The sequence below is a fragment of the Cyprinodon tularosa genome, unplaced genomic scaffold, assembly GCF_016077235.1.
Source record: "Cyprinodon tularosa strain WSP-4 unplaced genomic scaffold, ASM1607723v1 ctg38, whole genome shotgun sequence".
In the NCBI taxonomy this organism is placed as follows: domain Eukaryota; kingdom Metazoa; phylum Chordata; class Actinopteri; order Cyprinodontiformes; family Cyprinodontidae; genus Cyprinodon; species Cyprinodon tularosa.
In genome coordinates this window covers 1,968,946-2,113,124 of record NW_024039096.1, presented here as the reverse complement: position 1 = coordinate 2,113,124, position 144,179 = coordinate 1,968,946, and the positions used below count along the sequence as shown (strand labels likewise).

General features: G+C 37.4%; 4 protein-coding genes and 1 long non-coding RNA gene across 6 annotated transcripts; 2 read left to right on the top strand and 3 right to left on the bottom strand.

Moving 5' to 3' along the window:
* Positions 1-16,524: 16,524 nt before the first annotated feature.
* Positions 16,525-20,858, bottom strand: cntd1 (cyclin N-terminal domain containing 1). Its single transcript, XM_038297048.1, has 7 exons — positions 20,580-20,858; positions 19,047-19,122; positions 18,792-18,957; positions 18,541-18,703; positions 18,025-18,169; positions 16,752-16,848; positions 16,525-16,645 (listed from the first exon to the last, which is right to left on the bottom strand). The coding sequence occupies exons 1-7, from the start codon at positions 20,755-20,757 to the stop codon at positions 16,541-16,543; spliced, it is 930 nt and encodes a 309-aa protein (XP_038152976.1). The 5' UTR covers positions 20,758-20,858; the 3' UTR covers positions 16,525-16,540.
* A 3,227-nt stretch (positions 20,859-24,085) lies between these two features.
* On the top strand, positions 24,086-26,972 carry LOC119791125 (cytochrome c oxidase assembly factor 3 homolog, mitochondrial). The gene is made up of 2 exons (XM_038297050.1): positions 24,086-24,368; positions 26,345-26,972. The coding sequence occupies exons 1-2, from the start codon at positions 24,173-24,175 to the stop codon at positions 26,446-26,448; spliced, it is 300 nt and encodes a 99-aa protein (XP_038152978.1). The 5' UTR covers positions 24,086-24,172; the 3' UTR covers positions 26,449-26,972.
* Positions 26,973-29,362: 2,390 nt separating this feature from the next.
* On the bottom strand, positions 29,363-116,459 carry wnk4a (WNK lysine deficient protein kinase 4a). Of its 2 annotated transcripts, XM_038296934.1 has the most exons (21): positions 116,301-116,459; positions 115,509-116,170; positions 82,908-83,080; positions 82,350-82,570; positions 80,727-80,884; positions 74,471-74,559; positions 74,070-74,289; positions 71,933-72,293; positions 66,419-66,588; positions 63,024-63,097; positions 59,442-59,577; positions 57,767-57,883; positions 51,748-51,921; positions 46,472-46,526; positions 46,114-46,245; positions 39,426-40,258; positions 37,482-37,566; positions 31,382-31,988; positions 30,360-30,565; positions 29,991-30,085; positions 29,363-29,911 (listed from the first exon to the last, which is right to left on the bottom strand). In XM_038296934.1, exons 2-21 carry the CDS (start codon positions 116,136-116,138, stop codon positions 29,909-29,911), a joined length of 4,539 nt encoding a protein of 1,512 aa, XP_038152862.1. In that variant the 5' UTR covers positions 116,139-116,170; positions 116,301-116,459; the 3' UTR covers positions 29,363-29,908. The 2 variants fall into 2 exon arrangements, with proteins under 2 accessions (XP_038152862.1, XP_038152863.1); XM_038296935.1 differs by lacking the exon at positions 46,114-46,245.
* LOC119791083 lies at positions 99,458-116,939 on the top strand. The gene is made up of 2 exons (XR_005281806.1): positions 99,458-99,711; positions 116,409-116,939. It is a non-coding gene; the product is annotated as an uncharacterized LOC119791083 (long non-coding RNA).
* Positions 116,940-119,574: 2,635 nt separating this feature from the next.
* vps25 (vacuolar protein sorting 25 homolog) lies at positions 119,575-143,562 on the bottom strand. The gene is made up of 6 exons (XM_038296980.1): positions 143,454-143,562; positions 141,696-141,841; positions 129,916-129,969; positions 129,741-129,829; positions 123,352-123,427; positions 119,575-120,388 (listed from the first exon to the last, which is right to left on the bottom strand). Exons 1-6 carry the CDS (start codon positions 143,543-143,545, stop codon positions 120,276-120,278), a joined length of 570 nt encoding a protein of 189 aa, XP_038152908.1. The 5' UTR covers positions 143,546-143,562; the 3' UTR covers positions 119,575-120,275.
* Positions 143,563-144,179: the final 617 nt, after the last annotated feature.

Sequence of the window (144,179 nt, the reverse complement as noted above, 5' to 3'; positions counted from 1 at the left end):
TATTGGAATCCAGGACAAGACCGTATTACCTTTGAAACACTCAAAAAATATGGATATTTTGATGGCAAAAATCAATGTCAATGCAATAACAAGAAACGCCAACTTGGCCGAATAAATTAAGAAAAATAACAAAAGTAAAAAACACTCAAAAGAGTGAAATAAAAACATTTTTTTTGATACACCTTAACCTTCCAGGCATTAATGCTGATACTGGCCCTAACATTTTTTTAGTTTATAAACCTAAATATAATTAGACTTACTTACTTTTTAAAGGGCAGATTATACTTCTGCAACCGCACACATCAAATGTCGCTTACATCTGGTCGTGAACCAGATTTTCTGGTATGCTTCTGCAAATTCAGTCTGGAATTTCTAGGGATGCACAGAAGTTTCCCGCCAAAGCGCAAGTGGGAGCCTATTCGAGAACTTGTGAGAACTTCGGCGGCGCCACTGGGAGTGTTTATTTTCCCAAACAACAATGGCGCGTCTACAAGATATCAAGTCACAGAGTTGCTCGACATCGAAGAGGACCAATCACAGCTGCTTTTCGTCTGCGCACTTCGGCTTGAGGTCTGCGTGGGTTTGCGACCGTCCGATGCGCAATCAGGATTTTTTGAGTTGCGCCATGACGTTTGCAGAACCTCTGCGCGGGGGGCGTTGTCGCACACAGAGACAGAGGCTATGCGTCAGAAGCATAAATTGGCCTTAGCTTTACTTCTTAACTTTTCAATTCGTTTTTTTTTTTACCTTTTTTTCTTGACTTGTTAACTTTCATTTAACTTAATTTCCAGTAGGTAATATATCATTCAGTGGCTAATATAACTAGTCAAATGCCGGAATAAGATTTACAGTCATGTAGCAGTATCTTTGCTGAATGGCTGGACATAGATCTTGTGCTCCTAGACCTCACTGAGGGACAGGGGGGGGGGGGACTCCACTTGTAAGGCGTATGCAAGTAATCAAAAACAGTAACTTGCTCTATAAAGGGTTAAGGATTCTTTGGCTATTTGATTATTAATCGAAAAAATCGTCAACAGATTAACCGATTATCAGAATAATAATTAGTTGCAGCTCCAACTTTGACCATTCTAACACATGAACATGCCTTGATATAAACACTTCCCTCATAGTTTTGGATGTTTAGGGCCAATAGCGTGCTGAGTTTTTCTGCAGGAGGAAACTGGTTTTCTTACAGGATCTATTCAGCTCCATCTTTTAAACTTGGACCAGCTTTATAGCTGCAGAAACTGCTATTTTAGTCCTAAAAAAAAAAAACAGGAATGAATGGAGCTTAAGATAAATAAAATGAGTGATATTTTTCAGTCCCCTACCTTCACATAAATGCTTTTAATCATATTTTATATTGATTGATTTTCATTAAAAGAACCAGGGGAAAATAAATATTCAAACCGATTCCTACAATACAACTGGAACTTATCACTTTCAGGATAAACTACTAATTTTTATCATGAGAAGGAATTTTTCCCACACAGGACGCCCTGTGAATTTCTTTTAACATTTTCTTTCCTCCCACTGATCTACCATGAAGGCCTGATATATGGAGGTAAAACTGTTCTCCTATAAATCAGTGGATTTCTGCATCTCTTCCAGGATTACCATCAAGTTACTATGAACTATAGGTTCATTTTTTAGCTAACTGATATAGCTAACAAAGTTTGTGTTTGCTAGATCAGTAAATATGTAAAAGATTAAATCATCAAACAAACTTGAAGCACACTAACCTCAGCTACACATAAACATGTCAAAGCTTAATAATAGTGTGGTAAAATGGTAGAACGCAAACCAAACTACAGCGATTCAGTCATTTCCACATATGAACTCTTATTATAATTACATGATGAATAATGTACCACTGGAAAAAAAAAAAAAAAGTTAACAGATTTTTTTCATTTCATTTGTTTAATATTGGGGGGAAAAAAGTCACAATTCTGACTTTAACCTCAGAATTCTGTATTTAATCTCAAAACTCTGAACTTAATCTCGAAACTTTGAACTTAATCTAAAAAACTCTGAACTTAATCTCAGAACTCTGAACTTAATCTCAGAACTCTGAACTTAATCTCAGAACTCTGAACTTAATCTCAGCACTCTGAACTTAATCTCAGAACTCTGAACTTAATCTCAGAACTCTGAACTTAATCTCAGAACTCTGAACTTAATCTCAGAACTCTGACTGTTCTCTCAGAATTTAGACTTTTATTCAATGGTAGAGGATAAGGGCCACTGGAAAAAAAAAATTAAATAGTTAACAAATTTTTTTATTTCATTTGAGGAAACAAAAGTCAGAATTCTGAATTTAATCTCAGAATTCTGAAATTAATCTCAGAACTCTGAACTTAATCTCAAAACACAGAACTTAATCTCAGAACTCTGAACTTAATCTCAGAACTCTGAACTTAATCTCAAAACACAGAACTTAATCTCAGAACTCTGAACTTAATCTCAGAACTTAATCTCAGAACTCTGAACTTAATCTCAGAATTCTGAATTTAATCTCAGAACTCTGAACTTAATCTCAGAACTCTGAACTTAATCTCAGAACTTAATCTCAAAACACAGAACTTAATCTCAGAACTCTGAACTTAATCTCAGAACTTAATCTCAGAACTCTGAACTTAATCTCAAAACTCTGAACTTAATCTCAGAACTCTGAACTTAATCTCAGAACTTAATCTCAAAACACAGAACTTAATCTCAGAACTCTGAACTTAATCTCAAAACTCTGAACTTAATCTCAGAACTCTGAACTTAATCTCAAAACTCTGAACTTAATCTCAGAACTCTGAACTTAATCTCAGAACTCTGAACTTAATCTCAGAATTTAGACTTTTATTCTATGGAAGAGGATAAGGGCCACTGGAAATTCTGAATTTAATCTCAGAATTCTGAATTTAATCTCAGAACTTAATCTCAAAACACAGAACTTAATCTCAGAACTCTGAACTTAATCTCAAAACTCTGAACTTAATCTCAGAACTCTGAACTTAATCTCAGAACTCTGAACTTAATCTCAAAACTCTGAACTTAATCTCAGAACTCTGAACTTAATCTCAGAACTCTGAACTTAATCTCAGAACTCTGAACTTAATCTCAGAATTTAGACTTTTATTCTATGGAAGAGGATAAGGGCCACTGGAAATTCTGAATTTAATCTCAGAATTCTGAATTTAATCTCAGAACTTAATCTCAAAACACAGAACTTAATCTCAGAACTCTGAACTTAATCTCAGAACTTAATCTCAAAACACAGAACTTAATCTCAGAACTCAAAACTTAATCTCAGAACTCTGACCTTAATCTCAGAATTTAGACTGGAAATTCTGAATTTAATCTCAGAACTTAATCTCAAAACTCTTAACTTAATCTCAAAACTCTGAACTTAATCTTAAAACTCTGAACTTATTCTCAGAACTCTGAATTTAATCTCAGAACTTAATCTCAGAACTCTGACTGTTCTCTCAGAATTTAGATTTTATTCTATGGAAGAGGATTAGGGCCACTGGGGGAAAAAAAATAAAACAGTTAACAAATTTTTTATTTCATTTGAGAAAAAAAAAGTCAGATTTCTGACTTAAATCTAAAAATTCTGAATGTAATCTCAGAACTCTGACTTTTGTCTCAGAATTATAACTTGAGGATTGGGGCCACTGGAAAAAAATTTTTATAAAATATTTGAAAGATTTTTTTATTTTATTGGAGAATGAAGACAGAATTCTGACTTTAATCTTGTATCCCATATCAAACTCAATAAAATTTTTAAAAAATCTGTTTTTTTGTTTGTTTGTTTTTTATCCGATTATCCTAATCCTCTTCCGTAATAATACGCTTCCTTTTGCTTCCTGTAATAAAAGGAACTGATTTCTAAATCTAACAAAATAAAGTCATATTCACTATTCAGGATCTGATTATGAGTGTAAATGCAGAACACAAAGCTCTTTGTTTCCAAGTGCTCACAAGGAAATCTCTATTTTTTTCAAAACAGCTAATGTATCCCTCACCTTCCTCTTCCACAGAGCCCGATTAGGGAGGGCGAAGAATAAAAGGGGCAAAATAATTCAGCCTTAATGTTCAAATCTATTTACAATTTCTTCTGAATGATGATCCAAATGGTGAACAAAGGGGAAATAAGTGTTTTCCCCCTTCCAAACAACAGGCATTACACAGATTAAGTGCCTCTGCTGAAACATACTATTACCACATAAGTCTCTGTCAAAGAGGGACCAGATGTCAGATAATAGGCTGTGCACAGGGAGGTAGATGCTGGCCTGGAGCGAGTGAACAAGTAGGAACAGCTTCTTCCTTATAGACCCTTTGCTTTTATGGAAGGTTTGTTGTCTGGGTGGGCAGCCCCTGTTTCACTGAAAACAGGTTAGAAGAATATAAATATAGATTTATAGACTGAACCTTAAATAAATTCAGCTCTGCTCTGTAGGCTGGGAGGATAAAAGTGGGAACAAAGATATTTTGGGTATACTGGAGGATAAACACTACAGTTTGTTTTTTTTTTGCATAGTTTGATTTATAAATGCACCATATTTGCTGCAGTTACCCTTTATGAAAAGAAGCCTGTTGTTTTGTTCAAATGAGCAGCTAAGTCTATCTCATTAAACACCACTGGGGTTGATCATTGGCTTAGCTGGGCTCTGCTGGGCAGGAGCCAGATATGGCCAGTGGACTCAATGCGCACTGATGTGCATAAATATATATACATACGTATGTATTAACTTTGTGTTTCATTTTAGACACAAACCAGGACAGCTGAGATGAAGAATAGAAAATAGGGTTTACCTTTTTTAGACTTGAAGCTGTGTTTTCCTGCTCAGCTCCGGCATCACATTCACGGCTCCTCTATCCGCGTCCAGCGCCTGGCTGCCTGGCTCTGGGAAGAACCGCACTGATCACAGGGACCACATCCAGCCCGGTCAACAGGAGCCGACCCCCCGCCGTCTCCTCCGCGGTGAAAAGTCGCTCTGCAGCGGGAAGCTTCGTCCGGGTCTCGGTACTGTTTCTCATGTGCCAAGAACGACTAAAGCCACGCGTGTGTTGAGAAGCCAGCCAGCGGCAGATCGGTACCCACTGCCACGCAGCGCCGCAGCATGGACAGTTGCCTCCCCTACTGAAATACTCACGTGCTGTTCGCTACCGAGCCGGCTCAATCAGCCGATTCCTTAAACTAAAGAACGAGAATCGATACATACAGCGACTGCATTACAATATCAAACTTGCAAACTCTCGCGATATACGTTAGAAACTCGTGATTTTTAATGTAATATCCTCCCGATCAGATATTTTTCCAGCTAATCTCCCGATTTTTCGGTCAAGGAAAAAGCAAGTTTGTGGGTGACATATGTCACACGTCGCAACGGATGCTGGGTACGCGCGTGACCATCTGTTACCCGCTTCTTTTTCAGCCGTTAAAACAGTTAAACCAGTAATTAGTATGCAGTAACCATTTTGTTCGAGCTGTCTTTGAACGCCCCATTGAGATATCAGCACAGAAGTGGTTAGTGTGGAGGACCAACTCTGCCATAATAAAAAATAAATACATAAATAAATAAATGCTCAATAAATAAATAAGCATACTAAATAAGCCCCCCAAAAATACCATAAACAAATAAGTGTAGGTAAAAATTTAATTATACAGTGAGACTTAAATGTATATATCTATTTTAATTAACTTATTTATTTATTTGCCTTTTTTATAATTACCTTATGTAATATATAAGGTAATATATAATTAGTAATATATGTAATGTAATATTATGTAATATATAAGGTAATATAATTACCTTATATATATATATATATTTATATATATATATATATATATATATATATATATATATATATATATATATATTTTTTTTTTTTTTTTTTATCTTCAGCAAAGAAAAGTTGTGTTTACAAGTGCAATAATATTTCACCAAACTTATCATGTTTACCAGAGAGAAATTGGTGCAGACCCAACTATAGAGCAAGCACACAGTGGGGGAGTCGAAGGAAGACAGGTTTAATGAATTATTTATGATGAAAGCAAGCACTAATACCTCAATCATTCATAATTATTCTGGAGAAACAAGGTACACGTCAATCAAAACTCAATTCGTCTCCCTGCAGATTGCCATATCTGACATTTGAAATGATAAATGGGGAAAATGACGGTGAGCATCAGAGATTATCCTGCCCCACCTTGTCCAATAAGCCCAAGGAAATTAGAAGCCTATTTTCCAGAATAAGAATAAGGGGAACTGTGGAGGCTAAATGCATTATAATTAAACTATAAAGCACCCTGTTGACTAAACTGTCAATTTAAATAGAAGGATGCACCATCCTGTGGGAAATGGCTAAATCTGATGTTTGATTTTAATTACTTATTTAGTTTATCATCACAGCACTGTTGATTTTTCCTATAATGAATGATTGATGGCTTATCAAGCATTAGAGGGGGTCTACTTATCTTCACCCTCAAATCTTAATTAGATGCAGGTACGTTAGTATTAAATATCTCCAACCTGTTACATTGTTACATACAGGGCATTGAATACTTTCACATATACGTAAGGTTTACTATATATATATATATATATATATATATATATATATATATATATATGAATATGAATGTGAAAATAGATTTTTAGGCTAGCTGACTGTTTGCCACTCTCTGCTCTCACCCAATATGTTGATCAAATTTAGCAGATACACCTTCCTCTCTCTCAGTCTTCGCCAGATCGTCTCCCCCTTGCCTGCATGAGGTTCATGCCAGTGAGTGTATGCACTCCCTCTGCTCGTCCTGCCCTCTTTGGTTGCCCCCTGCTTGTTATCAGTCTGTTTAACTATCAAGCGCCTACTAAAAGCCTACCTCCAGCCTATTCTATCATCAAACACTGCAAAAAATTACATCTAAATAAGTATTTTTTTCTTAAAATAAGTGCATTTTTTATTAAATTAAGGATTTAAGTGAAACACTTTGCCAATGGAACAAGACAATTTACACTTAAAATAAGAAAAAAAAACAATTGCATTCTTTTATTTCAATTGAATAATATCTAGATACCTTATTTTAAGAGTAAAAATACTCATTCAATTGGCAAATCATCTTATTTACCTGCAAAAATTAAGGGTAAATACCATTGATTTAAGACTATTTTACTAATTTTGAGATCGTTTTTGCAGCGTACACCTGCAGCCATCCACTGCACTACAAAAACGATCTAGAAAGAAGTGAGATGAGTGTATTTAGCCTTCATTTTAGTAGGTAAATCCGATGATTTGCCAATGGAATGAGTATTTTTACTCTTCAAATAAGAAAATTAGATAGTATTCACTTGAAATAAGACAATGCAATTACTTTTTCTTATTTCAAATGTAAATTGTCTTGTTCCATTGGCAAAGTGTCTCACTTACCTCCTCAATTCAAGAAAAATGCACTTATTTTAAGAAAAAGATACTTTTTGAGATTTCATTTTTTGTAGGATCATTCTTGCCCACATCAGATACAACAATCAGAATCAGATATGCTTTAATAATCCCAGAGGGAAATTGCAATTTTGTTTTGTTTTTTTCAGAACACATTTTACAGACATTTTACACATTTTACAACAAAATATGTTCATCTATAGGACACAAAAACCCTCTACCTCCACAATGCTACTTGTACTACTGTTGGGTGCGAGGTAGGGCTGCAACTAACGATTATTTTAAAAATCGATGAATCGGACGATTATTTTTTCGATTAATCGATGAATCGGACAAAATATATTTTTTATATTAACCTCTTTATTCCAAAATAAACATTTTAGACAGAACAAACAAGCACACAAGTACAGGTTGCTCATTAACTGTACTGGTGCAATATGAAAAATAAATGTTTGTGTTAAAACTACGCAAACTTACATGAGAAATGTAGCTGTACATCCACAAAATATAGGGTACTTTGTTTCATAAAGCGCATAAAAAGACATTTTTGTTTTTAAAAGCCTCTAAGGGGTTCAAACAATAGGCCCCCCCATTTCAACAAATGAGTTTTTTTAGACTAGAAGAGTTCTGCCTTTTAAGACAGGAAAGTACAGCAGTTAAAGTTGCTACTTGAGAAAATACTGAACCATAGAGATAAAAATATCCCTGTGATTCAAATTATAAATTGTATTTGGAATAAAAATGAGAGAACTAGGGGTGCTAAAAAACACATCCTCCAAAGACAGATATTTACATGGGAATGTGGCAGATAATTAATTGACATATTACTGATCTTGCTGGATTTTATTCTGCTTTACTTCCATAAATTGCAGGATCTTCTTTACTTTATCTTTGCCAGAAGATTTAAACTTTAAAAGTCTTGCCCTCATAATTTGCAAGTTAATTTATTTATAAAGTAAATATAAACGCTGCTTAAGCTAATTCAAATGAAATTAAAAGTAAAATAAGTAGCCAACCTTATCACTGTCTGTAAGTAACTGTCTGTAGGTAGGTAAGGAAAGCATCAGATGAGCTACCTGAGAAACTAACGTAACGTTTCCCCCACTTTAAAACCAAACAAACATGGTGGTTCCGTGCCATGTTAATTTCTTTTGAAAAAAGTTGCATGTTATCACTTTTTTCGCTTTACAAAGCACAGGCTATTTTAATTATTGTGATCAATTTGCGCCGTCAATCCCGGTGCATGCGCGCTTCATTTGCAGTCTGGACGCTGAGGCTCTGACTGAGAGGGACTACTGCGGGAAAACGCGGTTGGTGTGGGGGAGGCGCCCCACGGCAGAGTAGGAACATGCATGCTTTCACGTAAGAGTCTCCAAAAGCCGCCAGTGACACCGAAAAAAGTCGCCAGATTTGTCGCTAGTCGCTTTTTTGAAAAATAGTCGCTGGAGGGGTCTGAAAAGTCGCGGAGTTGGCAACACTGCACCTGCGGCGCTGACTCGCTCTGCCGTATTTTTTTTTCTTCCTCTTTCAGTCAAGAGGCAGTGATGACGGCGCGGCGGATGACGCAATAATCGCGCGACACAACTAATCGATGATGAAATTCGTTGCCAACGCTTTTAAAAGTTGATTTTTATCGATTTTATCGATTCGTTGTTGCAGCCCTAGTGCGAGGAGCATGGTATCTTAAGGTATCTGGAAACAGCTCCTAAGGATGAGCCCAACTATTGGCGGTTCACAATTCTCTTCCTAATGCCTGAGCTGATTTCCTCTAATTTCCCCACAATGTCATTCAGTGGCCCCGGTGAGGTGTTGTCTGAGAATATGTATTTAACTGTAATGATTTGGATAAACCTGTGAGAAGGTCATAAAGCATGTCACCATGATATCTGCTTCCCAAATTCTTTAACCCTAACCATGCATGGCCTAGAGTTGGGCAGGCCTACCTCAAGGCTTAAAGGAATAGTACACCCAAAACATGATTAGCCTTCATTTTCTACTCACCCCCATGCTGAACAACACTCTGGAGTACTTTTTTGATATCTCAAATGCATCTGGAGATCTGGGAGGCTTCTTGCTGTCTGCTGACATTCAAATAATGGAGGTCTATGGTGCCCGAGACAGAAAGGTCCATAAAAGTCCACAAAAAACGTGTCAATATTCCTCCATACTGCTCGTCCAATGTATTCCAAGTGTCCTGAGTGGGTAGCGTCCATAATTTACTCGAAACGAAGTCATTTAGAATGTTTTTAGAGCATAAACAGTAGTGTATAGGATTTCCTAAAAGCGCGCGCCTGCGCGTTCACGGCGCTACGGAAGCCGGCAGACCAAACCAGATGAAAGTGCGCATTCAGCGTCTGCTCTGCCAATAATGCAAGCGTAGAAGAAGAAATGTGCTGTTTACCTGTGCAAAGAAAGAAACAACGAAAGAAAAATGTCTGAGGACTTCAGTGTTGAGGAAGAGCAAGAGTTCTTTGCCGAGCTGAATGCGCACTTTCGTCTGGGTTGGTCTGCCTCGGTTTCCGTAGACTCGTGAACGCGCTTTCAGGAAATCCTATACACTACTGTTTATGCTCTAAAAACATTCTAAATGACTTTGTTTCGAGTAAATTATGGACGCTACCCACTCAGGACACTTGGAATACATTGGACGAGCAGTATGGAGGAATATTGACACGTTTTTTGTGGACTTTTATGGACCTTTCTGCCTCGGGCGCCATGGACCTCCATTATTTGAATGTCAGCAGACAGCAAGAAGCCTCCCAGATCTCCAGATGCATTTGAGATATCAAAAAAGTACTCCAGAGTGTTGTTCAGCATGGGGGTGAGTAGAAAATGAAGGCTAATCATGTTTTGGGTGTACTATTCCTTTAAGGTGCAAGTAGCTTTTAGCCAAGGGGGTTGAAAAAAGTGACAATAACTAATAGATTCACAGTCTTAATCCCGTGTTTAGAAATATATATACATAGGGAACAGGACCATATTTTTGTAAAATGGTATTTAGACTTAAAATAGTAATCATGGCTACCTTATGACCTGATGAACTCTATGCAACATCTCATTTGTGTTTTAAATTTCATGATAAATTTAAAATGATGACCTCACATCACCATCACATGTTTTTACACTTTTATATTTTTATTCCATCCATTAAGCAGTCCTTCTTTCTTAGGCACTGGGCCACTGAGCAGGGATTTTGCAGAAGCATAGAAAATATATTTTGGATCGGTTGCCCTGGTAACATATTTGTATACCTATAGCAGAATACTTCTGGTTTAAATTACAATGTAATATTTATTAATTAGCAATTTAAATGAGTATACTGTGCTGCTTTTCGAAAGCACAAAATAATTTTAAGGTAATGCTGCTTTTTATTTGTTGGAATGAAGACAACATGTTAGCATACAGTATATATTTGCATGTAATGATGTCCAGATAAAAAACAAAACATTGTTTCTAATGAGGAATACCTCTTAAATATCCTAAAAACATTTTGTGTTGGGTTTAGTGGTTGTGAGTGTGTGAGAGTCCTGCGTGTCGGCAGCATTGATGGATGAAGTGGGCACAGATAGAGCGCTTAAGCCTCCACTCACCTCTGGAAACACACATGCTTGCCCTGGCTTTGACTCAATCCCTGCAGAGCTTTCTCAGCCTCTGCAGTTTCCAGATCATCCTCCCTGCATGGGTTTAAAGAAAGACAAACACTGAAGGTGAGTGCAGAGTCCCATCTCCTTCTGACAGACTGCATGAGGAGAGACGATTAATGAGGGGGCTAAGACAGGATCATCAGAGTCACGGCGAGAGAGAGAGGTGTGTTGGTGAACTTGGCTCTGGATGTTCTGCTGATCTACTGGAGCTACAGCTTCTCTGGCTCACCATATTCAGTGCCAACATGAAGCATAAAGACCTTATAGTCTATGCCTTTATTGCTTTTATCAGTTGCACATGGCTGAGTGATGTAACAGAGAAGAGACAAAGCACTGCTTTGTCTAATGTTACAAAAGGCAGATTCAAAGTATGAATGCTGAACTGAAGATTCAAATTAATTGTAGAATGATAGATACTTTTATTTAATTATTTATTAGGATTATTAAACAAATTTCTACTTTATTAGAGATATTAAACCAAATGACCTCTGAATCTATAAAGTTATTGATCAACTCTACATTGTTCAAACATTTTTTTCATAAAACGAACAGTCTCTTTATTTCTGATTTATTTAGCATCAATTATAAGATTTACAAATATTTTTATGAACCCTGAGCTGTTACTTCAACATACCACATGCTATAATATCTTTGGTAAAATGTCTATAAATATATTTTTTTTCTGAATGTTTTGCTTTTGCAGAGTCTGTAAAAGTAGTTCCATACAAAACAATATCTATATCAAAAACTTGCTTATTTTTTCATTGTGATAAGTACAATGCACTGGATTTTGTGCAATTATGCTTATTCCAAATTTTCAAGTCTTTTCAAGTCTTGTTGAAGTGTCAGCCAGAGTCCTGAATGCCTGTCCAGAGCAGCTCTGTGGGATTCTGCAGCACCTCTTCAACCTTAGCCTGACCCAGGAGACAGTTCCAGTGATGTGGAAGACCTCCTGCCTTGTTCCAGTGCCAAATAAAACTCAGCCAACAGTGCTCGATAACTATAGACATGTTGCTCTGACATTCCACCTCACAAAGGTCCTAGAGAGACTCCTGTTTTTTCACATGAGCGAGCAAACATGCAGGTGTCAGTATCCCCTGCAGTTTGCTTATCGCTGTGAAGTTAAAGGTGCTATCATAAACCTGCTTCAACAAACCTACTGTCATTTAAACAGCGCTGTGAGGATCATGTTTTTTATTTATCCAGCTTGATTAAGAGGATACAGCCTGACTTACTTTGTGAGAAACTTCAGAAGACTCAGGTAGCAATCGCCTGGATCTACCTGATAAACAGGCCACAGTTTGTTAGACTGAAGGGCCAGTTGTCTAATCAAGTAGTCAGCAGCACAGGTAGCCTCGTGAGACCATCCTGATCTCGCGAGCTTTCAAGGTTTCACTCGCTAATCAGTCTGGAGACTCTCCGTTAAAGAAAATTTGGAGCCGTTCACCAAACGAACGCCCAATCAGCGTTGGCTTTGAAGCGGGTTGAGGTGTGACGCAACGAGAAGCGCGACAGTTCAGTCTAAAGAACATGGCGGCTTCAGCCGATGAAACTAGCGTTAGCGTGGCTATCAAGCAAGTTTTATCGGAATTACAGAGTATTTTTTTCACTGAAAGAAGAGCAAAACACTGCTCTGGAGGCTTTTCTCAGAGGAAAAGATGTTTTTGCTCTTCTCCCGACTGGTTTCGGCAACAGTAGCCTGGCTTGTGGTTGTGTTTTCGTCGTCGCTCTGTTAGTAATGTCATATGCTTCGTTGATCTGATTGGTTTATTTGGCCCGTCTATCACCAACATAGGCCAATCAGCTAACCAGTATTTTCACCCCTTCCCAAAATTACTTCAACGGAAGGTTTCCAGATGGATATGCGGAGCAAATCCATCTGACGGAGTCAGGTTACAGCACAGGTGCACCATACATAACAATTCGGTACATAACAATCCATTGTCCAGGCTTTTATTTTTTTGTAAACCTTTGGAGTTTATTTGTTTTTCATATGCAGACAGCTTTGCAGAAACGATAACTATGGAAGCAAATCGTTACCATATTTCATATGAAAAAGCATTTTCAAAAATGCTTTTTTGCATTTTAAGAATGTGGCTGCATTGTTTGACTCATAAATGAAATTAGTTTGTATTTTAATTTTCTTCTTCAAGACTGCTCATCCTTTTACTTAATTAAAATGAAAAAGACATTTGAGATTTATTTTTCAAAATGTACCCCAGCAAATACATACCAAAATTCAATTTGAAATGTAAATTGTGCAGTCTTAAGGAAGAAAATGCAAATGCAAATAGGATGATTGATTACTAATTTCAGTTATGAGTCAAGCAATGCAGCCAAAGGGTTAGGTCAAATGTTACATTTCACATTGAATTTTGGTATGTATTTGCTGGGGTACAGTTTGAGAAATAAATCTCAAATGTCCTTTTCTTTTTCATTTGAATGAAGTAAAAGGATGAGCAGTCTTGAAGAAGAAAATTATAATGCAAACAGGATTATTGATTACTAATTTCATTTATGAGTCAAACAATGCAGCCATATTCTTAAAATGAAAAAGCATTTTTGAAAATGCTTTTTCATTTGAAATATGGTAACGATTTGCTTCCATTGATAACAGCTTGCAAGCAGTGTCTATTTCCCCCCCAAAAACCTTTTCTGACTAGTTGATGCTCCAGGGTCCAGCGGCAAAAGTTCTGATTTCCAGCATCGAACTCTCAGATGCTTATATTGAAAATACTTAATGAATTACTTCTTATTTCTTCCCTTAAAAACCTGAACGATCAGTGGGGCCGGCAGCACATTGGTGTACGATATATTTCAAGTCTTTGTCCTGCATTTGGTGAATTTGGGAAATTTGTCAACAATGGTTTTAGTTGGTGACATTCACACTGGACTTGATATTAATCTGCTGACTGCCTCTCTAATTTTTGGCATTTTTGTTAAAGGAATAAGAAAAAAACTATTAAAACATATTTTAAATATAAGATCAAATACTTTCTTTTTATCCTTTTTCCTGATCCCTTCCTAGAGTGAGACTGTTAAACATTGCTTAGGCGTCATTGCATGGATCCATCCTTCAAGTTCTTCCAGGTTCTTTTACACCTCTGTTTCCATAGTAACAGTTCCAAACTGCAGTGTTCAGAAATGCAATGAGATAAACTCCATGTTGGTGGTTCTTGTTCCACTCAGCCATCAGCTCCAATCAGCTCCAGCTGCTCATCATATAAGCCTTCAGGTTGGAATCATTATCAGAGGGATCAGGTCTATCCTGCACCGGTACCATGAGGTGAGGTTCAGTTTAAAATGTTTAATTGCAGCTTGATGCTGCTGGTGGAACCTTCTGGTTTGAATGTTGTGAAACACAATGTGTCTGCAGGATATTGTGGATTTCTTTCCTGCTAATTGGAAGCATAACATGTGCTCCTCAAAATCCAGGTGAGTTTTAATCAAACATGTCTAAAAGTAGCTGTAACTTGTATTGTAATTGTAAACTGCTTCCTCAGGGAGTGGAGATGAACAACAGCAGACATTGTGGCGATATATAGCTTCATCCAAACCAGTTAACATGTACCCCAGTGGACAGGCGGATGGTTTTGGTGGCTCCAGTTCTCCAGGATTTTACTACAGCAGTGGCCCCAGTAGTTTTGGAGGTGCAGACAGAGGTTCTACTTACTGGGCCCAACAACGTGGCTATCAGGATGGCCAGCCTGGAGCTCCAGGTGGCAGTGGCTTTCAGGTTGCAGAGGATCGCTGGAACCCCTCATTTCATCCTGGTGAGGATGAGCCAGACTTCACTTCTGTAAATGACAAGGATGTGGTGCACACCAAGGACTCCAGGTCACGGTACAACCGCTTTCAGTATAGCAACACTAGGTTCGACTACACCCCAACAGGATCGGGGACGTTCCATACATCAATGTTTCCCTTTCCTGGAGGAAAAACTCTTCCAGGCCAAGACTATGTGAAAAATGTCTATTGAAGATCTTTTGGTGAAGTTGGCTTCAGATTCTGCTAAAGATCTGATTCAGATTTTTTTTTTATTTTTAGATTCAAGAGCTGCTGCCTGTCAGATTGGTAAATAACTAAATGTGCCACAAAATGTTCTGCAGGGTAACTTTATAAATCAAAGCAAGACTCCACCTGTTGTAGCCAATTAACCCAAACTCTCAAGTTAAACCTTTTACATGTTCCCCCTCAATGGTAAAATCACTCGCTACAGGATTTCTGTTATGTAGATGATGCAAAGCTTTACAATAAAACTGACCCAAAGCCACCTTTGCCTTGATCTGTCTCTATTCTCACAGTTTGTCTTAAGGTTAAAGCTTGGATGAACTAAAAGGTCCTTCAAACGCCTACAGTAGCAGCCATTCAAAATGGCCCTTCCCAGTCAAAAGCCAGCCGAATGGCAGGAAAATCCCCTCCAACTTCCAGCCACTGGCCTCCTCATTGGGGTGCATATTTTTTTTTTTTTTACCCTGACTCCAGCCTTTCACTGAATTACAGGTTCTGACCAGGAGATGGCGCTTCTCTTTAGATCTTAATCTCCACAAATAATGACAGAATATTTTAGATGTTTAAAAAAGAATTTTGGGGACCCGCCAAGGGCCACTCAAGGAAAGTGGGGACATTTTGAATGGCTACTACAAACTACAGAGATATTGGGTTTTCTCTGGTGGCGGGAGCTATACGTGCTGCTTGTTCTAGTATTCTATTCCTCTCAATTTGAGGTGCTTGGAAACCACTTTGATCAACCAGCTGATCAACAGCCAATGCTTTTCAACCCCACTGGCCTACCTCTGTAAATTATTCTGATGGCAGTTACACTCTGAATTAATTGTCCCCCCCACCCCCAAAAAATATCATCCTGATGGCGCCGCAGACGGCAGCCACGGTGTGCTGGTGCGCACTTTTTAGTTTCTTTTTACTACTTAACTCGGGTTTTTGCGATGCTACCCCGAGCTCTTTCACCAGAGAAGAGCTCATGAACATCAGGGCAACATCACCAGAGGATTTATTGTATTCTATCTTATTTTGTTTTTTTGTCTGCACCAACAACACCAAGTCAAATTCCTTGCAAGTGCAAACCTACTTGGCAATAAACTTGATTCTGATTCTGAAAAGCTAACAATATCCAGAGCCTTTGCTTGATGCTATAAATTTTTATTAAATTCTCTACATCTGGAAGTCAAAAATATCTCAATCATTTGGAGGAAAAAAAAAAGTTAACCACGGCAGATGGATGGTGTTTGTCCAGACAAAATTTTTATCTATGAAGGCATTCACTTCAGGTTTAATTTTATTTATATTTTTTTTTATCAAAACTGTAAAATAAATGGTGCCTGCAAATAATTGAAAGGGATGAAAGTATTAAATTCATACAATTTTTAGAAAATGTCCGACCTCTACATAAATAAACTGAACTTCTAAAGGAAACATTGGTTTGTGTTTTTCCTGGTTTACATTTCAGAAATGGTTCCAGTAATGTGACCTAATATCACAAGGGCAAGATCCATGATGCTTCTTCTGGAGATTCCTGTGAGGTGGCTCAGTTCACCGACTACCTGTGTCACATTTGGAAAAAAGGCAATTACTCACGTTTGGTCTTGTTTAAAGGACACACATATCTGAGAGTTGTATAAGTATATTTATAGAAAGTACTCCTTTCACCTGTTGCATTTTTCTAATACAGGAGACGTATGTTGCTGCCGCAATGACGCCGGCTCCAAGAAGCATTCGGTCTTCAGTCACTTTTACAAACTTCTCCCTGGTAAAATGGAAAATTTTAATTAAGGTGCAATAGTTATGCAGAGCTGCAAGTTCAACTAAGATAATTAATCTGATAGTAAATAGTTTTTCAACGTCACTATGGCTGCATGGTTCAACATCTTAATCATACGGGCTGTACTACTGCTGCTTTCCCTTTAAACTAACAGGAGTAATGTGACCAACTGTCCCTTTAAAAAAAATAAAATAAAAGCTACTGTCCCATCTAAAGAAACTAAATTAGGTGTCTAATTTAGTTCGGCTTTGATTTAAATCTTATTAATTTACACATTAGAACAGAAATTATCAGTAGGGTGGATGACTGCCTGCCAAGAAGTGTCCTTTATTCTCAAAGAATTCGACCTGAACAGGAGATGTAGCTCTGATGCTACATCTAAGCCTTCCACTGATGGCTAGCAGAGCACTTGGTTACCACGGAGACTGAATACAAGCCATTAAAGAGAAACTGCTGACCAAGTAGGGCACAAGGAATTATGAATCTCAAGATGCCAAACAATTTGAATTGGTCTAATACGGTAGAGGACGAACATAAACACGTTCCTAAGACTATTTTAATGTATTAAAAGTACACTGCAAAAACAATCTAGAAATAAGAAAAAATTCCTTAAATCAAGTGTATTTTACCTTAATTTTATTAGGTAAATGGGATGATTTGCCAATGAAATGAGTATTTTTACTCTTAAAATAAGATTAGATAAAAATGCACTTGTAATAAGACAATGCAGTTGCTTTTTCTTATTTTAAATGTAAATTGTCTTGTTCCATTGGCAAAGTGTCTCAATTACCTCCTCAATTCAAGAACAAATGCACTTGGTTTAGGAAAAAAATACTTATTTAGATTTAAATTTTTTGCAGTGTATTTCCCAAGTTCTGGTCATAATAACCCCTCCTCCTGCTTTCCAAACGTCTTACTTTCATACACTATAAGATTCCAGCAATAAAGTCGCCACATGTCGTTGAATGTTGAAAGCGTAAACACCATATCACCAAAGCAAACACATCATGCATTTCCCATGGTATCTAAATCAGTTGGCTACACAAAGTTAAAACATTCAATTCAGGGTTTTCTGCCATAACTTTGAAAATAGCTGGAGTCAGAGAAAACTCTCCAAGTCAGACAGTATTATTATTTATAATTGTCTTCCACATGTAATACCTCTGTTCCCTGGATGGGCTGCTACACTGAGTGGTGAATCTCAACAAGGATTCAAAGATGGCAGCCTTGTCCAGGGTGATACACAGGAGGACATGATGGCTGATGGGATAGAGGTGCTCTACTGGAACAGACGGCTCATTGTGCACTGAAAAAAAAAGACCGAATTCAGACGCATTCATTCGCCTTGGATGATTTAACCCTTATGATTATATCATTCACACTGAACGCAAAATTTCATATCATGAAAATTGAGAAAGAAATAGCTTTTTTAAAAATTGGTAGGACTATGTTAGGGTTTGGTAAAATAATCTGTGTTAGCATCAACCCTAAAAAAAAATGTATTGTCGATTTCAACAATTGTTTTCAAAATTAGTTCATTTCATTGAATCATGAGGTCTACATCTAGTAAAGAGGGAATTTCAGACATAAAAGACCAAGATTAACTGGGTGTGTTAACTTTTGACTGGAATTGTATATTCACCAAGAAATTTAGTCAGGATCAACAGAACAGCTTACCAAGAACCTCCAGAATTACTTCCACGTACGTCAGAGGATTAAGAACATTAAGTCTGTATTCAAGGCCTTTAAAAACCATCAGCTCTGATTCCAGGAGGGTCTGTTTGGAAACTCTGAGGCCAAGAGAATGCGGTACCTGCACCGCAGTGGGGGCTTCAATCATCTGCAAAATGGGAAGATCCTTGTCAAGTTTCTATTTTTAATAAGGAATTCCAGAAAACAATCAGCAAGTGACACAAAAACAAACTTACAGGTTGATGTAACAAGTATTTGCTTGCAAGCTGCACGCAAGAGAAAATAATCAGAGGGAGTTTTTCCTTCAGATGAACAAAAACCTCATAGATTGGTGCCTCATTAGCAGTTGCACCTTCAATTGGGATTGTGGCAAGCATATCTGCAATGTGCTTGACCATAAACCTAGGAAAGATCAAAAACATTTTCAATAACATTACATAACAGGTGACAATAAAAAAGAAAGAAACGAAGAAGGAGCTTCCTTTTTTTACCTCTGCAGGAGTTCAACTGCATGGTGAACCACTACTGGATCAAGTTTCAGCTCTTCAGTCATTAAGATGATGTATTCTAGGAAGCAAAATGGTAGCGTAAGAATTTAAAGTCTGCGCTGATTAAGATTTGTGACGTCGATTGGGAAAAAGAACAAGAAATATAATGCAGATTCTTTGAAAGAGATAGAAGTGTTTAATTCAACAGAAAATGAAGGCAACATAAGATGTTGCCAGATGAGAAACGGGGAGGTGATGGCCTAGTGATTAGAGCGGTGTGCTTGTGCTCTGAGAAGGTTAGAAGTACCTGGTTTGATCCCCACAGTCTGCACTCTGGGTTCCTATGCAAGACCCTTTAAAGTCAAAGGGAAGTGGCTATTACAACCGTTGCATTTCCAAATTCTCCCGAGTGATGCCCGACTTTACACGAGTGTCTAAAGTGAATGTGACTGGTTGTTTATCAAGGGAGCAGGATTGTTGTGGCAGAAGGTTTGCAAGCAAGTTTGGTTGTGGCTGGTTTGTCTGAAGCATCTTGCTAACCAGTTAGCAACTTAGTGCTAGTAGGTTCCCAATGGGAAATTCCATTGGGACCAAGTAGCACTAAACTGGTGACTTAGAAACGACACTGTCAAGGAACGCTATGGACAACGGAAACATGCAAGAGGAGGAGAGTTTAGTGTCGGAGGTCGTGGATGAGTCTCCTCCGTCATCCATTTTTTATTTAGAGGAGGAAAGCGGGGACGAAGATGTTGTGGAAGAGGACGCCAGGGCGGCAGAAGCTTGGTTTGGTGTAGAAGGCTTCCAGCCGTACATGTTTGAGCCCTTGCCTCGCAACGCTGCCAGTTCTGTTAGCTCTACGCCTGCCGAAGACACAGACGTCCATCCCCGTGAACACTGGGACGCAACTCAATGGGAAAGGAAAGGATTCTGATTTCTTATTTCAACTGTTGCGTATATTAGCTGCGACATATGAATCAAGATGCTATGACCGAAAAAATTTGATTGACAGATGACCGTTGATATGTGATTGGCTGAATTTATGTGAACAAGCTGACGTATAACTAACTGGCCTGCAGAAGATAACGAAAAACACAGATTTTAAGACAGGATTTTTTCAAACAGAAATTTTCTAACTTTTGGAACAATATAGTCTGATAAAGAATATATTTATATACATGTTTAAGCCAGAATGATTTGACATTTAAATATGATTTTCCTACAACTTTAACCACACACTGCTCCCCAAAGGGATGGGTTAAATGCAGAAATAAATTTCTTCAGTGTCAGATCAAATATTATTGATACTTTTACATATATTTCTTGAGTATTTCTTTAAATAAATTTAAAAAGGAAAAATATCAAGCTTTTTAAACCTTAAATATATTAGAATACAGTTTTTCTATTTGATTTCAGTGTGGGAAATTTCTTGATTGGTACAACTGTATCCATGTTTATTAAAAATATATGTACTTACAATGTAGAATGTAAATATGTTTGTTTTTAATTTGGTACAGAAATTAAAAAAAATGTACCCACCAACGAATCTTTTCCGTTTAAATATTCCACTGTATTTCGTTAAATCATCCAGGTTATCTTTGTTCATTTGGTTTAAATCCACCAGAAAATCATTGAGAAGATCAGAGGTTTCGCGAAACTTAAAGCTTGCTGCTTGATGACGAGACTTACGTTGAAAACTAATAAAACTTTTCGCCATATTGCTTTGAAGAAACTAACCTGTCACGTGAGATTTTCCTGGACAATAACCGTTAAATAATAAATGAACTGTTTAACGACTCACACTACAACAATAACCGCTCGCCTAACAATTATTTTTAACAAAAGATGGCGCTGTTCACGCGGTTTTCTAGATGTCTCGTCCTGGCCAATGGGGGTCGACGTCCGCTCGTGGCGGCCATCTTGCCACAGGCAGCTCGCTCATTCGTAACATTGTGTTTTAAAGGCGCATGTACTTAAATAACCATAACTTCCTCAATTGTCTAACGATTCTCAAACTGTTTGGTTTGTTAAACAAAAGTCAGACATGTAGTTATGAAACTGCACACTTATGAATAATTATAACCATGGAATTTCATATGAAAAGAACATTGAATAGAACATACAGGTGCAATAAATATACACATGCACAAGGTATTTATGTTAAATCAATATATGCTATTAAAACTCAGTGTACTGAATGGCAACATGATATATAGATATATCTATAGATATCTATACATGTATAAATATGTGTATATATATATATAAATATGTATATATATAAATATGTATATATACATATTTATATATATATATATATATATATATAAATATGTATATATATATATATATATATAAATATATATATATATAAATAAACACTTTTATTTGGGTGTGATTAATTATTTCACAGTCCTAATTTATTTATATTTACATACATACTTTTATAATATGAATATTATTGTTATAATAAAATATGAAATACTGACAAAAAAGGCTTATTGTGTGGCAACCTCTTGGTGTAGCAGCATAATCCAGGTTTCAAATTAAAGGTAACACTTTGAAGTTTCATGTAGACTATTCGGATTAATATATTATATCAGGGGTAATTACACAAAAGTTCCTATTTTTAAACCATTATAAAAGTGACATTTATTTGCTATTAAAATTGGTACAATAGTCCCCTTCACAAGTATATATAGATGTAGCATGTTGAAATCCCCAACTACACTACTGTGATGGTATACACATGGAAGACAGAGATTTAAAAAATTACCCAAAAAACATAGCTTGGCTAATGCCCTTTGAAAAGGAAGGTTTTATTGAGCTTCTGTATAATGTACAAGAGAGCGTTGTCCACAAGGCCATCAAAGCGGACAGGAAGGTAGCTGTGGTCATGTACTAGTGCAGGAATGTCAGCAAACGGGGATGGAAGATCTTCTCCTCCTGCTTACACATTATATAACCTGCAGAAACAAAAACAAAAGTGACCAACAACAATTCACGGTGTATAAGATTGGTATATCAATATGTGATTAAATTTCAATGATACACATGCCCTTTGAAGATGAGCTGGAAAGTTGAAAATGTTTGGCACAACACCATCTTTAAGCTGTCCAAAGGAAACTAATACAAACTTATAAAAGCTTTGAGTCAACAACAATCTTGTAATACTATTATGTCATAGCAAAAGTCTGGCATCTTCCTTTTAATAAACCCAGCAAATTCCTGTAACATAATGTAAGATGTGTTGACAAACCAAATCGATTGGAAATCATATTCAATTCTGCCTCTTCCACTGATGTAAAGTTGCTGGTTAACGTTAGCAGCTAGCTAAACTGTAACGTTAGCTGCTAACTTACTAACGTTAGGTCTCACTTTGCAGCTTCTTGTTATTAGCCAGCTAACGTTAGGCTAATAATGAAAATACAACAACACTCAGATTATTGTTATTAGCCAACTAATAACTACAACCACATCCACAAATATTGTAATTTACACCAAAGATTAATTGTCATACAATTGTTATTGGTGTCAGTAAAACCTATATAATTGACTAATAATCTCAGCCTTGATAACTTGCGCAAGTAGCCGTGATGCACAACTATGCTGCGCGATTAAGTCATTTTTCGACAAGAAAATCTGCAATTTCGACATGTTCCAGCATCAAGAATAATAGCCACGTTCATAATGTTTGTAAGAAACCAAACTGTTTGTAAATCCGTCAAGAATTCAGTGAGATAAGAGTATTTGTGTTCGTGCTGATCACTCACCTTACATTAGGTACCACAGAGCACAACAGAAAGCCTGCCTGAGCTAAGATGGCCGCCGGTGATGCCGTTTGAGACTCCGCCGTAAGACATCTAGCCTTTATTATGGATATCTATGGTTTTCTACAGCCGTTTCGAGGAAACAAAGTTTTGCAGCAGTTTCTCTCGCTTTTCGAGCCACACGTCAACGCCTCCGCCATATTGTGAGAGGCAAGACAGCCATGATATTTTGATTAATTGACTTTACTGATCTCACAGTGGAGAAATGTTCTCGTTACATCAGCTCAAATAGCCAAAGAAGAAGAAGAAGGTTCTTAAGGAAGAAAAAGGTGCATATAGTTCAAACAAATGTGTCCAAATCACACAAAATAAAATCCTCTACCACCTTATAATCACGACTGTTAGCTCATAATAATGAGATATTATGCCAAATATCTGACTGAATAATGGGACAGCTATGTGATTATCTCATAATTATGGCTTAACTAGAATATAATATAACTATAATATAATATAATATAATATAATATAATATAATATAATATAATATAATATAATATAATATAATATAATATATTATATTATAATATAATATAATATAATCTATTCCATAATAATAATATCGTTCAAAATAAGACTTGGTTTTTCATAATTATAAAATAATAAACACATAATCTTGAGATACAAGTCGTTTTCTATGGAGGACCAGCTCTACCATATTTAAAAATACAGACAGAAAAAGATAAATGCTCAATAAATACAATGAATTGCCCCCCAAAATACAATAAACAAATAAATGTAGCTAGAAATTAAATTATACAGTGAGACATAAATGTATAAACTCTTTTAATTATCTTCTTTATTTATTCACATTTGTAATAATTAGCTTATGTATTTATTGTCCGTTACAATCTTCAACTTTATTTAATAATTACTTATCTTTTAAGTATTTATTTATATTTGTATGCTTATTTATTTATTGAGCATCTATTTATTTCTGTATTTATTTTTAAATATGGTAGAGCTGGTCCTCCATAGTTTCGGGGTTTCTTTATTAGAGAAATTGTATTCCAAACGGAGTATTGGGTTATTTCTACTCCAATTTTTAGTTAATGCAGTTTTTTTTTCTACAGATTCTGCTTCAGGTAGTCTTAAGTCCCCCTCCCATCCAGTAGGTGGCGAAAATCATCTACGAAAAAATGTTTGACAACCACAATTTTAAATAAGAAGAAAAAAATGAAGATCTGACAACTGTACTCCAGACCACACCAATACGCATTTCCGTTCCACTGCCATATCAGATGGTTTGAAATCGGTGGAAGTAGTTTCACGCCGGATCCTGAAGCTCCAAGGACCGCAGACATGGCTGACAAGAAACCTTCAAAGTCTGATGCTCCGTTCGCCACAAGGATAGACCCAACTAAAGAGAGCCTCTCTCAGGAACAGATGCATTTTATCAGGCAGGTAGAGCTGGAGCAGTGGAAGAGGAGATCATCAAAACTCCGAACGCGGAACGTTGCCACGGGACTTGCTATAGGAGCGCTGGTTCTGGGCATTTGTATCCTTTACGTCAGCTGCAAGGTGAACTACGTAACGTTAGCTTAGCATGCTAATGGTGCTCTAAGTGCAAAATGTGTCAATAATGGCTGATATAACTTATTTATTCATAATTGGTCATATTTATATAAACTGTATGGACTAGTAAATGATTATTATTTGTTAATTTATACATTTTAAAGGCTACTAACCTTGTTTGAAAATGAGCTAACTAACTTTGCAAACAAATGCTTTAGCTAGCTTCTAAAATTCTATTACTAAGTCTGGTGAAAAGCAACGGTTTATGTTTTTATTAACGAGACTAGGGTGTTTTTGTTGAATTTCATCCAGTAGGCATTTAAAAACACATTAAATTTTAATTATAGCGTACCATATATTACTTATAGATGTGCTGTAAAATCCGGAAATTAAATTTAAAAACAAAAACAATACTTCAATGCCAGCTTAGGAGGAGCAGCAACTGGCAGCTATTAGCATGCAGAGACGTTGTGGCGAATATTACGTTTTTAAATCATATGTGGTTGAGCAAAATTATTTTAAAATGTTATATTTATCCAGAACCAAATACATTTTAAGGGAAAGAGTGTTATTTTCCAGATTCTGCTATCAGGAAGGTATTTGTTTTTTTATTTATTTGTGTTTTTTGCAAAATACTTTGTGAAATAAATTACTGGTAAAGTAGAATTTTTCATCTTTATAAATGATTTTATACCGTTAAAGTAAATTAAGATCGACAACAGTAAAAGCACGAGTTAAACATGTTATGATCTTGACATATAAATGATCATACCTTGAAAATTTAAGGGTGTAACTAATAAATGTTTGCTTTCAATGAACCTTCAGCCAGCTGTCCTCCAGTGTGGAGCAACAGGTACAAGAGGGGTTGATGTTTTTTTTTTTTTTGATCATGTCTAAAATAACAATTTGGAAAATGCACATAATCTTTGACATTCTACCAAAGTATTCACACCCCTTAAAGTTTTTAATGTATATGTTTTGAAGTTGTTTATGTACTTTATGGGGAGTTTATTTTGTAAAGCAGAGATACTAAAATATTGGAGGGGAGGGAAAAGTATGCATGGTTTGATAAACTATTTCTTACGAAAAGGATGCCCATACCAAGATACTGCCACTACCATGTTTTACCATTGCAGCTTGATCCCATCACCACGGTAAAAGATAGTGCTGGTACTAACATCTGTAATAGTTTATCTCAAAGTTTCTTGATTCAGAATCAAAAAAAGTCGCCCTGAAAGATAAGGACATTTATAATTTGTAGATCTTTATATGCAAAATTTGTTTAGGAAAATATGTATATCTTTTTCTTTAACCTCACAATTTTTTAACACATAAAATCCCATGGAAAAAAGTTTGACCGGGTTTCCGCAGGTCCTTAAAAAGTCTTAAAAGGCATTGAATTCTTCAAAATAAAACTAAGGCCTTAATTGGTATTAAAATGTCTTAAATCAGTCTTTTGTAGGTCTTAATTTTTAAAACATCATAAATAGGATTATTTTCTATTATGAATTATTTTTGTAATCTAAATAAAACATTAGAATGTACTTTTAATTTAAAAAAAATAATGGCTCGCAATTATTGGTTTCGTCCCGATAGCGGAACCAATAAAAGCGTTGAAGGTTTTTCTTGTGTTTCTTGTGAATTTGGTCTTAAATTTTTATTTCAAGTGGCATTAAAAAGTCTTGAATTTAACTTGCCTTATGCTGTAGGAACCCTGGTTTGAATTTGTGCTTTGATCATAAAATATGGAAAAAATGTAAGTGATTTTTTATTTTTTTTAACAAGGATTCATATGTCAGAACATTTGTGGATGTGTAGGATATCTAATTCAAACACCTGTTTCCCCTTAAGTCCCATTTTATCTCATACCAGTAGAGCAGCTCATTCCTGTGTTACGTAATCTTTGGTTTTCTCCTCCTGGTATCGCATATTTTCCTTGACCCGTTGCTCTTAAACCAGACGGCTACACGTTCTTCTCAGTCTCCCAGGAGCGGATCATGGACGAGATCGATGAAGAGGCCAAGCGTGCCAGACTGCAGGGACCAAAGACTGGAGCCAACTGAGGCGAGAAGGCTGCCAGCCTCTCTTTGGACTCTTTGTTCTGTCCTGCACTTACACCAGGAGAGGACAGTTGATACCACTGAGTCATATTCCATGCCTGGCTGCTGTTGTTTTTTTATTATTTCAGACAGGACTATTTGTCTTGATGATTGGTATTAAAGGGTGGTTGTTTTGATTTGTCTTGAGCTCTTTTGAGCTGCTTTTCAGTGGAACAGATTAATCCACTGATCTCAGTGTGGCCTTTCGATGCTGCATGGAAAGCCTCGATGGCATATGTCCAGCTCTGATCATGTAATTACACTATCTTATGGAAAAACAACAGAAGAGGCTGTTAAAGGTAATACAACAGTGGCCTTGAAGGAAAAAAGGATGCTAGTGACACTGAAAAGACATGAATCAGCGTGATAAAATGTTATTTATGTTGATAAAATGTTTGTACTGAACAAATCTAATGTACTAGACCCAAAATAAATGTAAAAGTCATCCTTGTTTGCGTTTATGTAAACACGACAAAAGAGGCAAAGTATTTACAATGGTGTTTATTTTGTTCACAATTTATTCATATATGGAATCTTATCTAGAATAAAAGTATAAAGTAAGACATTGTTAGAGGGAAGGCACAGATTCAGCTTGGCAGGACAGCAGCTTTAGAAAGCAATATGATTTTATATATTTACATTCAACATGAAGTCGCAGGAGTTTGTCCGCCAGAAATCCTGCGTAGAAGGCAACAGCGAGAGATTCACAGTCTGTAGGAAAGTCCGAATCCAAGCGGGAAAGATGGACGGTCAAGAGTCTTTAGTGTACTTCTTAAAACGACAGAATTAAAACGGAATTTGTTAAAGTGCACAAGGTGCTTGATCTGCAAAATAATACACAGAAGTGCATCTGATACGGTGATATGATTGAAACGTTTATTTCAGTAATTCAGTTTTAAAACGTAAAACTCAAGTCATTAAAGAAAGCAGGATTTGTTTTGACCTACATAAGACTAAACTGAGAAGAATATAAATATATTAGTGCGAAAAGATAACCTCAGACTTGTAGAGAATTGGGAAGCCAATGAAGTTTAGAGAATGTACTGCAGAGCACATGCATGCTTTTTATTACACTAGACTCGATTTTAAATGGTATTTAAAAATAGAGATTTCAGGAAAAACATTTGTTTCCTTTATCTCTGTGAGAAATTAACCTGTAGAGTTTTACTTTTTAAATCAAATCACTAAAATAAATAGATTTTAATATCATTTATATCAATACACATTTGATTATTTATTTTTTTGTTTGTTTTCAGCTCAAAAAGGACTTAAGGTACCAGAAATATTCTGTTTACTTTTTAGCTTGTAAACTTAATCTATAATAAATGCATTCAGCTATATACACATTTACAGTCAACAGGAAAGCCAGTAGTTCAGGAACTTTTTTTTTTTTTCAAATACTCTGACGCTCTCTCTATACCAGCTTTCTCATTTGCTTGTACTTTAGAAACAAAACATTTGCACAGAAGATACATCTGGGGCCTGTTTCAGAAAGGAGGTTAAGGGAAAACTCTGAGTTTGTTAACCCTGAAATGAGGGAAACTCTGGGTTTTCTGTTTCAGAAAGGGAGGTAAGTTAAACCTGAGAAAGCAGAGTAAGTCAAGCCCGTTTCTGAAAGAGAGGTAACTTATACTCAGAGTCAGTTACCATGGCAATTTACTCTGTGAACCTAACCTGGTCGGGAGCAGGTTTTCTTCAGAAAATCCAGAGTTTATTTTGGTCTCCTCCCCTTTTTTAAAGAGGAAGTGGTGTTTAAACACCTCATTGATTCTTTGGGGACATATTCATTGCACACATTTCAGTCACGTAGAGCGCATCAAAGGGAATGAAATGGCATGTCCTTTTATGGATGATCCTGTTTGTAAAGCCAGGTAGCTAGTCTACTCCCATGATGTGCTCAAGGCTTACCTGCTTGAAGTATGTTTTCATATTTCAATTTCAGCTGCTGCCATGTTCTTTTGATGCCTGCAGGATTGCACCTATCCATGAAAACTAAATTAGGTTTAATAAAATACAGTTCTTCCAGTTTCACCTCTGATATTATAACAGTTGGGTAAGTTACTCTAAAATAGTTCTTAATTACTAACTACAAATTTAATCTTCAACAAGTCTAATTAGATTAATGTAATAATTACTGTCTCTAGAAAGTATTGGTCTACTTACTAATTTGTTTTACTTACTTATTAATTACTTTCTAAATCCCAAATCAACCTCAACCACTTGAACAATACAAGGAGAGACAAGAAACTGCACCTCTAATGCTTTCAAATAAACAATATTCAATTGCATGAATTAATCTTAAATTGACCAAAGTGTGTAACTAGAGGGAGAAAGTTCAAATCAAAATATACCTTTTAAAAATTTGATATTAAATCCACTATTTTTTTATAGTCTTTAATTTAATTACAGTATTTATATGACTTAAGTAACTTAATTCATTACACCCAACACTGTATAAAAGTAATTAAAATGTAAACTTACGCATTGACTCTAGCAGCTATTTTCACCCAAGCTAACTCTCTCTCCTTCGCCGCTGCAGCCGTGTTGCTTTTTTTTTTTTAAATACATGTTCAAATTCTGCATATGCTTGCATAAGCACACCCAGTTCTGCTGGTGAGAAATATGCACACCTTTTTTTGTCTGACGCTGTTGCCATGGTGACTCGTAATATCTGTGCTCCATTGATAATGGCTTTTTATAGTTGTGGTGCACACGCTTAACTCAGAGTCAGTCAATTTAGAGTTGATTGAACTAACTCATTTCAGCTGTTCTGAAACCCAAAACTCAGAGTTTCCAATCTCAGGATAAGTCAACTCAGAGTTCAGGTTTTAACTCAGAGTTGGTTGAACTTCCTTATTGAAACAGGCCCCTGGTGTCACATTTTCTTAGCGTCCCAACAGAAAAGTTGTTTTCTTATTAATGGTACCGAGTTGAAGAAGCTACTTTGCAGCTAGTGTTTGATTTAATCCAAGGAAGGAAATAACTGCCGCCCTGCTGAATGAGAATAAGTTCACCGTTCATTCAGCAGATGGAGCGAGTTCGTTATAAAGTACAGCATCATTTCCGTCAGCATCACATCAGACAAGCAGGAAATCATTTTCTGTTATTCTGGGTCAGCCTCATGGTAAATGCACCGCCTTGGCGACACAAGGTACCGTCGCTTGACGCCGTCGTTGCATTGTTATGATTCACTGTGGAGGATTTATGTCGGATCCGTGCCGGACGACGCTTCGACTCCGGCTTCATCAGTAACCGCTTCTGTACATGTGAGGTAAAGGAGCAGCCGGGCGGAGCTGCACAGTCGCTGATCAGGGAGGGGGCAGTGTGTTGGATGGGTGGTGCGCCAGTGAAACCGTCTGAAGGGTTTTTCGGCCTCTTGCAGTCGCTACAGATGAGGTAGTCTGGATTTCTTGTCCTTGGGTTCTTACTGGAAACAGGAAATGAGGAAAAACATGAAAAACGGAAACAAAGGAAGCTGGTAAAGTTTAGATGATCAGTTTACTCACCATTCTACTGATGTCAGTAGCAAAAGTTACGCCTTTACTGAGTTTATCCTGCGAACCGCTGCTGCTGCCTCCAAGAGAGTTTCTCCTGATGATACCTGGTTAAAAAAATGCTTTCCATTAAATCTGCAATTCAGTTTATTTCTATAGCGCCAATTCACAAATCTCATCTCAAGATACTTTACAGTTCGCACGATCATCTAAGGAAAACCAGATGATTGCATCGACTCATTGACTTGAATGTTATCCCTCACACTAAGCATGCTTGTAACGACAGTGGAGAGGAAAAACTCCACAATTTTACAGTAAAATGCATGTCAAACATGCATTTTACTGTAAAATACAGCATTAGGATGGGATAATCTCAGCTACCTTGGATAGGCAGAATGTCGACGCGCTGCAGACTGTTCCTGCGGGACGAAGGGAAACCGCTGCCTTTGGAGAGGCGGCGCTGGCGGCTGGAAAGCATGGCTGCTGGACAGACGATGCCTGGTGGAGGAACCTTCCCCATCCTCGCATACAGTTCCTCAATTTCCCTCTTCTGCTCAGCCTCTAAAGCCTGAACCTCTGAAAGGTGTCTGCAAATAAAAAATATATAACAAGTGAACACTCTGATATTTTTTTGGAGCAACTGAGAGAGGGAATGCATAAAAATCTTTAAAGCTCCGAACTGTTCCAGAAATGTTAAAAATAGAGGGACAAAAGTGACACGGTTTTGATTTCTTTTAGCAATAACAAGTAAAGCTATTCTTCTTGGAGTGCTTCAGTAAAATAATTTAAAATAAATTCTTTACCCATTAAGTCAACATGCGTCATACAAATTCTAATGAGGCTCATTTAGAAGTTATTGCTCCAGTGAAACGGTTATCTGGGTGTTTTGGGAATCAGACCTTGAGGGACAGATTTTGTTTTTAACAATTAAAGCAGAAATCGTTTTTTTTTTTTTGCATCATTTGAGGTATGAATGATGTTTTCCTAATGTTAGAAAACTCACTCAGCAGTGCAGATTTTAAAAGATAGAAAAGCGAATATTGATTTTCATAAAAGTGAGATAACGTTTTTAAGATATAAACTTTTTTAAGGCGCAGAAAAATTTGAGTTTTCTTCCAAAAATCGAAAACAGGAGTATTCTATTTTTCAAATAATTGCTAAATTGTTTCCAGAACATCATTTAAGCTGCAGAGGCTACCTGCATACGCTGGTAATATCTTAATCTCAAAAGTACGGTAGTTGAAAATGCAGCACACATAACTTCTATGAAGTTATTTACACTCTGATAAAAACATTTTGTTTAGCTGATTATAACATCACGAATCAAAGGTTAAAGTCATTTTTCTCTTTTTACTAAGATTGATATTTTCTGCTGTGTAAATCTGAGATGAAAGATCATTTACTTTTCTCTGAGTTCCTGAAGGTCCTCCATCATTTCCTCGTCCTCGCTGTCAGAGTCGTCACTGCTCAGGTAGGGGGCGCTGCGGTTGTAAGTGGTCAGCCACAGGTTGTGAAGGGCGTTGCTGTACTGGGGGCTGCCGGCCGCTCCGTCCCACAGCCTCCCCTCCATCTCAGCGGCCGTCACAGAGAGCCCGCTGTCTGCAGATGTCCCCATCAAGCTGAGGCTGCAAGTCCTCCTCCGACCCCTCTTCCTCACCCTCGATCGCTCCCCTAAAATCTCCCTCTCCTCCTCCTCATCTTCGACTTCTTCATCTTCTCTGTTACGATGCTGATGCTGACTTACAGCCCATCCTGCTGGCCGGTCCACCTTCTGGACGACCCCTTTAGGGTCTCTGTGGGGATGAGGCTGAGGGGGGGACATGGTGAGGGAGGTGTTAAGGCTGGACTCGGACCCCCCCACCTCCTCTGTGCTGCTCTCTGACTGGGTGTTGCTGTTGATGGTTGGCTGTGGTGCAGGTGGTGCTGGGTTTGCTGGGTCAGAGGAGTCCACAACGTCAACGCTGGGCGTCACCTGGAACCTTCCAACCCTCACTGGTGCTGACTTGACTTCTGTGATTGAACAGGACATAAAAAAGGGTTAAAACATTTCTGAGGATCCTGATACCCAAAGAGGATGTGCCATTAAATGTAGTGTCTACAAGGACATTTAAATTTCTCTAAGCTACACCATACTGTGAACATTTGAATGCTAAAATTTTATAATTTAAATGTTATGAACTTCATAATCCATAAACATATGGAGTGAATTTTGTTCCATTATTGTTGCAAACAAACAGCAGACTTTGTTTTATTTTTCACTTCTGCAAATATTTTTTAATGAGCATTTTTTTCTAAATATTGTTTTACATATTTCCTATTTGTCTTTTTTAAATTATTTTTCAAATTTCCATTTTTAAGATTTAGTTTTTTACAAGCTGCATTATTTTCAAAGTTTGTTTTAATTATTATTTTCCACATTTGGGTGCATACTTTCCTCCGGAGAGAGGAAGAAAAATGCATTTCTATTGTTCTGCTGGACATTAGCAATGACATTACATTGGTCAACGTGTGAGTTAAGCGCTTATAGTAGCCTTGAAGTGAAGAGAATGCAAATCGTAAATTTCTATCTGAAAAACAGAAATAGAAAAGAAACTGAAAATAAAAAACCTAAAAAAAAAAACAACAGCAAAGTCGCAGTTACAATAAACCTTTATTTTAACATTTTTCAAAGTTTTATTTCTGGATTGTATTTTTTTTATTTACAAAAAGTGTTCTTTGCTTTAAACAATCATGGAACAAATTTCACTCCATACAAATCCTGAAACAAGACAACGCTAAAGACAAACTGATCTAAAACTTTAATTCCCACCCCCTGGATTTCCGTGCCATCTGGAGCAGCTTCAATCAGCTCGATTATAAAATCAGTAACAGACTCCTCAAATCTGCACCACATGTTAAAACACGTAACCGTTTTTGCAAAGAAGAATAAGCAGAGCATTTAGCAGAATGTTGATGAGCGAAGCCGTTGGAAATGAAGGTGGTTTAACTAAATATCGACTCAGCGGTGAATCCATCTTGGAGCGGTTCTGAATTTCCCTGGAGGCAGAGCTATTGCTGCTATTATCTAGTGTCGCTTCTTTCCTCATGAGGGATGAAACCTACAGAGCTGCTAATAATTATGTTCTTTTTGGGGCCTTCAAAGCAGAAAAAGGTGTTCCTGATGCCATGTTCCTATGTTGATATCCTGAATAAAACTACTGCTGTTGTTAACTACGTGGAGATAAGAAAAGAAATTAGGCTCCAATGCTTCCAAACTTAACAGTGCTTCCTTCTGTTGATTAATTAGTTGGTAACAGTTTCTGTATCTTTCATTACACTGCAAAAACAATCTGAAATTAAGTAAAAAATTCTTAAATCAAGTGTATTTACCCTTATTTTAGCAGGTAAATAAGATAGTTTGCCAATAGGACGAGTATTTCTGCACTTAAAATAAGTTAATTAGATAATATGCACTTGAAATAAGACAATGCAATTGATTTTTCTTATTTCAAATGTAAATTGTCTTGTTCCATTGGCAAAGTGTCTCATTTATCTCCTCAAATCAGGATAAAATGCACTTATTTGAAGAAAAAATGACTTATTTAGATTTACATTTTTTGCAGTGTATTCTGTTCTTTCTATCTCATTAAAGTACAAAGTTTCCAAACAGGGGGTACTCGTACCTCCAGTGGCCCACAAGTGTATTACTAGGGGTACATGAAAATATTTTATTTTTCAGGTGATAAAATAAAATAGGGCTGGGATCGGTTCTAAAAACGAAACCAAAAAAAAAAAAAATAAAAAAAAATAAAACAAGCCTTTTTCAACCAAAAAGTAAAATTTTCTTACATGTCTGAGTTCACCTTTAGCTAAGTTCACCCTAATAAAACCAAGCAGAGGAACAGACAGGATGTAGATAACAGCCTGTTATCAGCTGTTTTTCACACTGATCAATCTGATGATAACAAATTAAAGCTAATTAAGTAAGTCTGATTTTTGTTACGTATTTTGTTCCCAATTCATCAAATTTAAATCTGACCGTAAAGGAGTTACTCAGAGGAGCTCCAGTTTTATAAATACAGCTTTATAATATGATTTTATTTAGTATTTATTTTGATTCCATACTAAATTCCAGGCAACATTTTAATTATGTTTTTTTTTATTTGAGATGGAAATAATAAAATGATGAGAATTGAATGCTTAAATTAAAAGATTAAGTAAAATAATCTTTATTTTGTTTTCAGTTATTGTACGTTCCACTTTTAGGCAGCCGTCCATACTTTTGATTAAGAGGGGTAAACATGGTACAAAAAAATACCCAAGGTAAAAAAAGTCAAAAAAGGTTAAGAAACACTGCTCTAGACTCTCAATGTGTTATAAAAAGAAAAATCCTGCCTTTCTTTGCTGGACTCTTCCTCCCGTTTAAAGGGAAAGGTTTCTCTCCACTGTTGCCATGTTCTTTCCCAGTAGTACAATAATTTCTCTGCATTTTATAATAACTATCTTGCATTTATAAGCATTTAACCCAAACCAGCTTTACCCCTGGAGTTTATTGGAATTTATTTTCCACCACAGGAAACAATGAATTTCAGCTAAAAAGGTTATAATATAAACAAAGATACTCTGGTTGAATTCACCCCGAATGATGAGCGACAAAAAGCCAAACTGATCATGATGTAATGGAGTAATGAGTGTCTGTTGGATAATATATCTTCTGTTATGCAACCATAAGTGCTTCAACAGAAAGCACCTGGACTTGCTTTTGATTCTTTGTTTTCTCTTTTTACCTCTCAAGTGAAAATCTTCTAATTAACTGGATGCAAGTTTAAACTAATAACATTTTCATGGAGATTCCACATATTTAAAGTCTAATAAAGCCTCATTTTCTGGGCAATAAAAACAAACTGACTCAATGCACAGAAATCTTTAATCTGCTTAAATAACATATAAATATTTTAAAACATTTTGTGATTTTATGCGAATTAATGATCAAGAACCATTTAAGGAAGAAAAGATCAGATGATCAGTTCACCCCCTTTTCTAAATTATTGCCAAATAACTACTTTATTGATGATAATTGTGTCTTTTTTATGTGATCAAGTGGGGATCTGTCAGACACCAGCCCCCCTGCAGGTCAAAGCAGGCAGAGGATGGATAGATGTGTTTTCCATGATCTCATAACTATAAACTAAAGATTCCTCAAATTTTTCATCACTTCCATGTCTTGCAACTGACATCACGTCTTTATAAGTTTTGGATACTTTTGTGAACAAACAAAAAAAGAAATTGATCATGAATAAAAATAACCAAATACACTGTTTTCAGTTTTGAAAAGTGCATTTTTATTGAGTCCGCCTACATCAATAATTTTTAGACCCATGAATTGATATCAGTACAGATCCATCTCCCTAGGGCGAGTCTTTGCTCATTTAGAAACTAATATATTTTCCCATTTCTTTTAGAAAGGAAGATGTTTGAAAATCAATTTCACATCTTGCCAAGGATCCTCCGTTGCATTCAGTTACAGACTTTGACGGAGCCGTTTTAACACATGGATTTCTTTTGATCTGTTCCACTAAAGTTCTTGCCTCATGTTTGATGGGACTGTCCTGCATAAATGTGAACCTCCACTCCAGTCAAGCCCTTTGGAGCCTTTAAGAGGTTTTACTTTAACCTAGCATTTAGCTCTATCCATGTTCCAATCACATCTAAACAGTTTCTCTGCCCCTGTTGAATGAAAACAATCCCACAGCATGATGCTGCCATCACCATATGTCACAACGGAGAATGGGTGTTCCCTACACTGCAAAAAAATGATCTAGAAATAAATAAACAAATTAGGTGTATTTACCCTTATTTTAAAGTAGGTACATAAGATGATTTACAAAATAACTATTTTTACTCTTAAAATAAGATAATTAGATCATATGAACTTGAAATAAGACAATGTAATTTCTTTTTTATTACAAATGTAAACTGTCTTGTTCCATTGGCATAATGTCTTAATTGCCTCCTCAATTCAAGAAAAAGTTACTTATTTTAAGAAAGAAATACTTAGATTTCACATTTTTGCAGTGTTATGCACTGGAAAAATGATCTAGAAATAAGTAAAAATTTCTCAAATTACGTGTATTTATCCTTAATTTGAGTAGGTAAATGAGATGGTTTGCCAATGGAATTAGTATTTTTACTCTTAAAATAAGATAATTAGAAAATATACACTTGAAATAAGACAATACAATTGTGTTTTCTTATTTTAAGTGTAAATTGTGTTGTTCAATTGGCAAAAAGTCTCTTTTACCTCCTTAATCCAAGAAAAATTCACTTATTTTAAGAAAAACTGATTTCGATTTTTCCAATGTGAGGTCTAGCCTCTATTTGAACTCATTCATTTTTCATTCATCTCATGTTAGCTACCTTTTTATTGTTGCAAACTATAAACAGGACTTCTGACTCTTTGGGAAGAGATTTCTTCTTCCTACTCATCCATAATGGATGGATTTTATGGAGTGAACAACTAATCAGCCATGTAGACAGATTTGTTTCTTTTTTCCCCCACCTGAGCTGTGAATAACTGCAGCTCCTCCTTGGCTGCTTCTTTATATAATGCTTTACTTGCCTGTCTGCTTTGTTCCTTGCGGTTCAAAAAAACATTTTGGAAGATTAAATTGCACACAGGCGGAGTCTTTTTACTTGTTGGCTGACTTCTGAACGTATACAACTTTGTTTCGGTTTATCACATAAGTCCACTATAAAATAAATTGTAATACAAACTGGAAAAGTTAAAGGGGTGAGATACATTTCTCAAGATAAAATATTTCATCCTGCAGCCGTAGAAGTTTGGGTAACATTTATGAAAAACTAAACTTTTACTGTACGCTGTCACCCACGGTAAAACAATCTGTGCTCACATCTGCACACCATTAGAGACTTTGAAGTTCTGCAGTGGCGCAGTTTACCCACTGTGGGTCCTTCTTACAGTAAATGCACAAAGTGTCTGTATTTGTGCCCTGTAAAACAGAGGGGCTCTGTTGACTGTGGGATTCTGGGGAGGGTATAAATACTGACAGGTGTGGACGTGGGAGGAGAGGCCTGTAACGAGCCGAGCTGTTGACTGATTGGTCCCCGTCGGTGGGTCGGGCAGCCATCACACGTACGCCTGTGTTCATATCAAATGGAACATTACATCCAGACTCACGATTACGCAATAGCTCCTAATAACGTCCACAGAGAGACACAAAAGGGACTGAAAACAGCAGCAGAGTGTCTATTAAAGACACAGCAAGCCTTTTTTTTTTCTTTAACTAATATATGATGTGTTAAAATGTAAGAAAGGTGATAAATGAGTAGGCTAGATTTGTTTATTTATCTATGAGAGTTGGTTTATTTGGGGTGTAAACACAACGATCTTTCAGGACTTCATGTTCCAGGTCTCTGAGTCTTTGGTGAAAAGAAACGTATTTCAGGTGTTTATGATGCAGAGATCTGTTCTAGCAACATGAAAACGTACACGGAAACTCTTACCACATTCAGTGGAAGAGGCTTTGGTCTTCGGGCTGCTGGTGCTGGCTGCAGGTCTGGCTGGGTGGAAATGATCACCGGAGGAGACCTGAAGAGACAAACCCAACCGATTTAAACAAATTATCACAACTTAAAAACGAAAATCATTTTTGTTGGTTTGTTTACTTACTGATCATGTGAAATTAATATTTTAGTAAAAATCAAACACCTCTTTTAACTGGTATCAGCATGTCCAGCCTGTAAATAAGTTTTACTAATTGTGTGGCAGCTCTTTGATTTAGTTAATCTTTGACCTACTGGTTCGTGTTTTATTTTATTTTACTTTGTAGATTTCAAAATATCAAATTCTGCCATCTCACAAAATAGATTTTTTTAAACAAGATAATTAGTAATAATTAATAATCAGTTTTCTATAATTAATAAGTTAATTCTCTCGTTTAAGAAAAGAAAAACCTACAATGGTAAAAAAATGACTTGAATGTAAACTAAAGGAATAATAAATAAAACTTGAATATGAGCAAGTCAGAAAAAAACTGTCTGTTTGTTTGAGCCAAAGTGGACTTAATGGGAGACTATAAAGGAGGACGGCATTTTTGAAAATAATTCACAAAAAAGCCAGACTGGAATTTACCGAAAAACTTGTTGACAAGCTAAAATGCTCCAGGGAGAATGTCCTTCTGACAGATGAGACAAAATAATTTAACTTTTTTCCCAGGAACATCAGCTCATTCACAGAAGGAAAAATGAAGCATATCAAGAAAAGAACCACACCCCTATTGTGAAGCATGCAAGAGGCTCAGTTATGCTCTGGGGCTGCTTTGCTTCACAGGCTGAAATATTTAGGAACCTCTGCACTAGAGCAGTCCTCAGGTCTCACTTTCCTTCTCCTTTTCAGGAATCGACCAGCCTTCAAACATCTGACTTCAATAAATGAGCGATTACCAGGCCTCTGACCCCTTGGTCGTTGCTGAGGCGGGAATGCAATCGTTGTTGCAGGTGTGCTGCAGCAGAGACACACCCAAAACATCCAGGATAGCAGGTCCCTGACTGATTGTGAAAACCACTAGAACATACGTTTTCCTTTCATATTGTTTCTAAAAATGTTTTGCTTTCTTTGACTTCTTAGATATAAATAAACAGAGAACTTTGAATCTTTTCTATTCTCGTCTATTATCAGTGAGACTTGGCAGCACTCATACCACACTCTCATTGGCCGAAAAAAAAACATTTAAAAACGGGAACAGTCAGCTTTTAGTGGCAGTGGGAAGAGCTCACTGATGCATGTCTAAACGGTTCAAACGACTCAGAAAGCGACCATTGTTAAAATCGCCTCGGCTCTGATCGGCATGCTAGAGGAAAGCCAGACGTGGGTTGACATGCCAATTTACGTGACACCATTGAACGCAACGTATGGATTTCAACACACTGCGCTTCTTTTCTAACATAAAAAAACAACAGTTTACATTCGATAAACATGGAGCAGATGAAAGAGTGAAACAATAACACACCCTAACTATGTCCTGACTACATCCTTGCTTCCCTACATGTTGCCCTCCATTGTTTACATCCCTGATTTCTGTCGCACTGATTACATCATCAATGTAGCTTACCAGCGAGGGGTTAGACCCAGCTTTTATTGCCAGTGGGAAGGCAGACAACTGCAGCCAAGCGATTGTTAGCAGGTCGACCCATGTTTGAAAAACACTCGTTAACCTGCTTCTTTCAGTGGGAAAGAGGCTTTTACAGAAGCTATGCAGCTTTCAAAGATCAGAAAATGACTTGAAAATGTTTCTGACCAGAAAATGGTTTCTGACCAACCCAGCAACCAATCAGGGCTGATCAAGATGGGTTTGATGCATTCCTGATAAAACAGAAGTCGGAATACTTTGCATCACAGTTTATTGTGTCACTTGGCCACAGAGCAGCTGTATTGTAACATAAACTCACATTGTTCTCTGGGCTGACTGGTGGTGATGGGCGAGCGTCCGATGAAGACGTCGATGAGGATACTTCTGTTCTAGCTTGAAGCTGGGCTGGAGCCTGGGCTGAGTGGGGCGTCACGTTGCCATCCTCTCTGTGCGGAATTGGGGAACCGGTTGGTCGGACCTGTTGCATGGTCTCCAGAGTGGAATGTGGAGGAGTGGAAGCTGGAGATGCAGGATGCTGCCACTGTGGATGGCTGTTCTGGTAAAATCCAAGCCCATCCATCTGAGGAGCTTGCTCTTGGCTGTGGTAGATGTTTTGAGCTGGGATACCCACTGAAGGGTATGGGGCATCCATCGGTGGTGGAGACTGGTAATGGTGGGGGTACACCGATGGGTAACCTGAGGGAGGGGCCATGGGACCTTGCAGGTGGGGGTGGAAGCCTGGATAAGAGGGCATTCCCTGATTAGGCATGTTCTGAGGGGGAATGAAAGAATGAGCCATACTCATGGCCATGGAGATGACATTAGCTAATGAGAATAACGGCTGAGAGTGGGCAGTCCACATGTTGGGAGGCTGTGGTCCAGGAGGGGACAACATGACGTTTTCCATTGACGGACTTGGGGTATCATTCACTGGACTCGGAGAGCTGGGTGTTGGAGAGGGAATAGAAGAGAAGGTAGGGTTACTGGCCACCCGGGTGAGGGGAGGATGCTGCCCTGCTGGCTTCGGAGACCCTGGAGATCCCGGGTATGTGAACGGAAAGTGAGTTTGGCCCATGTAGGGTAAATGGTAGTGCTGCTGGTTGGACACAAGAGATGACGGGCGTTGGTGCTGATGATGGTGGAGAGGAGACCCTAAAGGACGAGACAACAGCTTTAATTACTGTGATGCAACGTTAACTTTGTTCAAACTTAAGAAAAGCTAATGCCTATCATTTAACTCATGTATTGTAGCTTATCACCTAAAGAGCAACATGTCAAGGTTATTTTATTCTATTTGATTTTCTCTTTGTTGCACAATCCTTATTCATAAAGTTTTTATTTAGCCTCCTGTAAAAAGCCTCTGATGACATCACAAAAGGCAAAATGTTATCAGCAGACGAACCTTAATGAGCCCACTTCTGGCACTAATCCAGATCCTGACCAAACAGAAAGTCAATTCACAGCAGTTTACATATTTATTTTAGGGTATAATCATCCCAGTGTGTTTTACAAGATCTGGGTTTTTATCTATCAAACATAACAAAAGTGTATGTTAGCCAAAAAACCCAAAATGGAATAGACCAAATAGAAAACTGATATATCAGCCAACATGTATCCATTAATGTTTCATTGAAAGCACCGCATGAATGCCACTGTGTATTTAAATGAGCCAGATGATCAATATTATTCATGGTTACCATGGAAAGAAAGTGCAGTTTACCAGAGGTGTGTTGGTGAGTGAGGTGGAGAATCGGATAAATATGTTTGGTAGCTACAATAGTGGTGGTGTGACGAATAAAAGAAAGTATTATGCATGGAAACAGAGTCTGATGTTTAGACTGCTCATATTAACAAGAACAGGCAGGCAGAATTACAATAACCTCTGGCTGAGATATCTCTACTTTGTGGATCATTTCACGGAATATTTTGTTCCAAAAAGTGGCTTCAAGTTTTAACCTCTTAACATCCACTTCAGTTTGGGCAATCGTTACCTATTTTGCATACCCAAATGGAAAAGCAAATAACTTAGGAAGTGTAAGCCCAAATTACATGTGCAGACCACAGACCAACCTGCATCAGTTCAAACATGACTCAAAGTTGTTGTTTTTTATTCTCAGAAACGATAGGTCTTTTTTGAACAGCAAAAAGGTAGATTTTATTGTATTATATTTGTTCTAAATCATGTTAACCACAAATGCAGAAGATTTCAGGCCTCTAGCTATAACAGTTCCAGAGCTGTGGGGTATGGGACTTTTAGTGTCAGCTTGGAGCTGCGCGCAATGGCTCCACCTGCTGGTAAAAATGTTACCGATGGAATTTATATGCATTCTGAATTATTACCCCCACCTTAGGTTTTAAGAGGTGAATTATCTAACTACTGATTACATCAAAACATCTGCAGAAGAATTTGCACTGGTAAGAGCCATTCCCAAAGAATCCAAGAGTGGTTAACAGTTGTAATTGATAAAGAAAAAAAAAAACACTTGAAAATCTGGGAAAGAAACACAACCATCTATAAGACATAATATCAGAAAAACTGATAGCCTCGTGAGACCATCCTGATCTCACGAGCTTTCAAGGTTTCACTCGCAGATCAGTCTGGCTACTTTCCGTAAAAGAAAATTTGAAGCCGTTCACCAAACGAACGTCCAATCAGCGTTGGCTTTGAGGCGGGTTGAGGTGTGACGCAACGAGAAACGCGACAGTTCAGTCTAAAGAACATGGCGGCTTCAGCCGATGAAACTAGCGTTAGCGTGGCTATCGAGCAAGTTTTATCGGAATTACAGAGTATTTCTTCACTGAAAGAAGAGCGAAACACTGCTCTGGAGGCTTTTCTCAGGGGAAAAGATGTTTTTGCTCTTCTCCCGACTGGTTTCGGCAAGAGTAGCCTGGCTTGTGGTTGTGTTTTCGTCGTCGCTCTGTTAGTACGTCATATGCTTCGTTGATCTGATTAGTTTATTTGGCCCGTCTATCACCAACATAGGCCAATCAGCTAACCAGTATTTTCGCCCCTTCCCAAAATTACTTCAACGGAAGGTTTCCAGATGGATATGCGGAGCAAATCCATCTGGCGGAGTCAGGTTACAAAACTGCTGCCATTTCAGCTAAACAAGCTCACTTTAGATTTATATTTTCCTTGATATTTTGGATCATTAATAAACTGAATGCAGCCATATCTAACATGTCAGTTGTTTATACATATAATTTATTAATATATTTTACAAATACAATGACTACAGATTGTTTTTAGTTGTATTTACTTATGTTTATATAGCACGGTTCACCCAGCTACCCTCATGATTGTCCAGGTAGCTAAATGTTGCTGATCCCTGAAAACGCGTTACCTGCCATCTGCTGGCATAAAGCAGTACAGCAAAAAAAAAAAAAAGCGAAAACAGCAACTGGAAACAAGACCTCATATTAACAGAAACTACAAAGATTCTCTTAAAAAATGCAGTTAGTTTTAATTAGTTTTGAAAACTCTTATTACAGATTCAGTTAGATTTCTTTATTTTTTTGCAAGGTTTTATTTCTACTTTTATTTTAGTTAACAAATTTTTTTTTCTAACTCTAGTTTTTGCCATTTTGCTAGTTTAAGTTAAATATAAGGATGATACAGAACAAGTTTGTTTAAGATCACAACATTTACATGGAAGTAAATTCTCATAAACAAGCTTTATAAATGAGATCCTTGAATACTTTTTTTGTTCTTCAGTCATAGATCAGTTGATCTCTTAATTTAATTTTCTCTGTTAGGATCAGCTACTTTACCCTTGAAATACAGGTGCTGGTCATAAAATTAGAATATCATGAAAAAGTAGATTGATTTCAGTAATTCCATTTAAAAAGTGAAACTTGTATATTATATTCATACATTACATACAAACTCATATATTTCAGATGTTTATTTTGTTTAATTTTGATGATTACAAATGACAACAAATGAAAATCTCAAATTCATCATATCAGAAAATTAGAATATTGTGAAAAGGTTCAAAATTGATGGCCCCTGGTGCCACACTCTAATCAGCTAATTAACTCAAACCACCTGCAAAAGCCTTTAAATGGTCTTTCAGTCTAGTTCTATAGGCTACACAATCATGGGGAAGACTGCTGACTTGACAGTTGTCCAAAAGACGACCATCGACACCTTGCACAAGGAGGGCAAGACACAAAAGGTCATCGCTAAAGAGGCTGGCTGTTCACAGAGCTCAGTGTCCAAGCACATTAATAGAGAGGCGAAGGGAAGGAAAAGATGTGGTCGAAAAAAGTGTACAAGCAAGAGAGATAACCGCACCCTGGAGAGGATTGTGAAACAAAACCCCTTCAAAAATGTGGGGGAGATTCACAAAGAGTGGACTGCAGCTGGAGTGAGTGCTTCAAGAACCACCACACACAGACGTATGAAAGACATGGGTTTCTGCTGTCGCATTCCTTGTGTCAAGCCACTCTTGAACCACAGACAGCGTCAGAAGCGTCTTGCCTGGGCTAAAGAGAAACAGGACTGGACTGCTGGTGAGTGGTCCAAAGTCATGTTCTCTGATGAAAGTAAATTTTGCATTTCCTTTGGAAATCAAGGTCCCAGAGTCTGGAGGAAAAGAAGAGAGGCACTTCATCCACGTTGCTTGAAGTCCAGTGTAAAGTTTCCACAGTCAGTGATGGTTTGGGGTGCCATGTCATCTGCTGGTGTTGGTCCATTGTGTTTTCTGAGGTCCAGGGTCAACGCAGCCACATACCAGGAAGTTTTAGAGCACTTCATGCTTCCTGCAGCTGACCAACTTTTTGGAGATGCAGATTTCATTTTCCAACAGGACTTGGCACCTGCACACAGTGCCAAAGCTACCAGTACCTGGTTGAAGGACCATGGTATCCCTGTTCTTAATTGGCCAGCAAACTCTCCTGACCTTAACCCCATAGAAAATCTATGGGGTATTGTGAAGAAGAAGATGCAATACACCAGACCCAACAATTCAGAAGAGCTAAAAGCCACTATTAGAGCAACCTGGGCTATCATAACACCTGAGCAGTGCCACAGACTGATCGACTCCATGCCACGCCGCATTGCTGCAGTAATACAGGCCAAAGGAGGCCCAACTAAATACTGAGTGCTGTACATGCTCATACTTTTCATGTTCATACTTTTCAGTTGGCCAACATTTCTATAAATCCTTTGTTTTTATTGGTCTTCAGTAATATTCTAATTTTCTGATATGATGAATTTGAGATTTTCATTTGTTGTCATTTGTAATCATCAAAATTAAACAAAATAAACATCTGAAATATATGAGTTTGTATGTAATGTATGAATATAATATACAAGTTTCACTTTTTAAATGGAATTACTGAAATCAATCTACTTTTTCATGATATTCTAATTTTATGACCAGCACCTGTATATTCTCCACCTTTACATCAGTCAGAGCTCTTTAACAGTGGCTTCATGGTGAGTTACTTAATTTGTTTCTGTTTTCACTGGTTGTCAGAGATACTTCTGCCACGTATGTTAGTTTCTTCAACAGTTAATGTTAACTCATCTTATCTTTTAAATGTATTTGATTTTTTCTGCCTGTTTGCTGTGTGCTTTTGGCTCCATTTAATCAATTTTCAACCGCAGAATATAAACTGAAAACAAACAGATGAGAAAATACAAACAGGAGTAAAGAGATTTGATCCAGTTAAAGTTCAGGGAGGTAATGATGATGATGGTCGTCATGGTCTGCTTAGATCCATCATCCAGAGAAATCAAACAAAAATAAAACTAAATTGCTTCCGGATCCATGTTGAAATCTGTCTTTTATCTACCAAGATGTTAGTTAACTAAAACCTGCAGATCTGTTGAGCTTTTTTGCCTATTGTGATGTCATCGAGCCAAACACTATAAATGAAGGATTTTATAAATCTGTGCTGTGCTTTTTTTTTTAAATGTCTGTATGAATTTGTAAGGGAAAAAATAAACAACTGGAGTAGTTAGTTTAGGTTGTGCACCAAAATAAGTTTTTGTGGAAAACTTGATTAATAGAGAAAAGGCTTCTGTCATTGTATAGTTCCTACATCTTTTCTGTATTACAGAAAGGGTTTCCATGCCAAACAAAGACTTTTTGTTTAAAGCAGCATCTGACTGTAATTGCATTTATAATCCAGAACATTTGCACATTAGGTTAGCAGGGCTGTGAGGGGATTGAGCATCAGCGGAGCCACTGAGGCTTTCACGTTTCAACAGGAAGGAAAACGTGCGTCTGTGTGAGTGTGTCTGCGTCCACACAACTGTTTGGGTTTGATTAAAAAAGTCAGAATCTCTAAATCATTCCCTGAGGAATGGTTTAGTGTCTCAACAACGGCTGCACAGTCACAAACCACAGCTCTTCTTGCTGATGATGCAAACCAGCCCCTGCTTTTTCCACGCTGACGGAAACATGAGTTAGGCAGCACTTTGTAAATGGTGGCGGGTGGCCATAAAGCATTGCGAAAGCTGCCATGCAAGCTGACATCCAGCAGGGGAAGGACACGGGACATGAGGAGATGAGGATTGTCTGAGGCTGCAGAGCCAAATGCAGGATGTTTGCTGTCTAACTTCAAATGTCGCTGCTCCTGTGAGGAACAGGGAGAACTTGGGAGGCTGGGAAATAACTTTCTTGGAAATTCAGCCGCAGTTTGTTCTGGCAAACAGATGTTGCTGACTATCACAACACGGCAGAAACCTCATGCTTTACAGCCACGGCATTCACAGCTCCCTGAAAGCCAGAAAGCTCCCTTCAGGTGAGGTAATTACCCAAGAGGCCGAGCTGCAAGGCAGACACAGACCGAGCCTTTGAGGTGCGCCGATGGCGGATGGCGCCACTAGGATGTCTGAACAATACTAAGAAATGGGTTGGGGGGGTGGTTATGTATTGGGTGAGCTGAGCTTTGAGTTTTCCGTTGCCAGTACACCATTACAGTTTTTCAGCAACAGTAAACAATGATGGGTTTCTTTAGGTGGGGACCAGAGGGAGGGCTGCAGGGCTGTTTACCTGGGGTGTTGTGGAAAGACTGTGAGCGTATAAGAGGTCGCCCAGGTGAAGTAATGTCTGAACTCAGGACATCGCCATTAGGACAAGGGGGAGAGCCAAGCACCCCTACGCTGGGGCAAGCCACACTGTACTCTACAACAAGACACACATGCATGAGAAGACTTCAGGTCACACAGAACTACACACTCACACAAGACAATCATGCATGGTGAAAAAAAAATGCAGAGGGTTAATATGACAGTTTGAGAGTAAGAAGCACAGTTAATTAGTTAATTTAAAAGTTTAAACAGCCGGAAAGAGGTGTTAAAGGGGTTCCTCTCCAATGGTGGATTTAGTTTATAAAACAGACAAGACTTACCGGGCAGCGAAGAGGAGGAGTGTGTTCGAGGCATAAAGTGACTGTGCAGATTAGGCTGTAAGACATGCAATCAAAGACAATCAGTCAGGAAACATTCAGTGGGACAAATAAAATGTTCTTTTTGTTAGGCAAGTATATCAGACATGCCCTGATGTGCAGTGATACAGAGTCACCCTTCAATACTTGATGTATTAAAATTAGAATATTAGCAAAAGGTTGCTCCATTTAGAATCTGAATTTAAAAAAGCAATACCATAAATGGCTTTAATACACAAAAAGTCTATTTCTCTAAAAATCTGATAAATACTAATCATAGTTAATGAGAGGTTTAGATTCCGAGCAAATTTCTTTCTCCCATAAAACAATTCGAAGGATTTTTGTTCTGAAAATGTTGAGCCTCTAAAATGTTCATATATTTTAGAGTATTTGCATTAAGCTTCTTTATCAGAGCTTCTTTTGCAGGATTTACTGCAATAACACAGCTTGGCATGGAGTTGATAACCTGACTCCGCCAGATGGATTTGCTCCGCATATCCATCTGGAACCCTTCCGTTGAAGTAATTTTGGGAAGGGGCGAAAATACTGGTTAGCTGATTGGCCTATGTTGGTGATAGACGGGACAAATAAACCAATCAGATCAACGAAGCATATGACGTACTAACAGAGCGACGACGAAGAGGAGCCAATTGATAGATCAAACTCTTGCCGAAACCAGTCGGGAGAAGAGTAAAAACATCTTTTCCTCTGAGAAAAGCCTCCAGAGCAGTGTTTTGCTCTTCTTTCAGTGAAGAAATACTCTGTAATTCCGATAAAACTTGCTCGATAGCCACGCTAACGCTAGTTTCATCGGCTGAAGCCGCCATGTTCTTTAGACTGAACTGTCCAAGTACATCCCGCTGCAGCCTGCAGCCTGCGGGAAGGCGGGGCTTGACATCAAGCGTCGAGCCCTGACTATTGACGTCAGGGCTCGAGGGATAACTTTTCACAGTTAAGATGAAAACATATCTTAACATATATCTTTATATATATCTTCATATATGTCTATATGCGTCCCTCCCCTGTTATCTCAGCATTTCCAATATGGCTGTCCTTGATGTCAGCCTTCCCGCAGGCTGCAGCGGGATGCTTCTCGAACTGTCGCGCTTCTCGTTGCGTCACACCTCAACCCGCCTCAAAGCCAACGCTGATTGGACGTTCGTTTGGTGAACGGCTCCAAATTTTCTTTTATATATGGAGTTGATCCTCCTGTTGCTCTGCTGAGCTGCAAGCAAGCCCAGATTTTTTTTCTGAATTATTATAATTTAATTATTTTCAGCCAAAATCCTTACTTCCTCTAAACTTTCCATCAATATATTTGGTTTCGGCACCCTGAACAGCTGCTGGTCAATTAACAAGTTATACCTACGAAGGCTATAACAATTATTTAAATTTCATTTTCTTTGTTGAAGAAAACTATTTTAGTTTTCTTTTCATAGATTCTGTAAAAATCAGTTAAAACTTTTAGCAATTAATTTAAAATATTAAGTTCTGCTTGTTTTGAATTCATACAAAATTTTTAGATTTTGAGTCTAATTAGTGTAATAAACGAACTCCCACCGATTTTCTATTTTAATGAGATTTTCCTCTATTTAAGATGGAATCTAAAATGTCTGGGTTTTAATTCTGGGTAAAAAAATTTACTTGAAAGAGATGTTCCAGATGCTGACAAGATGAATTACAGAAAGGAAGTCATGGTTGCTTTCAGGAAAACGGCTCTGCTCCCTGTGAATCTATAAGGACTAAAAGGATTTCAAACTATACAACACAACAATTCACCCAGCATTTTTTATTATAAGCTAACCCACAAAAAAAAGGATTTATTTTCTTTTAGCTGAACCAGTTTTCAGTGTCAATAAGCAATTATAATTTCATCATCCTGACATTGACTTTAATCTATTTGTCTTGTTCTTTTAAGCTCTAAAAAGGCCAGACAAGCACAGCTTTCAAGGGATTAAAGATCTATTTAAGGTGTACAATAATAGAATTTATAAATAGTGGCCTAGCTTAGAATTAACTAAGAATAAATCAGTCCACAGACAGGTGCTCCTGCAGATTTGCTATGGGTCTTTTCTGAAGCCTAATAATAATCATCTGTACTTTATTTTCTCTCTAATCTTCCACATGTCGCAGCTGTAGGGATTTTTAGAATCATGAAAAATAGTGTCTGTTATCAAACTGGAAAAGCTCAGATGTTTACTCCTCTTTGTCATTTTCTGCTTGGAATATTGTGTTCTTTGTGCTTCATAAACTGGAACAGAAAGCAGCAGAATGAACATTTCTTTTCCTCAAATGGACGAGCATCTGATAAGGCATTAGGTCAGAGCTCAAGGATGGCACTTCCCCCAAAACGTATTATTTTTTTCACTTCCCCAGTAGGAAAATTTTACAGATTCACAGAAGCTTCATTCATGAGGGATTAATATATTGGAACATAAATTATTTTACCCACTTACTGTTGGCAGGTATGCTGGAAAGCTTGTTATGTTAAGAGCTGGAAAGAATCGGTGCTTGTGGGAGCAAATAAATGCGTAAAATGGAAGTGTTGGTTTTTTCTAACCAGAAATCACAGAGTTTTTACATCATCAGTGCTTTTAGTAACATAATGTTCTAAATGGTGCCTTCAGCTGCATTATTAACACTTACCATACCATCGTGAAATAGTTTAACTCCTTTACTGCATCCAACTTTATGTTTTTTTCTCCAAATGGAACATATACCTGCATAGGGCTTGTGTTTAGTAAGTAAATTAAGCAAGTTTTCTGTCCAGGAATGTATTTGAGAAATTATTGCCTTTGTTTTTCTTTGCAATAGAAAGTACTCCAAGTTCCTTTGAAAACTTTTTATTGGAAGTAACTCTGAATCAGTGCATTTGGCAAAGACTCCTTTCCTCTATGGAGCCACCGAAGCCTCTATAACCTCCGTATGTTTTCTCTTTTTACTTTTTGTCTCATAGAAAGCACTCTTACCAAAAGATAGAAAATACTCTTTCAGTAATTGTGTTATTGTAAGTTACTGATGCACTGACTTTATGAAGTGCTTCTATTTTTTTTCCCCTTACACCTTGAAAGTACACCTGGGTTTGTGCTTGTTTGCATCTTTACTCCGAAAGGTGACATTTCTGAGATATTGGTGCCAGTATCTTTGTGAACCCTCATCTCTTTCCCATTGAAAGTTCACCTGACTTGATCCCTGTGTGTTAGCTGCAATGTTATTGTTGACAAAGTCTTTTAACCAACGATCAGAGGTGGAAAGTACGGTGGCCCTGAAGTGCAAACTGCAACTACAAATCTAAAAGCGCAACTACATTAAGGAGATCGCAACTACATAAAGCAAAGCACAGCTATATTAAGAAAAACAAAACTACATAAAGCAAAGCGCAACTACATTAAGGAAAAACACAATTACCGGTACATTAACCTACCGGAAAAGGTAGGTACCAGTGGGAAACATGAGACATCGCTGATTGGACGACGGGGCCGCTTGACCCTTGAACCGGAAGTCATTCTGCCTGCTGTGGCTTTTGAAAACATGGATATTGTCGGCGCCCCAAACATAGCTGCCGTTATCCAGGAATATTTTGAATCAGGACATACGTACGAGGTGATACTGGATATGCTAGAGACTAATCACGAAATTTCAGTTAGTTTGCGCACACTGAAGACACACTTAAAAGAAGCTGGACTGTTCAGACGACGCAACTTCCAGTTCAAGGGTCAAACGGCGCCGTCGTCCAATCAGCGATGTCTCATGCTTCCCACTGGTACCTACCTTTTCCGGTAGGTTAATGTAATTGTGTTTTCCTTAATGTAGTTGAGCTTTGCTTTATGCAGTTTTGTTTTTCTTAATGTAGTTGCACTTTGCTTTATGTAGTTGCGATTTCCTTAATGTAGTTGCACTTTTAGATTTGTAGTTGCAGTTTGCACTTCAGGGCCACCGTAGGAAAGAGTACTAAAAAATTGTAATTGATTAAAAGTATCTTTACTTTGCCTAAATTTTACTCAGAGTAAAAGTAAAATTACCCATCTCAACATTTACTCAAGTAAAAGTACAAAATGACTTCATTTAAAATGTAATTTGAGTAAAAGTTACCTTGTTACTTTGAGTTATTTAATGCAAAAAAGGATGAGTCATGAATCGAATTGACCACAAGGTGTTTTAATCGATTTCAAGGCGTATTTCAGTGGACATCCACACTTGCAAAAGATCAGCTGGGCTAAAGAACATACTTCCTCACAGCACAAGGACAGTCAGAACCTGTACCATAAAGTGCAAACAATTTTCAATCCTAATGTCCAACAGACAACTCCATGATAGGAATAAAGAAATTTAAACTACATTTTAAAGTTTTCAAAATGCACACAAAATTAAATGTCCAAAAGATACCAGAAATCAAACTAAAATGCAACAGGATCCCACTGTTATTAACAAGCTCCTCATTTAATGATTTTAACTGACACTTGTTTTACTTTAATAGTGATTTTTAACTGACACTTGTTTTTACATCAATTGTTTATATGTTTGAATTGTGTAAATAAAGTGCTGTTAAAAGTCAAAAGTCTTCTTCTTCTATTTTTAATGCCGATTAAGTGTCAGTTCTGTGACACAGGGGTTTAAATTTCCGGCCTTATTTAATTTTTTCATAATCAGTGTTTTTTATTTTTTTTACTCAGTAACGTGAGGGGGTTTTAAATGTAGCGAAGTAAAACTACTTAGGTTAAAATTTACTCGAGTAAAAGTAAAAATTACATATTTTAAAAACTACTCAGAAAATTACAAATTACTCATAAAAAGTGCTCAATTACAGTAACCTGCGTAAATGTAATTTGTTACTTTCCACCCCTGCCAATGATGAGATGAGCTTGGTAACAATTTTTTATGCGTCTCTACTTTTCTTTCCAACAGAAAATACTTGCACTGATTTTCTATTTACCTGCATCATATTTTCTGGAAAGAAACAATAAATGGTGCCCATCCATGTCATTTTACCCCAACAGCCACTTAGAGACCTTTAACTATGTGGATTCTAATTTTCTTTCTAACAAAAAGTACCAAAGGGTAAAAAAATATATGTAGGTATCAGTGAAACATGAATAAACAATACTGAACTGAACTGTAGATTTATAACTTTGATCAATTTAGGCGGTAAAACAACAGTAAATGTGATGTAACTCACCAGATCTGGGTTAATCTGACTTTATTTAACAATAAAAACTAGATTTAAGAGTAAAACTGCTGACCTGTGAGGAAGACAAGGAGTTTATGGCGCCATGTGAAGCCAGCTGGGCGAGGCGGTGGCCGCTGTTGAGAACCGACTGGTCTTTAGACATCAGAGCCTCGGCCCGTTTGATGATATCTCCCATTCGGTGGATGAAGCCCTCCTTCTCTGATGGCAGGATGAATTCACTTCGAACCTAAATGGTAATAGGTGGTAATGCATTGTTTAATGTTAATACTTTATGACCAATCCATTCTTACACCCTCTTGCTTTAAATGTCTGGGGTGAAAAGATTCTAATATATTCTATAAATTGGAAGTTGACATTACATAACTTCACCCTTGTGGTAAAGTATTGACATTTTTGCAATGTAGGTTCTGATTTTATCCTCTATTCTCCTTTGGGCTGTAATAGAAAAGATCACATATGCTTCAGTACTTGGATAACTTGCAGTAGACATACTAGAGTGGTCTGCACTTACATAGCACCTTTCTAAACAGCTGGATTTAGAAAGTTCTTGAAAGGTTTTTCTCTGCCACATAATTACACATAGGTGCCTCCGGGGGAAGCACCCCTTAAGGTTCACTTTCTCATACAAGGGTGTAAAAACATATGGAGGAACAGTGGGCTAAACTAGACACAAACCCATAAGAGAGCAACTGGTTTTATGGCCTGAGGCAAGGCACCTGCAAACTCATATGAGCTGGATTTTTATGGAGACTCAGTTTTCCATCAATCATAAACCAAAGGATTCCCGTTAGTGGTTTGGACAGGAAGCAGTGTTTTCCTTCCGTTTTAAGACATAATATTTTGTTAATAATGAGCTGCTGTTATGCAGATTTAGTAGTATTAGTTTAGGACTTAGGAGTATTTTCAAAAGAAGCCACATCTAACAAAGACCAGGGAGCTTTTTTATTTTTGCAGATGAATAAAATGTTTTTCTGGGAGAATTAAAGAAGGAATTCCTCTAGGTTTAATTCTAGTCTGTTATATGTTGACAAGTCTTATTAATAAAAATTGAAGAATCTCAGCAGAATAGTGTAATGTTATCACTTTGTTGGCTTAAAGTTGGTTCCTGATGAGATAAATATGGGGACAGAGGGGTGCAAACGCAATGCAAAGACATAATGGCACATCATAAAAATAAAGGACTGCAAAGACATACATATGGCCTGTGAACCATAGGAGACCAGCAATCATAAAAATTGGACCAATACACATGCCTAAAAAAAATGTTTTAATCACAGGAAATGAGAACAGCAAAGTGCAAAAAAGCTGTAAACAAATAAATGATGCTAACACAAAAATGCATGCAAAGGTAAAAAGCTGCCAGAAGCAAAAACAACTGCGAGTTTGTAAAATAAAGGGCTGGTTATACTCCCCGTTATGTGTCGCAGTGAGCTTGACGCAGACATTTTTGATTTATGCTAAATTTTTAAGCGTGGTCTGCGCTATATTATATTCCACGCCATAACGCAAGAGGTACAATCGTGAACTAGCTGTGGGTATAGATAAGGCAGAGGTGGTGAGGAAGTGCGGGCAAGTTTGTCCGACAACGGAGCAACATGAGGGATCCAGGTGGAAAAAGGTCCCAGCGTTCTCGCGCACCTCGCTCTTTTAGCTGGTCTAAGTTTACAAGTTGTTTTCCGCAGTTGCCGGCTAATGGATGTAGATTTGACCAATCAGAGGCCTCCTGTCTGCTGTCACCTACAATTTGGGAGAGGTGTCTGCGGAGGGGGCGGGGACGTCTTTGCGTTCACTGAGACATCTACGCAGACGACCTAGTTTCGAACTTTAAATCAGCCTTAACTCTGCATGACAGAAGTGCTCCAGACCACTAGGGGGAGATATTCATCAACTCCTTATGGGATTAGAATGTAGAAACTACGAATGTATTCCTATTGACCAGTAGCCTTGCTAGCTCAACTGGCTTACACCTTCTACTCAATACACAGTGTATCATTCTGGGAAAGCTCAGACTCTCTGGATCAATCATAGTACAGGAGGATGGAGTTTACCCCTATACCAGAATTACCCATAATGCAACAGTGTTTTTCTGTAACCATAACAATCAGTATTGCAGCTTAAAGGAGCAGTGTTTTAAATATGCTATTTATTATGAGCTGGGTTTATCTTTATCTTTCCAAAAACTGGCCACAGTAAGAGACTTTCTTAAAAAATAATTAAAAAGATGTTTTTGCATCACATCCATAATTGTCTGAGAGGTTCTAATCTTTTTCCTCACTCTGTAAGTTCCTTCCTGCCTTTGAAATCAGGCTCTCTCCCCCCTCCTCCAGCAGGACTAATGGACCTGATCCTTAGCAAAAACTTAGACTCAATGCCCGCCCAGAGGACATTTGAAAGAGAAGAAAGTAAATTTATCTTTGACTTCTCTTGAACACAATCTTTCTGAGTATCCCGCTGTATGAAAATTAAATTATGATCTTCTCACCCTATTGGTCTGCAGCCTCTGTTATGCAGAAATGTGCTGATTTTCTTAGCTTGCAAGTTCTTTTTGCAACATTTTCCCTTTGCATATTGTTTGTTTTGTGTATTCATCTATTTTTTTTTAATTTTTGCAGTATTTTTTGAATGTATTTCACATTTATGTATTGGCAGGGCATTTGCACCCCTTGGCTACTGTGGAGAAGACACTAAAAAAATAATTATTCTAGAAATGATTCACACATTTGAAATGTTGGCATTTCTAACCTAGAGGGGGTCCGTACCAAGAGAGCTACATCCAACACACATCTGAGTATTCATCTGCAACGCAGCCCTTCTTTCAGAGAACACATTCATTTAATCAACAGATGAAGGAGAAAAGCTGACAGTGTTGGAACAATGTTCATCCTCTTAACAAAAAATGGCATCTTGCCCAGCCTCCTGGACATAGTCACCTCTGTGGGGTGCACAACACCTACAGCAATAAGACTCTGCAAAGTACATAAAGCATGAAATCAAGACCGTTGAATAACTAACACTTTCCAACAGTCTATTGTGGAATATATAGTGGGAATTATTCAATTTAGCTTTATTGTTGCAGTCTTATTTATTTCTAAATCTTTTATCTGCAAAAACAAACAAAACAAAAAAAATCAAAGCATAAGAAGCACTGTATTCACTTTCTTTCATTAAAAGACTTGAAAAACAAGCATTTAAGTTAACAAAAAGCCTGAAGGCTTATTACTGAGAGTGAGACATGTATAATATAAACTTTAGCACTTTAAGTTTTAATTTGAGCTTCTGTTTGTTTATTGTTTTCTTTTTGGACCACATGGCACATTTTAGCCCATTTAAAGCTCCGTACAGAGAACCACAGGGTTATTTGTGATGCCAGGTTTCCCTGCAGAGCCAAGACCCAGTAAACAAAAGATCACTGTATTTTCGAGGCAGAGAGGTGGCACACTCAGCGAACGCTGCAAAAACACCATCACACCTTGTTCACACACAGATCTCCTGTATGCAACACGCTCTCTATATGTTCAAGCATCTCTTAAAGCTTGAAATGGACGTCACATGATGCCCTGATACGATGTCAGCCAAAGAGCTTCTAACTTTCGCTGATGGATAATAAGAAATAAAACAACCGTCGACTTATCAGCTGACTTGGAAAATTTATTCATATTTGTCAATAAACTAATGAAGGTTATAGAAACTTATTATTTATTTGCCATAATTTTTTTTATTTTACCTTCTGTACCTTCTGCAAAGCTGATAGACTGGCCTCTAAATATGACGTATTACATGATTACTGCTGCTGTCAGCGATACCTGTTTTAGTCAACACATAAAAATTCAATTCTATTCAGTTTATTTATATAGCGCCAATTCACATCACGTCATCTCAAGGCACTTTCCAGTTCACCAGATCATCCAGTCAAATTGATTCAAAGTTTTCTATCCAAGGAAAAACAGTTGATTGCATCGACTCATTGACTTGAATGCAATCCCTCACACTAAGCATGCTTGTAGCGACAGTGGGGAGGAAAAACTCCCTTTTAACAGGAAGAAACCTCCAGCAGAAACAGGCTCAGTGTGAGCGGCCATCTGCTGAGGCCGACTGGGGTTAAAAAATAAAATCATAAATATAAATGAATAAATAAAAATACATAACTTGTATAATTAAGATATGTCAACAGAATAATTTAGGTCTTACAAATCTATTTTTGAATAATAGTGTAGATCCTTGTTTTAAAGAAAATTTGGTTGAACGGAAGACATTACATGTACATTGCAAACATATGTCTAGCTCTCAAAACACATTGCAAGCACACACATCGATATGTTTATCTGGACTTTATGTGGTGCACTAACAAAGAGTAGTGCAAATTATTTAATTAAAAGAATAAAGTGATTTGATTTTATAAAAGTGAAAACAAAAAGTATTTTTGGGCATTTTTATGATGCAGACTTCCTGAGTATACAGTGTGTTGAATCCCCAGCTTTCTCCAGACATTGAATCTCCCAGCTTTCAATGTCTGGAGAACAAAACATGCTTTAAAAAAAACCTAAAGTTCAGAGTAAATAAAGAGGATCAGATTTCAAGTATTTTTTCAGATTCTAAACTAGGTTTAGATGCGCGATAAGACTGGTCCATTCGATTAGCTCTGGCTGTATTTAGTCCTTCAAATACTCAGCAAGAACAGAGACTTTTGTTCTTAATACGGTCATCACACGGACACAGTGCTTTCTGGTCCAGGCATTTCGTGCATTATAAGAAGTTCTCAGATATCCCTCTCAAAGCAGCATTTTTAATATGGTGCCCAGGTCCACATAAAGGACATGCATTGTTGGTTATACATACACAGAACTAGCCTCGTGAGACCATCCTGATCTCGCGAGCTTTCAAGGTTTCACTCGCTAATCAGTCTGGAGACTCTCCGTTAAAGAAAATTTGGAGCCGTTCACCAAACGAACGTCCAATCAGTGTTGGCTTTGAGGCGGGTTGAGGTGTGACGCAACGAGAAGCGCGACAGTTCAGTCTAAAGAACATGGCGGCTTCAGCCGATGAAACTAGCGTTAGCGTGGCTATCGAGCAAGTTTCATCGGAATTACAGAGTATTTCTTCACTGAAAGAAGAGCAAAACACTGCTCTGGAGGCTTTTCTCAGAGGAAAAGATGTTTTTGCTCTTCTCCCGACTGGTTTCGGCAAGAGTTTGATCTATCAATTGGCTCCTCTTCGTCGTCGCTCTGTTAGTACATCATATGCTTCGTTGATCTGATTGGTTTATTTGGCCCGTCTATCACCAACATAGGCCAATCAGCTAACCAGTATTTTCGCCCCTTCCCAAAATTACTTCAACGGAAGGTTTCCAGATGGATATGCGGAGCAAATCCATCTGGCGGAGTCAGGTTAACACAGAACAGCCAACATAAAAACATTATATTTTGGTTTAATCAGACCCGAGTACCTTCCTCCATATGATATTTCTGCCCCCATATGGCAAACAAGACATCGTAAGTCTCTAAGCTCCTCTCTTCATTCTCTGAAAACTGCCCCCTTTGCCCAGTTTGCACGTATGGACACTCATATGTTTGCAGGTTTGCAGATTTCTCATAATCATCTTTCCATTTCCATCCATTTATGGATGGAACTGTGATTATTTACTGCATTGAACTGAACCCTGTCTGCTGTGCTCTTTGGCCTTTATGGTGGTGTTTGTTTTCTTGTGTTCACCAACAAAGCCTTAACAAAATCCTAGATTTATTCTGAGATTATAAGACACAGATGGACACAGATGCATGATGTGCTTCATGATAATAATAGTGCATAATGCATGATATTCTAAAATTGTTCTGCGCAGCTGCAGCTTTTTTTTATTTCCTAACCAACAAGAATCTCATAACTTACGACTGATTTTGAGTCAAATTTGCTGATTTTTGCCGTATTTTTCAAAAATCTCGACTTTAGAATTTCAAGTCAAAGCAAAAACGTCCCTGCACAAATTCAATACCTGCTTTGTTGACAACAGATGCTCTTTGAAGGAGTGATTCACAGCTTTTGCTGTAGGTTTTCCTCCGCTTTGGTTTGTGACTCACCATGACAGCAGCCATGTCTTCTGGGTTATCTCCGTCCATATCAAACTTAAAGGTCACCATCTTGTTATTGTGGGTCTGCAGCTGACACTCCACGACCCGGTCCACCTTATCAGAAAGCTGCAGAGACACAGGGAATTAGCAGCAATAGCCTTAAATGAAGAGAAACTGGAAGCATGTGGAGGCATTAGGCTGATGTTATGTGAAGTTTTAGTCATTTTCCAGACAAAATTCTCAATAGTCCTGTGATTCGCAAACTTGTTAAAAAAACAAGATAGTGATGTTTGTTGTTGTTTTTAATTTTCAAACTGTTTCCGTTTTTCATGTTTTATTCCCCCCAAACACCAGACGTCAATTAAACTTTGTTTTTTAGGCTAAATCTGATGGGACTGTCATGGTCTTGAGTTAGTCCAGAAATAATGTTGTGGAAAATTGGGCTGTGTTTGGTCAGTCTGATTTTGTCCCACTTTAGTCCAATAACAAACGTTAGAAAGTCTTTCCAGCTATCTCAAACTTACTGCTCTTTACCTTTCACTTTTCAACTAAATGTAGACGTTGTTTGGCGTAAAATCATGTTGTCTTTTCAATTGCTTTTTAACCAGTTGTTGCTTGCTGGGATATGCTTTTCAAAAAATCCTCAACAGGACCTAAAGAAAAGCTTCAGGTGCGCAAAGCCAAACAGAAATATGTAATCTGATCTACTTGTTTTATGTAAAATAAGAAAAGCAACTGTTATGCCTTCAGTTTTTAAGCTGTTTAAACATAAATAGTGTATCAGCATGAAAAAACTTGTTTATTGATTTGTTTTTAAATAAATAAAACTAAGCTGAATTGAATTTTTAAGCATCTTTACACAATATTTTTTGCAGCAGTTAAAAAAAAAGTGCTACAGAAATAGAGGGCCCTCCTTTCCATTTGATATAGATTAATGTTCTTTACCCCCTAAACAACTTCAAAACAGATGGAAACTTGTTTTTAGACTATAAGAAGGGAAAAGCATGGAAGCCCTCTTTCAGCCAGCTGATCAGCAGAGTGCAGGAGTGGATAGGGAGGTGGAAGTAAGAAAAAACTAATGCAAATCCAGTACTTAGTCTGGTTTAATCTGTATTAGCAGAAACTTTTGAAGTTTAACACTTTTTTTTTCAGTTTTGCTAGATAACCAACCCATGCAGTTGTTAAAATTAAATATTGTGATGTGTTAATCAAATATAAAGTATTTCTATATAAATAAAGAAATAAAAAAATATGCTAATAAACATGCTAATAACTTTACAAAAACATCACAAATTAAATGGGAAATATGTTAGATGATTGTGTTTTCCTAAACCAAAATATGATCAAAGATAAAATCCAGGCTCCATACTAAACCTGAGTTTAGGTTACCGTGTTACACGTGTTAAACTCCCATACCGACCATATGAGGGAGGGTTTACGTGCGACACTAGACCCGGTCAAAACAAGATCATTAAACATCCCCAGTGTTCTGAAGAGATGAACTATTTGTGGTCAGAAAGGGAAAACAAACAAAAAACCAGAGTAGAGACGAAGAACCGCAAACTCAAAAAGGAATCTCTAATGAATTAATCCAGTCACTGTTGATTTATTAGTTCATCTAGTGAGGAAATTAATAAAGGAGCCTGATTGGACCTGTAAAAAAAAAAGATTTGATTTCACGTACCCCTGTGATGCGAAGCCTTGAGCGCGCCCTCCTCCTGAACAGCTTAGCTGCTGTTCGCCTCGCAGCCGTTTTCTCATTCTTCTCCGACAGGCCTTCGTAACCGTCGCTCAAACCTGAAGTCACATCGGAGGCATAGCTGCACAGAAAGAAAAGGATTTAAATTATTATTTTTTTAAATCAATAGAATTTAGAAGACTCTGCTAATATGTTTAGTTAAATATTAAGAAATTAGGTGCCTTATTTAGTATCCCTTATAATAAACAGCATTCTTAAATGTTACATAAGGCATCAAGAGTTGTCTCTAAACAATCTTATTAAAGTCTGCAGGAAACGCCTGACGGAAGCAGAACATAAACATGTATTCAAAGCTCTGAGTAGATTCTGGGTTTCAGACGTCCGGAGACCATTCAGTAAAATAGTTTCAGCTAATTGCATCTCTTGGGTCCGTTTAGATCGCTGTGGTTACAAACTCCCCAACATCCACCTCCCTGACGAAGGCTGCAAACATTTAACAGCCTACTGCTTGGCAGGCTCCACAGCTCTCCACATCACGGCGGACGTCAGCTCAAAGAGAAGCCTGTTGTCACCTGCTGAGACTAAATTTAACAAAATGGGGTTTAACTATTGTGGTGACGCTGCAAACTGCGGTCCTGTTCTGTTCAGCCGTTATCAGGAGCTGCTTCAGAGGAAGAGATGGGATCCTAAATAGCACATAAGCACGTTGTTGTTAAAAAAAAATGATACTGTAATTTTGTTCGTTGTTAGATGGAGGAGTCGGGTAATAATTACTCATATTATACAAGTGCGTAAAAAGTCTTTAGCCACACCTAGTCCTTTCATTCCCTTTTTACAAAGCCAGGTTCCTCTTTAGCAACACTTCTAAAGATATTTCTTTGGTATTATTTTGCTTTTCTACAGACATTGCTCTTCTCTTTGGCAGAAACAAGGATGAGAATTTGTTTGCTTTTAAGCTCCTGATCTATAAATTATTTAAGAGAATAAAAAGTTGAAGGATTAATCTTTGCACCATGATGGATTAATTTCCAGATTTCCTTGTGTTTTTGGGGCTCTTAACATGCTGCAAAAACCCTCTTTTTCCAGAAGGACAACTGTACCCCAGTGATTTGTAAATCTTAGTGCACCAGAGAGAGAAGCCTTTGCCATTTTCCTTTAGCTTAATCTCTATAGATGGTTTGGAGCTCTAAGCAGACTCTTTACTTAACCCTTTATAGGGCAAGTTACCGTTTTTGATGACTTGCATACCCCTCACAAAAAGAGTGCCCCCCTCACAGGATTTATATCCAGCCATTCAGCAAAGATCCTGCTACATGGCTGTACATCTTATTTTGGCATTTGATCAATTAGATGAGCCCTTGAATGATATATTACCTACTAGGGATGTGCAAAATAATCGTCATGACGATGCATCGCGATTCTAATTTTTGTGATCTACTGCATCGATTCTTGATGCCAAGTATCGATTCTTAATTAAAAACAAGGAATAAATGAAATACATGATTGGGTGGCACACATCGGCCAAAAGCAAGTAGAATACAACTTTCAGTCCAGTAGATGTCGCTGCGGATGCATTTTGACTTTAAAAACAAAGAATGTAAAAACGAAATTGATACGACGCACGTAATTTGCAAAAGGGGAAATGTCAGAAATTTGAATGTTTGCATTTCATTGGTTTAAAGGACCACTGAGGCCATGTAAACAGCTCTGTTATTTTAAGTTTCATAAATCCTAAGCACTTTTTGTCAGTGTGTCCACTCCAGTAATAGTAATATTTGTGTCCAGTATTTGTTTTCATGGCAATACCTTCAATAGTTGTTTCAATAAATACAGCTATGTATGAATTAAGTTGCTTTCAGTTATGTATCAATTGAAGACACTATCCAGATCATACCCAGCCAGTCAGCCACTGGTAATAACTGTATTTTTTTCTTACAGTGCTCAGTGAAAATATCGCAAGGCATCGCGATGTATCGCAATATTTCACGTATCGTGATGCATCGTGACATGTGAATCGTGATTGGAATCGAATCTTGACTTCTTTGGCAATACCCACTCCTATTACCTACTGTAAAATAAGTTGAAAAAAAGTTAACAATTTAAGAAAAAAGGCAAAAAGCTAATTGAAAAGTTAAAAAGCAAAGCTAAAAAGTTAATAAACCTAGTTAACAATTATATTTAGGTTTATAAACTAAAAAATGTAAGTGCCAGTATCAGCATTAATGCCTCTTAGGTTATGTTGTACCACAAAAATGTGTTTCTTTCACTCTCAAAGTGTTTTTCCTAAATTTCTTAAAGAAGTTATTTTTCTTAATATATTCGGGCAAGTTGGTGTTTCTTGTTTTTACATTGACATCCATCCAAATATCCATATTTGATGGACTGTTACAAAGGTAATAGGCTCTTGTCCTGATTCCAGTAACACTATTGGCTCGAAATTCAGATTTTCAAAGTATTTCACTGAGTGCCCAATAAAGATTTAAACAGATGTCAAACAGGATCTCAGAGTTTTATGGTGCATGAATTGGAATAAATTCAAAGAAATAGGTAAAGTTTGAGAAAATATTAAATTTGGGCCGACTTTTCACTTTCAGACATCTTTGGATGGAGTGGTAACCATCAGGTTGAAGTAATTTTTTTTCCTTTTTTTTAGGAAATATTGATCATATTTTCTTGCAGCAGAGAATATGTGCTAAGAAAAAAAAAACTTTTAAGATCTATTAATTCCTTTAGTTTGAGGGTCTGAAACATATAAAAAAAAATACACACAAAGATTTGTGCAAGCTGAATTACTAAATAGTGACTCCAATAATAAACTCAATTAGGCCTGCACAATATTAGGGATGGATGAAATATTAATGGTGAAGACAGCTGTAGTGATATCACTGTAATTAAATCTCATTTATATGACTTCTTCCTTTCCATCTTTTCCATGATTGTGAGGTCCTCATTATTCTCTGGGTGTTTTATCATCAGCTGATAAATAGTGTGGAGCCATAGAGTCTATCAGAATGCAATAATGGCTTCCCCAGGTTACGTCAGTAATAAACCATCCTACCAAACACTTCATCTAAGCAATTCTGCATACTTTACCACTGCAATCAAATTTAAAAGCCAGTCTACATGCTGCTCTTACCGCAATATAAATCAAATATAAAAGTAGATAAGTGTTTTTGTCTTTGCAGTGCAGAAAAAAGTACTAAATAAAAGTCCTTTAACTACTTTGATTTCCAGGACACACATAGGAACATGGTTTTCTAGTCCTTATTTGGTTGTCATGCTGAGAGCAAAGCCTCTCCCACTAACATCCCACCAGCTTGGAAAGCTGGCTCTGCACAACATCTGAGACGCATTCAAACAAAAAGCTGCAAGGGTCCACTGTGCCTCGCTGCAACACAAACAAAAAGCGGCCTGCCATGGCCCGAAGCTTGTTGTTTCAGCCCCACAGATGTGGAGCCAGGAGGAGGAGTTACATCTTCTAAGATATCAACCTAATTTCTCTGGTGTCCTACGTAAATATATATAAAAAAAAAAGCTCAGCTATGCGTTTAGAATCAGGCGCTTTACCTGTCAACAGGGGAGTTCAGCCCACTTGGAGGACCTGAGCTGCCATGTTCTGTGTTACTGCAGACTGCAATACTCTGCAAAAAAAAAAAAAATTAATGAAATGAGGTGAGAAAATAGCAACAGAAGTATCTTAACTTAAAGTTTTCCATTTCAATTACAACCTTTGTGATTTTTATTGGGATTGTATGTGATAGAGCAAAAGAGGAGAGAATAACTGGAATGGAAGAACAATAACTATTTTGTAGATTTCTAAATAAAAATTGTAAAAACTGCAACATGCATTTACATTACATTTAATTTAAATCAATTTCAATAAAGTAACTCAAGAAGTTTTGCTAATTAGTAGTAATGCACAGATAACATTACCAGTATCTGGCAGGGCAGCACTAAAATACTGATATCTGCATCAGCGAGTACCAACAAATAGGGCACAGATACCAGAACGGTGCCTTCTCTCTCCCGACACTTTCTAGTTTTAACCCTTTAAAGCCTGATCCAAGAATAAAACAAAACAGAAAATAACTTTTTTTTGGTTTGAAGTCCTTATTTGGCCTTTTAACAAAATATGTAAAAAGAAAAAACTAATTTTTTTTTTTTATATTAAAGGAATAGTACACCCAAAACATGATTAGCCTTCATTTTCTACTCACCTCCATGCTGAACAACACTCTGGAGTACTTTTTTGATATCTCAAAGGCATCTGGAGATCTGGGAGGCTTCTTGCTGTCTGCTGACATTCAAATAATGGAGGTCCATGGCGCCCGAGACAGAAAGGTCCATAAAAGTCCACAAAAACGTGTCAATATTCCTCCATACTGCTCGTCCAATGTAATCCAAGTGTCCTGAGTGGGTAGCATCCAGAATTTACTCGAAACGAAGTCATTTAGAATGTTTTTAGAGCATAAACAGTAGTGTATAGGATTTCCTAATAGCGCCCCCATGCGCGCTCACGATTCTACGGAAGCCGGCAGACCAAACCGGAAGAAGGTGCGCATTCAGCGTCTGGTCTGCCGATAATGCAAGCGTAGAAGAAGAAATGTGCTGTTTACCTGTGCAAAGAAAGAAACAACGAAAGAAGAATGTCTGAGGACTTCAGTGTTGAGGAAGAGCATGAGTTCTTTGCCGAGCTGAATGCGCTGGTTTGGTCTGCCGGCTTCCGTAGAATCGTGAGTGCGCATGGGGGCGCTATTAGGAAATCCTATACACTACTGTTTAGGCTCTAAAACGTTCTAAATGACTTCGTTTCGAGTAAATTCTGGATGCTACCCACTCAGGACACTTGGATTACATTGGACGAGCAGTATGGAGGAATATTGACAAGTTTTTGTGGACTTTTGTGGACCTTTCTGTCTCGGGCGCCATAGACCTCCATTATTTGAATGTCAGCAGACAGCAAGAAGCCTCCCAGATCTCCAGATGCATTTGAGATATCAAAAAAGTACTCCAGAGTTTTGTTCAGCATGGGGGTGAGTAGAAAATGAAGGCTAATCATGTTTTGGGTGTACTATTCCTTTAATAATTTATTACTATGCGATAAGTCAAGATAATTTTTTGTGTAATCTTCTGCCCTCTGTTATCAGGTATATCTGATTGTGTACAATAGGATTTTGAGCAAAGTTTTTACCATTAAATTAAACATTAAATGTATCAAATATGATACATTTGGCATTACAGGGTTAACTATCGCTATTGGGCTGCTCCAGACCAATGAAAGCGGGCCAATAGCTGCTCTTAACCAGGAAGAATTTCGTAATAGAAACGCCGCCAAGTACATTTGCTAAATGCAAGATTTGCGACCTGAAAGTTTCAAGAAAAAAAAAACCTTGAACCTGATCAAACATTTGAAGTCGAAACATGTGAACGAACACAAAGAGTTCGTGACTGCCCAAAGAAACCGGAAAGGACAGCAGCAACAAACTAGGGGTGGAACGGTTCACAAAATCCACGGTTCGGTTCGGTTCACGGTTTCGTGGTCACGGTTTTCGGTTTGGTTCGGTATGTGTTGATTGTTAGCCTGACATGTTGGTCATGTTGCTGTTAGCATAAACAAAACGTGTTGCACAATGCTTTCACACTGTTTTTATCCACAACTTTGTTTCCGCCGTCATCGTAGGTCACTCTAAATGCAAAGTGGTCCCATACAGCAGACCTATAAAGTGCTGCTGGCGCGTCTTCCAACTCCTGTTCTTTCCCACTCGCCATACCCACACAATTCTCCACAACAACTGATTTTTTTCTGCTACACTCGGCTACGCTGCTTCGCTTCTTCTTCTTCTTGTTTACTACTGGTGGTTGGCTTTGGTCGCAGTACCGCCACCTTCTGCTCTGGAGTGTAATCGCTTCGCCTATGAAAAAAAAAGAAGCAGCGCATGAACCGAACGCAACACACGCGAATCGAACCGAGACAGTCGAACCGAACGGTTCGGACGGTTTTCAGAAATCGTTCATCCCTACAACAAACTCCGATCTAAAAAGTTCTACTGGATTCACTTTGTATTAGTCTTTTTCCTGCTTTACAAAGGTAGGCAGCAGTTTGACAAAGCCATTATGGCAATTATTTCACATCGAAGTAGTATGCAGTTCTTCATATATACACACACACATCAATTTCAAACAGATGGTATCGGTATCGGCCGATACTGCACAGCCAGGTATCGGGTATCATAGCCAAAAAATGGCATCGCCGCAACACTACTAATTAGTAAAAAGAGCCAACATGTTTCTAATTTATTGTCCAAAAACTGCTGTTTTATGAAGGCAGAGAAGCAGCCATGAATCTCATGGTATCTCTGGAGGAGCTGCTAAGATCAACATCTCAGGTGGAACACAAAATAGATGTTTAAGGATGCTCATCATCCAGTCAAAAACATTCACACATTTTTTCTTTTAGACTAAAACTCAGAGCAGAATTATAATCCATACAGCTGTCCTTTAGGGAAAAGGTTGTTTCATGAAGCTCTAAATAAGCTTAATAAAATGTCCCACCATGCACCTTACAGTCAGGATTTATATTTTCTACAACAGAAAATCCCAATAATATACATTCACGTTTAGGTGATAACATTACAAAATTAGCCACTGATAAATATTCACAGTACATTTCTACAGTAAGTTGTGCAAAAGGGTAAGAAAAGGGATGGAAATACCTTCAAAACGCAGGTAAAGCTACACAATGCTATACATAATATGCATTAGTAAATTTGAGAAAAACTTCAGAGCACTTCCAAAGCACCAGAGCACACAGATTAGCATGCATCATTCAGTGGATTTCCTACAACATGCTGTTAACTGTGTCAGCACTGGGTGTAACAGATGCTGATAAACTCGTAGTTTTGTAAAGTCGCCTGTTCTTCCAACCCCCCCAGTTCTCCACTTTGATAACAGGCTGTGCTCACCGAGGGGAAGCGGAGCGCTGGGATGGCGAAGCCGTTTGCAGGGGGGGTGTTGGTGTAGGTGGCTATAGGGGTCGAGTGGGTCGGAGGGGTCGCGGGTGCATTGAAGCCGCTGGCCTCAAACGGATCCTGAAGACCGAAGGAACTCAGGTCGGCGTCTGTTTCGCAGTCAGCTGTTTCAACAAAGCACAAAAACGATTAGACTGTGACCAGCTGTGACCTGAAGACAAATGACCTCAAGCAAACGTGCATCAAACCCCCCCCCCCCCCCTCGAAGCTGTTATATACTGTAGCATAGACACAAACTCACAGGAGTGGATGGTTGCATTTAGATCGTGTCCGATTAATCACTCAGCTGTTGATTCAAATTGATATTTGTCAACTGGATATTCTGTTACTACAGCAAAGCCCTCGCGCACACCATGAGATAAGTCCCACAGGGGCAGAATAATTCGGTTTTCTACAGCATCACATTTCTGTGTTTTGCTCTAATATGCTTTGAGATCTGAACAAATCTCTATTCTGTGCAACTATTACAGTGAAAACATTTTCTGTCTATTTCATTGGAATGGCCATTTCATGCAGAGGCGCAACTTCTGACAGATGGAACAAAGTGCATCAAGAGGCAGTTTTTAACCCTTTAAAGCCCAATCCTTGAAGTCCTTATATGGCCTTTTAACAAAATATGCAAAAATAAAAAACAGAAATACATTTTTGATATTAATAATGTATTACTATGCGATAAGTCAAGATTATTTTTTGTGTAGTCTTCTGCCCTCTGTTATTAGGTATATCTGATTGTGTACAATAGGATTTTGAGCCGTTAAATTATGCAAAAGGTGTCAGATGCAAAACATTTCAGAAACCGTATGTATCAAATATGATACATTTGGCATTATAGGGTTAAAGTTTACCTTTAAGTTAAACTGCTTCAGTAATTAAATGCTGCTTATAGTGCCTTGATGAATTCATTTATAGAGTTTGATCTACATTTGTATTCAACCCGCCATGAGTCAATACTTCTGATACTTTAGCCCTAAAATGTATTTTAGCCCTGGAAATGAGACTAGGAAGCTCTTAGATATTGCGTTGTGGTTCTGCCTGTTGCTTTATTGTTCAACGTAAATATGTGAGTTGAGCCATTCTCTGTCGTTTGATGGATTAAACAACAATAGATGTTGCTTTATAAACCGCCTCTGCTTTTCAAATCTTGACATCTTTATCTGCAAATGTGGGTGGTAACTAGTTACATTTACTTGAGGAACTTTTGGAAAGAAATTTTATTTACAGCGTTGTAATTTTTGACTTTTACTTGAGGAAAAACATGAGAAAATATCACAAGAAACTGAGCGAAAGTTACTCCATTGCGAGTAAGTTCACTTAAAGAAAACAAGCTGGATTTTAACAAATATGCACCATTGAGAGAAATACTTTCTATTTTTTTGTACTGAAGGTTTATTGGTTATATGCCCGTGTAAATCATCCAGGTCATGGTAACCACAAAACAGGCTTTAATTAAGGAAACCAGACTTTCACTCAATTTTCTGAGGACGTTTTAACACCAATCCAGATGGATGTCTTCAGAAAAACTAAGAGAACTTCAAGTTGCTTTCCAATTAAGGTCAGTTTAGTGGTTTTTGGTTAAGTTATTTTTCATCTTTTGAGTCTGCCATGTCATTTGGAGATCGAGTGAAAAAGTAGTTACCAGTTTACTGTAAACAAACCTGTTCTACATACTGTAAATATGGATTTTAATTCCTAAATTCTTTATTGTGCAATCACTATATGTTGCATGTTTATTCTTTAAAACACCAAAAATTGCATATCACTTAATATTTTTGTTGAATTTTATATCCTTTTGTAAAATATTAAATCAGTTGATCATGGGTAGTGAATAGATCAGTTAGGCAGAACTCTGATTCACCTTTTTAATGTATAGATGTTTACTCTTGCAATACATGCACATTTTTTTAAACAATGAAGTAGTGCTACTTTTACTTGGGTACATTTTTTGGATGCTGCCCACCTCTGTTGACCTGCCATGTTCCTTGGATTTCATGATATTTATTTGTTGACTAATGATGTGTAACAAACCTCTGACTCCTTCACAGGCCTTGGTTTATACTGAGATTAAATAAAAAACAAAACCATTGAAACTCTAGTGTGAAGGAAGTTGTAGTAGTGGTTATTTATCTAAGGGTGTTATAGTTAAGGGTAGAGATGTCCGATAATATCGACCGGCCGGTATTAGCATAATTATGTGATATCTGTCCATATCCTTATCGGGTTTCCGCCCGATAATTAAAAGCCGATAATATAATGCCTAGATTTTGCGTAATACTTTGAAGCGAGCGCTCTTGCACCCTGATGACGTCATTAAACCGCGCCAGACAGCAAACTGTGTAGCAGCAGCGAAGCTAAACTGTTTTGTAACTGCGTCGTGGAACTTTTCCAGAGTTACAAATGATGACTTGAAGTTTGCGATTTGCAACGAATGTGAGGTCCTTGTCATGCGTAGGGGAACCAATTACTTTGTCCTTCAACAGCGATCCTTCATTTGTGTTTATATTCAATTCTGTGCAATACAGCCGTACTGGTGAGGTACACTTTTTTCCTATTTGTGAAGAAAAGATATTTATCTCTTGTTTGAATATATATTTTCAGGTTAATCTAAAGAAGAGCATATTCCAAAATGTTGTTTGAGACAGTGTTGAAAATAAATGTCAAATTTAGCCTTTTCGTGAAGTTGAAATGCTGTTTTTATCCTCTACAATAGTAATTATTGCTGGAATATATAGTGTGTAGTGGGGCATCACAGTAAATCTAGGTTTAATGCTTACATTTTGTTACTGGCATGATGTTAAATTGGTTTATATCGGTATCGGCTTATATCGGAATAGAAAATTTAGCGTTTGGAATATCGGCATATCGAATATCGACAAAAAAGGCAATATCGAGCATCCCTAGTAAAGGGGGTTAAATGTAAATACTAAGCACTATTTTAGGGATGCACGATATAATCGGCCCCTTATCGGTATCAGCCTGTAACGGCCTTAAAACTGAATATCGGACATCGGCCACCCCACCGATATTTAACCCGATATTTGATCAGCTTCTGAGTTTCTAAAGTCTAAAAAAAAAAAAAAAAAAAAAAAAAAAAACTACTTCTTCTTCCTCAAAAACGTCTTTTTTACAGACTTAAAAACTTCTAAAAATATTGATACATTAAAATATCACAATATCTTCATATGCTGATATATTGCCATTTAAAAACACCATATCAATCTCTTTTACTAATGAAATATTGCTATATGTCATCGTTATGCTACGAAATCCCCCGAAAATTCACGAAATTTTGCCATATTTTTATATGTTGATATATCGACGCGGTATCAACTATTTTACTAACAAAATCTCACAAGAATTTGCAAAATATCACGAGAGTTTGTAACAGAACGATGAAATTTCACGAGATTTTGAAAGTAAAATAGATCGATACCGCGTTTTTAAAAATCAATTCAATATCAGCATATGAAAATATATTTGAGTATATTATTTTTCAAAGTGTCAGAAATGGATAACAAAACTGCTATTTTCAATGACTACTTATTTTTGTCCAGCTTTAACATCAGTATCGATATCGGTTATCGGCTACATGAGTTTTAAAATATCGGCATATCGGATATCGGCCAAAATCCCAATATCGTGCATCCCTAGTAAAGGGGGTTAAATGTAAATACTAAGCACTATTTTAGGGATGCACGATATAATCGGCCCCTTATCGGTATCAGCCTGTAACGGCCTTAAAACTGAATATCGGACATCGGCCACCCCACCAATATTTAACCTGATATTTGATCAGCTTCTGAGTTTCTAAAGTCTAAAAAAAAAAAAAAAAAAAAAAAAAAAAAACTACTTCTTCTTCCTCAAAAACGTCTTTTTTACAGACTTAAAAACTTCTAAAAATATTGATACATTAAAATATCACAATATCTTCATATGCTGATATATTGCCATTTAAAAACACCATATCAATCTCTTTTACTAATGAAATATTGCTATATGTCATCGTTATGCTACGAAATCCCCCGAAAATTCACGAAATTTTGCCATATTTTTATATGTTGATATATCGACGCCGTATCAACTATTTTACTAACAAAATCTCACAAGAATTTGCAAAATATCACGAGAGTTTGTAACAGAACGATGAAATTTCACGAGATTTTGAAAGTAAAATAGATCGATACCGCGTTTTTAAAAATCAATTCAATATCAGCATATGAAAATATATTTGAGTATATTATTTTTCAAAGTGTCAGAAATGGATAACAAAACTGCTATTTTCAATGACTACTTATTTTTGTCCAGCTTTAACATCAGTATCGATATCGGTTATCGGCTACATGAGTTTTAAAATATCGGCATATCGGATATCGGCCAAAATCCCAATATCGTGCATCCCTAGTAAAGGGGGTTAAATGTAAATACTAAGCACTATTTTAGGGATGCACGATATAATCGGCCCCTTATCGGTATCAGCCTGTAACGGCCTTAAAACTGAATATCGGACATCGGCCACCCCACCGATATTTAACCCGATATTTGATCAGCTTCTGAGTTTCTAAAGTCTAAAAAAAAAAAAAAAAAAAAAAAAAAACTACTTCTTCTTCCTCAAAAACGTCTTTTTTACAGACCTAAAAACTTCTAAAAATATTGATACATTAAAATATCACAATATCTTCATATGCTGATATATTGCCATTTAAAAACACCATATCAATCTCTTTTACTAATGAAATATTGCTATATGTCATCGTTATGCTACGAAATCCCCCGAAAATTCACGAAATTTTGCCATATTTTTATATGTTGATATATCGACGCGGTATCAACTATTTTACTAACAAAATCTCACAAGAATTTGCAAAATATCACGAGAGTTTGTAACAGAACGATGAAATTTCACGAGATTTTGAAAGTAAAATAGATCGATACCGCGTTTTTAAAAATCAATTCAATATCAGCATATGAAAATATATTTGAGTATATTATTTTTCAAAGTGTCAGAAATGGATAACAAAACTGCTATTTTCAATGACTACTTATTTTTGTCCAGCTTTAACATCAGTATCGATATCGGTTATCGGCTACATGAGTTTTAAAATATCGGCATATCGGATATCGGCCAAAATCCCAATATCGTGCATCCCTACACTATTTTTTTATTTTTAACACAAAATGAAATTGCCCTCCGGTGCTTAGAGGTTGATGTGTTTATAACTGCACAGAAGATCTAGATTTATATGATTTATATGTATGGAATGTGCTGCTGAAGTAACTTCACGCTTCAAATGAATATATTTTTTTATATTTTGTTAATTTAAAAACTGATTTTTTTTTTACACTTTCATGATTCTGCAACAGAAAATTAAAAAAAGTAACTTGTAAGTATTAAATACAGCAGTATGTGTCGCTACTTGCAGAGATGTTTTGCAGTAACAATAGGATGCTCACAGTTAGCAGACGACAGGCTGTTGTGGCGCACATGGAAGTGCTGATCCGCTTCAGGCTCCTCTGGTTCTACTGGGTAGCTGGAGCTGAGTCCAGAGTCTGCAGAGCTGGTGATGGGGGAGGAAACGGAGGCCTGAGGTGTCAGGGCTGGGGTGGGGGAGTCTGCTGCAACGACGTCATTGACCCTAGGTGAGGGTGTCTGAGGCTCTGGTTCTTCTTCTATCACTTCCTGCGCCTCTTTCTTCTGACGCTCCTCCGCCTGCCGCCTCAACTTCTCCCTTTGCCTCTTGATGGCCGTCACTCGGTCCCGTATGGCCTTGGCCACGATTTTAAAGTCTGCCTCGCACACAAAGCCGAGCACGACCTGCAAAAAAAACAAAAACAGAGCAGAAGTTGCATCAAAGTTGTGTTCATGGGTGTGTTGATTCAGAACATTGATGCAGGCCTGCTGACCTGATTAGACACGCACTGACATTTGTGCTAACAACATTTGTTTTGCCACAACACACATGGACTGCATCTTTTGGTCGTTTCGCTCTGTGGAACCAGTCCAGCAGAGCAGCTCACTCTGCCTTTCAACACATTGTCAGATTACTGCAGCGATGTCGCCTGCTAATACCAAATTTGATCTTGATGAAATCTCCAATAAAGGAGTAAACAATTAAGGAACTGTGGCATGCCTTTTCATTAAAAGTGACCTCTAGGAGGGGGACAGACGGGGCGGGGGCCGTTGCTTTGAGAACATCAGGGCCAGTTTCGCAATGAGCATTAGCGTGGCTGTATTATTAAAGACATGACCTCAGCTGCTTCCAGAGAAGCTCTCTCACATTTCCACCCTGTGATGACTGATGTTGTGCTCTGACCTTGAACAAATAAAAATGTTCTTTCTTTCAGGGTTGTGAAACATAAACATGTTTCAAATGGTCCTACGTGTTTTAACATCAACTCTCCATACCTTCCTTACTGGGTTTTCCAATTTTTCTATGAAATAAAGTCTGAATAACTGTTAACCAAGCTGCAATTTAGAAATCATTACGAATTAAGGATTTTTTTTTTTTTTTTGTATACCTACAGACTTTATACGAAAAAAGTTTAAAAACAAACCACTGGACTGTTTTCCAAGATTTACGATGTTTCGCTTCCATCCTAACCTGACTCCGTCAGATGGATTTGCTCCGCATATCCATCTGGAAACCTTCCGTTGAAGTAATTTAGGGAAGGGGCGAATATACTGGTTAGCTGATTGGCCTATGTTGGTGATAGACGGGCCAAATAAACCAATGACATCAACGAAGCATATGACGTACTAACAGAGCGACGACGAAGAGGAGCCAATTGATAGATCAAACTCTTGCCGAAACCAGTCGGGAGAAGAGCAAAAACATCTTTTCCTCTGAGAAAAGCCTCCAGAGCAATGTTTTGCTCTTCTTTCAGTGAAGAAATACTCTGTAATTCCGATAAAACTTGCTCGATAGCCACGCTAATGCTAGTTTCATCGGCTGAAGCCGCCATGTTCTTTAGACTGAACTGTCGCGCTTCTCGTTGCGTCACACCTCAACCCGCCTCAAAGCAAACGCTGATTGGACGTTCATTTGGTGAACGGCTCCAAATTTTCTTTAACGGAGAGTCTCCAGACGGATTAGCGAGTGAAATCTTGAAAGCTCGCGAGATCAGGATGGTCTCACGAGGCTACTTCCATCCAGGAAGCTTTTTAAATTGAAAATATCTGGATTAGCATCGAGTTCCAAGCTTTATAGAGTTTTCTAAACCTTGTTGGGGCTTAGAAAACATAAAAATTTAACCCAAAGAACAGGTCCACCCCTTAGTAATGGGGAGTTGCTGAGGTCTTTGTTAGACTGCAATACCCGATACTGGCCTATGCCTCTGAAAAGGGGAGTCGTTAGGGTCTTTGCTTGCCTGGCTGACTAGACGAAATGTTTTGGTCCCATGCATGACTTTATATAAACCACATATCCAAATAAACTCCCTTTGCTGCTTTCTGATTGAAGCCCATAAAAATAAGGCACCATAATCGTTAATTAGATTTAATTGACATTCCTAACACCATATCTGTTTTGCTTGCATCTAAAACCAGTTAGATTCCTCTTAAAGCATAAGAAAAGTTGGTGCATCAGCCTACCATCTCCTGAGCCACCTCCTCAGGCACGTCCTTGTAGAGCTCAAAGAGGAACTCGATGGCGTTGTTGTCCTTGTATTTCCCGTGAAGCTTCTTGGTATCGTCAATCCGCAGCCACAGCTTCAGTCCAGGCTTCAGCATGTCGTCCTCCTCCGCCAGCTCCACATGGACACCGTTGTTCTCCTGGAAGAAGGGGTGGTCCAGAAGGTCCTGAATGGTGTACCTTAATCACAAGCAAGAACATTTATTACTTCATCATATATTTATCTATCCACTTCATTAAACAGATGCTCTAAATTAGGAGAGATTTCTGGGTTATTGCTAGAAATATAGTGACCTACAGAACTATCTATTGCAGGTGGGAAAACTTTTTAAATCCACTTGAAGTTTTTGTTTTTTTTCACCTTTCATCTTTGATCATGCGTATGCAGCCCTCTATGATCTCTTTGAGTTCTGGGACTTTGACCTTGTAGAAGCTGTCCGGTTTAATGCCCTGCAAACACACAAATAAAAGAAGTTTCATATAATCAGTTTCATTAAAGCGTTTCTGATTTGTCTTATGTAACATCATGAGAACAATAAGACCATTTATCTATCATTTGCACATTTCTCTAAGTAAGATAACAGCCACTACCTGCCTTCTGTGCATGCAAAATAGTTACAAAACCACACCGTGATTTCACAAAAAACCCCAAAATGCTCCCTTTTCTATGTGTCTTAATCTGAAACGCAGAGGAAACATACGTAGAGGCCGATCTAGATATGTGAATATTATCAAAAGGGAACAAATAGATTAAATATAGTCAACAATTCCTGCAAAAATAGTGATAAGAAAAAAAAGCAAGGTTAGTAAGATGGATAACTTGAAGATATGCAAGGATCCGGAAGATGTTAGGTCTTACACCCAAATACAATTATTTACCAGTAATGGCAGAGTCCTACGTCATGTTATCACATCTAAGCATGTTATAACCCCATTTCATTTATCAGAGATGTCCCTGTGTCAAACAGACAAATTGCATATCTTTGACAGAACATAGACATGTAGATATTTACATTCTCTCCCCTTAAATGACCTTTGTTTCACCTTTTATTTTTAAATCACTTAAGAACCGGTGTAAAACTACCTTCAACCTAATTCATTTAAAGTTTAGGGAGGTAAAGTGACAAACAGGGGACACCTAAAAACTACTTAATATTTACCTTGTAAAATGTTCTCTGCTTAAAGAGCGTCACTGTTTCTTTTCTAAGCAGGCCTCATAATGAGAGCTTTCAAGATAAATCAGTTCCTCCTTGATCTTAATCAAATTTGTGACTGTTCCTTTCCTGCGGTGACAGAGCTTTGGATAAGATCATGAGAAAAATGTTAGTGTCATTCAGTCTCCATTTGGTGGTTTTCTTCTGAATAAAACAACAAACGCTTTGGTCTATAAAGTAAACTTAGTTAATTCATGAAATATATACAATTTGGGGGCTAATACTCAGCTGCTTTATTGCTTTTAGTCCAAAAGTATATTTATTAAGTACATTCTCAGATCTAAAGCATGTAAATAATTTGCTATTCTATGTGCTGTTCAGTGGTACAGGAGGCTTCTTCTACTCAGTGTGAACAGAAATCATCTTGAAACTAAAAGGGTGAACCTTCAGTTCCCCATCTGCACACAACCTTCTCATTATTAGTATCCTTGTCACTTGTGCACCCTTTTCAACCAGCTTTAGGATGAGTGAAAGTTTGAAAAATTTGCAGTTACAGAGAGGCATGACGATTTTGCAGATCTGATGAAGCTAAAATTTAACTGCCATGTCATGTTGACCCCTGTTCTATTTGGATGGAAAACAGGGGAGGCTGGTAAATCATTGTAACTGTGATCATTTTGCTGCAGGAGGGGACTGGTTCATTTCACAGGAAAGAGGACAATGGTCATGGAAACAGTGCTACTTATAGGCTGGACTATTCTAATCCTTTACTATGAGAAATCCACTGAGTGCATTTAAAAGCCTCAACTTAATCCAGAATAGCTGTCGTCGTCAAGTTCTGATGAAAATGAAAAAAGATAGATCATATTTTTCCCACTAATGGCTACCTAGTAAATAAAAATGAGATTTTAAAATCCTCCTTCTCACATATAAAGTCTTAAATGGCCAAGCTCCGTCAGATCTCATTGTTCCTTATGTTCCTAACAGAGCACTTTCCTCTCCATCTGCAGGTTTACTTGTGGTTCCTAGACTTTCTGAAGTAGAATGGGAGGCAGACCCTTTAGTTATCAGGCACCTCTCCTGTTTTAGTCTGTGAGGCAGACACCCTGTCTACTAGGGGTCGGCTTAAACTTTCCTTTTTGATGAAACTTATAGTTAAAGTGCCTCAGGTTATCCAGAGCTATCTCTATAGTTATGCTGCTATAGGCTTAGACTGCTGGAGGACGTAGAGACCATTTTTCCTCATTCTGCTTCATTCTATCTCTCTATTCTTCCATTCTGCATTTGTTTATTCCACCTATAAACTCATGCTCTCTACTTTTTCTCATCATAATAGCTTAATCTGGTCAGTTTCTGTTTGGCCGTGACACCATCTTGTAGAGTAATATCTGCTGAGTAACTTCCATCAATACCTAAGATTATAGATAATAGAGTTAGGTCTGTTTTCCAGGGCTTAGTCTGGTTTTTGCATGAAAATAATAATAGAAATTTATTGATCTCACATTGGAGAAATAGACCTCTGCATTTAACCCATCCCCTTAGGGAGCAGTGGGCTGCCATGGTGCGGCGCCCGGGGAGCAGTGTGGGGTTAAGGGTCTTTGCTCAGGGACCCAGAGTGATAGTCTATGGGAGTGGGGCTCGAACTCAGAACCTCTGGATTCAAAGCACAATCCCCTACCTACTAGGCCACCATTCCCCCAACCGACTCAGAGCTCGTCTGCTTAACTGTTTCTTTCTTAGACAGAGCCACCCATGGAACTAGGTTACTGTTACCTTTTCTAACACAGAGAGTATTTATAGATCAGTGCTTCTATGCTAATTTTGTCTGCTTCTTTCTCCATGTACCCAGAGTCAGCCCTAGCAGATGGCCGCTCACACTGAGCCTGGATCTGGTTCTGCTGGAGGTTTCTTCCTGTTAAAGAGGTTTTTCCTCTCCACTGTTACTGCATGCATGCTTGGTGTGAGAGATAACTGTAGAGTTAACGACAAAATGGAAGAGAATATTTATTATTTCTACAAGCTAATCCAAAAGGAATGAATCGTGAAAAGTCAATGAGCTGATGGTCTCAGCTGGTTTTCCTAAGATAGAAAACTTTTAACCAATCTGACTGGATGATCTGATTGAAAGGTCTTTAAAGTGCCTTAAAAATACATGTGTTGGGAATTATGCTATATAAATAAAATGTATTGAATATTTAAGCAACAAGAAGGGAAGTAGAGCCTAAAGACAACTTCTGATTGTAACAGTAATTTGATGTTAATCAAGCTCAAACATTAGATATGAATTACAGATAAAATTAGATGTTTTTTTGTTTAGTTTTTAAAAACCAGAACTTCACATACTCTAGCTCTGGTTTTCATTGTATAGCTAGTCCATTTAGCTAATTCCAGATTTTATGATTAATATATTTAACATTATCTCTTTATTTTTTTCATGGTTATTTTGCAACAGAAAGTTTCCAAGACAACATTTTTGGCAAAAAAAGAAAAACAAAGTGAAATGAACTGTGCCCCATTAACCTACATTGGAGTTTAGCATCAAAATTTAATTACTGAATTAAGTTACATTTTCCAAGATGATGCAAATGATTAGGATGCACACCTTTATCATTGGTCCCTTGAATAATTCCCTATAAATGAATTCATGCTTCTTGTTTTCCAACTAGGACCTCACAAACCTTTTGCCGTTTTTAGCATGACGCGCTGATGAGGACCTTACAGTGTGCAATTCCAAATTCAATTTCACTATATTATAAATAATTCAATTTCATTTCTGGATTCTCTTTTGTGCAACGTGACAAAACCTCCATGCACAGGAGAGGCAAAGGTGCATTGAGCTCCGACTGTTAAAGATAAAGCCTTAATGGCGAGCCTGGCTTCATCAGACAATATCAGTGCAGGAAATGCAAATCCCTGCAGGTAGGTCCCACGCCTGGAGAAAAGAGCTCCTAAAAAGAGTGCAGTAATGACACAGAATGGGGTTTTAATTCTTAAAGCAAATAAAAGAGGGAATCATCTATATATCACAAGTGAAAGAAACCAAAACACATTTTTACTTTGGTAAAATGTTTATCAATTAGTTTCCCCTTGGTTTTGTATTTGTAAAGGAATGTTTGAGAACCTTTCTTAAAATATAATGCATCAACCTTAGGTCAAATTGTTTTTTTGTGTGTTCTGGATGTTTTCTGTAATATTTACAACAAACAACAAGGAGCAAAAACATCCTGGTTGGTTCTTCGAGCAAATTATTAGGATTCGTAGACAAGTTTTTTTTTATCGTTTCAGATTTTCAGCTTAATTTCTTACTTTTGAGTGCTTAATTATCTACTAACCTCAAACAGAAGTTACCTAGAAGACAGAAGAGAACCAGCGGCGTCTCTAACTGCACGTAGAACATTACTCTGCTTGTGTTGGCAGCTAGAGGTTATTAGTTCTTGCTGCTTTCTCCCTTTTTAGTCCCAATCAGTAGCTGTTTACTTTTAGTACGTAACACAAGGGGAAAAAACTGCTTTGTAGAGTAAAGAGTGACGCTCTATTTCCAAAAACATATAAGTCTGCCTCACCTTGCCATGATTGTAGCTTTAAATACACAAAAAATACAGAGTAAAATTGAAACTTTTTGGGTGCCGAAATCTATGGAGGATAAAAAGTGCCAAAATTAAATAAATAAATACAGCATTAAAAAAATAATTAAATGTGTCAATGATTAATTATATGTAGAATTAAATAAATAAATTTGTCATTAATTAATTAAAACCACGTCACTAATATAAAGTGCCACAATTAAATAAATAAATACAGCGATAAACAATTAATTAAATGTGTAATTCATTAAATAAATAAGGAATTAAATATATAAATGTGTCACTAATTTAATAAAATACGTCTTCATTTTATTAAAAAAATATATATAATTATTTCAGTGTGCATTTAATTATTTCATGGTCCTGTGTCGCAGTGCATCGAAACCATTAAAAGAATCTATCAAACTCACCCATCAAAGTTAGGGGGCGGGGTTAACGCGAATCGAGTCGCCACCTACTGTATCAGAGTATGTTCACAGCCTGTGCATCACAGTCTCTGTAATCGATTTGCTTCGCCTTAATGTGCAGGGTGACCAATCAGGTGTTAGATAACCGCGCCCTAACTTTGATGGGTGAGTTTGACAGATTCTTTTACTGGTTTCGATGCACTGCGACACAGGACCATGAAATAATTAAATGCACACTGAAATAATTATATATATATTTTTTAATAAAATGAAGACGTATTTTATTAAATTAATGACACATTTATATATTTAATTCCTTATTTATTTAATGAATTACACATTTAATTAATTGTTTATCGCTGTATTTATTTGTTTAATTGTGGCACTTTATATTAGTGACGTGGTTTTAATTAATGAATGACATTTATTTATTTAATTCAACATTTAATAATTATTGACACATTTATTTATTAATTTAATGCTGTATTTATTTATTTAATTTCTGCACTTTTTATCCTCCATAGAATGCAGCATCCTTGCAGAATTCATGGAAAAAATACAGGTTTTATTGGATTTACAGGTTCCTCTTAATAATTAGGACGTCAGTGAAAGGTTGGTCACCTGGATCAGTGAATAAAACAGACCACAGTGTAAAAGACTGAAAGGTCATAGGTCTAACCTGGTGGTTGAGAGAAAAGGTGCTCCCCAGAGGACTGTAATCTCACCATTCCTTTTTTTTCCGAGGAAGTTTATGTCCTTTGATTTAATCCAGATGCTGTAAATCTTTTATACATCTGATTAAGAGCGAGCAATGACTTCTGCCACCATCTGATGCATAAACGCATAAAGATGTCAGCGATAATCTTCTCATGCCCTGTAATGCTGATACCTATGTGAAGTTCCTCCTACTTAGGTCTAATGAATCTACAAAGAAAGTTCAACCTAAAACTACTTTGAATTTCCCTTAAAGATATATTTATAAAACATTAAAAATGTGCAGGATAATTAACTTTTTTTAAACTGAATATCTGTGTTTTGATGCTGTTTACTCCAAAACATTTAGACCACAATTAACAAATAAAGGTGCCAAGAGGTCAGTTTTCTGTTCAAACATTGCTGTTGCATAAGATTTGTTTCTTTGAAAGCTACAAGCAGGAATACCAGTTAAACAGGAGCTTTACACAGAGAGTTAATGAGTAAAACATGAACATGGCTGCACCCTAATCATAGGCTGGAAGACGAAAAATGTCCTGTCATTTGATGGTAGTGTTCTGTACAAACATTTTTTGTACCGCCATGACAAAGACTTGCATTCCTTGCAATCCAAATATCCAGGATGTCAAGCATTACAGCTAAAGAAGTCTTGGTTCCGTTCTGCCCAATTCCAGCGCGTAGATGACGAATACATGTGGACAATTAAGTTAAATACATGGGAGGGACATGAGGCGACCCTGCTCTTTCCTGTTACTTACACTGGTGACTTTGCGGTAGATCTGTGCTGCGTTTTGGCACTCATAGTACGGGTACTCAGAAGTGGCCATCTCCAGGATGCACATTCCCAAGGCGTAGACGTCCACTGCTTCGTCATACTTTTCCTCGTACATCTCTGGGGCCATGAACTCCGGAGTTCCTGCCAGGGATTAAAAAGCAAAACCTTAAGTTTAAAGTATTATTACAAACGTTTTAACAACAGGTTAAAAACATGGTACTGACTTATTACTACATGACTAGGAGGTTAAAAGGCTCAAAAAATAGTTAGAACTTGGTTTTAAGTAATTTGTAAAAGCAATAGATACATTTGACAGCAATATGGTGTTTGTGGCATTTTTTATTTTGCACTAAACCCTCTTCACATCACTCTTGTTAAGAGGAAAAGAAACATGCATTGTTCAAAAACAACTACCAAGCATTTGAAGTGACAGTCTGTCGGCCTCTGCAGCAGCTGTAGGAGGTGTCAAACATTGCAGCGCTGCAAAATGTTCTTGTGAATCCATAGTGGTACCACATAATAGCAAAGATAAGTAGTATTTGTGTGGTTAGCACTAAAAAAACAGAATCTAAAATGCAAATTCAATAAAATATAATAACTTATCTCTAACGTTGAGTGTAGAAAAATGATTAGCATGCTGCCACTTAAAACCACAAACATCTGTGTGTAATGTCTTTGGTGCAGCTGGAAGTAATCTTTAAATTTAATGAAAAATATGTGAAGCCCAATAGCATGAGCAAAAAAAAGTTACGCATTAGCAGAAACATGTATTGGATAAAATGAAATGTGACAAGACAGCCCCATCTTCATAAACCCTAAAGCAGGGGTCACCAACGCGGTGCCCGCGGGCACCAAGGGGCCCTCAAGGACCACATGGGGGGCCCTCTTCGTCTTCTGAAAACAGAAGAACTCACTCAGTGGGTTAAGTTTATTTATTTTTCTTATTCTGTTGCTCTTCTTTTTAATCATTTATGTATTACTTCATCATGTTAACTATTTCATCATATTTCAGTGGTTTCAAAATGACAATATTAAAAAGAAAATTAGAAATGAATAAAAGAATAAAATAAGGATAAAAATGAGTTTTTATGGATGAGATTTACTGTAGGTGAACACTGATCCCTCCAGTTCATAGGTCAGTATTGGTAGCCCTTCCTATGACTCGGTAGCCATGAAGTAGCCCTCAGCCTTTAAAAGGTTGGTGACCCCTGCCCTAAAGTATCATCAGACTTATAAAAACTGTCAAAAACAATGCCATCAATGGTGAAAAGCTTCCTTTTTTTTAATTTTGTTTGTCTATAGGGGGCTTCATTCAAATCTATTTAATTACATTTAGGCAGCAGACACAGAGGAAACAAACAAACCAGTCTCAATCTCATTCCTCAAATGGTTTAAATTAACTTGGTAGAGCAATTTCCAGCTAAATTAAAGCCAATTTAAGAACTAAGTTGCTTTTCATCCCAACAGAGATTTAAACAGAGAGTAAATGATCGCTAAAGAGAAGGACAAAAACAAGTAAACCAGTTCATTTTTTAAGGATTTTCCAGTAATTATAAAGTACTACATAGTAAACCAACAGTGCCCCATTTCTGTCAGGTTTACTTACCAATCACACTTTTAGCAAAGGAGGCACTTTTGAGAGTGGCAAGCCCCAGATCTCCGATCTTAACAGAGCCAGTGGGGCCGGTAATGAAGATGTTGTCACATTTTAGGTCCCGGTGGATGATGGGGGGAGTGCGTGTGTGCAGGAAGTGAAGCCCTTTGAGGATCTGGCGACTCCAGCGTTGCAGCAGCTTTAACTTCATCTCCTTAAACCTCTTTAAGTACCTAAAACACAGATAGAGATGATTCATATTAGCCTTTAAACATAAGACAGTGAGAAGCGGAAGCTTTTAAGAGCCATAAAGTACTTTACCCTGCATTTTGACAGCCAAAAGAAATGTTTAAACTGAGCAAGTTTTTGCAGAATTTTAATACAAGAAAATGAAAAGTAGAGTTATTCTCTGCTTTTCACCTACTTTAAAAGATGAGAACAAGCTGTCAGGCATGTCACGACTATCTTTCCTACCATGCTAGACGAGTGTTACATAGAAAGCAAATATTTGTAATCTGATACAAGAAGAATGAAGATGTGGAATGAGAGGAAAGGGATGCAGATACTCACGTCTTGAGCGTGCCGGAGGTCATGAGTTCAGTTACGAGGATAATGCACTTGTGGCCCTTCATTGTTGACTTCCAGGAGTCATGGAAACGTACGATGTTGGGATGCTGCAGGCCTTTCAGCATCTCCACTTCCTCGCTGAAACGCTGTCGCTCTGCTTTGGTTAGCTTACGTGTCTACAGAGAGGGGGAAAGAAAAAAAACACAAAACAAAGGCTTTGATTCTCTTGCATGACTTCTCATGCTAGAATTATTCTTCATCCTGTACAGAACCAGAGGAAACTAAATATAGAATCTCTGATAAAAAGGAACATTTATTTACAATATCTAATGTTCACCTTGAGAGCACATAACCAGACTTAGCACTGTGACTATTATTGAAAAAAATATGGCCAAATTAAGAAAAGAAAGTACACTCTATGTTTTAGTGCTTGCTGAACCCCCAGCAGCAATAGCCTCAAGAGGTTTCTGTGTGACTTTATCCATCTTATGTCCCAATTAAGACATTTTATTTTTAGAAAGTTTTAAAATGTTGTCTAATTTTTCCAGGTTTTCAGATAATCCAGTTGAGATTTGGAATTGGCTCCATGTGAGGCATTCAGTGGTAGAATTGCTGCAATGACTCAACCTATATATTAATGTAGGTTGAGTCAAGCTTTTGCTGTTGAATTTTCAAATAGGAGTTTGACATAAAATAAAAAATAAAAAATGTTAGACAAGCAGAGTGGCGCAGCTATGGGGCCCATAACCCAGAGCTCGGTGGATCAAAACCACCCTCTGCCATAAATAGCCCTTGGGGAGTGGCGGCCTAGTAGCCTGGGTGCCATTCCGAACTTAGTCCCGCCCACAACGTTTGAGGTCGGGAAGTTCGGTCTGGCATTGCTCAATAGTAGCGCGAGTATGCTCGCACAATATCTGGCGGGCCAATCAAATTGTCAGGGCGGGCTTTATACGATGATGGACAGATGATCAACAGTAACGTAATCAACCACGTGACCAAAGCGCGCTTGGGTGACAACAACAATGGCTGCCGCTGGAGAGTTGAGGTGTGTAGATTCTGCTATTAGGTCTGTTCTAGAAGATATCGACAGCAAATTAATTTTAAAAGAGGAACAGAGAAATGCGATCAAGGCTCATCTTCTTATTCTAGGCTTGCAACTGCACGCTTTGATTTTTGTTGATATGCGTCGCTTAACATATGTCACGCACTCCGTTGCTCTTATTGGTTGTAGGTCTATCCAATTGAGTGCAGAGGCATTTTTTTCCTGGTTCGTTCGAAACACACCCCATAATCACAGCTCTATGGAGCAGCATCAGACTCATATTCTGACTAGAATTGAGTAGGACTACGTCAGGCTAGCGGCCTAGTGGTTACGGCATAAAATCATGAGGTTCTGAGTTCGAGCCCCACTCCCATACTGCCACTCTGGCTCTCTGAGCAAGACTCTTAACCCAGCAGTCCTTGCCCCACGATGGCAGCCCACTGCTCCCCAAGGGGATGGGTTAAATGCAGAGGTAAATTTCTCCAATGTGAGATCAATAAAGCTCAATAATTCATGGAGTTGTGGTTTAGAAGGAGAAGTCAGACCCATAAGTTGATATGAGGTCACATCAATCCAAATGTTATTGGTCAAAAAGTGCTGTGGTTCATTAAGATGAAAATATTCACACCCATGTTATGCTGTAATATTTATGACAAAGAGCAAAGGCTTTTTTCCCTTGTGATGCTTTTTCAAAAGCCATATTTATCCAGTCTTTCTCTAATCATCCTGAACTTTACCATTTCTGGTGCTAATTAAAGCCTGGGGAGTCTTTCATAAAGCTTTTGACCTCATTTCCGATTTGCTGTGAATAGCTTGGCTTTTCAATAGAATAAAAAAAGCAACTTAGAAACTTCCTTAAATGCTTTATATGTGCAAATAATCGTCCTTAACGTAGAATAGTTGAGTTTAAATCATTTTGAAAAGGTTTCACAAGTCTTCACTTCTTTATGAGATTCTTCCCCAACATCATTGTTGAGGTTTCCTCCTAAGTAATGCTTTTAAACACACTTAGCGGCGCCGTCACAAACAGAGTTAAAGAGGAAGTTAGACTCACTGTTAACATTTTTATTGAAATGCTTTTGATAAGCAGACTCTGGCCCAACATTTTCCTGCTTAAACTAAAGGAAGCAGTGGGGCTGTGTTTTAGTATTTTAAACATAGCTTTTCCAAATTGGTTTTAGTCTAAATCAGGGGTAACTAATTAAAAATCAGTGGGGTCAGAATAAAGAAAATCATCAATCAGTAAAGGTCCGGAGACATTTTTTATTATAATCTGTTACTTTAAACAGAATTTAACAAAATCCATGTTATATATAGATTTTTTAAACAAAAAAAAACAAAAAAAAAAGGAAAAGAACATTTTTCCATTTTAAAATCTAAAGTGTTTTTTTTTTTAAGTAGGGAACAACAATCTTTCAGTTTGGTATATAGACAATTTCCTGATTCCCATATTTTATGAAACACCTGAAGTGACCGTTTGTTTGTTTTTTCTTTCTTTTTTCTGTCTTAATGAGAGCAGTGGGCTTTAGGCTGCCCTGCAAGGCTTTAAACCTGGGTTTGAATGGAGACTAAGCCATTCTCAAGCACATATCAAGGAGCTCATTTTGAGCCTGGATCCAGATTTATTTTTGATTCTGTTCATGGTGGAGAATCCTGCTTCACAGCAGCAGGTTGAGCCAAACATCCTCTAAATGTGCAGGGTCATCTTTGAGCACAACATTTCACTTTTCTTTCACCAGTTCACTGCAGTTCTTCCAGCAGTCCACACTTTCTCTGCTCTCTTTTTCTCATCGTCTTCTCCTTCTTTCCCATCGCCCGGCTTGCCAAAGGTTTGACCCAGATTGATGCAGCTCATTGGCTAATTTTTAATCACATGTAGCCTGGTGCCGGGTGCTCCGGAAGGCTTTACCATATTAACAGGAGAAGTGGCGAAAGTGAAGTTAGACACTGTCGTCGAACAACATGCAGTAAATGTTTTAAATCAGGTTGGGTCCGGATTAGCCGGATCCGATAATCCGTGACCTCCGGTCTAAATTAAATAATTTCAGCACTTTAATTAAAATTATTTGAACATCTTTATAAAGGCCTGTCTGCTGCTACTGTAAGCTCCTTACAGTTTTTCCAACTATTGCCTCCTGCTATGAGAGATTGCTGTAATTAATTGAGTTTCTCCTTGATAGATAACTTTTACCAAAATAAAATCTCTATCACTATTATTATGCTAATTTTTGTAAGAGGAAAACTATTTTTATAACAACTGCACATGTCAAGAACAGATTAGTAGTTAAATTTGTTCTAAAATGAACTAAAAGTCATTGAAGAGCTCAATTTGTTTGGAGGCTAAAGCTGAATTTAACAACTATAAATCATCTTGAAAATTCTACAACTGTTACTAGCTGGACCTTGTGGTTAGAGTGGTTTTTCAACCATAAAAATGCTCCTCTTACCCATGGCATGAAGGCTTAACACACACAGACATTCTCTTTTTGCTATGTCTAGTGATGAAAATATGCAGACTCCCATTTATCTTCAGTCACTTCCAAACCTTTATATCGCTTATCAATAACCGTAAGCATAAGACAACTAATCCCAACCTAAACTCAATTTAAACCTTAGTCCTAAACCTAACAGCAAAAAGCTAAGTGAGAACTACCAAAATGTCTTTACTTTAATACAAACAGTCCTCAATTTGATGGTTAAATTGGAAACTGGTCCTCACTCTGATGCCAAAACAGGAGCACACACAAACACACATGGGTTTTCTTAGAATCGTGCATCATTGCGTACCTCTGGAGCAATATAATGAGAGCAACTGAATAAATCACCAGTACTTCAGCTAATGAGCCCTCTGCCAGATTGGAAACCACAGGTACGTCCATCTGGGCGAGCCCCCAGTTACATAATCGGGTTTCACAGCCAATAAAGGAAGTACCAACTTTATAGATTTATGGAAGAGATCATCGAGCTCCATGCAAATCTGCACCAAACACTCCAATCAAGCTCATTAAACAAAGACATTTCTTGTGCATCCTGTAGGATGAATGGCCTGATTTAGCTGCTGGTAGAGTAACCCTGCCTGCGGTGGGGAGGCCTGTGGAAAACTCCTGGGAATCTACTAGACTATGAATCCTGCATTGAGGCAGAGTTCTTGGAAAATCGCTCCACATATGTTTACTCTTACAATCCACTCCGCTTTCTGTCCGCTTAGGCCTTGGGAGGTGTAGATTTTCTAACTGGCATCAACGCTGGAGGCATGCTGTCGAAAGATGTGAGCCTCATGAGGTCACAAAATGTCTGTACATACGTCATCTACCTGTCAAAATGCCCTTTTACACCAGCAATTCCAGCTAGAAAGTGAAGACAAAGAGGCGACCTCTGACCAAATGGAGCCCAATCAGGTGAACGGCAATAACTTTATGACGTGAAAAGGGACTGAAGCTAATCCCCCATTAGTAAGACCCTTCTCAGAAAAAACAGAATGATTAGCAAAAGTGCGAAACATCTCAGGATAAGAGTGAAAAATAATGATCTTGACAGGTTTAAAATGTAACCAGGCAGCAAAAGGCAATAAAATGACAGTTTTAGATGCATTTTCTAAGAAAATCACTTCAGTTCCAAGCTAATTTATAGAAGACACTAAGTTTAGGTTTGTGGACTCTGGGGTTTACCACTGCCATCGATCACTGGGCTCTAAATATAAATAAACAAACAAGGTAACACCAACAACGTGGTATAAACCACAAGGTGGATATATGAGTGTTTGCAGAATGAGTCAGTCACAGGGTTTGTGTGGTTGATATGCGTTTGGTTATTTATGAATCTCTGCGCGATAACAGACGCCTTGTGTAGAGAGCTTTGCGTTCTGCAGATAGGCGTCCATGCACAGGAACTGAGAGATTTCAGTGCGAAGAAGTTGCACAATGTCCTGACAAAAAAATAAATAAAAAAAGATAAAGCGCCACTCCCAGAGCCACAAAACGTACTACAGCTTGGCATGATGAACGGATGGCACGGCTGCAGATTACAAAACGATTAAAAGGAGGCTTTACGACACCTATTCAAAACAGCCTATGTTCATTTGAAAAGTCAAACAGTGGAAAATCTACCAGAAAATTAAATACTTATGGAAAAACCTACAAACAATAAAATGAGTTAAGCTTGTTATGCAGTCATATGATTAAATTATTGCTTGTGCAATCCAGTGAATGCAAGTAATTTTGATGCGGCTAATGGCTGATATCATAAAACAGCAGGAGCTCTTAACATTTTGAAAACACCCGATATTATTCATCCATTGCTGCAAGTAAATTTACTTTGCTGAGCCTTGCAAAAGTATTCACATCCCATCGACATTTTTCACATGCTGTGACGTTAACCACAAACTTCAGTGTGTTCTAATATGATTAAATGAGCAAACCAACATAAAGTGGCGCATAATCGTGTAATGGAAACAAAAATGAAACTTGTATAGTCGTTCAAAAAAATGGTTAGAGAACATTAGTGGGAAAATACACCATGAAGATCAGGGGACACAGGAGGACGGTCAGGGAGAAGGGAAAAACTTTAAAGCTTTTAGTATTTTTTAATAATCTCTAAACTCCAACCTTCCCCCTTGGATCAAAGCAAACATAAAAAAAGAAGGTCTGGTCAGATGAGAGGAAAAATCAATTTAAAGCCAGCATGGCAAAAACGCTCTGTGTGGTGGAAACCTGACACTGCATATACTCGAACCTGATTGGCTCCGTAAGAAGACAGAAAGCTCAGAATAAAACAAGGGAGTCGAATCCTGAGGAGAAGCTGTTCAAAGCTTCACCTTCTGGAAGGAGAACGACCACAAACATCCAGACAAAGCAGCGTTTGGAAACGTTTAGATCGATTCCCAATAAAGTGTCAGAGCGGCCCAGAAAAAAAACAAAAAAAAAACGAGTCTATAAGCAGAATCATGCAAAGCTGCTGCAGACATACCCCAATGCACCTGCAGACAACACATCCTTCTCCTTTTTCTTCAAATGAACCCTCCAAATAAAGCATTGATTGTCACATTGTCAAATGTAGAAAAGGTTAAAAAATTGGTACTTTATCGAGGGAGAGCTACTAAAAAAAAATGGGATACTGTTGGAGTCAGAGGTCATTGGAAACTAAAGAAACAAACTCCAGGATCACATAGTTTTCATTTAAATGTAAAGCAACGCGTCTCTTTTTATTTTCAAAGCCTTTTAAAATCTGATAGGTCACCAATATGCAACAGCGTTCCAGAAAACAAAGCGTTTTAGAGAGAGCAGGTGGTAAAGCCATCAGAAAAGTTAGAATCATCCTCCAAGTTATTCTTAGCCAATAGAAGGAGCGTCGGGGGGGCGGGTGGTCTGCAATCACTGCAGTTGGAGACACTTGGGCTTGTTCCCGTATAACTGAGGTTACATAAGGTGTGTTGATAGTCAGGGAGCTGTTGGTATCAAGAAGTCCCGGTCAGTGATTCTATTATGACAACCAGGATGGGAACATGGCGCTGCAGACAGCATTTGCTCTAGACCCAACAGAGTTAACGCTTCCTCAGATGCAGGAAATATGGACGAGAAAATGTGGACAAGCTGCTGTAAAAATTCAGAAAAAAAGGAACATAAATGGATGAAGTGAACAAAAAAATAAATCCAGTCTTACAGATATTTTTCCTAAAGGTTAATGACGGTATTTCTTTCACTTTGCCGTCCTAAATGTTACTGTAACGTTATGCAAGTGTTTCATAAATTGATAGGTTCAAAGTGTTTGTTTTTTAAAGGACAGTGTTGAGCATTGCCCTTAGTAATCCATATCAGACAAAAATGTAAACACTGATAAATTAACAGTCATAACAAAGAATGGGTCGAGTTTTTTTCCATGTATCTTTTTGAGTCATCTTGTCCACGTTTTCCTCTCTACATACATTTTATTTTTTATTTTTTACATGTTGTATTTTATTTCACTTTTAGTCTTTATAGCTGCCTTGTTTTAAAACCATTTAATTTAATGAATTTTATAATAAAATATAGCTAAAATAATTATATTGATTAATTTACTTCACTTTTAGAGTCTAGACCAGAGGTCATGGATCAGCGGACCTGGGTCCGGATCCGGACCCACATGCTGGATAATCCAGACCCACCCTGATTTAAAACATTTATAAATTACAGCATGTTTCCGACGGCAGTGTCTAATCTCACTTGCGCTGCTTCTCCTGTTTGTACGGTAAAGCCCCCAAGAGCCCCAGGCACCAGGTGATACAAATTAGCCAATGAGCTGATGTCAGTCTGGGTTGCTGCTGCTACACTGGAAAAAATCGAAATCTAGATAAGTAATTTTTTCTTGAAATAAGTGCATTTGTTCTTGAATTGAGGAGATAAAAGAGACATTTTGCCAATGGAACAAGACAATTTACATTTAAAATAAGAAAACACAATTGCATTGTCTTATTTCAAGTGCATGTTATCTAATTATCTTATTTTAAGAGTAAAAATACTCATTCCATTGGCAAACTACCTCCTTTACCAATTCAAATTAAGGGTAAATACACTTAATTTAAGACATTTTTACTTATTTCTAGATAATTTTTTCCAGTGTAGCTACTCTTGGACACAGCAGGCAAACCTGTGGCAAGCCGGGCGAAGGGAAAGAAGGAGAAGACGATGAGAAAAAGTGAAAGAAAGTGTGGACTGCTGGAAGAACTGTAGTGAACCGGTGATAGAAAGGTGAAATAGTGTTTCTCAAAGATGACCCTGAACATTTAGAGGATGTTTGGCTCAACCTGTTGCTGTGAAGCAGGATTCTCCACCATGAACAGAATCAAAAATAAATCTGGATCCAGGCTCAAAATGAGCTCCTTGATATGTGCTTGAGAATGGCTTAGTCTCCATTCAAACCCAGGTTTAAAACCTTGCAGGGCAGCCTAAAGCCCACTGCTCTCATTAAGACAAAAAAAGAGAAAACTGTTAAATAATTGTTCTGTACTATATTTTTGTAATTAGAAAGTCGATGTATAACATGGATGCATAAACACCTCATTTTATTTCAGTGATAAATTCTGTTAAATTTAACAGATTAAATTAAAAATGACTCCAGACCTTCCCTGGATGCTGATTTTCTTTCTTTGGACGCTGATTTCTAATTGGTTCTCTGGTCTAGACCTTCAAGGCTGAGTTCACCTGAAGATGTAGGATATTTCATAATGAAAGGATTACAGTGGGTTGTAGAAAATAAAAGCAAGAGAAACCTAATACTGCTTTCACTTTGCAGTAGGTTTGAAAAATGACCACAATTACCTCAGATAATGGAGAGTATAGCTGGGTCAGTGATGGAGGATTTAATAAGACTGTATGTTGTTTTCAAGGATTTTAAAGTTGATTTATTTTGATCATTAACTGAGGTTAATAAAGAGGTTTCTCTTTATTTCAGCAGGTAGTGACATGTTAATTATTTTCTAGTAGCACCTGCAAGAGGAAAAAAAAAAGTGGTTTTGATCAAGTTTGAAGTTTTTATTTAGAACAAAATGGAGACAAAAAACAAAACAAAAAACTAATATTCCCAATCAGACGCTTGCAGGTTTTGGGGGTCAGTGGATAAGAGACAGACAATCCGTTGGACATGTCGCCTGTCCATCACTGGGAAGATTTTCCATAACATTAGAAATGTTATTTAAAAATAAATAAATGTGGATACTTTGACATACTTATGAAATAAGAGCAGATTTTTTAAGTATTTCAGTAGGATTTGATTAGAGCTTCTCTTGTGAAGCTCATCCTCCTAATTCAGTAAAATTTTTAACTATCCTGTTTGCAGGGTTATTGGGTTTTTACGACATTCTGCAATCCTGAACCTGGGCGCACTTGAATGAACTGTGTTGTCACTTGTTTTATACCCAACAATCTTCCTTGGTTTATGTGGATCCTAATCAGGAGCTAAAAATAGTATTGAACTCTTATTTCTCATGGTGGTGATAACCCACCTTAACTTAAATGGTCCCTGTTAAAAAAATGGCCGGAGTTCACAGAGGTCTTTCAGCGACATTCCAGAAGCGGAGACGACCGGATGGGATCGAGGTCAGAGGTTAGGTGTCTAAGAAAGAAAAAAAACTGACCTCACAGCTGCAAAACTGGCATACCCGCCACATGACTGACATATGCAACCAATCGACGCACACAGGCGCTCGTATTGGCACAGTGTCGAGTTTTAGATATTTGCAGGTGAGAACTGAGGCGGCAGTGTGCTTGTTCCAAGAAAAAACCTGACATGCTCCGTAAATGGAGCGGCCAGAGGGAGGTTAGCCATTAATCTCATCAGGACTGAGGAGTCTCTGACTGCTGCTCTCACTCAGGCTACCTGACATGACTCATGGCATCGGTCCACTTACCATAGAGCTGCAACTTTACAGTACGGCTTGTGTATTTATTTGAAGCACAAAAACCTTTGGTCAGTCTGGTTAAGACGTATTCACCAAGCTAAATTAATACATGAGATAGACAGTCTGTGGCAGATGTGGTCCATCTATGTAGGGTTCATATGTTTACATAAGTGCAAGGACAGCGATCATAAAGCTCTGCCTCACTTTCCTTTAAAAGCACATTTATTAGAGATCTATTTACTTTTGTGCTCCTAATATGTCTGGTATCAGTAAATCATTGCAGTGACCTGTAATTGCTTTGCATTTATAGTACTCCCCCCCCCCCCCCTCCTTGTTTCTTATCCTCAGTAATCCTCTTTCCTTACAAGATGAGCAGAGTTGCACAATGGCAGAAGCTGATGTTTCTTTGCACACTCCATGCCTGATTTTTCTCATTCATTCCCATCTATAAGCAATCTGACATGGTCTTTTGTTGTACTTAAATAGGATCTTGTGATTCTTCTGAATGACAAAAGATTTATCTGATAGATGCTTAAAGATATCAGTCGCAATCAAAGTGAGAGAAAAACGAGGAGTTACTTAAGTGATCAGATGGATTCAATAATCCGACCAACAGTTTGAGCAGCGACACATTTCTGCTGACGTCTGAGCGATCTCAGGTCAGAGTACACAGAGATGAGAGGAGATTCCTGCTCTGATCTGATCAAAATACCCTGAAAGTGAGGAAACACTGAGATGCAAGGGGCAGCACAAAGCGGGAGATATTTATTTTATTCGTACAAAGAGCATTTCAGGAGAGGAGTATGAAACACTCTGTGCTAGTCAGGAAACCCAGTGAACCACAGAAAGATCACAAGATGCCTGAAGGATAAGGCTTGTAGGAGTATTGTCTTAGAAAAACAAAGGTTCAGCATAAGTACTAACAGAAAAAGGGAGAAAAGGGCCTTTTAATGTAGAGTACTTCATTCTTTTATTCTATAAATCGCTGCTTATTTAATTAGATTTCTTTTTAATTGTCTTTTAACCCTTTAAAGCCTGAACCAAGAATAAAACAAAACAGAAAATTACTTTTTTTTTTCGTTTGAAGTCCTTATTTGGCCTTTTAACAAAATATGTAAAACGAAAAAACAGAAATACATTTTTGATATTAATAATTTATTACTATGCGATAAGTGTAGTCTTCTGCCCTCTGTTACATAGGTATATCTGATTGTGTACAATAGGAAGTTTTTACCATGAAATTATGCAAAAGGTGTCAGACGCAAAACATTTCAGAAACTGTATGTATCAAATATGATACATTTGGCATTACAGGGTTAAAATCACAATTTCATGGCTCATATTGGACCAGTTTAACAGCAGACAACCAAAAATAACAGTTTTCAAATTATGTTTCATTAACTGAAGCTTTGCAAATTAACCTGTTCCTGTGTAAAGGAGTCTAAATGCTGTGTAGGTTTATTTTGATTTTTTCAGCCAGATTTCATTCATTTTTTAAGCATTAATGTCAAACCACAGCATCTATTTCTGACTTGATTCGAGACTTTGACTAGGCCACTAAAAAGTCCTTATTTTTTCATAAAGAGTTTCACTTTTATCACATCACTTCATATAATTACAGGACCGTAGAGACTCTTCTTGGCAGGTGTGTATTTGATTTTATGTCATAAGTGGTTTTTAACGGTTTTTAAAGTGTTACTCTTTTCGATGAGTCATGTTTAAGCTCTTGGAGTAATTTTGGTAGGTCAGTCACTCCTCTTCCGATTTATCTCTGTATGAAATAAACGCCTCACACTGTAGTTCATTGTTCTCCTTAAGTCTTAAAAATGGTTCTATTGGGATGTGATGTGTTGCTTCTTAAGATCTTTAGGCTTACAGGACCTGCCTGGCAAAAAGTAGGTATTTATTTTTTTAATCATACTTGAAGGTAGTGTGCTGCATTAATGTTTGTCTTTATCTGGTACTAAAACATTGCAGTGTGAAGGAAAAAAGTAAAAGTTTCCTGTCCAGATGTTTGTGGTCTTTCTACACTGCAAAAATGATCTAAAAATGAGTAAAAATGTCTTAACCAGTTAAATAAGATGATTTGCCAATGGAATTAGTATTTTTACTATTAAAATAAGGTATCTAGATAAAATGCACTTGAAATAAAACAAAGCAATTGTTTTTTCTTATTTTAAATGTAAATTGTCTTGTTCCATTGGCAAAGTGTCTCAGTTAAATCCTTAATTCAAGAAAAAATGCACTTATTTTAAGAAGAAATTACTTATTTAAATTTCATTTTTTTGCAGTGTAAATATTAGATATACTTTAAAAAAACAGACAACCAGAAAAATGACAAACTTAAAAATTAAATTATAAAGACTAATAGAAATTATAAAACTAATAGAAAACCATTCTGATATAATAAAACTGCAAAAAGTATAAATAAGTCAGTTATTTTTAAAATAAGTGTATTGTCCATTTATTTGAGAGGGTAAATAACAAAAAATGTCACAGAATAAGATTATTTACATTAAAAATAAGAAAAAAAACCTAAATGTTCTTATTTTGCGTACATCATGTTTAATTGTCTTATTTTATTGGCAAAAACAGAAATATCTTATTTAGATTAAGGGAAAATATCACATTTTTAGGAAAATGTAACTAATTTTCAGATCAGTTATTAAAGTGTAAATAAAAATAATAACAAAAACACTCATTAGAAAAATAAAATACCTGCTTGAAATATCACGGCGACTCAATAACCGTCCATAAACCAGTGTGAGACCCTTTCACGTCCACATTCCCGTGTTTCAGGCACAACGCCACAACAAATGCAGCAGGCTGCCATGTTTTATCACCATTACGTCCTTCTGAGCTATAAAGAGCCAAACTGGAGCTGGACGCCTTTAAACTTGATTCGACTAGACAGGCCAACAATAACTTGCTCTGTAAGGGTAGAGTTTTATACCTACCACTGTTCTGCACAAAGAGAGGCAGTTTTCACTCAATATTTTTGGTGCACTACATTTAGCATTTTCACCTAACACATGCAATGCTAGCATGTCCCAACTGCTTGTAATATAAATCATAGTTAGAGAAGCACAAGCCTCAGCAGGTAGATGACAAAGCATTCTGGTTTTAAAAGTATCCGCCTTCTGGCTGGATTCTGTTACCAGAAACCTTTCAAAAGACTTCACAAAAGAAATGCTGAAGCTAAAGGTTCCCACGACTTTGCATGCTTTAGAAATGCAGCCGTTTCTGTATCAATAGTTTTAAAGCATGAGTATTCTTAAATCATCTTAACTGCCACATAGTGAGTCTCTTCAGGTTCATCTGATGGATCTCAAGGAATCACCAGGCCACAAGGGCAACATAGCACAGTGCACAAAAGCAAATCTATACCCGAGTAAAGGTTGAAAAAATAATCTGAAAATAAATAATGAATCATGTTAAACTAACACACCTTTATTCCACATTGTGATTCAGTTTGTTTCCAAAAGGAGCAAAGGATTATTTCAATTCTGTAAAAGAAGAAAGCAGCCATTTGACAAATGGACTGCAGAAATGAAGAAAGATTTTAACTTGTTCCTTTTTGTTTATAGAGGGAACACCAATAAGCAATCTGAGATCACTCATTCAGATTTCTCTCTGCATCTACAGAAAAAAAAACATTCACAGCTCCATCATTTAAGGCAGGAGACTTCAAAGCTTTCCAGGCTAAGGACCCCCAACCTGATGGTGAAATGGAGCGGGGACCCCCTAATTATATATATTGTATGACATTGTGTTATATCAAACCGGTCCTATAGTCCCTCTTTTACAGATGGAGTAATGTAACAAAAGTAATTTCTCCCTGGGATTATTAAAGTATTTCTGATTCTGATTCCTGGTTGGTGAGACAGGTGTTGTGAATGAAACGGTGCCCAGCTTGAAAGAGCTCCTGTGTGTCGCTGAATGTGTGCATTGATGACTGAAAGACATCTTCTGCCTCCATTTATCTGTTTACTAGTGTGTGTGAATTCATGTTAGATTTAAAGATATTTCAATTAGTGGAAAAAATTGCATGGTTTGGATATAAAAAGAAAAAGTCTAATCAATCAAAACTTTCAAGACCCCCATGCAGTACCCCCGTGGACCCCCTAGGGGTCGCGGACCCCCTTTTGAAAACCTCAGATTTAAGGCACGTTTTTCCACGTCCTGGTGAAGCAGCGTATTCCCAGACCGTCCCAGACCGTCGCTGCATCAAAACCTGCTGGTCTGTTTCTGTGCGGCACACCTTTCCAAATGTTCCCCTTTCTTTTTGTTTTGATCAACAGTGATTTGCACCTAAACGTAAGGAATAGTAAGCAGTTTTGGGAACGTTACTTTATAAAAAAAAACATATATCAATAGTTACTTCTCCCAAAAATGTAATGGTACTGCTCAAACACACTGGGAAAAAAATCGAAATCTAGATAAGTATTTTTTTCTTAAAATAAGTGCATTTGTTCTTGAATTGAGGAGGTAAAAGAGACATTTTGCCAATGGAACAAGACAATTTACACTTAAAATAAGAAAACACAATTGCCTTGTCTTATTTCAAGCGCATATTCTCCAATTATCTTATTTTAAGAGTAAAAATACTAATTCCATTGTCAAACTATCTTATTTACCTACTTAGAATAAGGATAAATACACTTAATTTAAGAATTTTTTACTTCTTTCTAGATCGTTTTTGCAGTGAGAACTAGTTACTAGGCAAAGTAGCTAACCAGTTACTTGTCATAATCTAAAATCTCAATGAATTTGAATGACCTGTAATCAGAACCTTAAATCCAAATGAGAGTTCAGCTGTTTACTATAGAATGCTTAATAATAATTAACAAAATATACAACTTATTCATCTAAAGGACAACACATCGACTGATCTACATCATTTTGGCGTCTGTGGTGAAACAAGTCAGCAAAGGCACACAGTTACAATCGATCTATGAAGATGTGATTATTATGTTTAATGTTTATACTGGAAGAACATTTCAGTATAATATAGGAATATTTATGCTTGTTAAAAGGATGAATAGTAAAGCCAAAAAGGAGTGATTTTCAAGTTGCTGAACATATTAAATACATTTTGTGGTAATATAAGACAATAGTCACTGTTCCAGTAAAACAAAAAAAAAACAGAAAGACTGTCTTCTAATATGGCAATGTAAAAAGTAACAGCAGCCTAAATTCACTATAAAACTGAAGTAAAGCAAAGTTTTGATAAACTAAGGCAGCCAGATGTTGTTAGTGTTGTTGACAGCGAGGCGATGTGAGCAGCTTTATTAGATTAAGCTGCTTGTAACCAACGTGGATAAAGTCTTTTTTTCCGGACATAATTAGCAAAATCACAGGAAAACTCAGCCTTTGATTTTTAGAGAGGGTTTCCAGTTTAGGAATGCCAACTTAGACTCTGGAGATCAGCAATCGCCTCACGTCTCTCCTTTCTGTGTGAGCCACCTTTGCATGCTGAACCCGCCCACTTTACTTCCCTTCAGCCAATCGTACGCCTGCATCTCAGCTGCTGCTTTGTCTCTGCACTGAAAGATCTCTCCCTGCAGCAGGAAGGGCGTATTTATGGAAAGTCAATTTGATTTATTGAGTTAAGTTAATGTGCAAGTAACATAAAGCCCTATCAATATTTTGGGCGTAATTTTTTTTTAGATCACTCCATTACTGAAAATCTAACTAACTAGTGTCGTTATTATGTAATGCCATTACCTGCAACACTGCTGGTCAGCTTGTGAACTTATAAAAAAAATAGGGATGCACGATATTTGGATTTTGGCCGATATCCGATATGCCGATATTTTAAAACTCATGTAGCCGATAACCGATATCGATACCGATGTTAAAGCTGGACAAAAATAAGTAGTCATTGAAAATAGCAGTTTTGTTATCCATTTCTGACACTTTGAAAAATAATATACTCAAATATATTTTCATATGCTGATATCAAATTGATTTTTAAAAACGCGGTATCGATCTATTTTACTTTCAAAATCTCGTGAAATTTCATCGTTCTGTTACAAACTCTGGTGATATTTTGCAAATTCTTGTGAGATTTTGTTAGTAAAATAGATCGATACCGCGTCAATATATCAACATATAAAAATATGGCAAAATTTCGTGAATTTTCGGGGGATTTCGTAGCATAACGATGACATATAGCAATATTTCATTAGTAAAAGAGATTGATATGGTGTTTTTAAATGGCAATATATCAGCATATGAAGATATTGTGATATTTTATTGTATCAATAGTTTTTCCCTCGTCTTTAGAAGTTTTTAAGTCTGTTAAAAAGAAGTTTTTGAGGAAGAAGAAGTAGTATTTTATTTTTTTTTTAGACTTTAGAAACTCAGAAGCTGATCAAATATCGGGTTAAATATCGGTGGGGTGGCCGATGTCCGATATTCAGTTTTAAGGCCGATACAGGCCGATACCGATAGGGGGCCGATTATATCGTGCATCCCTAAAAAAAAATGTGGTTAGTCACATTTGACTCCTTGTTTTATTATTTAAAACTTATTTTTTTGTTTTATTTACTAAATTTTTGTGATTATCTGCAACCAAGAGTGCCATAAAAAAAGATGAAAAACAAAAATAAAAATATGCAAACAAAAAACAGACGCAAATACGTCATGGCGAAAAATCCATCTTTATGACGCTGTAAATTTAAACTGCAAAAATGGTAATAAACTAAAACTTATTTACTTGGTCCTTTATGGCAGGTTTAGCAAGGAAACATGTACTTCGCAGAAACCAAAATTAGCAAATAAAAAATCAAAACATTAATCAACATGGGTATTGTTTGCAGATCTTCCAAAAATATGAGCCGTCTCTTTCTTATAGAACATTTCTTCAAATTATTCTTTATCAAAGGCTGATGTTTGGTCAGTAAATATCAGTAAAACTAATAATGACTTAATGTGATCCATTTCTTACTCAACACTGATCTGTTTTTTGTTTCCTCAAGAGGAGGATTATATAAAGCTTTATAGAAAGCTGCCATTTGACTTAGATCAGACCATGAGAGCATCAGAGTAAAGCCTTAAAGTTGTTTTGGCCCCAGGCTCTGCAACCAGTAAGTAGTGAGGAAGCTTTCATCTTAGTCTTCGGTAATATTACTTTTTTATTGGTTTGAGGCAATAAAAAAATCAAAGGATGATTGTAATTATATTAAATAAGCACTGTAAGAGTTTTATTTTGTTTTCTTGTAGGAAACTGAAGTCTGGTAAATACTTTATCTGCAGTGCACTTCAACCACGACTCCAGGAGGTGGAAGGAGCCTAGTGTTACACTGACAAACAAGGATGTGCTATCAAGTGCCAACAGCAAGCAGGACCGGATATAGTTTACGAGGCGATGGTGTTCGAGTCACAGGAAGGTAACAGCATGAAAGATTTATGAATTCAGGACTCTATGGCCAACAGTGTTCAATACAGACTCTCACTGGTGGATTATTTTTAAGCAGCGAAAGTGAGCAACGAGTTTAGAAACCCATTAGTGTAAAATGAAAAGTGAACCAAAACAGGCGTATTTACGGTTTTTCTGTTGACAGAGAAAACATGAGTGTTTACTGATAAGTACTGAAGGGAACCTTTTATTGTATATCCTGGGTGTTACATGTTACATTTACTTTGCCAAACACCTCCATCCTGCACACCTCAACGCACACGGTCGCTTCAGAAATGACCAGAAGTAACCCCAGGTTGAAGGATTTTCTCCTTCAGAGCCTGGACAGGTAATAAAGCTGGAGGTCTTTTGATCTGTTTAGGAAGCTGGGCTGCAGTGTGACCACAGGTTTTCACCAAACTATTGGCTGCACAGCAACACAGTTCAAGCCACTGAGGAAAAATACAGTTTTTCCAAAGCTCTATAGCAAAATTATACTCATTGCAATCAGATGTAAAGTTTAACGTTTTCCTCCTGAGACTTGAAAAAGATAAAACTGTCCTCCAATTTCTTTTTTTATGTGATTTCCTATCTACTTACACCTAAAAGAACACCTTTTTATATCTTTTTTGGATGATTTAAGTATGAAATAGCAACAAAATGTATTGAAATGTAAGAGATTTCTGATTTTAAAATAACTCTAACCAAAAAAAGTACATTTTAACAAAACGCAAATCATTTCTGTTCATCTTCCGTCATTTTTAGGGGATAAAATTCCATTAATTTTTTTGGAATGAGAGCAGTAAACTATAAAACTCATACTTGCTTAAACTGTTTTTCCGTTCTCTCTTCCTATAGATATTTTAATAGGTAATAATCCCAGAAGCTGTTTTCTTCTTAGTAAAGCATCTTACATTTGCTTAATTCTGTTCTAGTTTAGTATTTTTTTTTTTTTTTATGAATCTTCTACTTCAACTGTAATTTATATTTCTAAATGAAGCACAACATAGTTATCTTTAATCATATATATATCATAGATATAATTTCCCAGCAACAAAACTATGGCTAGTAAAATGCTTTGTGGCTAGTAACTTTTAAAACCACTAGCCACGGTGGCTTTTGAGAAAAACAGCTCAAGTCAAGCCCTGCTTAAAAGGGTGAGAGGACCTTGTGTAACATTGTCAAGCAATGATCAATCAAATTCAATTCAATAATATAACTTTTTTTTTTTTTCTGAACAATAAATCCACCTGAAAGGAGGTACTACAAGAATTTAACTAGTCCTGAATTGGTATCGACTTGCACTGTAGTGACGACATACTTAATTACAAAAAGACTAAAGCACGTTATTCAGGTAGTGCATGGAATGACATCAACAAAGATACTAAAAACAGAAAGGAAAGCAAAAACTGTAAAAGAAAATATTTAAAAAGTTACAGTCATATCAAGTTGTTTAAAAGCAGAAGGAAGAGACTCTCTGATGTAAAAATTTGTTTATGACCAAAAAAAGGGTGCAGAAAAAATTCCAAGTTAAAGAACAAAACTAAAAGTTAAACTACATTTATACTAAACAGTACTTTAAAAACTAATTGCAGAAGTAAAAAATTGATTAAAGGAAGAAATTCTTAATGGAAAGTGAGTCAGATCGGAGATGAGCAGTCAAAAAGATGGAGGAACGGTTGAGTGATTAAACAGAGAAACAGACAGACAGAAAGACAGGCAGCTGGACTACAGATCAGTAGGAAAGAGAGTAAAGTTTGGAGAACATTGCAGATTTATCCTCACTATTCTGAGTCTGGAACATATTTAAATCAACACCTAAACCTTTCCAGATTACACAGAAACTTAACAAAAAAGAAAAAAAAAACAGAATATGAATGCATTTCAACTGCAATACCTAGCAGCAAAATCTGGAACATTCTGCAATAACAGAAAAATGGAACAAAAAACATAATATTGGGGGGTTGCAATTGTTTATCAACATTGAAGGGAAAAAAATAAAGAAAGGCTGCTTCAATTTCCTTTTTCTTATCTTCTATGTTTGGTTATATGACTTGCAAGTTATACTGTATGAGTGTTCCTGAGCTAACCAGGTGATACACACATGCAAAGCCTTAAATTAGGTATGCTAACATTTTTCAAGTGTCATCTCCCTCAGGGTGACATGCAATTAACCTTCTGTTATTGCACCAAGAAGAAGATCTCTAAGTGTGTTAGGGATGCTCCTTATAAAGAACAGTTTTTCTATGCACCTTAGGAAATGACTACAAAAGTTAATCTAAGTTTGACTAAACATATATGTATGAAAGCTAGATGTTATACCAAGAGAAAAACATATGCACCTCTTCTAAAATAAATCTGGTGCGATTAGAGAGAGGGACATGGATCCAGATGCAATTTTAAAAGGATCCAAAAGGATAACTTTGAAGCAAAGCAGGTGGTGGAAACCTCTAAACAAATATCGGGGCAGCTTACGGAAATCTTTTGCATGTAACACTGATGGACTGAGGTAACTCAGTAAAAGCAGCGACTCAGATTCATTGGCAGGAAAGACCTTTGTTGCACGGAAACGTAGAAGAGCTCCAGAAAAACAACCTGGAGGTTTGGCTTGCAGCAAAACTATGCATTCAGATTTAATGTTACGACATTTTTACTCAGACATCACCGTATAGGTCATCTTCCATTTTCACCATACAGCAGAGTTCATACCTCTTACACTTGGTTACTTTTATCACACGAGAATCCCAAAGAGTTAAGTGGAAGAGAAAAGGAGGATGACTTTTAGAGTTATTTGTATTTATTTGTTCCCCTGAGGCAATGTCAGGTGCAATTTCACGTCTGGAGAGTGAAACGGCACAAGATTGCATGAACAGAGAACCTGAGCATCAATTTTTGAGGCTTCGGATCGGAGGATGATTGCTCTGCAGGAAGATTTAAGCTTTCACTGAGGTTTAAATCTGTTACAGCCTCTAGCAGGTTTTCTTCCCATTTTAGCTTCATGCATTTATAAAACAATGTTAACTTCCCTCATCTCCTGGAGAAAGAATTCCCCTCATCATGATGCAGCCACCGCCATGTTTCGCTGTGTGGATTTCAAGCCTTTCTGAAGGCTTTCACAGGACGCTCTTCGCTTTTTTCACGACTTTCAATCGAGATGTTGTGAGAAAATAATCTAAAATTGTTTCAGATGTTAAAATCTGAGAGTTTAACCTTTAGGAAACAGGGACCATATGAAAGACGCTTAAATTTTTTTTTGGGTTTTATAAAAAATTTAGCTTAAGAAGATTAAACAAACAAAGAAAAAATCTTTGGAAAAAAACTGAAACAAACTAGAGGAAAGTGCTTAAAATTTGCTTTAAAATATCAAAATTAAATCTGAATGCTTACATTTTTTTATCTCTTGGACCATCCTGTACATTCCTAACAATGTATTACATCAACAAAGTAAAAAAACAGCTTTTCCCTCACAGTCTTTTATATAGAAAAAAATCCCCCTGCGAAGCACAAACTACCTGCTTAGCTGTGAGCTACAGTAAAGCACATATTATAGGGTGGTGGCATAAACCCACGCCCACACAACGCTTCCAGTCGTCATTAGAAACACTCAAAACACCTTCAGGACAAACTAAACAAAAGTCACCAAGCTGCCTGTGCTGGTTCCTTCACTATATCCAGCCAAAGCCAGACATTGACACACTATCTATGCTGGCCAATGAGACAGTCTTATCAAGTATATTCCAAATGATAGACAGGTTGTATCTTGCAGCGAGCACACATTGAGTACGGTACAAGTTTTATAGGTGATCCGATGCAGCCTGCTTTCTAAGACCAACTGTAGAAGTTGTAATCCAAACAAACAGCCTACATGACGAATCGACGCGCTGCCAAGTGCAAATGTAGGCCATCATAGCGAGCCCTCTAAACTGGCTCCTAAGAGAGCAAGCTTTGGCTCTGATAAAGTCAAACTAGCCACTCTGTGGGCCCTAGAAGGAAAGGCGGTGTTGATGTTGGCTGCAGTCTGGCTGATAGGACGCCTGCTAGCGAACACTGGCCACTGTCAGATAAACGCTACACAGCCCAGCAAGTGCTTTAAAACCCTGGCAAATTCACGAGAAACATTAAACAATGGCTTGATTTAGATATTATGGTTTATGATCATAAATCTGTGTAGAAACTGCAAAGCAGCTTGAAATAGCCTCGGTTTTATGAAGCTTGTACACTTTCAATATTTGAGGTTTATACACATTCATTGAACAGCTTCATAGATGGCTGCAGCTCTATAAAAGCATCACGGCCAAAATAAATACTGTTCCACCACAGCCTTCTTTCCTTCTATGTGCTGAACATCCTTTATTCCACTGCTTTTAAATATACTTTCCATTACATTGCTTTTCATTGAAAAACGAGGCCAAAAGCTATGAAATCTACATGTTTAATCAACTAACAGGAAAACAGATTTTAGCTTTTTTTTTTTTATTAGTGAGTGCATTGCTTATTGAAAGCAATCCTAGTTCACTCAACCCTAGATAGTATCTGCTTAACTTTATTTATTTTCAATGCCCTTGTTTAAGGTTTGATTTAATCTGTAGCTTTTTCTCGTCTTATATTTGTTCATAACATGAGAAAGTTTGTTTCATTTCAACTTTTCTACTAATGTATGTCTTCCACTAAAATATTTAAGGAGAGAGTTACCGCATTGCTCATAGGGGCCAATAGGTCGTGCTGATAGCAGCCCTTATCGGTGCGTAGGATGGAAGAATCAATACAAGCCGTTTCCAATCAGAGAGGTATTAACAGGATGCCAGAGGAAGCACAAACTGCTAGAAGATTCCGGAAATGCACTAGATTTTTTTTCTTTTTCAGTGGGGAAATCTCAGCTGTTCATTCAGGGATTTACTTTAGGACATAACAGGAAACCAAACTTAATAGAGCTGCTACCATTTCATCCTTTTAAGCAGTGACATTCCCTCTTTCATTGAACACTGCATCAGTTAAAATACAATCCAGGATCAGTAAAGGATCCACTTAGGTATTGCACTGAATATTGGGTTGAAGCGATTGATCCTTTCACTAGTCAGTGTTAATTTCTTCAACCAGGACGATGACGAAAATATATCAAATATATTAAAAATAATACTTAGTTAACGCACCTTTTCCCTAGTTGTAAAAGAGCAATCATAGTTGGAGAGAAAGGGTTATCAGCAGATCGGAGGTTTACAGAATCTGCAAGTAAAAACAGATCTCAGTTCTATTTAGTAAAAACATTAACCCTGTAATGCCAAATGTATCATATTTGATACAAACGGTTTCTGAAATGTTTTGCGTCTGACACCTTTTGCATAATTTAATGGTAAAAACTTTGCTCAAAATCCTATTGTACACAATCAGATATACCTGATAACAGAGGGCAGAAGACTACACAAAAAATAATCTTGACTAATCGCATAGTAATAAATTATTAATATCAAAAATGTATTTCTGTTTTTTTCTTTTTACATATTTTGTTAAAAGGCCAAATAAGGACTTCAAACCAAAAAAAAGGTAATTTCTGTTTTGTTTTAATTCTTGGATCGGGCTTTAAATGGTTAAGAAGGTAATGCATCTCTGCAGAATATTAGCTGAAAGTTGTTTTTTTATGTTATATAAATAAATTACCCAGCCATTACTACATACATCATTTCCTATTTTATATTTTCTTTAAAACGCCTCCCATATCATTAATTTATGTACTTTAGCAGAAGTTGAGCATTAGGGAAGCAATTTTTCCCCCCACAATAAATAATTTCAATAATCATCAATCAGGTCTCTTACGCAGTTGATCATTCATGTGGCTGTGGTGAAGCCTGATAAGATGGAGCCAGACTAAAGAATGTGAGTTGGAGCTTAAAAGTGAAACATAAGAGGACACAAGTGACTGGTGAAAGGTAGAGGAGCACTATGGAAGCTGCTAGCCTTGAAAGAGAACAGATATTGTTCAACCGATGCCTTTTAAAGAGGCTCACCAACAAGGATGCATGCCTGAATGCTCTCCTTCCTTGCAGTTTGTTACTCAGTAGCTTACTTCAACTGAATGGTATCACTAATAATAAGTATTTCATATAAGGACCTTCAGCCGGTTCATTGAGTAAACGTTAAAGTTGCAAACCGGTGGGTTTTTACATTAATAGCATGAGCGTATGTGGAAAAGTAAAAGAAAAGGAGGGAGAAATAAAAACCTTGTTAATTTTAAATCACTTCTGCATTTCCTTTGAAAGCTCACCCTACCTTTCCTTTGTGACGTTGAAGTCATTTATAGATGGTGGTTGATAGCGGTGGTTGCTGGGAGCTTCCCTTGTTTTTACACCAGACTAAAAATACAATTACATGGTAGAGCTCTGAGGATTTGAATTACCTTATAGTTAAACATTTCTAAATTACTTCAATTTGTTTAACCCTAAAACATTTCACCAATGTGTATACACCATCCAACACAGAAGAATGTAGAGAGGACTAAAAAGAGTCAATAAATCATCCTTTAAAGTCGTACGGAAATGGCTGTTGCATTTCCGAATTCTCCCAAGTGGTGCACGACTTTACACGAGTGAATAAAGTGAATTTCATTGGTTGTTTACCAAGGGTGCGGGATTGTTGTGGCGGAAGGTTCGCGAGCAAATTTGATTGGGGCCGGTTTGTCGGAAGCATCTTGCTAACCAGTTAGCAACTTAGTGCTAGTAGGTTCCCAATGGGAAATTCCATTGGTAGCCTCATGAGACCATCCTGATCTCGCAAGCTTTCAAGATTTCACTCGCTAATCAGTCTGGAGAATCTCCGATAAAGAAAATTTGGAGCCGTTCACCAAACGAACGTCCAATCAGCGTTGGTTGTGAGGCGGGTTGAGGTGGGACGCAACGAGAAGTGCGACAGTTCAGTCTAAAGAACATGGCGGCTTCAGCCGATGAAACTAGCGTTAGCATGGCTATCGAGCAAGTTTTATCGGAATTACAGAGTATTTCTTCACTGAAAGAAGAGCAAAACACTGATCTGGAGGCTTTTCTCAGAGGAAAAGATGTTTTTGCTCTTCTCCCGACTGGTTTCGGCAAGAGTAGCCTGGCTGTTAGTATGTCATATGCTTCGTTGATCTGATTGGTTTATTTGGCCCGTCTATCACCAACATAGGCCAATCAGCTAACCAGTATTTTCGCCCCTTCCCAAAATTACTTCAATGGAAGGTTTCCAGATTGATATGCGGAGCAAATCCATCTGGCGGAGTCAGGTTATTCCATTGGGACCAAGTAGAACTAAATTGGTGCCTTAGAAACGACACAGTCAAGGAACGCTATGGACAGAGGAAACATGCAAGAGGAGGAGAGTTTAGTGTCGGAGGTCGTGGATGAGTCTCCTCCGTCATCCATTTTTTATTTAGAGGAGGAAAGCGGGGACGAAGATGTTGTGGAAGAGGACGCCAGGGCGGCAGAAGCTTGGTTTGGTGTAGAAGGCTTCCAGCCGTACATGTTTGAGCCCTTGCCTCGCAACGCTGCCAGTTCTGTTAGCTCTACGCCTGCCGAAGACACAGACGTCCATCCCCGTGAACACTGGGACGGAACTCAATGGGAAAGGAAATTATTCTAATTTCTTATTTCAACCGTTGCGTATATTAGCTGCGACATATGAATCAAGATGCTATAACCGAAAGAATTTGATTGACAGATGACCGTTGATATATGATTGATCGAATTTAGGTGAACAAGCTGACGTAGAACTAACTGGCCTGCATAAGATAACAAAAAACACAGATTTTAAGACAGGATTTTTTCAAACAGAAATTTTTTAACTTTTGGAACAATATTGTCTGATAAAGAATACATTTATATACATGTTTAAGCCAGAATGATTTGACAGTTAAATATGACTTCCCAGCGACTTTAAATAGACGAGCTATTCACCAAAGTGAGGTTTGTGAAAGATAAAAAAAATGGCTGTATGTTTGAAATTGACTGCAGATACATTTCCAAGAAAACATTGCAATTATCTAAACCCACTAAAGCCGACTGTGTCATCTTTGATACAGGTTTTCCAAAGACCCCTTTACCAGAGTTAATCCCGTTTAGAATAAATATGTTGATAAATGAATGTATTTCAGACATTCTCTTTAGATATAAAAGACATTTTTCCCATTAAAATTCTAAACTTTTTGTAGGACTTCATGAGACAGACCAACAAAAAGTAGTAAGAAGGAGGCTTGAGAATGAATCATACATGCAAAACTTTGCGGTGTGAGTATGTGTTTAGCCCCATTTACATTGATACCCTTAGGGAAAAAACAAAACATATTTGAACCTATTTGAGGTCAAGTGATTGAAAAACAAAAGTTCACATGGGTGTAATTTAATCTCACTGTTTTATGAAGGCTTCAGAGGCTTAAGAGAGATCATCAGTGAACAAACAGCAACAAAGGCAAAGGAACAGCAGGTTAGGAAGAAGCATAAAGCAGGAGTAGATAGAAAAGTGTCAAGAAGAAAGTCATTGGAAAGGAAAACCACTAAAATACAGTTTTTAGTTTCACATAAGCATTAAAGACCCAATGAACATGTGGAAGGCAAGATCGGAATTCATGACATCTGTATGGTAAAGCATGGTGCTGGCAGCATCATGCTGCAACAAGGCTTTTGGTTTGTCACATAAAATAATGCTGCTAAGACTGAAGCTAGTTGTGACACAAATTTCAAACGTTAATGATATTTCTGCATGCCCTTCGGTCATATTACTGATATTAAAAGGCAAGGTAAAAACCAAGATTCTATGGGTTATACGCTATATAAACCAAAGGTATAACCAACTCTAACTCAACATAAAAGAAAGCAGTTGGGTTTTATTTGCCTCTGTTTATTGACTGGATAAGGTTTTATTGGGTGTGAATGCTGCTAAATAAAGAACAGGGAGCCCTTCCTTCTGGTTACAGTTATATTGTAATTGAAAGGTTTTGCTGTGCATTATTAGCAGTGACAGAAGCTGAATCTGACATAGTGCTCTGGCCCAGTTGTGGGTTGAACGTCACGGAAGAATCTAAATGTTTTGTTTACTCATTGTGTGCCAGCACGAAAAGTTCTAGTGGACCCCGCCCAGACAAACCTGCATTCAGGGTTACTTTGTTGACAATACACCGAGGAATCCCCGTGCATTATCTTTATATGACAAGCATTGATAACACAGTATAAGTGAAAATCAAGCAAAGTGGATTCAATTTTAATCTCCTTTAATACCCAAAGAGATCTGAACTTCCTGTAGGTTAGATCTCCATCGCTGTTGGACATATTTAAAAGGAGCTTAGGGCATTCCTTGCAGAGTTGTGATGACGCATCTCTGACTGCTGCTCTATCAACATGACAGGAGTGACGGTGTTTAGCCACCAACAGCAGAGCTTTTCGCGCTTCCCTTCAAGCATCCGGGCGAGCGCATGGTGCAGAACAGGGTGGGGTTTTGAGTAAAGAAAACGCCACTGCAGGTAAAGTCCATAACTTTGAAGTTAATATCACAACATTAAAAGCTTATTAGTGGCAATTAAGACGCTTAACTGTCCTCATGTCTCGAGTGAAGAGATGGAACCAAAAGTTATTTGTCTCCTGAAAGATTCAAAGTGGAGTGTGCTCAAAATATTGCATAACCTGTGGAGAGCCAGATGACTGAGTGCAAAAGAACAGGTAAAAGTAATTCACAGTGATTCTACAGGTACACTATCGTTCAAAAGTTTGGGGTCACATTGAAATGTCCTTAATTTTGACGGAAAAACACTGTACTTTTCAATGAAGATAACTTTAAACTAGTCTTAACTTTAAAGAAAAACACTCTATACATTGCAAATGTGGTAAATGACTATTCTAGCTGCAAATGTCTGGTTTTTGGTGCAATATCTACATAGGTTTATAGAGGCCCATTTCCAGCAACTATCACTCCAGTGTTCTAATGGTACAATGTGTTTGCTCATTGGCTCAGAAGGCTAATTGATGATTGGAAAACCCTTGTGCAATCATGTTCACACATCTGAAAACAGTTTAGCTCATTACCGAAGCTACAAAACTGACCTTCCTTTGAGCAGATTGAGTTTCTGGAGCATCACATTTGTGGGGTCAATTAAACGCTCAAAATGGCCAGAAAAAGAGAACTTTCATTTGAAACTCGACAGTCTATTCTTGTTCTTAGAAATGAAGGCTATTCCATGTGAGAAATTGAAGATTTCCTACAACGGTGTGTACGACTCCCTTCAGAGGACAGCACAAACAGGCTCTAACCAGAGTAGAAAAAGAAGTGGGAGGCCGCGAAGCACAACTGAGCAAGATGATAAGTACATTAGAGTTTCTATTTCGACTTCAGGGCAGAGTGGCAAAGAAAAAGCCATATCTGAGACTGGCCAATAAAAGAAAAAGATTAAGATGGGCAAAAGAACACAGACATTGGACAGAGGAAGACTGGAAAAAAGTGTTGTGGACGGATGAATCCAAGTTTGAGGTGTTTGGATCACAAAGAAGAACGTTTGTGAGACGCAGAACAAATGAAAAGATGCTGGAAGAATGCCTGACGCCATCTGTTAAGCATGGTGGAGGTAATGTGATTGTCTGGGATTGCTTTTGTGCTGGTAAGGTGGGAGATTTGTACAGGGTGAAAGGGATTCTGAATAAGAAAGGCTATCACTCCATTTTGCAATGCCATGCCCTACCCAGTGGACAGTGCTTGATTGGAGCCAATTTCATCTTACAACAGGACAATGACCCTAAACACACCTCCAAATTGGTAGGATCTTGGTGAGGATGTTCCCAATCGCTGCTTGGACCTTTATTAAAGATTTACCTCTCTCATATTTTGCACCTGAGCAAACTTCTACGGAATAAACATGCAATCTCTAAGCATATTTGATAATCCAACATAACTTTTAGCTCCTCTTCTCACAAGAGAAAGAAGAGCTGAAAGCATGCAGTTAACTCAGTGGTCGTACTAACAGAGGATCACACGTCTCCCAGACGTCGACACTGATCCAGGTCATGCACAAAGGCAAATGTTAAGGGTGGAGTTAAGGCTTAAATCTCTAAATCCACCATTGTGCTATCTCACCCTGTAAGCAGGAGAGGCAGCTGTTACCCAGGCTGTTTTGATTCCAGCATGCCAAACTCTGACACCTCTACACTTTTACTGCAGCCTACCGTCTCAGGTTGTGTCCTACTTTTTGTGAGCATGTTACAGGAGCTTAAATAACCTAAAAACACAACAAAGTGTCACCAAACAAGATGGAAGCGTGGCGAATGGTTCATTTTTCACAACCAAAGAATGCCTGACAGATCATCAGAGCTGCGTATAAAATGTTGCCCATGTGGTTCTTGCAGAACCAAGGCGACAGGGTTATAATGATAAAATGGGATTAGAGAGGAAGAGGAGGGGATAACGGTACAAAGAGTGGAACTGACTGTTAACAGGATCACCCAGGTTACCATGTCATGCTTCGACTTTAACGAGCGCAAGGTCAGTAAAGAATAACACACACCAGATTAGCTGCTTCACATTAGGACCAGAGCAGGAATTAGAGCAGGGTGAGCCGTAAAACAGGGAGAGTCTAAGAGTCTAGTAGGAATATTTGCACTTTGTACATTTTGTCACTTAACTACATATTCAGTCAACTTTAAGAGAATTGCATATGATGCACCAAAACAAAGCAGCATAGTTGCTAAGTGCAAGTAAAATGATGCATATTTTATTTCAATGTATGAAGTTCTGTAGAACCATTTGCTCTCAGTCACCCATGGGTGTAGGTTTTAGTCACACAGTAAATGCAGCCGTTCTGTTTCTGGCCTCAGACAGCTCAGGGTGACGATGATGACAAGCAGGGTTGGCTTTTAAAGTAATAGTGTAAACTTGGTGAATCCAACAGGGATTTATTTTATTCAGTCCATTGGAAAAGAAGGAAAATGCCAAAACTGCAAACCTACCCTGATACGACCGTTCCGCTACAGTTCAGAAAAACAACCAAGAGCCTTTTTGTGACTCTGAAGAAGAATTGCAGAAATCCACAGCTCAGGTGTTGACAAGGAAACTATAACTAAAGAACTTCACAAAAATACATTAATGGAAGAACAGCGAGAAGGAAGATATTTTTGACAGTTTTCTGCTCATATGAAACCAATATTTAACGTTTTGACACATGAAATGCACTAGTAAGGGTAGGGTGACAGGTTAAGGTTAATGAGATATGTTTGAGCCTAAACCAAGGTTAAACTTGGAAGAAAACTGTTAGATGCAGCTGCAAAACTTGAGATCGAGTCTCACAGCCAGAAAAATTAATGCTTTAGTTTAAACATACTCATGTTTTTTAATTTTCAAATTAACATAAAGACTTGAAATTAATCGATAAGCTGCTCTAAGACTCTAAACTGATGCTACTCATTCAATCTGACTGAGTTTTTACTTTTTTGTAGAATGAAAATGGAAATAAAAACCTTATTTCTAGAAGTGCATCACTTTTAGAGATATACATCCAAAAACTTTTAGATGTTACTGCAGCAGAAGATGACTTTGCACGGTTTTCACTGATTTATAAAATCTATGTTTCTTTCATTGATTGATTAACTTTATTGATCTCCCAGTGGAGAGATTTACTAATTCACTTCCCTTTTTCTTCCTTTCTGTTGATCAGTTCAAAGTAAAAAAACACTAAAGTTTGTAGCTATTATCAGTGGCGGCCGGCCCATAGGGGGCGCTGGGGCACCGCCCTCCCTGATAAGAAGAGAGAAACGTAAAATATATTTTTAGAAATTAACTCACAAATGTCAGTTTTACTCTCTAGACTAGACTGTGTACCTATAAGCAAAACAAATTATATAAACTACATTTCCAATCCGTGTATCATTCGTTCTTTCTATTTTCAATTGCCAATCAAAAAACAAAAAATAAAAAATTGACTGGTTATTTTGTTTTTTGTTTTTTATCGTTAAACCAAAAACAAAAAAAGGATTGGTTTTTCATATTTCAATTCTAAGCTCAGATCAAGAATACGAAATGGAAAAACGGACAGCAACGCAGAATTTGATTTTAATATTTAATCGGTACAGTTTACATGACCCGGAAGTTTGGTGGAGCGTTAGCTAAAAAAACAATTGGCTTACTCCCACCACGTTCAATCAAACTGCACCAGATAAGGCAGTCGGACCTATCAGCCATGGACAGTTAGGTTTTATTTCGAGGATCCAAGCGTGTGACTCTTGAGGAGGACATGACAACGGAGAAAATTTGCAGGATTTTCCAGGTATAACTTTTTTCTTGAAACTTTTCTGTGCACTGTACTTTTAACTAGCAACAACAAACAGCTTCTCGATCAACATAGTGTGTGGTTCTAGCGTCGCCATGGTAGCCACTTCATTACCCCAACTGCTGCGCAAAGAGCTATTTCCGGGTCACGTAAACTGTACCGATTAAATATTAAAAACAAATTCTGCGTTGCTGTCCGTTTTTCCATTTCGTATTCTTGATCTGAGCTTAGAATTGATATATGAAAAACAAATCCTTTTTTCGTTTTTGGTTTAACCATAAAAAACAAATAACAAAATAACCAGTCAATTTTTTATTTTTTGATTGGCAATTGAAAATAGAAAGAACGAATGATACACGAATCCGTGTATCATTCGTTCTTTCTATTTTCAATTGCCAATCAAAAAACAAAAAATAAAAAATTGACTGGTTATTTTGTTATTTGTTTTTTATGGTTAAACCAAAAACGAAAAAAGGATTGGTTTTTCATATATCAATTCTAAGCTCAGATCAAGAATACGAAATGGAAAAACGGACAGCAACGCAGAATTTGTTTTTAATATTTAATCGGTACAGTTTACGTGACCCGGAAATAGCTCTTTGCGCAGCAGTTGGGGTAATGAAGTGGCTACCATGGCGACGCTAGAACCACACACTATGTTGATCTAGAAGCTGTTTGTTGTTGCTAGTTAAAAGTACAGTGCACAGAAAAGTTTCAAGAAAAAAGTTATACCTGGAAAATCCTGCAAATTTTCTCCGTTGTCATGTCCTCCTCAAGAGTCACACGCTTGGATCCTCGAAATAAAACGTAACTGTCCATGGCTGATAGGTCCGACTGCCTTATCTGGTGCAGTTTGATCGAACGTGGTGGGAGTAAGCCAATTGTTTTTTTAGCTAACGCTCCACCAAACTTCCGGGTCATGTAAACTGTACCGATTAAATATTAAAATCAAATTCTGCGTTGCTGTCCGTTTTTCCATTTCGTATTCTTGATCTGAGCTTAGAATTGAAATATGAAAAACCAATCCTTTTTTCGTTTTTGGTTTAACGATAAAAAACAAAAAACAAAATAACCAGTCAATTTTTTATTTTTTGTTTTTTGATTGGCAATTGAAAATAGAAAGAACGAATGATACACGGATTTACACGGATTATTTCCCTATCTACTGTCATTAATTTGTGGATTTCCAAAGACAGACTCCTACCGTCTCTGTTCTGGGGGCGCTGATCAGACTGACCCACATTTGCAGAGAATCTGTCAATCATGTACTATTGCTAGGTGAATTTAATGGCCAATCAGCGTCTCGGAACTTTATGGTCTTGGGGCGCTGAAAATACTGGCTTTAACAGGCTTCTGAACCCAAGCGCAGGTGCAGACAGTTAGAGGAAGGATGGCGAATGTAACGACCGAGATGCAGCTTCCACCAAATTCGGTGAGATCCTTATTTATCTACCCGTTTGCCAGAAGAATATCCCTGTTGTAGGATATGAACATTTCATGTCATGGTTATTGTGACTGTGACGAATCCACCTCGTCGCTTAAAACAACCTCTCTAACTTTGCGCGCCACACACACATTCCTGTTATACTGTGTTTGTGAGGACCAATACACTCGCGCTGAGACCAGTAGCTTCATGAACTTAAAACACACAAGCTGTTCCTGGTTACCTGCTGGCGTATTGAGGGTGCACACTTAATATTTCAGTGGGGTTAGCCGTGTGTGTGTGTGTGTGTGTGTGTGGGGGTGTGTACATGTTTATGCTATGGGGACTTGTCATCTTCAGTCTGGCTGCGTCTTTGCTGGGTTCAAACCCAGTTTGGTGTAATTGAATAAGTCAATGAATCTGTGTAAAAGAATTAAGTTGTAAAAATTATTTGTTTTTGTACATCAATTGTTTGTGGAGGTAATATATGGACAAAACTGATTAATGAGAAGAAATCAGAAATAAGAGAGCCTGAGGTGAGGGGCTTAAACTATTTAATGAGGGCTGTGGGAAGAAAAGCTGCAATTTTTGTTTTCTGTTTCTTTGTTACATTGCTGGTAACCGGAGGGAGGCTGAGGCCCAGAGTATCTTGTATGTTTAGTTTCTTTTGCACCCTGTTTTGAGTTTTTGAGGTCAATAAATCACCAACACCGGTAACCCGACTGAGACTGGATTCTTGGAGGCCAAAGAACCCCGTCACAGTGACCCAAATCATCACTGTTACTGTTATTATATAGTAAATTAAATCATTACTGTTAAATTGTATGTATTGTCCAATTGTTTATTTGAATTCTTATTCCGGATTAGTTGGAGACATACACTAGGCTATATCAGCCCCACCAAAAATATTTTTCACCAGCCTCCACTGCCTGCTATATATATATTTTTAAAGAATCTTAAACAATATTTGTGCAAAAGATGCAGCAATTCCACAAAAGTCTAAAAATAATACATCAGACAATGCAAAATGTCATCTTAATCCTTGACTTTATACAAAGATAATGCAACTATTGACATGAGGAGCTTTAGGCGCACCTACCTGTAGCTCACACCATGCCACCTCCACTGTTGTTTCCGTGTCCAAACCTTTATACACAGTCTTGAAGGAACCTCTCCCGATCTCTATGTTGAATTTGAGATATCGTCCATCAGGTGAGGTTGCCACTGCTTTGGTTTCCACATCCTCCCTCTCCTCCTGCTCCCACTGCGTTTCAAAGGTGATGCGGGACAGCACCTTGTTCTGTCGGTGCTGGAGCTCGTTATCAGAGTCCGAGCTCGCTTCGTGAGCTTTGGCTCTGCGTTCCGAGGGCCAGTTTCCTCCGGTGGGCCCCGCGGCGTTGGGCTCCTGGCCCCCCGAGGGCGCATCGGTGCCTGCGTCCTGGCTGGAGACGGGAGACAGCTGCTTTGGAGACTCGTCCGCTTTTTCCTCCTCTACTCTGGACTCCGCGAGCGTCAGGATGTTTTCCGCTGACCAGGACAGGGCTTTGGAGAGGGCGCTGCTGTAAAGAGGGGAATCAATGTCCATGGTGATTTTCTGCAGGCAGTAGGAGTTCCTCCGCGCGTTCAAGCCATGCGTCCTGAGGACCGTGCGGGATAAGCAGTCGTCCGTCATGTCCACTGAGAGGCCTGGGAAGCCGCGTCCTGGGATCTCAACCTGTGCGTGAGACATTGTGGCGCTTCAAGGCTTACCAATTTTAGAGCCTAAAGGTGGAAACGACATTAGACACATTTGGAAAAAAACAGCAAAATCACAAGATATGGGAAGAGATTCAACATTTCCGACTAATAAAAAAAATAAAAAATAAACTCCATGCATTAAAAGGATACTTACTTTTGCGTAAAAATGCGTAACCCATGAAACTCGTGCGTAAAGTTAACGCATAATCGAAGTCTCTGTTAGCTCTTCCTTTTTCTCTAATTAAACCTCTGCTCTTCCCAGAGACCTGAAGACATAACCTCCTGTGAGAGGACGGAGCAGCCAATATCACCAATGCTCCAGTGGGCCGTGCGTCCTGATCGCTCCAACTCCGCCCACCGCAGCCTCTGACGCGCAGAGATCCATCCGGAGGGAGCAGCTGCTTCCAAAGTTACAGAAGATCAATAAAATACGACTATTTGCTTTATGGGGGGGAAATTGTGAAATAAATAATGTGAAAATGTAATAATATGACGATTTAAAAAGGGAAAAAATTCTATCTATCTATCTGTTTTTAGTTGATGTAGAAATAATTACAGGTACAATTTAGATTTTAGAAATTAAAGACTAAACTTCTTACTTTTTATTCTGATCTGTAAAGAATTCAAAAATAAAACACATAAAAAAACAATTTGTGGTAATAACATTACAAAAGGCGCAGGTGAAATCTAACAACTGTCTTATAATTGTTGAAATATTCATTGTACTGCAGTACAGAAAACTAATTTTATTCTTAAAGTGTCATAAAATAAAATGTATTTGGTTAACTTTGAACGCGTTCGATGTTTGTGTTTCTAATTCAGTTCAGGTGGATTTAAGTGTTGAATTTCTTTTACTTTCAGTCTGACCTAATTTTTTCTCAGCCTGAAAGAGAGATAAGCAACCATGATAGAAAGGAGGATAGCAATTCTAGGTCTGCCTGCAGGGGGAGCTACAGGACGGTGGAGCAGCTGCCTCTGTCTGTAACAGGAAACCACTATCAGCAAGGCCACACTGGGCTCCACCTGTGTAACAAGAACACTGCATGGTTTTATCAGCAAACACAGAAATACACACATATACACGACTCCCTGGAGCCGTATCATCCTCACAGCACATGATGTGAGCAGGCCATCCAACATGCTGTCATTCAACGCAGCTGCAGACACAGAGAGCTCCATCATGAAGGATTTACTCTGCACGTCTTACAACAGAGCTGTGCTCCGCCTGTGGCATTTACAGGATTGTAGGGAAGTTTTGAATAGTCCCTTTTTATTCTTAATGCTTCCAATGCTCCTGATTCCAATATATTTTCTATTTTTTTTTTACATCTAACCATGACGACATATTCTACAACATACTGAGGAAATACAAAGCTTACAGCCCAAAGGTCTGGCTAAAGTAGATGAGGAATTATTCAAATCAGACCTAACCAAATAAATTATGATATTCTGAACTTCTAATTAGTTTAAACTTATATTTTAAAAAAAGCTAAAACAAAAGAGAAAGACTTGAGATTTACATAAAAGACCAACACACTGAAAAAAAATCTTACTAAGTCATTGTTTCTTAAAATAAGTGCATTTTTTCTTGGTTTGAGGAGGTAAAAGAGACATTTTGCCAATGGAACAAGACAATTTACATTTAAAATAACAAAACACAATTGCATGTTCTTATTTCAAGTGCATATTATCCAATTATCTTATTTTAGGAGTAAAAATACTCATTCTATTGGCAAACAACCTCATTTACCTACTCAAATTAAGGGTAAATACATTTAATTTAAGAAAGTTTTACTTATTTCTAAATCGTTTTTCCATGTGCTTTATTGAACGTGTCAGAATAGAAATCTGAAAGGTGCGGCATGCATATGTTGGCCCCTTTTACTCCATTTATAGAACAATCTTTCACTGTTAATCCATCTGGAAGTCTTTCAGGCCAAGTGATGACAAATAAGCCCCTTCTGCCAGCTTCCCTTTTATTTATCAGCGCCATTGAGCTTTTTTTTTATCTGCTTGACACAACATGATACAGCCACTGCCATGTTTTTTTTTTTTTTTTTCAAATTGAAGGTAGGTTTAAGATGATGTGCACAGTTTTGTACATTTCAATTTGAAAAAATCACACAAAGAGAAAAGATAATTAGGAGAAATGTATTGACCAATTACTTGGTCTTTGGCGCTTAGACCTTGGCAGGAAACATAGCGCTTAATTTTGATAGATATGCATGAACAGGAGTAAAGAACAGGGCTGTTTCCCTCCCGGCTTGAAACTGGTGGTTGAGTGGAGATAGATGAAGTTGGTCAGTCTGTAGACTGCTGGTTGGTGAGACGGTCTGCTGAGCTTAATGGGGAGATCCAGTGGACTGACTGGGCTGATACTAGAGCTTCACTCAGGGACCTGGAAGATGGAAGCCCAGCTTGGATAACACAGGTTGAGAGAACCTATACAAGATTAGCAAGCATGAAGCGACAGTGGAAAGGAAAAACTCCCCGTACGGAAGAAACCTCTGGCAGAACCAGGCCCAACATGGTGGTCTTCTGCCGGACCGGTTGAAATGAGAGAGGGAATTCAGTAAGATTCCGGGAGGAATGACACCCTGATGAAGCTTTAGCTACGATGGTGGAGGAGGGTTGAAACGCGGTCATTTGAATGAAGTCACACAGCACATCTGCCGCCGGCGCACAGGAGCAGACAAGCGGGGATTGGAGGCCTTTTAAAATGAACTTTGGATGCCGATTGGCTTTCGTGGAGGTGAGGTTTATAGCTGATTGGCGGTGTCTCAGGTAGATGTAGGAGAGCAATGAGTTTCTTCAGTTAAACTTCCGCCTAGGCTCCTTTTTTCATGCAGCCAGACAGTATGAGTTTGGCTTAATCTAACCAGAACACCTCCTTTCTTGTTTTGTTGTGTCAACTAGATAATTGATTCCCAAAATGGGGGTCGAGGCACCAATTGGGGTCACAGATAAACAAGTGGAGGTCTTGATATTCTCTACAGTAATTAAACCAAATAATAAATATGATAATGAGGTATATTTGTGTGTTTAACGATATAGAAACATCGCTTAGAAGAGAACGTTTTTTTATATATATATTTTTTGTATATCTGTTTTTATTACAGATATACTGATGTTTTATAGATTATTAAAATTGTTTGCTGCTCAGGAAATAGTTTGGGTCATGGAAGTTTAGGAACCTCTGCACAAGATGGGTGACTGTGAAGTGCAAAGATGACTTCTTTTGACTTTCCTTCAGTAATGGGGGAATGTTTAATGTTCCTGTCAACCTGTTAACCCATCGAAACTTCAGACATCTGCTTCTCTGGTTGAACCTTTCTGTGCCCAGCTTTAGTTTGTGCGTCTTTGCAAGACACCACATCTCTTGAGCTTTTTAGATGATTCAGATTTAAAGAAAAACTGAGAGAATGAGGCAATGTTAACAAATTCTTAATTTATTCTCCTGAAGAATATGAAAAAAGACAGAGGAAAAGACAACAAGTGCGTCACAAGAAGCTACAGTACAACAACAGAATCAGAGCAATCAGTATACAAAGTAAAGTCGATCGAGCTAGGATTGCCTCGCGCCTGCAGTGTTCCTCCTCTGGAAGCATTAATTCAGGAAAAAAAAAAAAAAGTCCCTTTAGCCTCATGTTGTGGTATTTCTTTGGGAAGTCCAGCTGGGAAGGGAGGAACAACAGCCGAGCCGACGTCCAGAGCTAATCATACGCAGTAAACTTGTTGACAGAGAAAATGGAGATCGAACTAGTTGCTTTTAAAATCTAAATGAAGGAATCGAGTTACAGCTTGTGGAGAACGGTTTCCCATAAAATACCAAGACAAGATAGTGTTTAGTCCCCTGATACTCATTGCATGTTTAAATGGCAACAAATGTCACCTGTGATAACTTTAGAAACACAGTGTTACCTCAGATGCTCTTTTTCCCTCCATAAACAACAATGGTTCTCTTCCAGAAAGAGAGGCTGTGAATCGAAAGGCAACTACAACAAGAGCTAAAGAACCAGCATCTGCCAGGCAGGGCATCCAGGCGCGACCCATCCAACCTCACACAGACACATCCTAAAGATTCGCCTTGCTTCCCGGCTGGAGTGTTCAGTTTGATTCCAGCACCGCTTCAGAAAAACTTGACGCCTTTTCCATCATCCATGGTGATGATCTCTGCTTTTCCTTCCGCCTGTAAAGCCTGCAGGGAGCGCTGCAGCATCCAGTCCTCTAAACCATGGAACTCTGCAACGAGAAGAACAATGACCTATTAGAGGGTGCATTAACCAAGCACAATATAAAGGGCTTTAGATGGTTCAATGAATTGAAAAGAATAATGCATCATTTAAATGTCTTCCTGTATTTAAATTTTTTATTTATTCATCTTGTATATCAGCATTTTATGTTTTACCATTTAAACACTTTGGATCCAGGAGAAAAAGAAAAAAAGCTATAATAAAAACAACTTTAATCATATAAAGCATAATGAATTAAAGGGGAACACCTTTTTTTTGTACATTGGCCCCTTGGTTTTACGTTATTACATCATGTTCTACTCACCCATATTAGTTTTGTGTCATTTGGAGCCATTCTGAAGATATTCAGTTTTGTTATATCCAAGTAACGTCTTCCTAGGGGCAACGAGTTGAAGGAACAAACTAGATTGTTCATAATTTATTCTTTATGGTACGCCAGCATTCATAACATGTAGGCCAATCACTGTCCCCCAGACATCTGCGGTTATATCTTTTATATCTATTTTTTTTTTTAACAAAGCTGCTTGTGTATGACGTCATCTGTACGCCGGACTGGAGTTGTGACAGGCAGCCTGGGCCACAGGCGGCTACGCTCTACCTCTTCTATTCATTCGGCTAGCTAATCTGAATCCTAATTCCATTTCGAGAGAGAGATCATCTGTGGTAGTAGCACTAGACATCTTCCAGGCATGTGAGTAAAACTAGCAGCAGTTCAGCGGACAGGAAGAATGAATGGTAGCCGGCGCATGCAGATGATGTCATAAACGCGCTGCTTTGTTTTTAAAAGATATAAATATAAAAAACATAACCGCGGGTGTCTGGGAGACAGTGATTCGCCTACATGTTACGAAAACTGGCGTACCATAAAAGAATAAATTATGAACAGTTTAGGCAAGGCAAGGCAAGGCAAGGCAAATTTATTTGTATAGCACAATTCAGTACAAAGTGCTTTACATGATTAAAATACAGGAAGATAAAACAGAATCAAAGCAAGTAGGAAAAAATAAAAAACAAATAAAATAAAATAAAAAATGCAGAAACAAAAAAAGAATATTAAAACTGTTGGATTAAAGAAAACATATTTTTGTTGAACTGTTTAACTAGAACAGTCCAAGGCAATCCTAAACAAATGTGTTTTTAGTCTTGATTTAAAGGAACTCAGGCTTTCCGCACTTTTACAGTTTTCTGGAAGTTTGTTCCAGATAAGTGGAGCATAGGAACTAAATGCTGCTTCTCCATGTTTAGTTCTGGTTCTAGGTCTGCAGAGCAGGCTGGAGCCAGAAGACCTGAGTGGTCTGGAGGGTTGATACACTGATAGCAAGTCTGTGATGTATTTAGGTGCTAAGCCATTCAGAGATTTATAGACTAACAGAAGTATTTTAAAGCCTATTCTCTGAGATACAGGGAGCCAGTGTAAGGACTTTAGAACTGGGGTGATGTGCTCTACTTTCTTAGTCTTAGTGAGGACACGGGCAGCAGCGTTTAGTTTAGTTTGTAATAAGGTAAAATGAAGGGGCCAATGTAAAAAAAAAAAAAACGGCGTTCTCCTTTAAGATCCTCTAAAGCATCTGAGCTTTGATGGGGTCAGATTGAAAATATTGTTTTAAAATAGTAAGAAGTAAGCAGTGTATTTAAGCAAGTTGATCAGAACAAAACATCCACCTGCTAGTAATACGATGTGAGAGATTTCTAGATAAATAGAGACTGATTGATTGAACGACTTAATTGATCTCACAGTGGAGAAATTTACTCATTATACTCAATAGAAAGAAATAGCAAGGTGCCAAAAAGAGCACCTTTTGGGGGTACTTACAGTAAACGAACGTACGTACGTACGTACATACATATATACATACATGACAGCTGAAGTCTCTTATTTGGCAGGATTATTATAGAGTTATTGCACAGGGTATTAACACTGGTATTCATATGATGCATATAGTTTTAGGCTTTACATGTAAATACTGAAATAAACCAACTTTTTTCATTAACATTTAATCAAAAGAAATTCTTATTTCAGAAAAATCAGCTCCATCTATGCAGCTTTTGAACAGAATGAATCATTAAGTACTGAGCTGACCTTGGAATTGATAAAACACAGCAGATGACAACGCTCCGCTTATTATCACCGACTGTGGGAAGTTTAGGCTGGATTTCATACAACCTGGATTCCGTTCTTTTCCACTCTTGCTCCAAACTCCAAGGCCTTGATTTCATAATGATTGCAACAATTTAATTTCGTCTGGGAAAGATGACTTTAGGCCACCCAATGAGAGTCTAATCCTTTTTCCCCCGAGCTAAGGGCAGACTCTTTCAGCTGATATCCATGGTTTCATCCGTGGTGGTACTTCCTCCATCTGCAGTCGTTCATGGCTTCAGAACTTCCCTGAAACCCTCCAATCTGCTTTGCATAAACTCTGAAGACTCCAATCACCATTGTTGTTGGTGCAGTTTTTCCTTCCACTTAACTTTATATTAATCTGCTTCCATTCAACCATTCAGATTGTCTAGTAGCTTCTATTGTGGATTTCCCTCCTTCCGGGACGGTTCAGTATTTGTTGGGTAATTATAAAATCTTTGGACATCCACATGTTTCTGGAAACTACAGGACCACAGTCTAAACTATTATTCTATTATTTTTTTTCCATTTCTCCAGTTTTTCTTGCTTTTATTCTAGTTCTGATTCTTGGTAAATCACATGTAAGCAGAAAACGTCTCATAACCCATTTTTTTGCTGGAATTAAATCAAACAGCAGACTACATGGATAAACAGGAATAGCTTTAAGCCTTTGGTTGAATACCTGAGTAACAACTGACACACATGGATGGTATGAGATCCCCCTTGGAGACGTTTTTTTTTTATATCCCCAAAAAGTTTGGGAAGAAAATAAACAATTCTTTGAAATTAGTCTTCAAAATACGATCCAAACGGAGCAGTGAACGATGGCGTACCTTCACCATCTGTGTCATCACCGTTGGAGAGCTCATAGAGTGTAAACACCGAGTTGTTCATGCCATTTTTAGACACCTGTGGAAACAAAGTAAAGAAGAAAAAGATTAAATAATAAATAAATAATACCTTCTTTTAAAGATGTCTGCACTAAATCAGACCTATTTGGCTTTTCTCCATCTGTTGAAAGAGATTTTGTGGAAAATCCACATTATTTTTGACTCAGAAAATTTGTAGTAAAATATGTGACAATAAAACGTTCAAAAGGAGAGTAAAGAAGCAGATGAGCTGCAGCATGACTTCCTGTTTCTCCGAGGCTGTAAATGTGACCTAGTGTTGCTTCAAAACGAGAAAGAAAAGTGAGCATAGAACATAAAGCTGATGTGTTTTTATCTTCTGTAAGAAAATGGAAACAAATGCTAAACTCATTTGAAATCTACAGCCAGAGCGATAATCACCGCCGAACTGTAAAAAACAGGGCTAAATAAGGACAGAATATCTAAAAATATTTACCAAAGTTTTCAGTAATTGATAAATGAAAGAATTTAATTAATGGAAATTAACCTTATAAGATTTTTTTTTTAATCTTAAAACTCAGAAAGCATAATCAAGGGATTTTAAAAGAAGATTTTTATAAGAAGAGAGCCTTTTAAGTCCTAGCAGCAATATAAAAATTAAAGATAAACATGACATTTAGTTTCTGCACACCAAACATCACTGCTAAAATGAACAGAAGGAGGGAAAACACAACTATCTGCATCAAAAAGCAGAAAATGTTATAATCGGAGTCAAGTACTGACTTATATTACTTTTATCTGCTGATAGAAATATCAAACATTTGGGAAAAAGAATCAGTCCTTCTTTATAACAACAAACAGCACATTTTACTGTCGCTCTGCCAGCTTCACCAACAACAATATTATTGGTAACCGGAACAAAATGTACAATAGTCCAACTGCTGTTTATATTATCTATACACCCGCATCATGAGTGACGTACCATCTCAGCCTGTATGGATCATAATAGCTGCTGTCCTACAGCTGGACTCTTTAAATGTGTTTCATTAGTAATTAAGCGTACAGCACACAGTGTTGATGGAAAAACAGACAATTATGCAGCCTGAGGCGGTGCAGAGCAATGTTGTTGATTTGTTGTTTATGTGCAATAGAAGAGCATAAAAGGAAAGTTTAAGTTTTACATTTTGGTAACTGGTCTACTCTATCTTGGGGAATGAGAGCTGGTAGCATGGATAATAAAAGAGCTGAGGGGGAACATTCGGATTAACAGGTCAGGGATTTTTGATGTGCAAATAATGAGACCATGAAACAACAATTTTTTATTTTAACACGCCGTTTAAACTGGACAAGAACTAAAAATATACAGGACGCCATTGTGGAACTGGTTGTCACTACCCGATCCGTCCTGGAAGCACGATCCATCCTGCACATGCGCGGACAGATGTACATCCAGGTGTCCATAAATAATGTAATTATGGTACTAAAATTACGTATTTCTATCATTAACACACTAAAAAATGCTATTACACTTTAAAAAAAAAGTTTTATTACTTTTGTGAGACAATTTTTATGCTTTTTACATTTTCTTCTCTGACGTCATCATCAGACCATGCTCAGAGCCGCCTGGCACAACATGTTTACCACGTTTATCCGCATTTTAGTTGTTTTTTTCCCTTTAGATTATGCAATATATACTGTAAGGTTAACACGAAAGGAAAACATAAAACCCGAAAAAGACTAGATTTTGTCATGGTCTTGGTTCTGTTGTTCTTTACTTTGCTCCTTGTTTTCTAGTTTTATTGGTTTAATTCCAGTTTTGTTGTAATTTCTAGATTTATGTTAGTTCTCATGTTTTTCTGTTGTCCTCTGTTGCCCTCTTGTGTGTGTGTGTGTGTGTGTGTTCCTTTCCCCTCGGCTCCCTCGTTGTCTCCTCTCACACCTGCTCCTTGTCAGCTCGTTAGCCCTGCCTTTGTCTCTCTCTTGTCAGTTCCTTGTCTTTGCTGTCCTCCCATGCTGTTGTCCACCTACCTCGTCTCTCCCTGGCTCCTCGTGTTTTGTTTCCCCAGATGTCTCCATAGTTCTGGTTTTCTTTATTTTTTTTGTTAGATTTCTGGATTTGTATCTCTGTTTCCTGTGTTCTTTAATTAAATCAGTCAGAACTCATCTCAGCTTCACTCGGCTCTGCATCTGGGTCCTTAAGCAACCTTATCACCTACTGTTGACAGATTTATGTTTAAATCCAAAGCTGAAAAGGTTAGCTCCCGGAAGTAGTAAAGAAAGTGTAGTGGCAGTATTTTTTGATATAGAAAAAGCATATGATATGATGTGGGTTGAGGGATTATTAATTAAATTATAAACTATTAAATTATAAACCATCACCAGTGCAGATCAGGCAGAGATGACTGATAAAAAAAAGGGTTTTAAGGCATTTATTTTCTCAGGAAATACATTATTAACCTTTAATTCATATTTCAGTACGCTTACTATTTTTGGCGAGGGAGAACGTCATTTAGGTCTTTTTAACAAAATAAAATTGAGGGCGACCCGGATGAATATCTAGATGTGCATGCACAAAATGAGCTAAAACTCCAGTTTAGTCATAAGATAAGTAACCCCATAGCATGATGCTGCCAACACCTTTGGCCACTGTAGCTCTGGTGGTGTTTTGATAAGTTTTTATGCCAAATATTCAATTAAAAAATATGTCAAAATATTTCATTAAGTTTAACTAGACCAGACAGCTGCCAGAGCTGGAATACCTCGAAGTACAACATCTTAGTCGAAACCAATGGAAAAAAAAAAGAAAAAAAAGATGTGAATACTCATATAGATCTGTAAAATATTTAAAATGATTAGCCATTATGTTGAGATCTATAGTTGAGCTGGTTTTACTTTTTAAGCCAGATTTTTTTTTTTTTGAAAAAGCTAAAAAATAAAAAAATAAAAAAGTGTTTGTAATATTTATTACTTAAAATGTTAGCACACATTTTACAAGGAACATTACAGCCTAAGTTGAAAGGCCAAGAAGGAGGAGACGAAGTAAAATTATTCTAATAACAATCTTTCAGAGTTAAACTAAGACTTCATTCAAAAAGCAACCAAAATATCAGCATTTTAAATCATTATTTTATATCTAATGGCAAATTCTCATCAAAATATTCATCTAACTTAAAACTTCAGTCTTTTTACTTGGCCCTTAAGGTCAACAAGTGCATAAGCCAATGTTTCAGTCTGACTGCTTTAGATAAGCAGTTCCCTCTGCTGAGATTAAACGTATCTCTGATATTTAAGGTTTTACCGCAGAAAGACAAACAGTGTGGTTTCTCACGCTTAAAAGACAAGAGAGGAGACTGGCATGCTATCTACGGACGTGTATCTTTACTGGGATTTAGTGCGCTCTGATTTCACTTGGATTCTGCCTTATCAAAGAGATAATGTGCAGATTTACTACGACAATAAGCTAACAACCATCATGACATTGAATTGGTAAACCTTAGTTTACCCCAAAGAATCCTCTGAGCTGATAGAACAGAACAGCAGCTTTGTCATTTAAAATTCACTATCAGATTATATGCTGTGGTCATTTTGCAGATCTTTGATATTTTCCAATATCCATTACTGTTATGGAGTTATTTATTCTCCAGGTGCATAGTTTTTATATTGTTAAAACTGTGCACTTTACAGTACAGTATTTTTTTTTTAAATTCAGTGCTCACCATTATGTTATTCTTATGCATTTTTCTAAGGTGACCATTTTTTTATAATCCTTTCCGTGCTGTAAACACCAGAATTTTCCCCATTATGGGACAATAAAGGGATTTTCTATTTTATTCTATCCTAGATTACATAAAATTCGAGAATAATTCGATTTTCGTTCCATCTTGAGTTTTTGTTCTGGAAATAATTGCTTAACTTCAGACCGACAGCATAGAGAGGATGCTTTAAATTAACAAATAATGTAGTTTTCAGCAGCAGAACTTTAAAACAATAAACAGGAATCTGTTTCTGTTTGTTTTACTTTTATTTAGAAAAACTTAATAGGATTATGATAGAGAACGGATAATCCCATTGCTCTGTCCCCCTGATGCTGAAAAGCCTTTATTAATTTAATTTCTTTGGATTTTTGCTGCTTTTTAACATCTCCCTCTCAGAGGAATCTTTTTTGCAGGCATTAAAAAAAGCTCTTACCTTCAGAGATTTACCTATTATTGGATTAAAAAAAAAACAGGGATAATTTATCCAAGAACCGATTATGTTTTTAGTTAATTCTAAACTATAAATATCAAGGCTCCATATAGAGCTGAAATGATTAAATGGATTAATTAGTTATATCACAATCATCAAATAATTTGCTAATTAACAGAATCAAACTAATTAAGGAACACAGACTCTAAAAAGCTGCTATTTTCTTAAAAAAATAACCTACGTTAACCTACTTACAGCAATAACCACAACCAAAGAAAAAAAAATTAAGCATTTTCCATTTAAGATTCAAGATACTAATTGGATATACTGTATATAATTACATGTATGTGTAATTTTATTGCATTTTTTTGTTTTCCATGTCTTGGAAATTTACAATTAATTTAAGATTCACAATACTTCAGCACCATTGGTTCCTTTTTCTATATTTCAGCTTTTTTTTACTAAAAGTATTTCTTTTTACTATACATTATAAGTGTATATATATATATATATATATATATTAGTGCTGTCAATCAATTAAATTTTTTTAATCGCGATTAATCGCATCAATGCCTAAGTTAACTCGCGATTAATCGCATTTTAATCGCAAATTTTTTTTCTGATTGAAAATCATTTAAATACTCTCGATGACATACAAAAAATACATACAGGCTAGGTTTGTGCCAATGTTCTTTTTTTAAAATGAAAACAGGTCACAGACACTGATTTATGCCATAGAAACATATGGCAAGAAGATGGGGAGGCATGTAGCAAAAAATAACAAATATGTAGGCAAAAAAAAAAGGCCCTGAAAACAGGCTGATGTAAAAGACAGTCTTTACAGTTAATACAGTCTTTTGAACAAAGAAAACGTTTTACCCTACTGCTGTAAAATGTAGTAGAGTTAACATTAGATGTTAATTAACCAAGGTAATAATGAACAGTTTTCAATCAATACATCAAAATCAATAGACCGACATCACTAGATGGAGGTAGTCTATGCTCTAGAAAGTTACTTTTCAGCCTCTTAACAAAAAAGAGAACACACACACACACACACACCCACCCACACACACACACACGATACCGACCTGTGGCGTACACAGACAGCAAGAGTGCCGTAGCAGATTCCATTTCACCTCAGTAATCTGTTTTCTCAGCGTATTTCAGGTTGCTACTAGTTACCAGACACTCAACTTGTTTGTTGGGGGTGGGGCTTAAAGAAAAGGCACTAGCGCTACCCAGTGTATGAGCGTCTTTTTTCCTTGAGGAGCTCTCCGCTCTCGAAGCCTATGGAAAATGCATAGACTGGGGGAAAATAGCCCCGCCTTCCCGCAGGCTGCAGCGGGATGTACTTGGAAAATTGTACCATAAAACCACATAGCGTTAATCTCACATTAAAAAAATTATCGCCATTAAAATGGCCTCGCGTTAACGCGATAATTTTGACAGCACTAATATATATATATACATAAGTAAATCTTAAGAGATTAACCTCAATTTCTGCATGTATATATAATATGCTGACTAATCTATATATAGATTAGTCAGCATATTATATATACATGCATATAAATGCTTGAAATCAGGGTGTGTTTCAGGAAAATGAAAGGTTAAAAAACATTTTATTTTCTGCAATAAGCAAAGTATAAACCCGAGCATTCCTTTGAATTGATTTGACTTTTGTCTTGAAAGAAAAATCTGGAACATAATTACTATTCATGCTTAATTTCTTTTCCTTCCTTTCACAGAATATTTTAAGGCTTAACAGAAGCCTGGCAGACCGATGAGTTAAGGTTGTTGTTCATAAGCAGCTGAAGTTTCTCTTTTACTGACCTACAGAGTACAGACTGCAGCCACTGGACTGAGAATTAATATTAAAAAAGCACCCAAAGTTCAAATTATTAAGCTTAGAAACGACACAGCAAAGAAATCATAAAATCAGATCACAACACAAAACAATTGACTGTATATCAGTTTTGTCAATATTTCTAAACCCACGGATAAGAATAATGGATTTAGGATCAGGTTGGTGTAGAGTTTGATTATCCCAGAGGTTTCAATGACATAATGAAAGAGAAATAATGCCAAAGAACATGTGATTGGAGAAACATTAATCTCTCAGCTCTATAAATAACAGATCCTCTCACATTATCAGCCGTGACAACAAAGTACAGTCTGTAACTCACCCACTGGTATATCAACTTCCCCCATTCCTCTGGTCGTCTCCACATGACCAAACACCGCGACTTATTTTTGTCCAACCAATCCAGGTTGCCTGAAGTCAGACACCAAGTAAGTTTATCACAGCTGGAGATGAGTGTGAGACAAACATCAGAGACATAAAGACACAAAAATATTTACCTTTTTTCCTCAACTCCTCGAACACAACTTGAATGGCTTCCACAGAAAGTTTTCCTGGACTTGAATTAAGGTTAATTTCAACTCACATTTAGAAATAAATAAAAGAATAAAGATTGAGAAAGGAGAAATTCATCTAGTGGAGTAAAGCTGCGATATAAAGCGTCAACCAGACCCGTCTTAAAAATCCAGAACAATCTAAGGACAAAATGCTTTTCATTCACAATTTAAGCTGAAGCAAAAACGCTCACAAAAATTATTGAAACTATTTTTATGTCATTAAAATCTCTTAGTGATCTGCAGGGAACAAAAGTATTTTTTTTTTTCAAATCAAGAGGCCCCTGGCTGAATATTTAACTCTTAGAGATGCAGCTCATAGATTAACATTTCTATATCAAGGGTTGACCTTTAAGCACAGTCTGCACATTTCTCAGTCAGTCATTCCACAATCAAACTGTTTTATCCAAACCTGATCAATGTTGAAGGGCGATCATTCTACTGTATGAACACCAAGCTGAATAATTTTTTTTTTTTAAATAAAAATATTTGTTATGAGAATATAACAAAATTTCAACCCAAAAGATACATTAAAACACCTTTGCAAACCAAAGTTAACGGTACGAAATATGTTCAAATATCCAACCAGGATTACGCTGCGTTATAGTGTATAACAAGGGAAACATGTGGTTCCTCTTTAACTTGCTAGGCTATTCCAATATGAATGGTTTTGATGGTTTTTTTTTGTATATACCAGACTATGTTCATGTTTAACCTCTACTGATTAAAGAAAATCAGTGATAAATTAATAACTGTCATATTTAAATACAACAACGCAAAGAGTTCAAATTAAAACATTAAAGGAGCTATAAGTAATACTGACACCTAGTGGCTCAAACTGGAACAACAAACCAAACATACAGGCTTCATCTCAATATATTGTGTACAATAACTTGTGTCACATAGAATACTGTAAAATGTTCCCTGTTAATTTAAAGGAAAATGAAAAAAATAAGTATTGTCCTTTGAATAGGATTATTAGAAATTAACTGTTTATCCAGAGTTCTTTTATATGAGCGATGAACATTAACTACAGTATTAAGTAACGAAGCATCGTGTGTTTCAGTCAATTTAGTATGTTTCAATGGAGGACACTTCATGTTTAAAGGATTTTGTTCTCCGTCTACATCTTTGAATATGCTTGTGTGTCTTATAAGCCCATAGAGGCCTTGCCTGTGACGATCTCGGCACTGGTGCTGGCTTAGTCTACAACTCGGCACACCTGCTCACTGCACCCTGCCTGCTATTAACACTAAGTGGTTCTGCCTCCATATGTACTCCATTTATAACCCAGATAGTCTCAGACTAGCCACTGAGTACTTTCCAGTGTTTCAAACCTTTTTTTGCCAGCCAACCTGTTACCTGACCTGATTCTGTCTTTTTTTTCACCGAGCCTCCCTTATTTGATTCTGTCTGCCTGCCTGGAAACCAAACCTGATCTGCCTCTGGACCCCTACATCAGTTCAGCCCAGGATTACCTGCCTGTTAGCCTGACCCCCTCTCTGTCTGTGAGTTTCTGATTCTGTAACCTGACTACGCCAGATGGATTTGCTCCGCATATCCATCTGGAAACCTTCCGTAGAAGTAATTTTGGGAAGGGGCGAAAATACTGGTTAGCTGATTGGCCTATGTTGGTGATAGACGGGCCAAATAAACCAATCAGATTAACGAAGCATATGACGTAACAGAGCGACAACGAAGAGGAGCCAATTGATAGATCAAACTCGGAGACCGCTTCAAGATGGCGGAGTGAGGAGACGCTCCCTACCGAGATCTGCACATAAAATTCATAAAACGCGGTAAAGCCCTGACTATATAAACAATAGCACTATTGATTCTCTACAAGACAACATAGACAACATAATACATATTATTTACAAAAAAATGCCGAACCAGAAAGGAGCGAAAAGAGGTCTAGAAACATCCAAGTCCAAGCCTGCGTCTGAGACGGCTAGCGAAGCTAATGTGGCTAGCGCTTCAACCGGTAACGCATTATTTGATAACTGCCACAACTACGCAGCTGCCCCCTGAACTTTGACTTTGAATGAGGAAGAAATTACCGACTTTCCTGCCCTACCTGTTACACCTCTGAAATCGCCAGCACCGAAGAAGGTTATGTATGATTGCAGCAACACGGAGCCTTCTGCTACAAATGAGATCATATCCAGTCTGTCTGCGCTGATAAACGTCCGTTCTGACAATCTAGAGAGCATGGTGCAGGAGAACACGCTAAAGATTGAGGGTCTCAAAAAGACTATTGACTTTGTATGCGCTGAAATGAATGATGTGAAGATGAAAGTGAATGATCTGGAAAAAAGAGTTACAAGAGAAGAAGGTCGTGTGGATAACTACCAGCAGAGGCTTGATGAGTTGGAAAGATATTCCAGGAGGTGGAATCTCAAACTACAAGGAGCTGAAGAAACTGAGAAAGAAGACATACGAAGAAAAGTGATAGAAATCTGCCAGTCAGTTCTACCAGAACATAAACACAAGCTGCCTGATGCCATCGACACTGTTCACCGTCTTGGAGCCAAACGTACAGGTAACACCAAACCTAGAGGGATCATCATTCAGTTCTCCTCCAGAGTCCTCAGGGATGCAATATGGAAAGCAGCCAAGACATCTTCGTACCTGAAGAACAACCAACTGAGATTCACTGAGGACTTGAGCAAGGATGACAGAGAACGACGCAATAAACTTTGGCCCTTGATAGACAAAGCCCGCAAGGAAGGTAAACCAGCGTACTTCGTTGGAGGTCGTGGATTTATGAACAGATCAGAAGTCTTCCCTCCTTCACTCTCAACGAATCCTTAGAAAGGATAATTTCACCTTTTCATTTACAATTTAAATGTGTTTTACACTATACTCTCACTTCCCGTTTCTTTTGAACATTATATATTCTCCTTTAGGCAATATATAATTTAGTTATGAAGTCTTACCTTGTTCTTGTTGTAAGATCCTAAAGTACCATAGTCAAACCAAAATAGATAGCAAAGTGCTATTTTTCAATTATCTCTCTTGTATTATAAAAATTTAGTCAGGCCTCTTACCGATTTACTACTTAAAGCGTGCAGCTATCGGTCCCCTTCCTTTGTGAACTCCACTTTATCATAAAAGTGTAGTTCTTGTTCTTTATTCTCTGTTATTCTTCTTAAATAACTCTGTCCGTTTCATTTGTATCTCTCAATGCCAGGGGGTTAAGACAAACAGGTACAAGCAAAGCATTATTCTTATTTGCCAAACAATTTAAAACAGATTTTTGTTTTTTTCAAGAGAGTCATTCTACATCTTCTGATGTTAATTTCTGGAAATTCCAGTGGGGAAATGATATGTGGTTATCTCACGGATCTGAGCGCTCCGCTGGTGTCGCCACACTTAAAAATAATTTTTCTGGATCTGTTTTACATACTGTTTGCGACACTCTAGGTCACTACATTTGCTCAGTAATTGAATGCCTTAACAATACCTTTATTGTTGTTAATATATATGGCTACAATAATATAACGGAAAACAACAAACTATTTGAATCATTAGAAGACAGAATTACTTTTTGGCTTGCCAAATACCCAAACTCAATCATTTTAATTGGTGGGGACTTTAACATTGCCTTAGACAATACGATGGACAGATGGCCCCCTAAGCCGCAGTCCTCATTCAGTGCCAGTTTAAAAAATTTTATGGAGAAATTTAATGTTGTTGATATATGGAGAGAAAAATTCCCAGATGACAAAATCTTTACATGGAGCAATAAAATAGGTTCCAGACAATCCCGGAAAGATTTTTGGCTTATTTCCAAATATATTAACAAAGACAATATCGATATTAACATACTTGCCACCCCTCTTACAGATCATAGAGCTATTCGCATTAGCATCCAGATTTATACCCCAGATAATATATCGTATAAATGTGCTTACTGGAAACTAAATAACTCCTTGCTAAAGCATGATGTGGTTAAAACTCATATTAATAAATCAATTTTATATTATTGGAATAAGGCTAACAAGGAAGGGTCCTTTTGCAACAATTGGGAACTTCTCAAATTTGAAATTAGCAAATTTTTAAGACATTACGGAAGTCAGATCTCTAAATTAAAGAAAGCTGAAGAGGAAGAAGTCATAAGCAAGATCTCCTCCTATTACCTAAAATGCCAAGAAGAAGTTTCAGAGGTAGATAAATTAAATTTAATAGAAAATCTGAATAAACTGGATGCTTTGTATAAACACAAGGCTGAAGGTGCCTTCATCAGATCCAGGTAACGATGGCTGGAAGAAGGAGAACAAAATTCTGCTTACTTTTTTAGACTTGAAAAATACAGATCAAGAATAAACTCTATTTTCCAACTAAATATCAATGACATTATATCAAACAATCCTAAAGAAATTGCAACCTTTTGTACTAAATTTTACTCTAATTTATACAGCTCAAAATATAATAAAGAGATATCAGAATCATTCCTTAACAAAATAAAAAATGTACAAACTATTGATGTAGAAGATAAAAACTACTGTGACAGCCCTTTTACCGTGGAGGAAATTTCTAAGTGCATTAATGCACTCAAGGCCAATAAATCCCCCGGCACAGATGGTTTATCTGCTGAGTTTTATCAATCATTCTCTAAGCATATAGCTCCATTTCTCTTACAGGTATTTCTAGAAAGTATAGAGAACAACACTCTCCCTCCTACCCTGACTCAAGGCCTAATAACACTCATTCCAAAACCAAACAAAGACCCTCTATTTATTGATAATTGGAGACCTATAAGTCTACTCAATAATGATTATAAAATTATGGCTTCAATACTTGCTTACAGACTTAAAGAGGTTTTGGACACAGTTATTGATGAGACACAATCAGGCTTTATGAGGAACAGACACATCTCTAACAATATTAGACTTGTTCTAGACTTACTTGATTATTCATATCTAGTGCCTGATGAAAGTTTTATTCTTTTCCTTGATTTCTATAAGGCCTTTGACACAATAGAACATCAATTCATTTTTCAATCTTTAATAAAATTTGGTTTTGGCCCCTTTTTTTGTAATGCAGTCAGAACATTATACTCCAACTCCAATAGTGTTATTAAATTGCCAAACGGCACCACCCCAAGATTTGACCTAAAACGTGGCATTCGTCAAGGATGTCCCGTTTCACCTTATTTATTCTTACTTTGCTCTCAAATCCTTACAACTCATATCTCCAATAGTGCCGTACAAGGAATCAGCTTACCTAACAAAGTACTCATAATCAGCCAGCTGGCAGATGATACCACACTATTTTTAAGGAATGCAAACCAGATCCATCTGGCCTTAGAGGTGATTAATACTTTTTCCAAAGCCTCTGGCTTATTTTTAAATTTAAAAAAATGTGAATTGCTACCGATTAAGGATTGTCATGCTATTGATATTTGCAATATTCCTATTAAACAAGAAGTTTCTTATTTAGGAATCTTAATCTCTAAAGACCAGAAGTTAAGATGCTCCTCTAATTTCATACCAATTATACAGAAAACCAAAAATAAACTGAACCAGTGGCTTCAGAGGGATTTATCTCTTAGAGGAAGAATTTTGATTTCTAAAGCTGAAGGATTATCCCGACTGACTTATGCTGCTCTCGCCTTACATTTAGACAACAAAATCTGTAAAGATATTGATCGTATGCTTCTTAATTTTATATGGAAAAATCGTACTCACTATATCAAAAAAAGTGTTATTATGAATAATTATGAATCAGGTGGACTTAACTTTCTGGATTTCTCTACCCTAAATAACACATTTAAAATTAAATGGGCCAAACACTTCCTTAAGAATCCAACCTCTATGTGGAACATTATACCACAACACATTTTCTCATGCTTTGGTGGCTTCAACTTTATTCTACATTGTAATTACAATGTTGAGAAACTCCCTGTAAAACTCTCATCTTTCCATAAGCAGGTGTTCTTAGCGTGGACGCTCATTTATAAACATAACTTCTCACCTCACAAATACCTCATCTGGAACAACAGAGATATTCTATTTAAAAACAGGTCACTCTATCTTGAAACCTGGGTTCAAAGTGGAATTTTACTGGTGGCTCAGCTGATTAATAAAGAAGGACGATTAATCAATTACAATGAATTCTGCTCGATATATAATTTTCCAGTTAGTATCCAGGAATTCTCCATGGTGGTTAATGCTGTACCTTTGGGCACCTTAATGTTGTTTAAAAACACTAATTATACTCTGTCTGTTCCTCCTTTTATCCCTGCTCTAACCGAATCATCTATGGGAAAAAGCTGTTTTTCAATGGAGTTTAGGAAAAGCAATGAGAGAATACGCAGATTGTTCCAAGAACTTACTGTTTCTCGTCCAGCCATAACATTTTATTGGAGCCGTTATATCCCAGATATTCACTGGAAAACTGTTTGGATGATCCCCCATAAATATTTAATTATAAACAAGGTGAAGGAAGTGTCATTTAAAATTCTCCATAAAATTTACCCTGCTAAACATTATATGATAAAATATAAACACGACATAAACACTAATTGCACTTTCTGTGAGGGCCATCCAGAAACTGTGACACATCTTTTTTGGCTCTGCCCTGTTATACAAAGGTTTTGGTCTGAATTTAGCAGGTTTATTATTGACCATATCTTAAACAATTTTTCTTTATGCTGGGAAAATGTTTTATTTTGTTTCTATAGATTTCATAGAAAGGTTGCTGATCATTTCTTTATAATAAACTTACTAATACTCTTTGCTAAATATTATATTCATAAATGCAAGTTTGCTAATAGGACACCTTGTTTTTCTTTTTTCATTAAAGATATGGGTCTATATGTCAAATCAATAACAGACTCTACAAATCAAAAGGCTCAAAGGACAATCTCGATATGTACGTCTTTGCATGTTCTTATCTAATCACCCCTGGTTGTATTGCTTGAATGTTGTATTGTTCATTATACTGTTTGTTGTATACTAATTTCATTTAAATAAAGTTCATTGAAAAAAAAAAAAATGATAGATCAAACTCTTGCCGAAACCAGTCGGGAGAAGAGCAAAAACATCTTTTCCTTTAAAAAAAAACCCAGAGCAGTGTTTTGCTCTTCTTTCAGTGAAGAAATACTCTGTAATTCCGATAAAACTTGCTCGATAGCCACGCTAACGCTAGTTTCATCGGCTGAAGCCGCCATGTTCTTTAGACTGAACTGTCGCGCTTCTCGTTGCGTCACACCTCAACCCGCCTCAAAGCCAACGCTGATTGGACGTTCGTTTGGTGAACGGCTCCAAATTTTCTTTATCGGAGAGTCTCCTGACTGATTAGCGAGTGAAACCTTGAAAGCTCGCGAGATCAGGATGGTCTCACGGGGCTACTGATTCTGCCTAACCCCGTTGCTTCTCTGAACCTGCCAGTTATCGGACCTGGACCTTTCTTCCAGATTGCCCCTCTGTTCTGTCTCTTGGACCCAATCTCTGGAATCTGTAACCAGACTGCCTCTGGAGCTCATCTGTCTCAGTCATCTGCAAACCATCCTTCACAGAGCCTACCGCCAACTCTGAGACCCACTTACAGGGGATTTCCAGTCCGAGAGCTGTCTGCGCGCTCCCTGCCCCACACTTAGCCCACACTCTCATTACTAAAGTCCGTTGCATTTCACTGACCTGTCTGTGAAGTATCTTGGGTCCTATTTCCTGTATGTTACATGTCCACCTTTATGGTGTACAGCACAAAAGACATAAACACTTTCCATCCATGTTAAACCCAATAAAGTGGGTGTGGCCTATATGTCCTGTCATGCAGCTCCTAGCGGCGGTTACAAACATCCGGAGCTCCCTGTGCTACCTGCATTAGGTAGCATTTTGTGTCCCTATCCTACTTCCCTCCTTACTGCCAGTACTATTCTGAGAGCACTTATTACAGCTGACTGCTGATGCACCTCCATCATGGCTGCAGAGTCCTTAACAATATAAGGTATTCACCCTCTGCTCTTCCTCTTTGGAAAGCGTTAAACAGGTTGGCAACTCGAGAGGACGAAGCAAAGCTAAATTCAAGATGATGAATGAAGCACATTCAATGTCAGCAAACTGCTGATTTTAAGGATTCTTTAAGGGTTCTTAGGTATTGATGAGACTAGTGATGGGTAGATGAGGCCTCAAGAAAATGATAAATTCATATAAGCCATATATCAAAAACTGAATAAGTAACAATAAATAAAATTGTAATAAATTATTTAATAATTTTGTCAAATATAATATTGATTTTGATTTTTTTTTTATAATTCTAAAACACAAACTGTCTCAGACAAATTAAAGGACTTCACTAATGAACAGTAAACCTCAAAGCGTTGCTCAACATTTGTTATGTTTTTTTTTCATTATTCTTATTTAATATTACTTTTGTCAACTTTAATTTATTTTACTCGCTGCTGTTTTATTCTGTCTTTAATGGAAGGGTATGTAAACTTTCAGGGGTTTATAGCAGGCGTCTGCAAACTGTGGCTCTGGAGTTGTTGGCGGCTCTTTGGACCATCGATCATGGCTCCCAATAGCGGCTGAAAATGATAAAGAACCAAATAATAGTTCTGAAAATAGTATGATAACAAATACAAGTGTTAGAAGCTCTGTGAGTTTTTTGAAGAATAGCCTAATTACATGAATTTTACAAAAGAATGGCATTAAATGTAAAAAAAAAACATGTTTTAGGATCTATTTTTCTTAGCATCAAACACTATATTACAGAAGAAAATCCATGTTTTCTATTTATGAAGCGTTTTTATGTTTTCACTTACGATATTTTAAAAGCTAAAACACACAAAACACACAAAACTGTTTTTTAAGATTGCAACAGCTTTCCTATATAGGATATTTAAGAAAAATAAGTTGTGTTTTTTTAAAGGTCATCTAATATTTATGACTTTAAGCACCTTTTTTTAAGAACTAAATGGCTCTTTGTATTCTAAAGGTTCCAGACTCTTGGTATATCCAGAGGGGAGTGGGAGTGACAGGGGAGTGTTGGCCTAGTGGGTTAGAGCAGTGCACTTGTGCTAAGAAAAGGTTGCAAATACCTGGCTTGGTCCCTACAGCCTGCACTCTGGCTTTGAGCATGACCCTTAACCCAACACTGCTCCCCAGTGGCAGCCCACTGCTCCCCAAGGTACGGAAGAGGCTGCGTTCACACCGGGGGCAGCTGGCGCGACAGAAGCAGCGAGTTTACATGCAAAGTCAATGGTTGACGCGCGTCAAGGCGCAGCAAAAGGTCCCGCGGCACGTTTCGAGCAGCAAGCGCAGCGCGTCTGAGCAGCTGAAGCAGCGCGTCCGGCGCGTTTTGGCATCTGACGCGCGTGACGCGCCGCAAACGCGTTGCTGCTCGAGATGGAAAAATTTAATTTTTGCTGCTCGACGCGCCGCGTCAACCAATCAGAGAAGCTGATCTGGGAGCTGGCTGGGAGAGAGACACAGCGCTGATGACACAGACCGCTCTGATTACTCCTCTTAAACAGTTTATTAACGCATAATTAACTTAAAATATATACATCTGCCAGCAGAATATGTTCGCTTTTATTATCGTGGTGCCTGCAGATCGGATTATTTAGATGAAAAACACCTACCAGCCGCCGCGGTAAACCGCGAGGAGGCGACCCGCCAGAGGCTGCTGATGAATGGATTCCTTCTGTGGGGTCTGAGCGGCTCCGACAGAAATAATATTGGGAGGCAGGATTGTAATCTGGATGAACTGACTGCACTGATGAAGTTTTCAGGTGTATTTTCTCACTTAAAAACATATTAAAACTACTTTATTCCCACTGATCACAGCAAATATAGCTGCAAGGCAGAGAAAGGATAGTGAAGCTCCGCCCAACGCGCGTCAGAGCCACTTTTGGACCGCGCAGGCAGAGCAGCAAAGTTGCTTCAGCCGCGCGTCAGAACTTACTGGTACAAGCAGCAAAAATGAAGCAGCAGACGCGATTTTGCTGCTTTTGCTGCCCCCGGTGTGAACGCAGCATAGGGCCACTGAAAAAAAAAAAGTTAACTGATTTTTAAATTTTATTTCAGTTTAACATGGGAAAAAAAGTCAGAATTCTGACTTTTTTCTCAGAATTTTGGATCTTGGGCACCATGAAGGAAGAGATGTGGGAGCACTCAGCTTCACTGACAAAGATGTGAGTTGTTTTGCAACTTTTTACGTGCCCAAGGGGTCCCCTCATTAATGGAGCAGAAGGTCATTAAAACAAGAGAGCTAGTCTCTAAAACAGACATGGCTATGGCTTGATGCTAACATGTTTGTTAGCTGTCAGAATTGTGAGAAAAAAGTCAGAATTCTGACTTTTTTCCCATATTAAACTGCAATAAAATTAAAAAATCAGTTAACTTTTTTTTTTTCCCCAGTGGCCCTAATCCTCTTCCGTACCAAGGGGATAGGTTAGATGCAGGGGTAAATTTCTCCATTATGAGATCAATAAAGTTCAATAGTTATTGTATTGTTTTATTATTCTATAACTCAATGCGAATTATTTAATTTTAAAATATCATTTAAATACACAGTGTATAATGTGACGATGTTATAATGTAAAATTTAAAGTGAAAGGTTTGTGGATGTAATGTTGCTTGTTGACTGATGTAAGATATTTTTTTTTCCTAAAGAAAAAAACCTTTCAAAGTTCTTGGATTTAGGCGATTCTCTTTTCTTTTTTTAGGCAAGTTATACAAGCCTCTCTGGAAGGCAAAACGTATTCTAGGTCAAGCAGTTCCCCAAACTCCTCACTCTCAATGCTAAGAGGATGGTGATCCTTAATTATAACTTTTAAAAACTGCCTGGTCTTTCCTTGATAGCATTAAACAACCTGAAACTCAGTGTGCTTCTCTAAACAAACGGTCAGCGTCTCATACAGATAGAGGAGCCTATTTCCTTTTTTTTTCATACAACAAGGAGGGCTTAAAAGTCGCTACAATCCTCTTCTTCTCCTGTTGTTGCTTATTTAGATGACAGCTCACTTGCACAAATGCGACATTTCACCTGCGATAAATGGAATAATTGAAACAGAGACTTTTTGAGATCTATTCGGAGTCTAAAAGATGAAAAGGACGTAGATCTAATATTTGCATTTATTAGATCGAAATGATCCGCAGGCCGAAACCGTTCGTTTTTTTCAGGCTCCATATCAAAACGTCTGAATGAAAAAACGATTTCTTTTCTTCTTTTAATGTATTTCATTGGGAGTTACTGATCTACCTCATAATAATAGGTTAGCGCCTCTGTTAGAAGCAAAACAGCAGCTGTATTGATCAGGAGATTATTTCTTACAGCTATAAGCAGACTGTGTGCTTGACTAATGCACAAACAACGCATCCATGTTCCCCGACAAATCACTAGTTGAGACTATTTTCTGGTCCGCTTTTCTTTCTGGTTTCAATGTTTGCAAGCTGCTGCTTTTTTTGCAAACACAAAATACTAAAATGCTGCATTTTAGGGAACAAGGAAGTAAACACAGGCTATGCACTAACAAAGTGGTTCTGCACTGTACCTCTAGGTTAAAAAAAGAAGAAGCTTGACTTAGATGTTGTTTATAGGGAACGTTACTTCCATCGCAGGTAATAGATGATTTTGGTTCAATTCTACAATAAATGTCTTACTTATTGCTCCTTTAAAGGCCCAGAAACCAGATATTCATGTCATAATAAGTCAATCTAAACTACCGACTGGCGCCGTATAGATGATGGAGTGGAGCTGTACTTTCAGGATACGTTCTATCTTCTTGTTGTTGAACACAGGACTCTCCTGTGCTTCCATGACATCCACGGTGTAGAGCTTGTGGTGGCGGCAGTAGGACAGAACCAGGGAACACCAGGCCGCCAACTGTTTCTGTCTCGTGTCAACATTGGGCTGAAGTCTGTCCGCAAGGGAAAAAAAAACAAAAAAAGACGTACTCATATTTTAGGGCAAATCCATTTGAAAGCAAAACTAATGGAAAGTTTTTTCATTAAAACTATTAAAAATGTTTGTTATTAGAAACACTACATATAGGGGATCATTTGTGGTATTTTTTATAAAATGGATGTTTTGGTTTTAACAATTTTAATAAGTAATTATCGCTGGATTAAATCTATAAAATTTATCTGGAGGGTTTCTTTCAGTTTTTTTTGGGAAATTTTACATTTATTTTTTTCTTTATGCAACTTACACTAAAAGATGACAACCATTTAAAAAGCCCTGCACTTGTTTTTTGGTCTGATTTGAACTTTTCTCTCAAAAAATGAAGTTTAACAGATCAGTGAATTTTTTTGGGTTGGCCAATATATACTTCCGTTTTTCATTTAAATCTGATTAGGCCATTCTGCTTAAGCCATAAAGACACATTTGCACAACATTTGTTAAAAAAAACAAAACAAGTAAATATATGAAATCCTAATTGCAAAACAACTTTAATTTGCCAATCGATCCGTTGGAGACTGATGGAAAGATTGGTTGGCTTTCACAGCAATTGGCAGTTAATGTTAAGCTTTGAGGAGTAGAAAAACACATTTTGTATCAGTGAATGCATTAACAAAAAAAGCTGTTGTTTTTTTTTGCTTTGATTTATAATAGTGTTTATGTTCATACTTAATTAACTGGAAATCAGCAAAGAGAAGATAAAAATAATCAAGGTGTGTCAAACTCAAGTCATCAACAGTCAGGATTCACCTAAAAGATGCAGGACATCAGCTATTGAGGACTGGAGTTTACCCCCCGGCCTAATCAGTGCATCCAAAAATGTACAGTAAATAAATTAAAGTGCTACATGTTTTTTTGTGTTTACTTGTTTGTTTATAAGAGTTGTAATTGATATTCCTGAAGAAAATGTGGACTTTATCAGGTACTTATGGATCAGACTTTTATCTACCTGATCAAATGTACATTATATCCCTACCAATACAATGCTGTGGAAAAACATTAGCCAATCTTTAAAAAAATTCTGTTTTCCTTATTAAAATTAAGAGTTATAGATAATCAAACTTATTTTAACAATACAAAAATAAGCGATCTAGATATAATTTCAAGTTATTCAATTTTTAAGGAAAATAGCTATTCAAACAAACTTAAACCAAAGACAAGAGCAATATATTTATACTTATTTACTTATTGGTTATATATTTGTAACGATATGAGAGTTAAATGACTCCATAATGGTGGGATGTTAGCGGTCAAAGATCCTATAAAACATATTTTCCACTCAGAGCAAACCTGCGAAAAAAACTTATTTCCATGCAAGAAGTTATTTGCACGGGCCTCAATATAAATCTGCAACTGAAATATGCCAGGAGTGGCTGTATGATTTACTTTAAAAAATACAACTGTGAGGGTGAAATTACTTCCTTAGCAATCTTAGCCAAAATTAGCTTGCTAACGTGAAGCCAGGTCCGAAAAATCAGTACGACTTAGTGAAGCTAAAAATATTGAAAATAATAAAAACAAATGTGTTTGGACGCTCTGTTTATGAAGTGGTTAATATAAATCCGACTCACGTAAAAAACGGTGGGAAATTATACTGCCAGGGCCACTCAAAACTCATCGCAGTGGATGCGGTGTTCACAGCTGTTAGTGTCCGGAAGAACATCCAACCACCTAGGTAGTTCCGTTCCGGGGAAAGGAACATAGACCCAATTCCTACAGTCGCTGAGGAGGTTGAGCAAACATAAGTCAGCAGATTGTTTTAAAGCATTTCGATTAATACTGCTAAAGCACCTAATAAGATTTTTTTAAATGTTTGTTTCTTTTATATTAGTTCTTTTTTTTAGTATTTCGTATTAGAATTAGAATAACACTGAGTCACTGATTAACACTAAGTTGTATAGGTCTACTCAGTGCAAACCTACGATAAAAATATATTTATCTGTAACAAGAGATTATTTTTAATAATAATTGTCATTTATTCAAAAAAAAAATAAAAATAAAAACAATCCACTGGACTTTGTTCACGTAAAATAAGTGTAATTTATAAAAAAAAAAAAAAAAAAAAAGGACTTTGTTCACAAATTTGAAGACCTATTTATTGATTGACATATTTATTATGTACTGTTTTTAATTTTCTTTTTTTGGAATGACTATGACCCAGATGACTGAGGACATCATTCATCAGTCCAGTGTCATTAAGTTGATATTTAACAAATTTATCATTTATCTTAACAAGAGCATAACACTCTACACTACTAAATTACTTACATTTAACATTGCTTTCATATTTGGAATAT

What these genes read in the sequence shown, in the direction of transcription:
- cntd1 (XM_038297048.1), bottom strand. Translation starts at nt 20,757, where the DNA reads ATGGCGAAAAGTTTTATTAGTTTTCAACGTAAGTCTCGTCATCAAGCA. An exon ending in AATACTTGTTACATCAACCT is followed by an intron (nt 18,704 to 18,791) that starts GTAAGTTTGTTT and finishes CCCATTTTGCAG; the next exon opens with ATGATTGAAGCCCCCACTGC. An exon ending in AGCCCATCCAGGGAACAGAG is followed by an intron (nt 16,849 to 18,024) that starts GTATTACATGTG and finishes CCATTTTACCAG; the next exon opens with GGAGAAGTTTGTAAAAGTGA.
- LOC119791125 (XM_038297050.1), top strand. Translation starts at nt 24,173, where the DNA reads ATGGCTGACAAGAAACCTTCAAAGTCTGATGCTCCGTTCGCCACAAGG. An exon ending in AGCGCTGGTTCTGGGCATTT is followed by an intron (nt 24,369 to 26,344) that starts GTATCCTTTACG and finishes CTCTTAAACCAG; the next exon opens with ACGGCTACACGTTCTTCTCA.
- wnk4a (XM_038296934.1), bottom strand. Translation starts at nt 116,138, where the DNA reads ATGTCTCACGCACAGGTTGAGATCCCAGGACGCGGCTTCCCAGGCCTC. An exon ending in CTTTGCTAAAAGTGTGATTG is followed by an intron (nt 80,885 to 82,349) that starts GTAAGTAAACCT and finishes AATCCCTGGCAG; the next exon opens with GAACTCCGGAGTTCATGGCC. An exon ending in AGCCTCTTCCACTGAATGTG is followed by an intron (nt 31,989 to 37,481) that starts GTAAGAGTTTCC and finishes GTTCAATCACAG; the next exon opens with AAGTCAAGTCAGCACCAGTG.
- vps25 (XM_038296980.1), bottom strand. Translation starts at nt 143,545, where the DNA reads ATGTTCTTCCGGACACTAACAGCTGTGAACACCGCATCCACTGCGATG. An exon ending in CAACAACAAGAAGATAGAAC is followed by an intron (nt 129,970 to 141,695) that starts GTATCCTGAAAG and finishes ATTCAAGTCCAG; the next exon opens with GAAAACTTTCTGTGGAAGCC. An exon ending in CGAGGAGTTGAGGAAAAAAG is followed by an intron (nt 129,830 to 129,915) that starts GTAAATATTTTT and finishes GTCTGACTTCAG; the next exon opens with GCAACCTGGATTGGTTGGAC.